Raw genomic sequence first — 144179 nt, forward strand, 5'->3', positions numbered from 1 at the left:
CTTCACCATTTGTGCTATTCAGTCCATCAAATATTGGTAATAAAAAAAAGTGTGTGTTTCATCTCCGACGCACGACTGGAGTTTACTCCTCAAGAACGATTGTCTTTGAACATGTACTAAACAAAATCAAAGTCGAATGGAGTCGGTTACCAACAGACATACAGCAGAAGTTAATAAATGCGTATTAATGAAAAAATTGTCTTTTTGGCGTGGAACGCGTTATATATACTCTCCATATTAAATTAATAATTTCATTGTGTGCACAGCTCATACAAATTTGTATGAACTATATTAATAATTCAATATTTTATAAATACAAAGCACACGTCATGTTTCTATATACAATACATGTCATATTAATGTATGAATTGTAACTTACTTAGTACCCACGTGTTTATCAGATTTTCCGGCACCACTATTTACACCACTTTCTTCCATAATTTATAGAATTTTCACTTAACTATATGAAAGTATAATATTAAATCAATTTCAATAATATAATAAAGCTTCAAAATACAAGAAAAGAAAAATGATATTAGCTATCCGTATCACTGCAATACAACTAATATAGGGACCGAGCGTCTAGAGTGTCACGCCAACTGAAAGGTGCGCGAGAAATGATGCGCACCAAGAACGTTACTATTCCATTTTATGAGTAGGCTTTACTCTCCATATTTTTCTCATACTGGAAGCCTTATATGAAAATCGATTCTTAAGGAGTAAACTCCAATAATAAATTGTTTATTTCGACCAACAAAGGATCATAATGTGTTAGTAACAAAGTAACTAAAAACCTACTGTTAGTACAAGATATCTTGAAAACTAAACCTTCCTAACATAGGACAGGACCGAATGTCACTTTTATATCTATTATGGTCTTATTGTCAGTATTAAATTATACTTTTTGATAAATTTTATTTTTATAACATTTGAATTAATTAAGGTAGCACTAATTATTCTGTTACGTATTTTAAAAGGTCATCAAAAACCGCAGCTATATACTTAAACTGTACAAGGTGAGGGGTCGATAGTATGTTACTATATATCTTATAGCTTCATATTAATAATTTGTCTTTTTAGTCATGCTTTTAAAAAAAAGTGTGTGTGTACGCAGTTATACTTTTTTGGTGTAACAAAGCAAAAATCCTTAAAATTATTTATTCCTCCTGCATACTGTTATGCCTACTACTCGGTTGGGTCGAGTTAGTAAGTCTTTTGTTGGGGGATGTATATGCTTCTACAATATGATCCCAGAAAATATACAAAACAAATGTGTTACGAAATTTAAAAGAATTGTTAAAAACGTTTGTGTGGGAAAGGTTACTATAGCATAAACGATTTTCTTAATGACACCACGGACTGGGAATAAAACGAACACCCTCAGGCTCTTTAATTATAAATGTTTATTGTACGATATCACATTGTTATCCATATTTTTATACTAAAAAAAAAGCCCGCTGAATTTCTTGCGCCAATTCTTCTCAGGTCTGAGGCAGTCACTTTTGAATGGGTGGTAGTTTTTGACGTTCAATAAGTGATTTTGAATAATAATATTTCAATTTGAATACGTTTGTAGAAAGAACAATATTATAAAAATCTTGCAAAGATGGCTTTGACAATTATATATTAAATAACGAATACGGATGTATGGGCTCGAACCCTTTGCCTGTCCTATTTTTGGACGAAGAAACCAAAGAAAAATAACGAATGTCGCAAACGTTAGAAAATTTATGGAACCAACTACAATCTTTGTGTTACAGTTACAGCTCGCATCTTAAAATTTCACTCTAATATTTTTTTCATAACGCGCCTAATGAAGTATCACTTCAATAATTTGAATAAATTGTTAAAAGTTTATGACTTAATCTTTAAAATAATCTCATAGCGATGAATTACGTTCCATTGTTCATTTGGAAATCAAAGCAACAAATTAATATTGTAAAAGTTCTTAGTAGAGCGGATGGCGGAGGCTGTAATATTTCCAGTTAATTGGAACAGTTCCCTAACTGTTCTTTATTGCGGATAATCTTCTGGCACTGATTAATAGAACGTGGCGAAGGGGGACCCGTTACAGGATAATAAAGGATAAAATTGTAGTTTCGTTCTTATAGTAACGTCTCAAACTCGCGAAATACTTGGCAATAGCCGCTATACATATTATTTACTTTTTTTCTTCGTTTTAAATATTTTTGGCTAAACTGAAAATTAAAAGTAAATAAGCAAAAAGTTCTTTACTAATTATAAATTGAAAGTCATCAAATTTAACTGTCATCTAACAATAAACACGTGTCCAGACTATTTTCAGCAATCTTAAGTTATGCGGGCGCTACGATTGTAAATCATGTACCAGGTAGCTCAAATATTGCACTTATATAAAAAAAAATGACTCTAGAGCTTGGAAAAGGACCATATTACAAAAAAAATATTCGTGGGGTTAAATAGGGGAAGGCAGTTTGTATGGAAATTCGTCATTATCGAAGTTAAAACCATGTAACATTGCATTTAAGCACTCGATAATAAATAATTTATAAAAATTTTTTCGAGCATTTTTAAAACTTTTACCTACGTGGGGATGAATAGAGTTGCAACTATTAGAGACTGTCCACAATGACAAGGAACATGCGTTGTATCATCGAAGAGCGCTGCCAGAAGCGGAAAGAGCAGTTTGTATGTGTATTATTTGAAATCTACTACTACTAAAGATTACGGTGTGATCCCACTAGCGGATGGAAGGATAGTGTAAGATCTTTTGTTTTACACAATATTTTTAGCGGTAAAATAGATTATCCATACTTGCTATCCCAATTCAAAATAAACGTTCCTCCAAAATTAACAAGAAAAAATGCCTACTCGTTGTTTGTAGTACCACAATCTAGAATTAACCTGGGTCAAAACGCAACTACTTCAAGGCTCTGTAGGTTATATAACTCACTGGCCAAATCGCAGAACATTGATGATTTATTCATTCCGCTTGCTCAATATAAAAAGAAAATTCTTAATTTACACATGTGACTTAGAAACCTTGTTTTCATATTTTCATTTTTATTTTTATTTGAATTATATAACACAATATTTTTAGATTTTTGTTTATAAATTGTTAACATTACTGTAAAAATTATGAATTCTGTGGTAGCTTATAAGTGAATTAACTCTTATCCATATTATGATTATATTTTAAGTTTAATTTTTACAAGCGTAAAGAGTGTAATTTTTTAGTTGCCCAAATATACAAATAAATAAATAAAAAAAACTATCCTAAAAGATAGAAAAAGATTGTCTAAAGTAACTATTCAACGTGAACGAAGTCGTGGGTAAAAGCTATAAAGCAATTTAATATATACAAATAAAAAATGATTTACGATACAAAGGTATACATAATATTATGTAGGGGAACCTATTGTACCTAGGACAGATTTATAGATATCTATTTTTTATTTTAATTTGACGAACTGTAATCAAACGAATTTTGCATATTTTGAAAGGTCAATTATTTGAGTATTCACCACGGACGAGTAAAAAAATAAGGACTCCGTGTCACCTTACATAGCAGTGAGGGACCAAAACAAGCCGGTAAACGTATAAACTTAAGCCCAACGAATACACTTACATTAATACAAGCCGATTGGCCGCCATTATGAGATTTGCCATCGTCTGTGACAGATCAGTTTGCGTCGCTATTAAATATTTTAAAAATGCCGTCGTGCGTTGTGAAAACGTGTAAAAAGAATACTATAAAAGTATTTGTGGATATATGATTATTTAAGGGAGAAAAAATTGTGTTACTGTTATACCCTGTAACCGCACACACACTACCATAAAGGTGCTTCACTTGCTAATATCACGGTGCGGAGTTTTTTACTATGGTCCGTGGTATTCACCTCCAAAATATCACAAATGTATACTTCATTCTTACAAGTGTTTTATTAACATATAAATTTACCTTTGCCGCTAATCAAAGTACAATTGATTGACAGTGACCGAGGTACGTACGTACAGTACAACACTACTCCAACCTCAAGAAAACGTAGATTTAAAATAATTGGGGTTAAAGAAGAGAACCAATGGCATATAAAAGTTCAGTGACTATAAAACGTTTAAAACTATTCGACTTTAGAGCATATTATAAATAAGTACTTACTTTTTCCCCAGAAAACTTTTTAAAATCCATAACAAACACCGGCTTAATAGCGGTAAGTGACAACCTTCAAATTGAATAGTCAGTAGTGACGCACATAGTACAGAAGACAATAGACTTTAACATTGCGGGAATTTTTGAAAGCAGCCTAGGCACACATAGTGCCAAGGTACAACAGGTTCCCCTATTAATATAATTGTGTAGAAATGTATCTGGTAAATGTATTTGTACCATAACATATTCCTTGGTAACTATTGGCCGAATGATCGATCTACATCGAACTAACTCAAAAAATGAAACAACAAGTTTTAATGTTTCCTCTAGATTCGAGAGAAACGATGAAGACTAAACCAGCTCCATATTATCATAATATTATTACAAGACCACCAATATTATAAAAGTAACGCGCCATAAAAAGATTAGCGTTACATATTGCGGCCATGATCTTATTCGCTCCTTCAAACATAGCTTTGTTGTTATATTTACGACATAATAAAACTCCAGCGATGTCATTCATACCGTTTTATAGACATTCTCCGATAGAATGGGAATAGCTTTCTAATATGATGACAAAGTTGTGAAGAAATTTGGTGTTCCTCAAGGTGGAGTTTTAGGGCCAGTCTTGTTTATACATATATTTTATTTTATTACGTGTATACTTTATATTTTGATCACCCATATAGTTTATATATAAAAGTTATATTAGCACAATTAGGCGCACTTATCACTATTTTCAGCAATCTCCTCCAGGTAACCTAAAGATGTAGCAGATTTTATTAATATTTTTATTTATAAGGCAATAAATTAACATAATTAACATTGATGAGGGTGTGTTCCCTGACCTCAGGAAATACATCAAAGTTATACCTTTGTTTAAACAAAGTTTAAACCGATTTAAATCGGGCAGTTCTTTTGACCTTGCTAATTTCAGACCTATATCAGTACTCCCTGTTTTTAGTAAAATTTTTGAAAAACTATTGATTCAACAGCTACAAATGCATTTTTGTAAATTAATGAACAAAAATCAATTTGTTTTCACTAGGGGCTTATCAGCCATTAATGCGGGTACTAGACTCAATGAGAACATCTTTGACGCCTGGGAAGAGTCACAGGATGTATTGAGCATTTTTGTGATTTGTCCAAAGCATTTGATTGCGTCCACCATGAAACCTTACTCCTAAAACTAATGCATTATGGAGTGAAAAATAGAGCCCTAAATCTGTTAAAATCATATTTAAGCGAAAGAGTTCAGATAGTCGATGTAAATGGCAAACGGTCTTCGGGTAAACCTGTGGGAATAGGTGTTCCACAGGGTTCTATTCTCGGTCCTTTCTTGTTTCTTGTAAATATGAACGATCTACCGTTTGTGGTAGATGATAGCCATGAGATTGTATTGTTTGCTGATGATACTTCACTTATTTTTAAAGTGAAGCGACGTGCAGATATTGATGACGAGATAAACAATGCACTCTCAAAGATAGTGCGTTGGTTTGAGACGAATAATCTGCACTTAAACAGTAAAAAAACAAAGTGTTTACGATTAATTACACCAAACACAAACCAACGTCCTTATAAATGACCAGAGATTGGAACTTGTGGACACTACGGTCTTCTTGGTTATCAAGTAAGATAAAAATCTACAGTCGGGTCTACATATTGCCCATCTAGCAGATAGACTCAGCTCTGCGGCATTTGCCGTTAGATAGATTCTCTAGTACACAAATGTCGCGACCGCTAGATTAGTGTACTTTTATTTTCACAGTATCATGACGTACGGTATTTTACTATGGGGTCATGCTGATGACATTGATATAGTGTTTGCTCTGCAAAAGAGAGATTTTCGTCTCTCAAAGAAAAATTTAAAGAAATAAATATTATGACTGTTCATTGTCAGTACATTTATGAAAATTTAATATACGTTCACAAAAATCGTCACCTTCACCGGCTTCATTAATAGAGCACGGCAATACTTCAAGCCAGCTCACATTCTAGCGTACCAAAGCGCAGGTCCGGCCACACATAGAGTATTGCGGTCATCTCTGGTCTGGCGCACCCCAGTATCAGCTCGATCCATTTGCAACGCAGAGCAGCTCGAATTATCGGGGACCCAGTGCTCTGTGAAAGGCTGGATCACTTGGCGTTGCGTAGAGACGTCGCTTCATTGTGTGTCTACCGCATTTATCACGGGGAGTGTTCCAAAGAGCCGTTTAACCTGATTCCACCTTCGCACGTCACGTCATCCCCACCATCTGGATGTGTGGCGGTACTCCACAGTGCGGTTTTCAAGGAGCTTTCTTCCTCGTACTACAAAGCTGTGGAATGAGCTTCCTTGTGCGGTGTTTCCGGGACGATACAGCATGGGTACCTTCAAAAAAAGCGCGTACACCTTACTTACAGGTCGGCAACGGTCTTGTGATTCCTCTGGTGTTGCAAGAGATTGTGGGCGGCGGTCATCACTTAACACCAGGTGACCCGTACGCTTGTTTGTCCTCCTATACCATAAAAAAATAGTACTTTAATTTTGTGTATATCCATATGATGATGTAAGGAAATGTTATTTATTAATAAATCTTTTCATCATCAGCCGGAAGACGTCCACTGCTGATCAAAGGCCTCCCCCAAAGATTTCCACGATGATCGGTCCTGCGCTGCCCTCATCCAACCTATTCTGGCAATCTTGTTGTATAAAAAATAAAAATTAATAAAATATGTTAAATAATGTAATTTTTTAACAATTGGCTTATGGTAGCTATAATAAGCAACGAAATTTTTACATTGTATGTCATCTAAAATTCTTGCAAAGACGGCTTTTGCAATTAATTATTAAACATTAACGAATATGTAACGGCTGTATGGGCTTTTTGGCTTGAACCCTTTACCTGTCCTAATAATGGACGAAGAAACAAAAAAAAAATAACGAATGTCGAAAACTTTTATTTATTATTTAATCCAAAAGTAGTGATTAATACACATATACGCTTGGAGTTTTTTTTTTAAATATTAAACCAATTGTAAAATTTCCTTAAAACCATTTTAAGGCCCTTAAATTATAACGTTTAAAATTGTTTCAATTGATTTTTTTTCTGCCGGAAGTATTGCGTTACGTAACGAAGCGGTTCACTCTCCCATAAGTAGTTAACACTTCAAAATTTTTATGGTGCTGTTCAAATAAGCGACAGGGAAGCATGGCCGAGATTTGCCAAGGTCCATATTATACTATAAGAATGAGCCATAGGGAAGCATGGCCGGGATTTGCCAAGGTCCGTATTACACTATAAGAATAACCCACACGGAAGCGTGGTTGGAATTTTCCAAGGTCCCTATTACAAGTATACGAATGAGCCACAGGAAAGCGTGGCCGGTATTTGCCAAGGTTCCTTTTAAACCATAAGAATGAGCCACAGGGAAGCGTGGCCGGGATTTTCCAAGGTCTCTTTTATGCTATAAAAATGAGCTACAGGGAAGCATAGCTGGGATTTGCCAAGGCCCCTATACTATAAGAATAACCTTCAGGTATCGCAGCATGATCGGGAATGAACTAGATTTGTAATATAATAATTACTAAGCCCAGTTCATAGAACATCGCCTTTATCACTCGCAACAAATATGTTTAGCACGCTATTTTCAAAAATTCAACACTTCTTATATTGAACGTCGCCTTAGGAATGATTCAAAAATATTTTCTCACTAGAAAATGTTTCCTCTCGCGAGTAAGTGAAAGGAAGGAGGGTCTCGAAGAGCAGGGATTGAAACAGATTTATAACCGTCACAAGTGTTACAAATACGACTTATTTGGATGATAAAATATCTAATGGAGAGAAAATGTGTTGAATTGATACTTATTAGATATCAAATGACGGCGCTCACCGAATGATTCGTGGCGGGCCCGGTAAAACCATCCTACGACACATAAATGCATTATATTCCATTCATATTGGCATAAAATCCATTTAGCGGCATTCGCATCAAGTAAAACAATTTGATGCCTCCAGTTCGAATTGACTTTACATCTTATCTATGTCTACTGAGTTCACTTTTTTATTTAATTTACTTTTTAAGCAGCCGACTGTTTGATTTTTTTATTGTCTTTTTTTATTTCTGTCAAAAAACTCATTTTTCTGTATTCATTACACTGTTAGAGCTGTTCTATTATCTTGCCACTTGTAGCACTATAACGTATATCTTACTATTAGCACACGATTCTAACTTTTCATCGATAATTCGAAATTGATTAGGTAGTATCGGAGATCGATGTTTTCCGTGTTATATACCTCCTCAATAATAAATAAATATTCCTCCGATATCATTAATACACCTCCTCTACTAATTGTCTCCCTTGCAACTGAGACAAGGCTGATTACATCTCATGTGTTGATATCCGTCAAACGTTGATCCTTCTGCAATCAGGTCAAAACATCCATGACTGAAATCAATATGGCACTACCACTTGTAAGAATGTTCGCAGTTGAAAGGCAAATATTGGTTATCTAAGCTCATTCAGAGAATGCTACCAAAAGAAGTAATATGTTAGATGCTGGTGATCCTCCTCAAAGGAGTGATTAAGATGCACATTCTACTACTTCCCATACATCGACGTTACCGTTGACGTCACATCTAGTTTCGACCAATGGTGAAGCGGTTTGTAAGTTTGAAATCTTAAACCTTAAACTAAATTATTTCGATGCTCGCATTTTAATTGCTGAAATTTCAATAATTTGATTTATTTTCCTTGTAGATATAGCTTAAAGCACTATGTATCACTTGGGGGTAAAGTAGGGTGCATTGTGGCCCTCCACTGCGTCTAGTACCTACACATTGCACCGTTGTTATTCAATTGCTAAGTTTCTACTACTATTAGAAATAACTTTTTGCTTTAATGGAAATACGGGACGAGACGAGCAGGACGTTCAGCTGATGGTAATTGAAACGCCTTGTCCATTACAATGCAGTGCCGCTCAGGATTCTTGAAAAACCCAAAAATTCACTTCTACCGGCACTACAGCTGCGCTCGTCACTTTGAGACATATGATGTGAGGTCTCATTTGCTCAGTAATTTCACTAGCTACGGCGCCCTTCAGACCGACTTCATGGCAGAAATAGGCGACGTTGTTGTACCCAGAATCTAGCCGGCATCCTGTGCAAAGGAGCCACCCACAGGCAAGTTTTACTGTTTTGTCGCTTAAGTTGCTTGAAAAAAACAGAACTGTTTTAATAATTTAATATATAAGTAATTGAATTATAATATTATTTCATGAAGTGTGTGTGTGTAATGGCTATTCACACTGAGCTTCGTGCAGCAAAATGGCACGACGAACGTACCGGAAATGGTAGAAGCTGAAGACCACCATAAATGAAAATAAATATATCACTGAAACATAAAAAATATACAATAATTAGATAACAATAAATTTAAGCTGTTTTTAGACGAGCTCCTCAGTCGAGTGGTGGCCTGCGAGTGTTGACCACCAGCGGATCATCAGTGGTTTAAGTTGTAGTAATCACCAGCTATAGTAAAATATTAGCAATATCCCGCGGTTTCACTCGCTTAGATACCGATCTAATGGTAATGGAAAGACTACTAAGTCGGACTATAGTTTTATTGTTGCTAACATAAAAGTTTTATTTCACTAAGTTATTATTTTATTATTGCATTATTTTCTTTAGATTGACGATCTTTCTGATCTTTGGGGGAGGTCTTTGCCCAAGAGTGGTCGTCTTCCGACTGAAATGATGATGAATGATGATGATATTTTTAAATTTGTTATATTATCCTTTAAATGGAATGTCTGATTTTAAAATTTAAAAAGTATTTTGAAGGTGATGAAACGGTCTTTTTTAAAATATCATTTTATGGAATAAGGATTGATACAGAGGTATGAATAATATGGTTTGATTATAATTGTCGGCGCTTAGCGAGATATATCGAAATGAGCGATTACAAAAATTCGCCCGCCGCCCGCACCTGTCTCAGTCCCCTTTGTTGAAATACCCCCGCGCCCCTGTACCCCGCAGGCGAGGACTCAGATAAACGGTCGGCCTATAGTAATAGTGGCATAACTACAGTAGTTGGATATATGGTGTCGCTGACTTTTTTGTGGATATTGGTACGTTCTATAATACTGTAGGACATTTTTTGTTCTATCATTAATAGCTTCCGCAGCGCACGCGATGACAGATTTTTTATGACAAATTTTTGTTTGGGTTTTTATTAGGGATCCCTATTTTTTAATGTAATATAGCCGATGACTTTTATGTTAATAAGTAATATTTTATGTTTATGTTTGGTGTTGAAAGACTACTTACCCGCTGCCAAAAAAGTCAGGAGACCACAAGTGCACGCCAGATTGTCAATCTTGTGCTGTTCATCCTTTACCTTGGGCGCTGAAAGGAGTAAGGAAATATCATATGTGCTATGTACTATGAGTAGAAGTAGCAGATTCTATGGGCCTGTGGTCTATATGGCCTGAGCAGTTATGGCAGAACTAATAAAACTCATATTTGTGAAATTGTTAACATTCAGAATTAATTGGCTCATAAAAATATTCTTAATAACTATTAACATGATAAATGTATGTTATTTCAACATTGCAAGATTATTAATGTATGTGATAAATTTAAATATTTAATTCTTCGAGCAGTTAATGAACCATCTTTTTAATAGAGTATCAAAGGCCCAGCAATTTAAGAACCTTAATAAAATCTAAGAGATTTTGCATTCCAAAGACCAAAAACATCTATGGCATAAGTATGCTAAGTAATAAAATACCTAATATTTTAACCGGTTTGCCAGATAATCTGCAAAAATATAAATTGAAAGGAAAATAAGAAATACAGGCTTACTAAAAAAAACATACTCAGAACAACAACCATATTTATGTGTAGACTAATGTATATATTAAAATATCAACATGTTATGTTTTTAAAGTGATAACCCTCACTTCTAGGATTAATACACAAATAAAATTTGAAAAACAAAATTTTATGATGTAGAATGTAGATGAAGCCACAACCTGAGAGTTGAACAAAGCAAACAGAATATTAGAACGAGGTGGTACTCGAACGGTTGGCGTAGTTGGTTAGAGCACCGGCACGGAACGCCGGAGGTCGTGGGTTCGAATCCCGCATCGTTCATAAAATTTTGTTTTTCAAATCTTATTTGTGTATTAAAATATCATTATTTAATTATAATAATTATTGTAATGTAACGCTGAAATCGCAAGCGACAATTTACCCAGATAAACCCTTTAGGGTTTTTCGTGGTATTTAGATGTAGAAATTTTATTGTGTGCTTCTTTTGAGCAGTAAATGAAAAAAAAAGTAAACCAAAATGGATGCCTCTATCTCTCTCTTGGTTAACAATTGAGTTTGTGATTAGCTTATTACATTAGATTTTTTTATTCTGCGTCTTGGCAATCTGTCTTTCAACAATGATCCATTAAGCTGTCTGATAATGTTTGTATTTTGGCGTTGTGTTTAGGAGAGGCTTTTCCAGTGAAAAGTCTCTCAATTCTTGTCCACAAATCTTAATGCTAGTCCCTGAATGCAGTGGTGCTTCAGCCTAGTGAATTTAAGGCTGCCAGGACCCTGAAGTTGAAAAGCAAGTTTGTTTCTATGACTGTTAAGTCTAAACTGGTAGCTCTTACTGTACTTTTCTATTTCTTGCTTAATGGTTTCCAGTTTTATGTCTGCGTACATCAGTTTGTTGTTAACATGCCATTAGATTATATTATATTAAAAGTTTGTTAGATTTGATCATCAGCCAAGTAATGTTTGATTATTTGAAGTGCGTGATGATCCCTGGGGCACCGTCAAACTAATGTCTCGAGGTACTCTATGTTTATAACAAAGTTATTCAATGGCGTCACCATGGGATTTCATGTTGCGACCCGTGTCTCCTCTCATTTTCCATGAATATATTCTCATGCTCTTCAGGTGGCTGATATAAAAATATTAAAGACCAAACAATATGTAGATTGACATGAAATAATTATAAATCTTAATACGTATATATAAAAACTAGGTGATTCGACAGACGTTGCTCTGTACATAATTAACAAAAATACTTTTTTTTATGAATTTGTTAATAATATTTCATAACATTTTTTTTTATGGAATAGGAGCACATCGAGCGTACGGGTCACCTGTTGTTAAGTGATCACCGCCGCCCACACTCTCTTGCAACACCAGAGGAATCACAGGAGCGTTGCCGGCCTTTAAGGAAGGTGTACGCGCTTTTTTTGAAGGTACCCATGTCGTATCGTCCCGGAAACACCGCAATTCATTTCATAACATCAAGAATTATTTCATAAAATATGCACCCTCCCTGGTGTTATCAATGTTGTTATATTGAAATTATTTCACAGCAGAACTGTCAAACCGTGCGTCAATAAATTCTCCATAAATCCAAAAAATCCAAAAATATGTCCATACAAAACAAATAATGGAAATAAAAATATTTATTTGTCCAAATCGAAATAAAAACTATCCTATCTCTCTAGATGGACTGAACTGTACTCCATGAAGTTATCCCCATTTAAATCCGTTCATTAGTCAAGGAGTTCACTGGAAACAAACATCATCACACTGGATTTATATATAACATCCGGACGACCGAGCCTTGCTCGGATTTTTAAGAATGTACAAAACTTGAACAAAAAAAAAACTAATAGGACATCTGGATTCGAACCAGGGTCTTCTGCTTTCCGGATCACCCAATGTCCCATCTGAGCTATAATAGTCTTGTATATAGTGGCGAAATTTACCTTTGTATTCTAATGTTATTGTAGCTGTTTCTCATTCAAACATGGATAAAACCATTTTTTTTAAATTGAAACCTAGCTAGATCGATTTATCACCCCCGAAATCCCCTGCATACTTAATTTTATGAAAATCGTTGGAGCCGTTTCCGAGATTCAGATTATATATATATATATACAAGAATTGCTCGTTTAAAGATATAAGATATATTAAGACTAGCTGACCCAGCATACTTTGTATTGCCATATAAATGGTAAGTAGCTAAAATTATGTTTGTTTTTTACCTCCTGAGAAAGTAAGAAAGATATAAAGATTCTAATTAGTTATTTACTTTAAGCTATTCTTTCAATTTGATTTGTGAATGACGGGGGACACATCAAAGGAAAAACACAATTGTTGTTCTTATTTCATTCAATTTTCATATTTATTCACATTTAAAACCTTTCCTGGATTTCCACAAATAATTCAAGACCAAAATTAGCCAATTCGGTCCAGCCGTTCTCGAGTTTTAGCGAGACTAACGAACAGCAATTCATTTTTATATATATAGATAGAAGTAAGTATCCATCTTCTCCAAGGACTCCAAAACGGTTGGATGGATTTTGATGAAAGTTTCAGGGAATCTTCAGATTACTGCAGCGAGTCTCATTATCGTTAATTAGCAATCAAGTTAACATAATTATATGTTTGGTTGTAAAATAAATACAAATATGAGATTTTTTTCTAAGTTTTCACTCCTTACCTATACAACCTATCATGATGAATACACACACTCTCTCAGGCACAGTAAAGGACATGGTGAAATACATTTTATACCGAAATTATTGATTTTCGAGTGAGCGTAAAAGATATAGTAAAAAATATAAACTATTTGTGCTATATTTACCATCTTGGAATCGTACACAAGCCCTTCCAATTTTTACCACAGCTAATGAGAGAACAGAAACCCACATCAACGATGCCACAAGCAGGTACACCTACAAAAGATTAACATCTATATATATAAAAATTAATTACTGTTCGTTAGTCTCGCTAAAACTCGAGAACGGCTATACCGATTTGGCTAATTTTGGTCTTGAATTATTTGTGGAGGTCCAGAGAGGGCTTAAAAGGTGAATAAATATGAGAATGCTCGAAATCAAATAAAAACAACAACTTTGTTTTTCCATTGATGTGTACCCTGTCGTTAAGAAATCAAATTGAAAGAATAGTTTAAAATGATTAACTAATTAGAATCTTTATATATTTCTAACTTTCTCAGGAGGTACAAAACAAACTTTAATTTAATTATTGATTTTTTCTTATTACTTTATATGACAATACAACGTTTGCTGGGTCTGCTAATCAACTAATAAATCTCTGCAGTGTGTTAAATCATTTTCAGTCGAAATTTTTTGTGAGATTGAAGAGGTGTAACATAATCGTTCCCTCATATTTTCCTTGTATCTACAGTAACTGAAAGTGCTAATCCACTATGCAGGTGTGATGGTAGCCAGACGATTCTGGTACATGTTTCCAAATGCGCCATTTGGTGGATTAATAGAAAATAAATGTTGCATCGCAGACCACACTGCGGTTCTTTTTTTTTATGAAAATAAGGGAGGAGACGAGCAGGACGTTCAGCTGATGGAAATTGATACGCCCTACCCATTACAATGCAGTGCCGCTGAGGATTCTTGAAAAACCCAAAAATTCTGAGCGGCACTACAATTGCGCTCGTCACCTTGAGACAAGATGTTAAGTCTCTTTGCCCAGTAATTTCACTAGCTAGGGAACCCTTCAGACCGAAACACAGTAATGCTTATACAATTACTACTTCATGGCATAAATAGGCGCCGTTGTGGTACCCACAATCTAGCCGGCTTCCTGTGCAAAGGAGCCTCCCGCTGGTAGTTCTTGAAGTACACCTCTTTGACAAGGTCTCTGACAAGGGACTGCAATTGTAATTTATCAGTTAAAATTAAAATAATTTATTTTAATTTTCCTCGCAAGTTAGTACAAATTAGTTTGTATAATTCGGAGAAAGTGAGTTTCCACTGCTCGGCTTGACTTGTGGAAGACAAGCGAGCATTCAAGGGTCCCAGGTGGGAAGCAATCCCTGACCTCCTTGGTGTCCCACACTAACTAACCAACATCGCACGACAGTTTTCCGTGAGAGCCACGATTATGAGAAGAACGCCAGCTCCAGTGATGCCGCTCAGAATTGCTCCTGTGGCCAAGCTCATGACTGAAAATAAAATAAAAACGGTCAAGTTCGAGTAGCCTGCCGCCGAATTCCACCTTCGCACGACACGCCTCAAGTTAGGATATCATCCCCACCATCTGGATGTGTGGCGGTCCTCCACAGTGCGGTTTTCAAGGAGCTTTCTTCCACGTACTACAAAGCTGTGGAGTGAGCTTCCCTGTGCGGTGTTTCCGGCACGATACGACATGGGTACCTTCAAAAAAAGCGCGTACACCTTCCTTAAAGGCCGGCAACGCTCTTGTGATTCCTCTGGTGTTGCAAGAGAATGTGGGTGGCGGTGATCACTTAACACCAGGTGACCCGTACGCTCATTTGTCCTCCTATTCCATAAAAAAAAAGTTCGAGTCATTACTGCACTAGAAGGAACCTGCACAAGAGATCAAGAGAGAGAAAATCACTTAGATTAAGGATTGGTCTCCGCTGCGCTCCAACTAGAAAGCTGGAAAAGTCGGAAAGTTGTGCAACTAATACTGCGCCCAAGTAATCGTTCTCGAGCCAGTCTCGAACAATGTGTGACGTTGACGTGTCACATGTTCTGTTAAACTTTCCTGATAATTGAATCTTAAATGCCTGGTTGTGGAGTAAAACTTTGTAAAAATAATAGTACAAGAAATAAGAAATACACTGGGATCACATATCATCAGTAAGTATTTTGTATTTTATTAATTTCAATGTAAAATAACACGAAGCGTATGTTACAAGATATGAAAGATGCCATTGAGTGTCAAGATGCCACGCACACGAGCATCTAATAGTTGCCGTAATAAAAAAGCTATTGTTCTTAGTTAGCGCGGTATCTAGTTGGAGCGCAGCGGAGACCAATCCTTAATCTAAGTATTATCATTTTTATTTGCAACTAGTTGAACCAGCAAACGTTGTATTGCCATATAAAGTAATAAGAATCTCCTGTATCTGCAGGACGAGGCTGCTCCTCGTATTCTGGGGGGAGCAACCTAACAGCGGTAGGCGGCGACGATATTCGCCATACGTCACGCCAAAACCTAAGTCCAATTTGTTCTCGCCGGGGCGTAAAGTGGGCATCGGAATGCCGTTTTGCGACTTTGAATGTTAGAGGAGGAATGAATGAGAAACTGGATGAAATTTACGAGTTAATGAATGAAAGAAAATTAGATGTGCTGTGTGTGAATGAGACAAAACGTAAAGGGAAAGAGATACTGACGCGCGGCCCGTTCACAGAAATATGGTCGGGAGTTCCAGATGAAGAACATGGCAGTAAAGGCGTCGGTATACTTCTTTCAGAGCTAATGTCAGAATGCATGCGAGAGTATGAGTGCGTAAGTCCCCGCCTTATCTGGGTCCGATTGAAAGTAGGTCTGACACCTCTATTTTTGGTAGGTGTATACGCTCCGGACTCTTCCCATAGTAAGGCGGTAAGAGAAGAATTTTGGGAACAAACGAGAGAGGTTTTGTTATTGCGTAAGTTGAATGAACGTATTGTCATGCTTGGAGATTTCAATGCAAGGGTTGGAGTGAAGCGTGATGGGTATGAAAATGTGCTTGGGACGTTTGGGGATAAGAGTGTGAATGACAACGGCGTATACTTGTTAGATATATGTGTAGAGATGGGTCTGTCTGTGATGAATACGTGGTTTTAGCATAAGATGATACATATGTACACGTGGCAAAAGAAGGAAGGCAATGTTGTGTTAAGGAGTATGATAGATCTTGTGATAATCGATGAAAGAATAAAAATGAAAGTAGTGTATACTAGAGCTTATCGTGGACCAGATGTCGGCACAGATCACCATTTGGTAATTAGCAGAATAAGTGGTTTGTTTAAGCGCCGGCGGCACAGATCAAAAGGGTCAACTACTGAATTAGAACGTATAAAAGTGGAAAGATTGAAAGATCAGCAAGTAAAAGAGATGTATAAAAAGCAATTGAGTGAACGGCTAGAAAAAAGCTGGAGTGATGTTAATGAGGAAAGTGTGAATGATGTATGGTCGGTATTTAAACCCAACATTATTAAATGTGCTGATGACGTATGCGGTGTGAGTAAAAGAAGGCGCAAGAAATGCCAAAATGCCGACTGGTGGGATGATGAAACTAGAAGAATGGTTGAGGAAAAGAAAAAAGCATGGCTGGATGTCTTGGCAATAGAAGCAACAAATAGAGCGAGTGGCGGTATTAATGAAGATAATGTTAAAGAAATCAAGGACAAATATAGATGCGTGAAAGCGAAAGTTAAAGAATGTATAGAGAAGAAAAGGAATGAGAAAAAGGTGAAATATAAGGAACAATTCAGCGCAAGTTTCCGAGATAATATAAAACTGTTTTGGAAACTCGTGAAAGAAGCGCGGGGAACAAATATAAATTCATCTATGAAACTGATTAGGAATGAACAAGGTGAGGTCATACATGAAGAAAGTATGATACTAGAGTGCTGGAAGAATTATTTTGAGAGCTTATACGAGAAAGATGTAGGTGAAAAAGAGCAAGAAGAGATAATAGATATGTTTGTGGACCCGAATGATGAAATAGGTTTGGATGAAATTATGAAAGCGTTAAGAGGTATGAGGTCGGGAAAGTCTGCTGGGTATGATCGAGTGACGACTGAAATGTTGAAGGCTGGCGATGGACTAATAGTGAGCCTGCTGCATCGCCTTTTTAATTTATGTTGGAAACAGGGCCAAGTTCCAGACGATTGGACGAAGGCAGTGATTGTCCCAATTTATAAAGGTAAAGGCTCGCAGCAGGAATGTCAAAATTATCGCGGGATCAGCCTTCTTAGTGTTGTTGGAAAAGTGTATGCCAGAATATTGATTGAAAGAGTAATGAATGTGACTAATGACAAGGTATGGGATTTGCAAGCGGGATTTCGGAAGGGAATGGGATGTACGGATCAAGTAAACCAGATAGTATATTGCGCGTTCATAGACTTGGAAAAGTTATATGATAGGGTGAATAGAAAGGAATTATGGAAGGTCTTATCTATGTATGGGGTGGACAATTTTCTGATAAGGGCTCTGAAATCTCTGTACAGGGATTCTCAAGCCTGTGTTCGTGTTAATGGTGCCTATACGGGCTGGTTTGATATCTCCAAATGTCAGACAGGGTTGTGTAGCGTCGCCTTGGTTGTTCAACCTATTCATGGATAGATGCATGAATGATGTGAGAGAAATGCAATGTGGAATCAATATGGAAGGGTTGTGTATTAAGTGCCTCTTGTACGCCGATGATCAAGTCATTTTTTCATCATCGGTAAATGAGTTGCAACAAATGATTGACTGTTTGAACGGGAGCTTTAAAGAGAGAGGTTTGAAAGTAAATGCAAGAAAGACGAAAGTGATGGTATTTGAGAAGGATGAAAGGTTGACTGAGTGTACTATGACGATTGAAGATGAAAGGGTAGAACAAGTTACAGAATTCGTATATTTGGGTAGCATGTTTACAAGAGACGGAAGATATGAAGGTGATATTGAAAGGAGAGTGACTGCGGGAAATTGTGTGAATGGAGCGCTGCATGCCTTTATAAACGGTATGACTGTGCCAATAGAAGCGCGAATGGCTGTACATAATGGAGTGCTTGTCGCCACGTTAATGTATGGAAGTGAGAGTTGGGTATGGCAGAAGAAGCATAAAAGCAGAATTAACGCAGTTGAGATGCGATCACTGCGTAGTATGTGTGAGGTAAGACTGACTGATAGAATTCCGAATGCGGTAATACGAGCGCGCTGTGGTTTGAAAGAGGATGTTGTGACAAGGACTGAAAAAGGAATGCTTAAATGGTTTGGACACGTGGAGCGAATGAGTGAAGAAAGAATGACGCATCAAATATATAAGGTAAGTGTGTGTGGGCAAGCCGGTCGCGGGAGACCTCGTAGAACATTCGTCGATCAAATTGGGGACGTTTTGAGAAAAGGAGAGGTCCGAAGCACCCGCAACCGGCGAGCATATATGAAAAGAGTAATGAATGTAGAGGAAGCGCGTGAGGTTTGTAAGGATAGAAGCAAATGGCATTCTATTGTCTCTGCCTACCCCGACGGGAACAAGGCGTGAGTATGTGTGTGTGTGTGTGTGTGTGTAGATAGTAATATGAAAGTTGACATTAAATTCATCTGTCAAACTATTGCCGCGTTTGATGTTCTTTCCAATCAATATGGCTCCCAAAAGAGGAGAGAGAGTATATACATTACTACTTAATAAGAGGTGGGACTGCCTAAGTAAAAATTGAAAGACTACTGCTTTTCCCAGAATTTGGATAACTTCTTGGCGGGAAAAATTTCAATACCCGAGAGGCAGTACAAAATGTCTTTGAATAATTTGTTGCCTCCAATCCAGCTGATCTCTTTAAGAATGCAGGCAAAGAAGCATTGGTTGCATGAGTGATTACTTCGATTAATACAAATAAAAAATACATGAAAAAAAATGGCAATTTCATAGGTAAAACCTAATAGAGTTTAATAAACTGTGTATGCCATGTTTTTATTGTGAAAGAAAATAAGTATAGTTTGATTTGAATTGAATTAAATAATGTTGGATTTTCACAGCAAACCTACCTTGACTCGACGACGTCCGATGTATCTCATCGTACTGCTTGCCATGTGTCAGGATGAGAGTGAGCAGGACAGATCCAACAAGAACTTGGCTGAAAGCGATTAACAGCACTCCAGGGAATAAGTTGCAGATTCCACAGCAGCTCTGGATATGGTATCCAGGCTTGTGTACAGCAAAATGTAGCGGATCATTTGTGGATACACTTGAACTCCGGGCTGGATTTTCAATTGATTTTGTGTATTCTTCAGTCCCGGATACCGCCATGTTTAATGACGTTGTCTTAATGCTGTCTAAACCAAAGACAAATACCTAAAACATAGAGGATAGGAGAACTCTTTGATACCTATTATAGAACTTTAGTTAGGTAATTATCTTAGACACTGACCTCTACTATATACCACTGGACTTGCGCTTTCAAAGTGCTTTTGTGCCTGTTTGATATTCGCCATTTTGGCGCTGTTGGCCATGTAGCGATAGTCTGCGGTACTAAAACTAGTGATGAGAACCTAGTGGACAACATAGATGGTGGGAAACTATTTCCAAAAAAATTTTGCACTTTATTACGTTGATTCTTGAAGTATAAATAACACGGAAAATGAACGAAATTAATTCAAAATGTAAAAATACTTCAGATTATTGTACGTTCCTTCGCAGCCATTTGTATTATACGACAAAATTAGTTCTGTGGACTCTCGCGGGTGGCGCTTCAAGTAGGCACAAATTTGCTGCCTGTCCAGTGGTATTTATGCAGGTCAGTGATTAGCGTAGATAGAAGATAGCGATCATCTTCTGATTGATTCGCTGTCAGCGTATTTAAATGAGATAGCAATAGTCTGTGACGTGCGTTATGTCAAGTCATGTTTACGTTCTGGACGATTCGTACAACGTAATAGACGACAACTTCCCATATTTTAAAAATTACAGAATTCACACCAAATCACTCAATTACGTATTTACAATCAGAACTAAAACAATTACGGCCTTACAAATAAAATTGTCATAAAGTTATAACTAAGCATAAACCAAGAATATGTAAAATGTTTACAAATAGACATTTTGCTTACGAATGGTTTGTTCGGACGTTTAACGTTTCCCGCGTTTATTTGCAAGGCAGCTTGTCATTCGGAAAACTTTAGAATTATCATTGTATTGACAGTGCTGTCAACGATATTGTAAACATTTTCCTTGTTTATCATCAGTTATAACTTTACACCAAGTTTCTTTGTAAGGCCGTTAGAATTTAAAGTAAATAGTAAAAATGGCAACCATTGATTGTTGGAATCCGATGAACTGAGTCTAAACAAAAAAATCGCATACGCGAAAGGGATTGTAGATATTGTAGTGTATCTCGCTTACTCTCAATGCGAATCTAAATTATGTGCCTCTGTCACATTATTATTGTTATTTTAGTGACGTTTCTACGTTTATTAGTATTTGTTTCAAATACACGGGATATCCTATTTATTGGTGATTGTTGGGCCGACAACAGGCCTGTAATTCCTCTGGTGTTCCTAGAGTAATAATAATGCCAACATGATACTTGTGAATGTCTAAGATTTTACCACCACTTCGGAAAAATTGAGCTTTAATGAGAAGAAGTAGCAAGAAACTCTTTGTCACTCTTTTTAATCTATACTTACAGTTTCAGTATTTTAAATTATATTTTATACAATGTATGTAAAGCATGTAAAACTTGTGTAAGTTAAAAAAAAAAGAAAAACAATTGTTTATCTAAAAAATTCCAAAGAGTGACATGTGCAGTGGATGTATCAATCAACATGCATTGTTAATAAGTAAAGGTATGTGACATTTATATATTTAAAGTTTAACTTAAAAGAGTATATATTCTATTTAAATAGTAAAACTCCCCGAACACATTATCGGCCACCCACCACAAGCAGCGCCAGTTCATGAGCATGACGCATAGACCAGCCATCGGTTCCCTCGCACAGGGAAGGTACGACCCATCTCACGACGCTGCCACGAGCAGTAACCATTTAAGCAAACATGACCAGCTCTGCTCCGTGAACTCAACAAAAAATCATAACAGATGTGTGCGTGATAAATTTGCTCTTGTGGTTAAAACAGTTCTGTGCACACGACAACAGAAATAATTATATAATATGAAAAAGAAAAGCTCTTTTTAGCTACGGACTAGTAAAAAACGACTTTATTACTCGTCCGTGTTTTTAGCATGGTAACTCTTGGTTGCATGATCTGCGAGTCGACCGTTACAACCAAAAACAAAGTACTTACCGCCTCTAAAGAAGTTTCGAAAAAGAAAAGTCATTTCGAAAAATTTACGTGAAAATAATTTTTAAAAGGTCACAGAGTCGATTGGTGTTATTCGATATCGATTTCCGTTCGTTTGTGCTCATTTTGGTGTGTGCGTAGTGGAATTTACACGGCTTTACTTTCAAATGGCGGACGTTGGAAAGAAAATTAAGAATTCAGCGGTTCTTTTGTTTTATCTTTTAACCATTTCAAAAATAACTTTATATTTGATCAAATAACTTTACATCGAGAATAAAATGGCGACATGTCGTACGTAGGAACGATAGTTTCATTGAAGTAGGGATGGGTCATTCCCGGGATGTTATACGCATCCCGTTAAAACCCCTGGGTTCAAGTCCAGAGCGAATAAATCAACTGATTGTATTCATGGGATTAACATTGAAGGAATGTTTTCATCGCAACAACGTCTAACAAACGTAAATATTATGAATTCGGAAAATCGAACACAAATTGGTACGCGGCGGATGGGATCTAACTCGGGATTCCAAATGGAGCCTTTGAGCATTGATGGATATTATTTTTTGAAGTAAAACTTCTTTAGGCCCGACTACGAGGTAACTGGACAACAATGCAGCGGAAGTCACGTTTCCGTACCGTCCGGTTTTTGGTTTCTTCGTCCATTATTAGGACAGGCAAAGGTTTTGAGCCCATACAGCCATATTATTAATATTCAACGTCATATTGCTGTGATAATTATTAATCTAACCTTCAATTTATTATATTCAATTATTTTATTTAATGAGTGCAAATTTGAAAACGGCAAGTGGTATAATGAATTATAAATAGAATATAATATGAAAATAATAATCAATTAAATGAAATGGCGGAATCCCAGGAACATTTTCATGAGCTCTTTATCATTTTTTGTAAATAAAATCTCAAATCAAAATCTCACTTGTGAAAACAATAAAATTATAAAGTTTTTTTTTGTCTAGGTAAAGAATGAAATGCTAACTTTGCTCAAAACATGTGGTTATATCGTCAGTGTTTTCTTGAAAAAAAAAAAAAAAAAACTAGTGGTAAGTTTGTAACACGGCTTATGTATATAAATAATATGTATCTGTTAGGTGTTGCTAAAGTTAAAGTTAATTATTATTAAGTTTTACGTCAGTCGCGCGTAAAGATTACACGCACACATTGTTTTATTAAGTATTTAATTTTTTTAATGATTTATATATTATATATATTAATGAAACAAATAAATAATATATTAAGAATATAGTGAAATGCTTCGAAAATATTATATTTGCTTTCCTTACGTATATTTTATGAGACAAAAATATGTAGGTTGTAGCAGAAAAATGATCGTGAATGAAGCCTCATTTCCTCAATTTTGTGTGAAGGGGTAACGGATAATCGTTTTTACGACAAATCTAATCTGTATATATAAAAATGAAATGCTGTTCGTTAGTCTCGCTAAAACTCGAGAACGGCTGGACCGATTTGGCTAATTTTAGTCTTGAATTATTTGTGGAAGTCCAGAGAAGGTTTAAAAGGTGAATAAATATGAAAATGCTTGAAATTAAATAAAAACAACATTTTTGTTTTTCCTCTGATGTGTCCCCCCGTCCGTCGTTCAGAAATCAGATTTAGAATTTTTATATCTTTCCAACTTTCTCAGCAGGTAAAATATAAACTTAATTTTAGTTAAAATAAAATTTTTATAAACGTTAAACCTTAAGTTTTGTCATAAGAAATAAAGATTTTTATAAGTACTACGTGCTTAGTCATGTGTGTAGGCGGACGAAGTCGCGGGTATCAGCTAGTCTCTAATAAATAAATAATAAAATAAATATAATATTAAGAATATAGTGAAATGCTTCTGCTGTAACATAAGTCATCAAGAAGCAACTCACTCCAACGGTATAGCTATAACAGTCAGTAATAGCTCGGAGCTCCAACCAATATCAATTTATTAACGTGGCGGCCCCGCGGCGGGAACCATTCGCTAATTTTATCCGGATTTCGATTTAAATCCTGAATTGGACAGAACTGATTGCGGATTACGAGTGATTTGTTCAGATCCACGATCTCCATCGCGGCCGGCACTTTATTAGTATCCCGACATTAAATTCACATTTTACCAGTTAGTAGCAGATTTACTAGGAGGCTCTTTTGCTCAGGAAGCCGGCTAGATTATGGGTATCACAATGGCGCCTATTTCTGCCATGAAGCAGTTATGTGTAAACATCATTGTCTTTCGGTCTGAAGGGCGCCGTAGCTAGTGAAATTTGTGGGCAAATGACACTTAACATTTTATGTTTCAAGGTGACGAGCGCAATTGTATTGCCGCTCAGAATTTTTGGGGTTTTCAAGAATCCTGAGTTGTAATGGGTAGGGCGTATCAATTACCATCAGCTGAACGTCCTGCTCGTCTCATCCCTTATTTTCATAAAAAAATAGTACCAATGGGTTAATTATTTCAATTGAATTTTGAAACAATAATCCTTTTTATGACAGTTTTATTCCTGCTTCCGAAGTCCACCTTCGCACGACACGCCACACATTTGTATATCATCCCCACCATCTGGATCTGTGGCGGTCCTCCACAGTGCGGTTTTCAAGGAGCTTTCTTCCACGTACTACAAAGCTACAAGCTATAAAAGGAATGATCTTCCTTGTACTGTGTTCCCGGCACGATACGACATGGTTGCCGGCAACGCTCCTGTGATTCCTCTGGTGTTGCAAGAGAATGTGGGCGGCGGTGATCACTTAACATCAGGTAACCCGTATGCTCGTTTGACCTCTTTTTCCATAAAAAATGTATGGTTAGTAGTGTTAGGGCCGTAACCTAATGATCGCAGATAAAAAGAATTATTGAAGTGAACACTTCTTTAGACACTTTGAGTTCTTTGTTTTCTGTGCAGTGAATGAAACTGAGCCGTCACGTTCAACAGTCAACAACAGTCGGCTCGAGTGGACTAAGGGAGGCTCGCTCACTAAAACATACTTGTATTTTCTATCGTTAACCTTGCCTTTATGTTGTGTCCTCAAATAGCCTTTGCCTTAACAAAACACAGTTTTTTTTTCTATTCTTTTAATTAGGGATCATAGTTAATGTTCTGCATAAAACAAAACGGAACTGTTTAAATAATATTCTTTATTAAATATATAATAATACATGTTATGTAAAAAAGTATTAGTATTTTATACGTGTCGCATACAATAATTTAAATAAAACTACGCCTAGGTAATTTAAAATAAAATACCCCTCGTTGCATACACGTATTTGACAAGTTTCATGCAAATTACAAATACAAGTTGTATGCAATGTTTTCAGAATATTTGTATGAAACTTGTCTCATGAAATTTTTTGTCACCTATTAGTTGTCTACATGTATATTATGATCTCATGTTTTATACTTGTTGTAGGCTTGTAGCTAAACTTGTTTGAGACATGTCAGTGCAGAATTTAATGAATTTGACAACACAATTGACTACTGGTACAGATAAAAGAAAGTGAAGGTACTGTGTAATTTTGCTTCATGAGTGCAGTATACTTGTATATCATACAGAATAAAGGAAGTTCAAGGAAACCACGCAAGTACTGGTCGTGCTCATTTTTGAGAAGACGACAGCAAGAAGGGGCGTTCCTTATTGAATGATTTAAGAATAGAAGACAGAAGTGGATTCAGAAATTTTGTTAGAATGAGGCCAGTAAATTTGGAGAATTTGCTTCAAAAATTTGCACCATACTTTTCATAGCAGAATTCACAGTATCGAGATGCCATCAATTTAGCAGAGCAATTATTTTTTTTATGGAAAAGAAGGACAAACGAGCGTACGCACAGGTCACCTGGTGATACGTGATCACCGCCGCACACATTCTCTTGCAATACTAGAGGAATCACAGGAGCGTTGCCGTTCTTGAAGGAAGGCGTACGCGCTTTTTTTTGTTACTTAGCTGTTTATTTGAGATTTCTAGCTACTGGTGACTCATATTCTTCTTTGTATTTGTATCGGATATCAAAGGTAAAATGTATTTAATGCATGCTTGCGAGACGATTATAAAATTATTGAATATCTTAATATAAGCCGAGATAAATATTGCTAATAAAGCTTATGTCTTTGACCACTCCATTTATGTTCTTCTTTTCCACCTAAAAGAAAAAGCGGTCTGTCCGGTAAATGTTTTAAACTTTATCCACCATGGATAGAGTATAAAACTTGTTTTTAATAAGTATTATGCATAAACTTCAATAAAATTAACAATACTTGTTAAAAACATATATGATTTATGTTGGTGTGATCGCTGTCATTGTATAAGACTGTATCAAACATGTCTTAGATCTGTATGTCGTTCACATATTTGTATATATACATATTGTACATATAGTTCAAATGTGTTTTATACATGTATAAAAACTTGTTGGCAACACAGTGTGAACGCAAGAATGTTTCAGACAATTGCAATACATGTTAACAAATAATTCTGTTTTGACAAGTATTCTACAAGTTTTATATAAAACAAGTTTTTGACTTCTTTCTTGGTGTAAACGAGCGGAACAATTATCACAAGTTTCCGAGTTGCCTCTTAAATGGGCGGGAAATTTTATTGTATACACTCTACATACTTAACTGTGTTCAGTGTTTTCATTTTTCCTTCATGAAATGGCAAAGATGCACGCATACAGCCAACGCGGAAAAATTGAAAATTACATAATATAGCAGCATCTTGGCAAATTATATTATCAAGTTTTTTTGTTAAGTTGACATTAAAATGTTTTGTCTAATGATTTCAACATGAAAATATTATGTATGTACCTACTACTACCTAAGCTAGAGGTCCCGGGTCCCGAATCCCGGTAGGTGCAAGCATTTATATGATAAATATGGATGTTTGTTTCCGAGTCATGGATGTCTAAACGTATTTATGTATGTTTATATGAATTTATGTATGTTTAAGTAAGTATATTGTATTAAATATATCATTGTCTTGTAACCCATAACACAGGCTATATATGCTTAGCTTGGGGCAAGATAATTTGTGTAAAAAGTATGTCAATATTATATTATTATTATACTACGTATTACCTTTTATATCTATGAACCTACCATACCTAACCTAGATTTAGTTGTCTGTGGCACCAAAACAGCTGCGCTTTTTGGCGACATTAAAGTACCGTAAACAATGCTTTTTAAGGCCATAGAGTAAATACTTTTTCTAACACTCAATAATGTATGTACTGATAGCACTGACCTCTACTGTATATACTAATACTATATACCACTGGACTGACGGCTATCAAAGTGCTTTTATGCCTATTTGAAGCGCCACTCGCGAGCGTCCAGAGAACTAATTATGACGTATAATACTAATGGCTGCGAAGGAACGTACACTCTGAAGTACAAAAATTTGCTGTCAAACATATGTCAGTGTGTCAGTGCAATGATTATATATTATTACTGATCGTGGCTGTATAAATTACATATAAAAGCAGAAGAGCAGAAAAATAAATTTCTCTACGGGAGATTCAATTTCGCAATAACTTCAAAAACATGGATCCGTAACAATATTCGGAATTGTTTGAAAGCATGGTATCTACCAAATGTAGTGAGACGAAACCCTTCGGGTAACAATTAAATATATTTTTGTAGGTGCGCCGACAGCTGCCGACAGATACAGCTGTCGTAATCGCAAAGTGCGGCAACTTGTACTACTCGAACAATGTGTGACGTTGACGTGCCACATGTTCTGTTAAACTTTGCTTATGATTGAAACTAAAATTCTGTGTTGCGTAGTAAAACTTTTTTTTAAATAATACTACAAGAAATAAGAGACACTGGGATCACATATCATCAGTAAGTATTTTTTTATTAATTTAAATGTAAAATAGCACGAAGCGTATTTAACAAATTTTGAAAGATGTCATTGTCAATATGTAACGCACACAAGCGTCTAATAATTGCCGTAATAAAAAAGCTATTGTTCTTAGGTAGTGCGGTATCTAGTTGGAGCGTAGCGGAGACCAATCCTTAATCTAAGTCCCGTACTATGAATTTAACTGTGAGCGAGGAGAAATATTTTTAACACAGCTCTTTATACGCATTTCGACAGTGCTCTTGTTGAGTCATACTATTTACACACGATGGCGTTCAGTGCAAGTTTTGACGCTTAGAGATGATATTGTGGTTTTCATAACATGACAGGAAGAGAGTGGAAGTATCGAATAAGAGAGCTTACATGAGAGGGATGATAGGAGTGGATGAAGAATGGGAGTTGCATCATCAGCGTGGCTAAACTAGAATCTATTAAAACTTTTCATAAGTCGGTAGTAGATATTATATAGAATTATAATATATGTGTTTTTTATTATGAAAATGTGACGAGACCACATTGAAGTCCAACTGCTGGTAAGTGATACGCCCTGCCCTTTTTTATGAAAATAAGGGACGAGACGAGCATGACGTTCAGCCTATAGTTATTGATACACCCTGCCCATTAAAATGCCTTTTACTTTAGTGCATAATATAAGTAAAAGTGGACTCGCATAATACCTTTATCTATTTACGGTGTGTGTGGATATTTATAATTATGTATGTGTTCTTAATCAGGTATCTGAAACATTCACCCTTCATTAGCAGTCGATTTACTAAATATAAAAAAAAGAATAATAAAATCGTCAGAATTTTACAAGAGTTCGGTGAAAATAATTATCAACATGAATAGTGTATTTCATTAATTATAAACTCGCCGTTTGCATCTCCTGTTGGATGTTAAGACAAGCATTTTAAATGTACAATGTCTACGTAAAGTTTAATTAGTCAACTTCGGAACGGCCAGCTAACTTGAAACTTACTAATGCCTCTATTTATCAAAGTTATAAAAGTCTCAACAACACACTGTAGTTTAGCTCGGGACTTGACAGCTCAATGAGAAGACACTGTTGTGAACGTCCATCTAGCTTTATTAAGGTCAAGTAATAAGAAAATTTATTGAATTAGGCGTTACTTTGCGGAAATCCATAATTATACAAATGATTTAAGTTTTCTTTGGTGTTAATTCCGCCAATATATCAACATGAATAATTATGAACGATGAAAGTAAATGATATAATACAAACCGACGATTTCGAACGTCTGAACTCAGACCCCACTAAAAAACTTTACTTTATAATTAAAAGAGTCCATCAAAAATTCGTCACTTATTTCTCCAAGTAAATTAAAATACATAGTTCCCACCAACACGACCTCCCACAAAAAAAAAATTGGCGGAATTAACACTAAAGAAAACTTAAATCATTTGTATAGTCAAGTACTAATGTTGCTATGGTAATAATACGAGTAATAACGTAATCATTTTATGTTTACTCAGTTATCTATATATATATATATATATATATATATATATATATATATATATATATATATATATATATAATGAAAATGATCTTTGTTTGATGCTCAATCACGCCTAAACCACTCATCGTAGTGACATGAAACTACCACCATTCAATGCGAAATTTATCCAAGGTTTTTTTTGTATTTGTAATAAGATGAATAAAATTTAATTTATTTCCTTTTAAAATTCGCTCAGCGAAGCGGGCGGGACCGGCTGGTATTATATAAAATTATACCGTTAAACATAACTTCAAAATTAATTATGTTACATTATGTATCTGGGGAGTAGATGTGTTAGTGTGATTGAGATGAATAGTGGTGTTTTGGTATGGGGTACGAATACATTAGTATCTACCGAATCCTCGTATATGTTCAGCGAATTTCAAAGACTAAAAAAATTTGTTTGTTTTTATACAAAAATACTAATAATCCGATTTTACACCAACGTTGGTCAGTGCAGCATAGCTATAAAAATATATAAAATTATTACAATTTTTGGTAAAACAAGTTTAATAAGAGGGCTTTTGTATTATTTCCTTTTTTTAGGCAAATTGTCTTTTTAATTCTCTTCAATCCTTGGGATTTCACATACTCAAATATTTTTTCCAATTTATTTACGAGCTGCTGTAGCCATATTATATTTCATTCGCCTAGCATATGCCCATATGGGCAATTCAGCTATTCAGTAAGCCTATCCATTAAAGGAAAATTACAGTCAGGTAAAATAAGATGACCTGACAGTCTTCTTCATTATAACTTTACGGTTTTTTCAATGCCATCTCATCGAAACAGGCGCATAATTCTCCTCAACTTTGTTGAGTAGTGAAGATGTAGGTAATAATGTTCCATCCGAACATACACTGCTGGAAAAGTAAACCATCAAAACTAATTGTTTTGTATTTTCTCTCAAGTTTGCGTGTTAACCACAAAAAGTACACTTTGAAGTAATACCGCTAATCGACAACACATTCCTTGAAGCCTGGGCTATTATTGGAATACGGGTTCTTTAAAACTCAAACGAGAAACCCCAACTTAGAGAGCGAGATACTTCCTCAAGCCAGCTCATATTTCTATGGTTACCAAGACGTCTGAGAACGACAGAGAATTGTACTCAAAATAGTTTTAATATATTCCACTGTAGCTACATTGCCGCGATAAGGCGAATATTTGCAACACGTAATTAATCATATCGTTTCTTCGAGAGTAATCGAGGATGGATTATTTTTTTTTATTTTCGTGTAGGTACGTAGTTTCGACGCTTTGTGCAATGATATACCGACGATAACATCATTTCTTTAAAAAGTTTCAAACCCCAAAGAAGTCCACATCCTTTTTTCAGCGTAAAAACAGCGGACCTATCATGTTACTAATGCACTTGAAATATTTCATATAAGGTAATACCTTATCGTTTCGTGATTTACTCCTAAAAATATACTTCATTCATGCAAACATTCCATCAAAGTAGAACACAGGTGCTCTGATATAAACAGGCACGCCGCAAGTAAACATATTAAGCGGTTCCACATACTCAGCTCCTTTGAGCGTCGTGTAGGAGTCGTTAATGATGTTCTAAAAGCCTACGTGTGCACTTTTACGTTAACCTATTCAAAGCTTACCTTTCACAATTTAGCATTAGTACTAGTTGTACTCGAACCTAACGAAAAAGTTTTCCACCCCGAGAACCTTGGAAAAGATATCCAAATATGTAATGAAAATTTGAATATAACGAAGCTCAAAAATAATCCAAATTTGTACTCGAACCCTATTTTAAAATTTATAATTGAACGAGGCAGCCAACTAAGATTTAAAAAAAAATACATACCCTATTTATTCTCTACTACCTATATATATTATATGGATGTTGTTGAAATTATGACTTTAAACTGCAACCATCTTGATTTTCAAAATTATCTGAAATCTCTGCTCATTTTAGAACCTTGGAAAACGATATCCATATTATTTAAAATTTAAATCATTGTTTTGCTCAGCCCTAGATCTCGGAATTCAAGATATTTTTTTTTATGGAATAGGAGGACAAACGAGCGTACGGGTCACCTGTTGTTAAGTGATCACCGCTGCCCACAATCTCTTGCAACACCAGAGGAATCACAGGAGCGTTGCCGGCCTTTAAGGAAGGTGTACGCGCTTTTTTTGAAGGTACCCATGTCGTATCGTCCATGAAACACCGCACAAGGAAGCTCATTCCACAGCTTTGTAGTACGTGGAAGAAAGCTCCTTGAAAACCGCACTGTGGAGGACCGCCACACATCCAGATGGTGAGGATGATATCCTAACTTGTGGCGTGTCGTGCGAAGGTGGAATTCGGCGGTAGGAATCAGTTTAAACAGCTCTTCGGAACACTCCCCGTGATAAATGCGGTAGAAGACACACAATGAAGCGACGTCTCTACGCAACGCCAAGTGATCCAGCCGTTCACAGAGCACTGGGTCCCCGACAATTAAAATATAAGTATGAATTATTAATTAAATTTATCGAAAAACTTGCCTCAAATAATACACATAATACATGTACCTTAAATTAATTAATGAGTTGCTATTTTAATGATTGTTTTAATGATGATTTTTTTTTCACAATGTAATATGTGTTGATGAAGATTTTAGTTCTGTCTTATAATCATAAGTTCTCGAATCTAGACAACAGTAGGGGTTACATTCCGTTGTAGTGTGCAAAATACAGTGAGGCCAATTACTTCCAGTCTATTTATGAAGGGCTTCGAGTCAACTTCCAGCTTGTTGTGTGGGTGAGTTTTGTACTTTACCTAAGGTTCGGTTAATAAACCTCTTTTGATACTGAGTAAGGTTCGGTTAATAAACCACTTTTGATACTGAGTCAGACTTATACTGGCACTTGGCAGTTCGGTTAAAAACGACTTAATTATGTAACGTCCCGACGAGTGCTTTCGTGTTGATTTAATTTATTTATTTCTTATTAACAAATTACATATTATAGGTAACACAATTATTGTACATACATAAACTCATTTGAGTTTTACCGTGTACAATAAGGTCGTCGGAAGACATATAATATTATTTAAATTAAAGTTTAATACTTAATTAACTACTTAAATTAAATTACTTATGTTTAAAGAAAAATGAAACAACTTAAAACTACATACAAATATTAATTATACAGAAAAAAAACAAAACAAAGGTATAAACATTTAGGTGCTAAGAAATTTTATGAACAACATTACAAACTAAATAACTTACAAATAACCTCAATATTAACACTACAAGTATTGTTGCTTTATCTACAGAGTGATTATTTTATATACAAACAATAGAACACTGCAAGAAGGACGAGGCGTGTGTTTTTTTTTTATTTCTTTATAAATGTGAGAACAGAAAATGCGGACAGAGACAAGTTGTAGTGATATAAGTTTTTTTAGATAACGGTTTAACGGACACAAATATGTTATGAAAATATTTACATTTCCAACTATAGCCGCGCTGAACACTGAACTGTACTGTGACTTCGAATGAGACGTAGCTCTTACGACCAGTGAACGTAAGCATGTTGTTAAAAAAACCCTGTAATATATCTTAAGGCTTGTTGGAATCAAGTAGTGAGTACATATGAATATCGATATTCAGGAAATAAACATATTAAAAAAAGTGAAAAAAAAAATTATGTACCTAATTATAAAAGTTTTAACACCTCTGCCTGCGGCCATTTTCATTTTTTCCCGCCCACACACCCATTTCATTCATGTTACCTGCCAAGGGTGCACGGGCGTAATTAACGAAAATTTTGTATTATTGCTGCTCAGCGTCTCTCAACCGCAGGTTCTGCTTGACGTGACCGCAACTGAATCATACATTTAGTGCAACGTTTCACGAAATTGTTGTAACACCGTTGTGTCAGTCTTAATCTTATCGAATATTGTGACGATCCGTAACATCCTGCTTCATATCCAAGTCAATTATCCTACAGAGTTTTTAAATACAGTGTATGCGCATAGTGCTTACAGTGAATATGTGGTTCTAGGTCTGGGAATGAAGGGTGGGTGGTCGCGGTAGAATCAAATGGTCTACTGCCAACCGGCGGGCAGTGGATCATTTGTTTCTATGAGGTGGGGGTCAGGTGCTGGCCGCTGGATTGATCTAATAACATAATATGAGTCATATAGTGTCCGAGTGCGGATGACTGCTCGGACGCTCTATAGATCATAGGCACATAAGTGAATTTGCCAGAAACTGTCATAACCATAATGTTAGCACCAGGAACAGACATAAACTTATGATGCCTACTACTCGGCTAAGTTGAGTTAGTAAGTCTTTTGTGGGGCGATGTATATGCTTCTACAACAAGATCCCAGAAAATGTTCAAAACAAAAGTATAACGTTATTCAAAAGAATTGTTAAAAAACGTTTGTGTGATAAAGGTTACTATACCATAAATGACTTTCTTAATGATACCACAGATTGGGAATGGAGTGACCGCCCTCAGGCTATTAAATAATAAGTTTAATTGTACAATATTACTTTGTAAACATATTTATTCGATGAAAAAAAAAGCCCGCTGAGTTTGTTGCGCCCATTCTTCTCAGGTCTGAGGCATTCAATTTGGAATGGGTGGTAGTTTTTGACTTTCAATAAGTGATGTCACATCCTATTTTGAATAAAACTATTTGAATTTGAATTGTGAATTTGAATTGTGAATTTGAATTCATTCTACGTGTCTTTTCGTCACCCTACATCGCTGATTGCAAGTGCTTCTACATACTTGGATCAAATTACTATGTTCTTGCTTTGTGTTCTAACGCTACTGCTTCTTCCTGTCTAGTTCTCACAAGTGTGTTGAATATAAAGAATGGTAAGCCACAAATTTAGTGAGCGTGAAAAATCATTTTGTACGATTTTTGAAAATAATTTCTGCGAAAGCGGACTAGTTATTGTATATTTTTTAAATGAAATAAGGGACGAGACGAGCAGGAAATTCAGCTGATGGTTAAAATACAAAACACGCCCTGCCCATTACAATGCAGCACTGCACAGAATTCTTGAAAAACCTGATCTGAACCTGAAATCTGAGCGGCACTAAAATAATTGCGCTCGCCACCTTGAGACATAAAATGTTAAGTCTCATTTGCCCAGTAATTTCACTAGCGACGGCGCCCTTCAGACCAAAACACAGTTTTTACACAAAACTGCTCCATGGCAGGAATAGGCGCCGTTGTGGTACCCATAATCTAGCCGGCATCCTGTGCAAAGGAGCCTTCCACTGGTGGATAAATACGCTTTTTATGTTATTATTATTACAACACCGCACTTATTTATTCACATGAAGCTAATATTACTTAAGATTTGCTACAGATAATAATGTTACAATCTTAGATTAAGGATAGGTCTCCACTGGGCTCCAACTAGATACCGCAGGCGTAGTTGCAAAGTGCGGCAACAAATACTACGCCTAAGTGGGCGTACTCGAGCCAGTCTCGAACAATTGACAAACGTTGACGTGCCACATGTTCTTTTATACTTTCCTAATAATTGAAACTAAAAACCGGGCTGCGGAGTTAAATTTTGTAAAAATTATACTACAAGAAATAAGAAAGACACTTGGATCTCATAATATCATCAGTAAGTATTTTTTATTTTATTAATTTCATTATAAAATAACACGAAGCGAATGTTATAAAATTTGAAAGATGCCATTGAGTGTCAAAATACCAAGCACACAGGCATCTAATAGCTGCCGTATTAAAAAATGTCGTAGGTAATGCGGTAGTTGGAGGGCAGCGGGGATCAATCCTTTATGTAGTTACAAAATAGCATATGATTTTGGTGTGACTTATTGATCAAAAGGTTATAAGGGACAAGAATAACGATAAAGATATAACTAAAATAAAACAACACTTATATTTAGTAAAAATTTATTGTTCTTAACCCGATTATAAATATGGTCCCGCTGAACACAGTAAATAATAAATAATTTTTAATATTAAATAATTCATTACATTAACACAAATTGACACAATTTAATACAAATATATTTTCACACTAATGATTATTTGTTTCGGTACTGGTCCCCTTGAGGAAGTAATAATAAATAAAAAATAACTTATTTCCATCATTACCTATTCACAACAATTAATTCAAACGTAATCATTACAAAAAATAATGGGTATAGAAAATTCAACTTTAAAATTTATATATTAACAATAGTATTGTGACATTTCATCAACAAAGATAATATATGTATACTTAAATAATATAAATTATTGAAAGTATAAATACTTTTGCAAGCCATTTTCATTTAGAATCAAAACATCAATAATCTAATGTAATTTTAAGTTTGGCGCTAGTTCAAATGTAATATGAAAGAAGACTGATATTTCTCGTGTACGATTAATGCAACTTAGTTAAATAGATATAACAATTAACATTATAGTATTTGCTTTTTGATTCTACGCCTTTACAGTACGCTGGTTTTCAACAATGCTTGTTACAACGCCAGCAGGCTTGCCTTCCTGGACTCCCTGTATTAAAGTCCTATTTATAATATTGGCACAGTCCTTATTCTCGACAATTGTCACATGATTGCCTTCTAAGAAGTGGACTGTAACCCCACCATCAGTCATTTTATCTAAGCCATAATTATCTTCAAGTGCTACCAGCCCAAAGTTTTCTTTAGGACGCAACAAAACAACCGGTGATTTGATCTTCTTTTTGTCCTCTGCTTTCATATTAACAACCATTTTTATTCTGTAGTAACAAGAAATGGCCATTGCACCAGTAAAATCGTTAGAATAGTTGGTTTGCACTGGACATACACTCAAAGCGTGCTGTACTCTGTCGTGGTATGATTCTATTTCGTTTAGTTTAGCAGCTAGGGATCCTGTGACAGTATTGTTTGGTGCTACTATGTCTATGGCGTGGCAAAGGAGCTTATTTTGTAGATCTTTTTCATTCTGGAACTTCAAAGTCAACGAGAGAAGAGCGTATAGGAAGTCTGGTGCTCCGTCCACACAGAATACTATGCCCTCATGACCTGGGTAGAAAAAATATTGGTTAAGTTTGACATTTAATATTAATAAGACTATGCTGGTATTACTTCTTCGCCCTCAATTATAAAAAAAAGTGTATGCACGCAAGACGTTATACTTCTTTGGACTAACAAAGCAAAAATCCTTAAAAATTTTTATACCTCGTGCTACTTCTACGTTTGTAGAAAGAACAATATTGTAAAAATCTTGCAACGATTTGACATATAATTATTAAATAACGAATACGGCTGTATGGGCTTGAACCCATTGCCTATCCTAATAATGGACGAAGAAACCAAAAAAAAAAACACGAATGTCGCAAGCGTCAGAAAATTTTAGGAACCAATTTCATCCTGTTACTATTGTATTACAGTGATGCTCGCCCAACTAAAAATTTCACTCTCATCATATTTTCATAAGAAGTATAACTTCAAAAATTGCAATCACAACGGAGCAAAATGATGTTTATGTATGTTATAATAATATTGACCATAATATTGACACACTTTTCACACGAATTATCTTGCCCCAAGTTAAGCAAATATAGCCTGTGTTATGGGTTACAAGGCAATGATATATTTAATACATTATATTTACTTAAACATACATAAAGTCATATAAACATACATAAATACATTTAAACATCCATGACTCGGAAACAAACATCCATATACATCATATAAATGCTTGCATCTACCAGGATTCGAACCCGGGACCTCTAGCTATATGATATATGATGTAAGTGACACGTGTGAACGATCTTTGCTTGATATCTGTCTTTTTCTCCTCTTTCCGGATGCAATATGGTTTTTTACTACTGAGTTTAACAATAAACATTTTCATACGCTGCAGTCGAGTCGCAAATTTTATTCAATCTCATTCTAATAAGGTAGTTTTTAATAATCAAAAAGCACTACAAGTACATAGAGATTTTGTCTGAATGGTGAATGGTGACTAGATATAGAGAGAAATATATGTGGGACATATATTTCTTTTATGAAAATAAGTGATGAGACGAGCAGGAGGTCCAGCTGATGGTAATTGATTCGCCCTGCCCATTACAATGCAGTGTCGCTCAAGATTATTGAAAAACCCATAAATTCTGAGCGGCACTACAATTGCCCTCGTCACCTTGAGACATAAGATGTCAAATCTCATTTGCCCAGTAATTTAACTAGCTACGGAGCCCTTCAGACCGAAACACAGTAATTCTTACACATTCCTACTTCACGGCAGAATTAGGCTCCGTTGTGGTACCCATAATCTAGCCGGCATCCCGTGCAAAGGAGCCTCCAACTGGTGATATGTCCTAACTGTATAAAAAGTCAATGTGAAATAGTCAACACCGCCTACGGTACCTTCGTTCTCCAATAGATTAGCCAGCTGAAACATTGGCAATGTGCCGAAACTGTAACCCAGTAGAATGAATGGCGCTCCAGGAACAAGACGAGATTTTATTGTCTGGAAATTATAAAATATCATATTAAAAACACACAAATAATTGAAATAACCATTATTAGTGAAAATATTAACGTATAGGCTATTTATTGTCAGTGAACTGACTTCAACTCGAAATAATATTCGCGCCGCGATTATTCATGTTTCTCTTTTGTCTATTAAAGTAAGGGACAAGATGAGCAGGACGTTCAGCTGATGGTAATTGATACGCTCTGCCCATTCCAATGCAGTGCCCCAAAGGATTCTTGGAAAACCCAAAAACTCTGTGCGGCACAACAATCATTGCGCTCGTCACCTTGAGATGAGATGTTAAGTCTCATTGGCCCGGTAATTTCACTAGCAACGGCGCCCTTCAGACCAAAATACAATCTACGGCTGCAATCAATACTGCTTCACAGCAGAAATAGGCGCCGTTGTGGTACCCATAATCTAGCCGGCATTACGGCAAGGAGCGCAAGAGGCAAAGGAGCCTCCAACTGTAAAAAAAATAGTTGCCAGAGACTTCAATATTTGTTTGATGTTTAAGCTCCATCTCGGAGCCTTTTGTATTGCTGGTTTAGTGCACCCGGCGACTACTGTTACCAAAACTAATTAATACCAAATGACAAATAACTGAAGATGATGTATAAAAAAATCTTTAACAAAGAACTTGAAAAACAATATATTCAAACGATTGATTTAAATAAAAGGATAGTGCAAAATCGATTAAGATATCTGAATATCTGAAATAAAACATAAGCTATGCTGTAATCCAAAATTGTGAAAGTGACCGTTTGTTCCTGTTCAAGGAGTATGTAGTGTTTCTGATTACTACTTTGTGACGGATGTAAACTAACCGTATAGAGTCTGGTGACCAGCTGTTCTAGGTTTTCTTCCTCTTTAGAGCATCCAAGTTGCAGCACACATATCTTGATCTTGAGCCGTTTGCAAAGCTGTTCCATTGCGGACGAACAGCCTTCTATTCCGGGTAATACAAACATTACTTTCTCGTCTTCATTAATTGTTATTTCATTCTGAAAGTAAAAAACAACTACGGATTAGTTCAAATCAATAAGTTGTCATCAACAATTTAATTGGTTTTGACTAAGATTTTACCGAATTGCATGTAAACGAAGCATATCGCATATTGAAAAAAATATTTATTTTTTACGACTTCTGTCGAATAGTAATGTTGCCTATAATAATATTTCTCTTTGTTTTATCAGCAAAGCTTTAGCCGCCCTGATGTGTGAACTGACATTAAATGTATAAATAACAATTAATATTTATACTGATGATCGATGAAGAGCTCATCAAGGAAGTTTTGACAAAGGAACCGAGGCAACATGCTGATAAAGTATAACATGAACTGGGAGCCGACCAACACAACTTATATGAAAGGGAAGAATGAGAAGAATTTACCTGCCATTGATGAAATATTGTTCATTGATTGTTTTACAATATTGATGGTTCTTATGTCGAATATGTTAAGCGTTGTTTAGGTATAGAATCTTACCTCATTTCCATCGCTAACCATCGTAGGAACGTATACGAACGGCTCATTGGCAATCTTTTCATCACCGAAGTTCCTCATTAGGACCCTGAGCCCTACGGCACCTTCTGCCACCACTGGCTGAGCTGATGCTGATGTAGAGGCAGCGGCTTCCCTTTCTGCTGTCAGCTCAACCAACCTTTAAGAAAGCATATGCTCAATATGAAGTTCCGGGTAGTTTATAATACTCGAGAACTCAGAAATAATATTACGTGTGTACCCAAGGGTTTCACAATACGTACTTACCGACAGTGCCAGCTATAGGACAGAAACGTGATATGGGCTCAAAATAATATTAAAGTGTCTTCTCGATCTAATGATATCAATTAAAGATACTATCCTTGAATTTTAAAATATCAGTTGAAGAAAAGGGAAAACCATCAATGATCTATTTCCCTTTCCATCAATCCCTGACTTACAAGAGTTTCATCACAGAGTCGTCAATTATTGAGATATTTTTCTTAATTATCTGAATAGTATGTCATGTAAAGAATGCCTAAAACCTTCAGGGTTTGTTAAAAATATTTAAATTTTCTAGGTGCCAGGGATACTTTTCAATACCCAATACGCAGCTGACATTGGAAGACAAACTAACTAAAAGGATACTATTGACAGGTTCATACTGCAAAGACAATTACTTTTTTTTGAGGATTGATTCTCCTTGCGATAAATTAAATTACTGATATTTAAATTTGTTGCAAAAAATATTATTTTTTTAAATTGTATATAGAAAATAAAAGATTGACAAATGTCTTAAAACTAGGTAGCTTTGGTCATTAACTTTCGGGATCGGGTGGCAAGATTTTTAGCTACGCTGTTGTAACAAACCACCCCCGAAGAAAATCTTTTTGCAAAAAACAAATTTGAATCCCACTGTACAAGCTCTAATCCTACATTAATTTTCCGAAATAATAAAAAAGGCATTCTAAAATCCGACCTTTTTGAAATTTTTTCATTCATAAACAATAACATTGGTAACATACTGTTTTATATTAAATTTTTCAATGAACTTTTAAATGGTCGTCGATTTAGATCTGTGACGATAAAGACTTTCTTAGAAGACGTGCATTTTGAAGAGTCCACTGATTTGATGATCTGTCTTTCTAGTTTTTACCAAGTAACTATGCAAAACTTAAGATTGAATAAAGATAAAGATGCAAATTAATTCAGTACGTCATCCAGATACCTCTCAATAGCGTATCATTTGAAGTGTATTTCTAACAAAAAATACATACTTGGCGAAGGTTAGGGTTCTAATGTCTTGAGCAGTCAGGAACACTTCGAACTCTCTTTCCAGCGTCTGTTTGATCTCAATGGCCATCATACTGTCCATACCGAGCTCGGCCAGGGATACTTGGTGTGATACGGTCTTCATATCTTTGATACCTGTGATGTAGGAGGACTTATAAGTGCGCCGTATTATAAGGTACAAGTTGAAATTTGACTCCACCACGAAAAAGGAGGACAAGCCTACGGGTCACCTGGTGTTAAGTGATCACCGCCGCCCACATTCGCTTGTAATACCAGAGGAATCACAGAAGCGTTGCCGGCCTTTAAGGAAGGTGTACGAGCTTTTTCTGAAGGGACCCATGTCGTATCGTCCCGGAAACACCGCACAAGGAAGCTCATTCCAGAGTTTTGTAGTACGTGGAAGAAAGCTCCTTGAAAACCGCACTGTGGAGGACCGCCACACATCAAGTTGGTGGATGATATCCTAATTTGTGGCGTGTCGTTCGAAGGTGGATTTTGGTGTGGCAAAAATCAGGTGAAACAGCTCTTCGGAACATTCTTAAAAGAACAGAACAACATCGAAAGGACCCACTTACCCATAATCTGGGCAACAGCGTCAACAATGTTTCCACATCCAGTGCCTCCGGCTCTCTTCTCAGCCACGACAATGGAAGAAACGATTACAGCGTCTTGTTTGAGGAACTTGTCGAGTGCGAGGAGACAGGATGAGATCCTCTGCTGCAGGGTTCCTCCGATCTCCAGTTGGACGTCTTCGTCTTGCATGTCAGCGACAAGACCCACCTTAATACATAATAAAATTAGTTTTCAGCCCCTTTTGTTAATGGAATAGGGAGGACCCTATTCTGGATAAATTCAATTCTATTCTGGATAAATTCATTATTGCAACAACACTTACGGTCGTTCCCAATGTACAATATACAGATAAATTACTACCTTCTACTGTCAATAATTAGCTGTCAATAATCTGAAGCTGTCCCAATATACCCAATAAGTAATTCTTATCGCCTTATATTTGGACGCGTGAATTGCAATCTCCATAGAAACTACTATAGCTGGTAAGCTATACGTCATCCCATTGACAGACGGCGTGTACGGATAAGGTGAGTTACCGTCGATAATTTTATTGGGACAGAAAAGTCAACGATAGTTACGATTTCATCCCAAGTTGGCTACAACCGGAGATAGAATGAATATTGGGAATGGCCGTTAGAAAACATTACGAAGCTACATCAGTTCGTTAAAGAGAGAAGCTCTCACAGCCAATATAACATAATAACATAACTGCTCTGACTGTTTAATGTAATACTATCTATACAATTTTAGGTGATAAAGAATTATATCTGTATGTTATATCTCAAAGGAGTCTTTCTATATAGAAGAGGAGTACAAACGAGCATACGGGTCATTTGCCAGTCTTGCAGCCTTGTCTTATGCAGCTGTTAATTCCTAATGATGTTTAGTTTTAGATGTAATACATCTTCTCACACACTCCGACACTCTTTGATATTAATAGCTACCAGCTGAAATTTATGATGGATCTTATGTATCGCCCTGTATGTCACTGAGGTCAAAGAGTTAAATGTTGTTCAGGTTCCATTGGACATACATATTATGCATAATGTTTATTGAGACGCAAGAATTAAGGCACAACCTTGTTACATCTGAAATCGTTAACGTACAGTCAAGTCTGGATTAACAACTTTGAACTCCACGCTAACGATGTGGCGGCCATAACATGTGGTAAATTTTCCTAATTAAAACCATTTACTAATCGGTTTGTACTCACATCTCCAACAGCTCCCCATTGAACAGCCATTGCGGGAAGTCCCAACTTCTTTCTCCATTCGCATATTCTCTCCATCACAGAATTGGACATTCCGTAGTTGGTTTGGCCGGCGTTACCACGGCCGCACGAAACCGATGAGAATATAACGAAGTCGCTATAAACAAAATACAGTAAATAAGACCACTAGGTAGGCTTACGCATAAAATATTTTCAGCAAACAGATTCTTCATGTCATGTGTGTGTGGGACGCGACTAGCGTCGACACTCTGGCTCCTTCTCATGTCCAAGTTACGTCAGTTGGTGCTGAGGCTGCTGCTTCGACTGCCGAAGACAGCAAGCGTCGCAAATATGTCGGTCTCAGTGAGTCATACATCTTTTGTGCCGTTTGGTGTCGAGACACTTCGCCCGTGGGTCCCAGAGGCGCGGAGAATGTACAAAGTACTATCATATCTCAATAAGGCTACTAGGAACCTAAGCGCTGGCAGCTATTTCGGTCATCGGGTCAGCCTAGCTATCCAACGGGGAAATGCCGCCAGTATTCTTGGTAACCTTCCACGTAATAATAGTTTTAATTTTATGTAGTCATAGTATTGTAAATATAGTTATAAGATTTGTTTGAATAAATGTTTATTAAATGAAGTGTCTAACTACCTCAACTTTTGTGCTCTTGTATACTAAATCACGTGTTGAGAAATTTATGTCTCGTAAATAGATTTATTACAAGAAGTTGTGTTGTGGGAAGCCGTTTATGAAACCCCAGTTTTATTCCATTTGTTATAATTTACGTCGACACTCGGGTAGATTTGCTGAGTTTTGAAGTTCCGTTATTTATTACTTTTTACACGCCGCGGACGCAGCGACTTGAAGTCACAACTTTCGCTCGCTACGTACTTTAGTTTGTGTATATAATTGAACGAGACTGACCTGCCATGCTCGGGTATAGGTAACAATATTATAATATTCGTTCGAGCAAACTCGGCTCAAATCGACTAAGGGAACGCGATCAGTTCGAGCAAAATATACACGAGTAATTTTTATACAATTTAACAGTTAAGGATGGGGACCGAGCCAATGGCCTTGAGGAATCGAGCGCAGTTAGGCTACCTCCCTCGCACAACATCGCCATAGATTAAATTTAGAATTAGAAGAATTTTTAATTTATTACAAACATTAAACAATTTTCTTTACAAAACTATGTGATGTGAAATAGTATTATTGGTGAACAATTAATAAATTTTCACTATGCCATGACACTTGGACACAACGCCACACAAACGTCTGGATACTTGCAGAACTCAAGGTAAAAGAACGGCTTTCATCTATAGTCAGAGCCCGTATCCTCAGATACTTACTTCGGACATGCGACGTGGAGAGCATGCCATAGAGAGACTTGTTGTTCAGGGAAGGGTCAACGGCAGTTGGTCAAGAGGACGCTCCCCTATGCGCTGGACAGACCAGATCAAAACCCTAACCAACACTCTCCTCAACACATGTGCCAGAGAAGCAGCAGCCAGGGATAACTGGCGTCGAATCGTTCGTCGTTCGACGTGACCACGACTGCTCTGTCAAGAGTAATCCGACGAAGAAGAAGACTAGTTCATTAGATAAGATTTTTACTGTGTGTTTCAGGATTAAGCATTTCATTTCTGTGATAGTTATAATAAGTAATTACTTTTAATACTTACTTCAGGTTCGGACATAGCTTTCTTGACAATTTGTCCAAGTTCATTGTGGCTATCGCCTTCGGAGCGAAAGAAGTCCTAAAGGTTTCTGGTGTTTGATTTTGGAAGATGGAATCTTTTAGAATCACAGCCAAGTTGAATATGGCTTCCACTGTACCCATATCATTAGCCATTTTCAACATTTTTTCACAGCCTTCTTCAGTTGTAATGTCATCCGTAGATATTTGAACATTGGCACCGTAACCAGCCCACGCCCTGGTGGAAGGAATATTAATTAAATACATCTAGAAAATATTTTCAATTCAATTTTCAAAATTTGTCACATCAGATACTACTATATTATTCTATTTATGCATGATCTTTTTATGTGACTATATTCGCTTTCATTTAAAAGAATATGACGACAATGGGTTTTTAAGTCACCTGACGGTTGAAAGAGATATTTTAAGCTTGACTAAAGTTGCTAACATGAGATGAATAACATGAGCATTGCTGGCCGGAATTGGGTAATTGGCACACATTCGGATGATGTTCAAGCGCAGGAGTCAAGTCAAATCGAACTTCAGAATACTACATCTAAGAAGATGAGACAGAAGACATATAAGGCCTGGAATCTACCAGAACGGAGAGGAGAGGGGATGTATTTCGATAACCAATCCGATTTCGTTATTTCCACATCTCCTCTTTTCTGCCGCGTCGAGCGATCAAGTAGATATCACTTGACTGATTTCGAGCTCTCACAGCTTACATGTCCTCTGTTTTGGTGTAAATAACCTGTCAGCATCGCGTCTTATCTCCTCTCGTCTCTTGTCCTTTCCGTGTATTAAATAATATACTTATATTATGTGATTACTGCCGAATTTCAAAAATTAAAAATGTGTAATTCCACACGGTATATTTTCCAAAATATTTAAAAAAGAAGCACATTTAATATATTTTTTCGATTATACAGAACCCTCAATGTGTGTGTACAAGTTGCATATGATCAAGTTTTTTTTAAGATCGTAAAATATTTGGTCACTAATACCCGGACGACTTTAAATATGCAGTCAGTTGTTTTGTTCCAGAAAATAACAGAACAGAATGAAAGTGTATCAGGGATCCTATTGGTGGTAAGACACGGGGACGCGGGGTGAGGACATGGCGGTTTATGAATAAACTGAAAATTGTACTAAAATTGTCAATGATTAGTTGTAATTAATTATTATTATTTTTGATGTGAAACATCTATAGCCGCACGTAAAACCGATTTCTGGCGTGGCGACGCATGCCGTGGCGACGCGTCGCCTTGTCACAGAATACCGTCCTCAGAGGCAACATCGAATATAACTATTACCGAAGTCACTGATTTGAAATAAATTCGTAAATTTTTGTATTTAATGAAAATAAATGTTTATTCAATAAATAGTCATCGTTATCTGGAAAAAAATCGTAATATTTTATTTTATCATTATGACATATTTAGTTCCTATCACAATATGTTCTTTTCTTCATATTACTTTTACATAATAATGTCGATGTTTCACATCTGCCAGGCGTCCCGTGACGGCTCACATTTTTTTTTTGTGTTTTTAATTTTTTTCTGATAAACGTGTTCAGAAGTTGTAACTTTCTTATCTTGGTATAATTATATTATGACAGTGTATATAAATGGACCACCTACCTCAACCTCGATGATTGGTATCCATTTGTGATACCTCGGCGTGAAGTGAGCAGCACCTGGCGAGCTCCTCGCAGGATGAGCCAGTCTGCCAGCTCCAGGCCAAACCCACCCAGACCTCCAACCACTATGTACACCTTGGATGAGGTGCACATGTATCTGATGTCAGCGGGATAGGTCACATTAATACACCATAGTTTTTAGTTTGTTATAAATACTATTAATATAACTAGAATAGATATTTTCTTAGACTAGGTACCTATGTAGAAAAAAAATCACATGTCAGAAGTGAAACCTGCATTGTGCACGAACCTCTTAACTGCATATGAAGTCCTGGTACATGCTGCTAGGATGACACATGATTTCAAACGCTTTGAAAGACATTACTATCACCGCGACCATATTTATGGACTAGTGCGGCGGCGTGCCGCGATGCGCGCGAGACTTACTGGCGTCATACATAAGGCGATCTCTTATTCAACTATGATCGCCTGGTACCATAACACTGTATAATGCTTCCTATCTTATTTTCCCCCACTAAATCGTATGAATCTATGTGTTTGCCTCTTTTTACTGTCTCGCTTTTTCAAGAAAAAATAAATAAATAAACATTTCTATTATCTTAATATTTCGATTTCAAAAGTTTATAGAATCATGAAAATTTATTTCTTGTTTCCTCATATTATGTTTCGATTGATTTTTTTTTCATTACTCTACGGGTGTAAGGCCCTCGACTTTCTTTCTCGCCTACAAATTACACCCTAGTAGGAATCGCTATCATTCCTCCTTGGTGAACAAAATCGTAATGTTCATTGTAAGTGTATAATATGCTCATGTTCGCCGTCAAAATAATACCTTGGTACAGCGTCGAACGGCAAGGGCCCGGGGGTCACTGGGCGGGTACTGGAACGCTCTTCTTCACGGATTTTGATAATCACCTAGAAATATTTTATAACGTCAACATTTTCTTTTTGAAACTAGGTTCTTTAGAACTGTAAACTTGCAAAATACGACAGGAAAGAGTGAAGGCGGTACACCGCCTCTTCCTCTTTGGTTACAACCAAAGAGGATGTAAATACTACGTAATAAGAGGTGTGACTGCCTAAGTAACAATTGAAATTTAGTTTAATATGAAACGTGCAGTGATTTGACATAAGTTTGATTTAATTACAGTATGGCTGACGACGTATATAATCCGTCTAAGTTTGAAAGCGTACAGTTGCTTAAAACGTAGTGGATTTTAGGTATCTCCCTTCTTCACAAGATTATAGCCGTCATCTGTCAATCTATCAATGACTGCACGTTTCATACAATCGAGTGAACCGCTTTTTTCTTAGTGAGTTTTACTAGGCTGGCTGCAAACTATATAAGATAGGAAAGAGTGAAGGCCGTGACCGGTGTAACGATTTCTAATATGACGACTCGTAATTTGACAGTATACTGAGTACAAACTTATACTAACGTAATATACTAAGTTTATGATGGAACGCACCACTCTCACCGATACATTGCCAGTATAACCTTCATACATCAATGATGAACGGTTAATAAATTGTGATAAAGATTAGTAACAATGGTGAAGAGACAAAATTTGTTTGTTCATACAATAATAATAATAGCTAAAATATTAAAAAAAAACAATATCAATGTGTCCTTTCGAACGAACCACAATATCAGTCGAATATGTAATGGCAAAAATTGATTAAATATTTTTAAAAAAACCGCCGTTTATTACTACTGTGACATTTGTAATGGGGCTTATATGGGTCAAACGGGTTGAAATTGTGAAATAAGATTAAAAAATCATATTGCCGAATTTAGAAATAATCATCCCAACAAATCACACTTAGCGAAACATTTAATTGACCCCGTTCACTCACTCGGAAACAATAGTAATTTTAATATTTTATATACATGTGAAAAAGGATTCCGCTTAAATGTGTTAGAACAATAAGCAATAATAAAACACAAAAATAACATGTTTACATTCTTGAATGAATAAATAAATTTTTTTGCATGGCAATATCCAATTTAACAATTTTATTTTACCTCTTTTTATTTGTAAGTGATCCTTTACCTTTCCGATGTGTTTTCCAGATGCCATATATCTGAAGGCAGTTTCAACTTCATCTTTATGGAATGTTGTGTACGTGAGAGGCCGAACTCCACCCGTCTGAATACCCGTCAGCAAAAGATTATGAAGAAGCTAAAACAAAAAAAGTTTTAATATTGTTGGGCTAAATATGACATCGAATAAGACATTAAATAACTCTGAGAAGATCTGTATTCAAATATTATCAATGTCATTGCATATAGTGTTTTCGTAGAATTGGTAACGGGAATAAAATATGTGATAAAAGGTACAAGGGACTTTATCCCTTTTTCAGTAAAAGCAAATGCAGATCAGTTCTTCTCTAGTTTATCATTTTATCTGCTTTTAATGATGGGGATGGAATTTAATGTACACTGTTCTATGAAAGTTGTAAAGAATTTAAAAATAAAATACATCAAACTGTCTGTAAGTTACAGCGACCGGGCAAAATTGCCAACACACAGAGTGGTCTATATGTTTAAATGTTAAATTTCCCTTATTTATAAAATTTTAATACTGTTGTGTATGAGTTGGTGATTTAATAATTGTTATACATTTACCGGGACTGTACTTGAATCTTTTTTGTTGTCTGTCGGTTTTGCATGATTGAATAAAAAACATACAAAAGTACTCATTAATAATATTATGAAGCAGAAAGGGTTGGTATTTTGTCTGATTAAGGGATATTAAAGTCACAAAATAACTAAGCCAGCCATTGTCACTACAAAGTATAGTACAAAGTCGCTTTTCTGAAACACTTCCCCCATTCCAAGACTTTGCAAAAATTTGTCTTTATTTCAGAGACAAGTTTGTTGCGGTTCTCGTCAACGCTATTCGCTACAAAGTATAGAACAAAGTCGCTTTTCTGAAACTCTTCCCCCATTCCGAGACTTTGCAAAAATTTGTCTTTATTTCAGAGACAAGTTTGTTGCGGTTCTCGTCAACGCTATTCGCCAACATCAAAATGTTGGCACAGTCGGTGTAGGAAGCATACCCTGTGCTGTGACATAGCAATGAATTCTGCTGATTTGCAGCATATGATTGATATGAAGAAACAGTGCAGGGGATAGCACTCAGCCTTGCAGCAGCTTTTATGGATTTTAATTCGGAGCATGCATCTAGGACTGAAGATTTACATATAATTGTACAGCACCATAGTGTTACCACAGACGGGCTAAAGGCCAAATAATTCTAATAGTAGGCTGCAAATACAAAAAGCTCCCATTTTGCAACTATCTAATATATAGCATTCTCATGTTGTGGTGTTTGTAGTTAAACTCCTTCCAAACGGCTTAACCGATTCTCATGAAATTTTGAGTGCAGGTCTGAGAATCGGACAACATCTATTTTTCATCCCCCAAAATGTTAAGGGTGGTCCACGCCAAATTTTATTTTAATTTTTTTGTCATTTTTTTTAAATTTGTTTGACTATGACTCAACATTAAAGAATACACACAACTTCAAATTTTCACCCATATACGATCTGCAGTTACTTTTGTATAACGATTTTAATATCGGCAATACAATTTTCTGGGTCAGCTAGTTTATTTAATATAAAGTGCGAAAGCGGGGCGCTGACTTTAATATAATTTTGAATTGTTGTTTTCCTTGCTGTTTTGACTTATTTTTGCTTTCATTAAATATTGCTCTTAATAATTGAAAATCTTATTTCTATTTCACATTATATGGAATCCTCTACTATACCTTTCTGAACTCGACGTCTTGATCGAAGATGTAGTCCAACATGATGCCGTGGAAGGATGTCTCCTTAAGGAAGAAATACATGCCTATCGGTGTGTTGTTACTGATGTCGAATTTTCCGATTTCAAGGAAACGACCTCGATAGCCGAGGCATCGAACTGAAGCCTGGGAAAAATTAAATATTTTTATAATCTTTCATAACTTCTAATTACATATTCTAGTTCCACATTTATAGTATTATTTTTTAAATAAATAACAAATATACCTGAAGTTTCTCATCAGACAGAGAGTTAAGAACCAAATCTACTCCTTTGCCATTTGTTTCCCGACGAATCATGTCTTCAAAAGATGTATCACGGGAGTTACCAATGTGACTATCTGTTAAAAAAAACAAGTAATATTGAGTGAAATCTATGTAATTAAATATAAAGTCTTCCCCGTCGGCTGGATCCGTGGTTCAGTTCTTAAGCCATAGTATCGTAACTATTTATTACAGATCAAGTTTATGAAATGAAATATATCTTTACTGCACACCACAATATAATTAAATATAAAAAAATCGAGAATACATAAGAAGCAATAGATTTCTTGCTGGCAACCTGTACTGAAATTATTTTAAAAGGCATAAAGGCATAAAAGGCATTTATTTTCTCAAAATTGATTCCTTTAGAATTCATTTTGATGTCATTTCTAATAACTACTAGATACTACTACCGCTTCGGAAACAAATGGCGCTCTGAGAAAGATGAAGCGGCGCAAGAAACTCTCCCAGCATTCTTTTTTGCGCTCTTTTCAGTTGATAAGATACGAGTAGATGGTGTTATCGATATACATATAATTTAAACATTCACATACAGTAAATCATACCAAGAAAAGAACTAATGAATTTGTCACAGTGATAAATAATAATTTACGCGCATTCTTTGGAGAGTTTGAGCTCTTTTGATTTCAGTGGGAAGAGAATTCCATAGGTTAACAGCTTGCACAGGAAATGATTTGTTAAAGAAGGAAAGCGTACAAAGCAAGAGATTATGGACAGAACGAAGATTTCATTGGCGAGAACTTAATGCTGAAAATTTGATTTATCTTTTATTATTGTGACCATTATAGAGAATCGTGCATTTCACCTTTAAGCTGGGGGAAGAGCTTCTTGATGAAGGCTCTCTTCTCTGCTGTACCGACCGTGGTGAACACCTCGCAACCGTAATGCAAAGCTACATTGATTGCAGCTTGGCCGACACCTCCAGAACCAGCATGAATGAGCACAGATTCACCGCGTTGCATTTGACCAACCATTACCTGTATTATAAAAAGTTTAAAGTAAGTTTTAATAAGTATTAAGATAGTAGTTAAAAGTAGTACTGTAATGTCACTGAATCTTTACTTGTGTATTAACTGTTTTAATTATTTAATTGATTTAAATTATGCATTGTATTTTATTAGTTTATCTACACCCATGCTTTAAATCCTCTATTAAAGATTCTGAAACAGTTAGCTTATTGCCAACATTAAAACACCCAATGTTCTAATAACCATTACATCATCCAAAAGAGTGTTGTAATGTTGTACTGAATTTCATAACAACACTCCTATGTTTTTTTTATCCCTTCATGCGCAAAGAGTTTCAACATACAGCCACATTCCTATTGCTCGATGCGTGGTATCTGTATGAATTTCAAAAAAAGAATATTTTCGTTTACGCGCGCTCCACACTCCCAGAACGTCGCACGCCGTAAAAAAAAGTAGGTTATTCGAAACCCCGCCATTTTTCTTCGATATTTTTATTGTTTTGTTTACAAAAAATGAGCGATTCATTTTAAACGCTGCAAAAGAACATTATATTCGAGTGAATTTTAATTATTGCACTATACAAAATGTAAATTACTACTAAAATAAATAATTGTTTCATTAATACTTAGTTTATTTGTATATAATCAGTAATGAATGATATTAGGTAAGTAAGCTAACTGTTCCAGAATCTTTTAGAGGATTCATATTCTGGGTGTAGATAAAGTCTTGTATGCAACTGTTGATAATTAGGTATTAAAACACTCATGTGATACTATTATTACACTCGGCTTCGCCTCGTGTGATAAATCCACATTCGTGTTTTAATACCCCTTATTACACAACAGTTGCATAAATAACTATTACTTTAGTGTTTATTAGTATCGTTGAATTTAATTATTCTGTAACTACTGGCGGAGACCTATAATTGGCTCACAGTTATGTAAATTAACATATAAGGTAGCTAATAGCTGTTGGTCTTCCTAATAAATAAATAAATAAATAAATAAAAAAGTGTCTACTACTACAAATATACGTTCTTCTATACCTACACGGAGGGTTCTTTTTGACAAATGGGCCGAAAGTGCGATATTTATTTCGTACACAGATGTGGCAGAAAAGTCATATGGAAATCCATTACTGACAAGTTCAACTCGTGTTTTCTAGGGTTCCGTAGCCAAATGGCAAAAAACGGAACCCTTATAGATCCGTTATGTCTGTCTGTCCGTCCGTATGTCACAGCCACTTTTCCGAAATTATAAGAACTATACTGTTGAAACTTGGTAAGTAGATGTATTCTGTAAACCGCATTAAGATTCTCCCGCAAAAATAGAAAAAAAAAACAATAAATTTTGGAGGTTCCCTATACTTAGAACTGAAATTTTTTATAAATGTAATTGAGGTTTCTTATATAATTTTTTTTTTAAATAAATAGTTTGCGCGAGATACACTTTCGAAGTGGTTAAATGTGTGTGTATCCCCTGTAACTTCTAAAATAAGAGAATGATGAAACTAAAAAAAATATATAATGTACATTACCGTGCAAACTTCCAGCAAAACGAGATCTAGTAAGTAGTTTCTTTTAAAACGTCATAAATCGTATTATCAATAAATTAATTGAAAAAAAAAATACACTATTATTACAACATCAATCAAAGTTACAACGAACTACAAGAACTTTACCACAACAAGAAAGTGCCAAGACTCATTTAAAATTTATAACAGGAAATGATTATAATAAAGTTACATAAAGGACATATAAAGTTACAAACAAAGTCATGTAGATATACAAATTTACTATTGGTATACTAATTATATGATATTAAAAATTAAAATCACTACCTGCCAACGGGGAATAGAACGAAGTATGCTCAACATTAAAAAGATGCAAAAAATTCGTCACACAAAGATAAGAGAAACCACCAAAGTGACGGATGCTCTAACTTACGCTAAAAAACTTAAATGGAAGTGGAAAGGACGAGAGATGGACCAACAGAGTAACAACGTGGAAGGGTCCAATCGGCAAACGTCGCAAAGGCAGACCCCACACGGGATGGGCAGACGAGTTGATAAAAATAGGTGGTACCTTCTGGTCGCACATAGCTCAAGATAGAGACACATGGTATTCTTTAGAGGAGGCCTTCATCCTCACTTGAAGAGGGGTTCATGCAAGCAAACTTATATTATTATTAAGCAGACCTAAACAAATACGTGTAAATAACATCATAAACTTTCATTTAATTATATTTTCTTTTGTAAACTGTGTATGTATTTTACTTTTTTGCATGAAATAATAGGCTTATTATTATAATTATATGACAGACTTTTTAAAAAATGATATCAAAACACTCCAAACAGCTGCTTTTTGTGTTCATTTGTAATATTGATATTGTAATGTACTTGCTAACGAATGATGATAATTATAAATATTTCCATGGTATGTACAGTGTAAATTATGTACTATGCATCTCCCGGGAGAATGTGCTATAGCACTACTAGGGTATTGCGTCTATAGTACACACTTGGATTCGCTAACTTTTATGAGTGAAGGAATTCCTCACTTGCACGGCTTCCATTTTGATATCTGTTTTATCGTAACAACACCATGTCCTTAACTACCAATTATAGAACTGAAAGCTATTTACGGCCATTTTCAGTAACTTATCTAAAGCTAGTTTAACTTTCTAGAGGTAGAGAAATCTATCCTTTTACGCTTACTTACATTTCAATAACCTATCGACATAAAGCATTGGACTATAACTATACTGGACATAACTATGGATGGATGGATAGGTAAGATCTTGTCATTGAACGATGACAGTAATATATCCGTTACTAGAGATACGTTATTGAAAACGGCCGTAAGAGTATGTCAGTTCGGTGTTACAGCTCTTCGACAGACATTGTGAGTGTATTTGAAGACCACATAGTGTCTGAGCTTTAGTTTTTTTAATTTTAGGTAAGAACATCAAAAACGAACAAATTATTTAATTTTTAAAAATTGCACTTGCAATAATTCACATGCAGGGCTTCTTTTCAACATAAGCTGTTACTATTTTTTAAAAGGTATTGAACTGTTTTCGTGTGGCTAATTATAAATCTGCCTGCAAAATGTATTTCTTTTTATGAAAATAAGGGACGAGACGAGCAGGACGTTCAGCTAATGACAATTGATACGCACTGCCCATTACAATGCAGTGCCGCTCAGGATTATTGAATAACCCAAAAATTCTGAGCGGCACTACAACTGCGCTCGTCACCTTGGGACATAAGTTGTCAAGTCTTATTTGCCCAGTAATTTCACTAGCTACGGCACCCTTCAGACGGAAACACTACTGTGTGGCAGTAATGTGTAAACATTACTATGTTTACACATTACTGCTTCACGGCAGAAATAGGCGCCCTTGTGTTACCCATAATCAAGCCGGCATCCAGTGCAAGGAGCCTCCCACTGGTATGTGTGTATGTTGCCTGTATCAATGTTGTGTGTTTGGTGTGGATCGTACAAACAGATTGTATTTTGGACACGAGGCAAGTTTGCAAGCGATGTGTACCTATAGCCCAGCGATTTGTAATGTTATGTTCTCGGCAAGCTTGCTAATGAAAGAGATGTTTGTACGTTGAAATAAAACACGTTTACAGGATTAAAACGCGTGTAAATGTAACTGTGTTTTTACATTAGATTTTTAAGTTACATTTTTGTTATAAATTTAGTTTATCAGTGGGAGGCTCCACGTACCTATGAATTATCTAAGCCTTTAAAAATGTTATATTTAAATGTGTAACACTCGCGTTAATCAAAGAAAATACCATGTTTGTACAAACCATTGCGTAGTACACCGTTCCATAAGCGACCGGTACAGTCGCGGCTTCTTCGAATGTCCATTCATCAGGAATACTCCACAGCAAAGCCTGGTCTCCTTCCACCATGTTGGCAAGACCACTGTTACGGACCATTCCCATTACGCGGGATCCACTGCAAATACAAAATAACAATTATAAGATGATCGACGATGAATGATGAAAAATAAAGGACGTTTAAAAAAACCGACTTCTAAAACTAAAACGTATAAAAATACTTAACCAAGATTTAATTTAATACACCTCTCATGCTAACCTAATACCTTTAATATTATTATTAATTGTATGTGCTAGATTTTAAGTCGGTGCTAACGGGCCACTAATTGTCAACCTTAATTAAAAAAAACAAAAAAGCTGTACGCAAAATAAAATTACATCATCTACGTAAACAATAACATCATCCACGTAAATCATCATCACTTAGGCAGCCCCGCCTCTTATTACGTAGTATTTACATCCTCTTTGAATGCGTCGAAAGGTACATTGGAACTCTCCAAGAGTGTGGACGGCAATGATCACTTTGTTTGTTCGTGTGTACATACGCTAGTCTGTCCCACTATACCATAAAATAAATTATATTTCATTTATTTAGGTCAAAAGAAGACAGTGACGAATAACAAAATTTTAGAATGGTTCTGCCATAGGAGTGGTGTTACCAGTTCAATATAAATTTGGTTTTAATGGGAAGTAGCAAGAAAGTCATTGTCTCTCTTTGATGAAACATATTTTTGATGAAAAAAAAAGCCCGCTGAGTTTGTTGCGCCCATACTTCTCAGGCCTGAGGCATTCATTTTGGAATGGGTGGTAGTTTTTTTGACTTTCAATAAGTGATTTCACATCCTATTTTGAATAAAAATATTTGAATTTGAATTTGAATTAATATACACATTTACAGGTTCAAGAACTTACTAAACATTATACCATTCCTATTAGCCCATGAAAAAAAATACCATCTCTTACCTACATGTTGAGTTACAGGCACGTGTTCTTACATGACATATCCCATTTAGCTGAGACCGACTATAACTAAGTTTCTCATTACTAATAACCAAAAATGGCAAACTTACTTTGGAGTCCGTCCAACGACTTCGAAACCTTGAACACATTCTTGTGCAAGTCTCCCGCGAGCAACAGCGTCAACAGTGACGCGACCCATGGCCGTCATGACGTCACGGAAGTTCAGAGCTGCACAGTACACCTGGCGAGACATTAGTGGATGTAGGCTCATTGTTAAACACGTTTATCTACACCCATGCTTTAAATCCTCTATTTAAGATTCTAAAACAGTTAGCTTACTTAACATTAAAACACCCAATGTCCTAATAACCATTACATCATCCAAACGAGTGTTGTAATGAAATTCAGTACAACATTATATCCTCCGTTTACATAATAACACTCCTTTGTATGATAATATTATGGTTACTAGGACTGGCTTTTTTAATGTTATTAGTAACCTAACTGTTTCAGAATCTTTGACAGAGGATCAATTATATGGGTGTAGATAAAGTCTTGTATGCAACTGTTGATAATTAGGTATTAAAACACTCGTGTGATGACACACATATCACACCCTTATTACACAATACAAAATAACGGAATATTATGTTATACTCGAATTTCTTGTATGAGTTATGTGATCGACATTATCTTTCGCCGGTAGGTACTTATCACACTATTCTATAAATCTTGCGAAAATTTGAGGTGACTCTCCATTTTTAGGTCATTTATCTCTACTTTATACGTTTTAAAACTTATTCACTAGGTCTTAATCATTAATATACAGGGTGCCCCAAAGTTATGGGACATGAAGGGAAAGTACCTTAAATATCGAAGATAGGCTATTTTACTGAAAGAAGACTTTATGTTATTTTTAAAAGTTAGTACTTCTGCATTCAAAGATTTTCTAAAAAATACTTGCCTCGTCTGGGAATCGAACCGACTGAAATGTAAAAAAAAACACATCGACTTTTATGATGCCAATCGAAAGAATGGCCAAAAACTTATTACTCTTCTTAAGTAACATAGTATTTTAAAAGAAAGGAACAACATAAAATGAATGTTTTCCTACTTGGATTGGTACGAATGGACCGATTAGATGGCCGGCCAGATCCCCGGACCTTACACCATTAGATTTCTTCTTTTGGGGATACGTGAAAGATATGCTATACTAAAAGCGATACGAGAACGTGGGTGAGTTACAAACAGAATTGTGCCATATCATATCGAGTATTCACCATAAAATGATAAGAAAATCAACAGGCAGCGGGCTCATTAAAAGATTGGCGATTTGCGTAAGACAAGAGGGATCACATTTTGAGCATTTATTAATTAATTAACAAAAAAATACCCACTTAATTGACTACTTTCTTTTAAAATACTATGTTACTTAAGAAGAGTCATTAATTCTTGGCCATTCTTTCGATTGGCATAATAAGAGTAGGGGTGTTTTTTTTTCATTTAAGTCGGTTCGATTCCAAGACGACGCAAGTAATTTTTTGAAAATCTTTGAATGCAGAATTACTAACTTTTAAAAATAAGATAAAGTCTTCTTTCAGTAAATTAGCATATCTTCGATATTTAAGGTACTTTCCCTTCATGTCCCATAACTTTGGGACATCCTGTATATAAATTACGTGACACGTTGTTTGTCCGCGACCGGACTCCCAAAGTAATGAACGGATTTAAATTGGGATTACTTCATGGAGTGCAGCATAGTCCAACTTGAGAGATAGGACAGTTTTTATTTCGATTTGGAACCCATAACTATTTTTAATTCCAATATTTATTGACGCATGGTTTAACAGTTCTGCTGTGAAACAATTTCATTATAACAACAGGGAGCATATTTTACGAAATAACTCATTATGTTATCAAATATTATTGAAAAATTATTAAAAAACAGTATTTTATTTATTATGTACGGAACAACGTCTATCGGGTCAGCTAGTATATATCATTTTGAAGTTTATGTAGTCTCCAGTGGTTTGTTACTATCTTGAAGAGATCATCTTTTAAACGGAATTTTTGTTTTACCTTAAAATGTAGCACAGTGCCGTAGGCATGGTATTATTGTGAAAAATAATGGCGCTCGGGCCCACTAGTAGGTATTAAATAGTTTTCATAAAATCATTACATGAATATGACAATAGCAATATAATTGAAACTGTATTTTATACCATCGTTTAATTCACAGAACTCGTACTGTGTTCTGTGGTATTATACCACAATGATCAAAACGTAGCTTATCCAGACTTTAAGACAGTGAACATACTCAAAATGGCTCAGAACTATATTATAGTCAAGTTAATGTTAATTTGTTTCAGATAAGTCAGTCAAATGACTCTATAAAATTATTTAATTGAAATTGATTTGTTAAGGATTATTTATACAATTTATAATGTTCGAGAATAAATATTTTTACTAATGAAATATATACATTGAAGACTTACGTGAACAAGGACACTAGTCGGAGTTTTAAAAACTGTATCAGCTTTGATTGGCCCTTCCAGCCACCGAAGACTTGAGAGATCCCCAATGGTCACCGTATTTACGAAGGCATGGTTTGCACGGACAGTATCTAAATCTCCAAGAAGCAAATGGCGATAAGTACCCCATTTACCCTAAAATCAAAGTAGAAATATTTTGTGTTCAAGATGTAATTTGTACATATTTTGCTACGTGAATTACAAAATGTTTTGATCTTACCTCCTGATAAACATTTATCGCTAAGTCTTTATCTAATTGTTCTTCATAAAACTCCAAATCTGGATTAAACGCTGGAGCAGAAGGGTCGGCAATTAAAAGACCACTGACAATCTCACCTCCAGGTTCCCTCCTTAAACAGTTGACTAAACCTAAGAGGCCGTTGAGAGGCTCATCACTGTTATACACAACCACTTTTTGGCCGGCTTTTAATTCTTCTTTAAGTTTATCTATCCAAGCAAAAGTAGGATCATGCGTCACAACTTTTACGAATTTTGCCGGCTTAGCTCCTACTCGCTTTCTGAAGAGAACTAAGTATTCAGCGCCTGTATCTTGTATTGTTATTATGTCAAATTTGTCAGAATAATCTTTTGGATTAGGGCGATCTTTTTCACGACTTATTATGAAACATTTTTCGCGCAGAGTGGAAACGGCTTGCTGAAGAATCTGTGTAAAGACAAGGGAATACGTATTATTATTAAAATAAAGATATGTTAAATGATTTAATAAAATACTTATATTTTTTTTATATTTATCAATCAGGATTGGCAATTATACTGTAAGAATAATTTAATAGAAACATCAATACTCACCTCTGGCCTTTTAAAGAGATTTGCGCCAATAAATAGAATAACATTACTCTCTGCAGATAATTTCTTATTTTCAACAGTTATGTCAGCTGGCATCTCAATCGCTTCTTCACTAAAGAGCAACAGTTCTGGCTGAACCAGAGGAAGATCTTCAAGGACATCAGAAACTTTAGTAATTATTGGCTCATAGTTATTTAACTTGTATTCTTCGTCAACTAACTCGATGCTTTTTACTTTATAAGTCTGAACATTCTCTAGTATCAATTGAATGTTTGCTCTCAGTATGTCTTCGACCTGTAATTGGCTTTTATTTTAGTCTTAAAATTAATATAATATTTTTATTAAAAATAAAATTCATATTTTATGATTATTGCAAATAACATTGGTTAACCTATGTTTATAGTAAAAGTCATAATAATACATAGATTTTATCTTTAAAAATGGATCTAATGACTATGAAGAAATGTTAACCTTCATCTTTTTATCTCCGAAGTTCGGAATGAATTCGTTCTTTTCTAGCACTGGAATTCCCAAAGGTATCTTTTTCGATATAGGTGTTGCATGTAGTCCCCTGCATTCTACTCCTCCAGCCCTGAAAAATGTTTTGAATATAAACAAATATATGGGTGGGTTATATTAATTCTATTCACTCAAGTTTCCTCACAAACATTAAAATAGTAGGCACTTCTGCAATTAAAGATTGTTAAAATAAATTACCTGATGACATCAACGTCTGGGTAGACTCTGATTTCAAACGATTGCCTATTGGAATCGGGATTCATTTTGGAAATAGCGTCATAATGCATATTGGCATCGATACTAAGCTTCTCAATTCTGGTCGGAACAAAGAGACCACGGGTATCGTTACCAACAATCTTCATTTGTAGCATACAGTCCATAAATGTAACCCAGTTGTTGACCCAGGCGACACGCCCTCTAGTACCCTCGATGTTGGAACCAAGAACACCACGGAACAAACCACTGTGAAAATAATCGTTCTTTTAAAATATGCAATATAATTATAGTCTAGTCGATGAAGCCGTAAAACAGGCAATCTTCGAAAGTTAGAAACAGCTCCAATTGAGATATTTTATGTAGATAATTTTTGTTTTTGTATATTATTTAGAATCAGGAATATTTCAGAGAATTTTATTATTTTCATAAAGAACATTTCATGTTGAACATTCATTTGTGTATTAAAACACCATCTTCTTCAAGTGGGTAATTATCGTAGTCACTTCCACTGCATAAAGCTGTATTAACGTAATTCATATTTTGAGTGTTACGCTAAAATTTCATTCAAGCGTGACTTTGCAATCTGTGTAAAATATGTTGAAAACGCATTAATTATAGTTTAAAATAGAACAAGGTTTACTATACAATGACGTTCCATACACATTTAAGGACATATCATTCGCAGTCTGATAGCGGAAAGGCCAAAATGTGCTTAAAGACAATGTAAGCACACTTTTCTCCTCACTCGGGTGTCAAATGTCACTGTCCCAATAGAGTTTTAAATTCAACAAACGTCACTTGAACTGAATAAATGTTTTACATTGCTTCTTATTGACTAAAAATATATTAAGCAACTGGAGTATGTGCAGCAATGTATAGATATAGCAGTTCAAGCTAACTATGGTGTTATTACTGTCAAGGTGGTAGGTACAAGTAATAGGTATGCATCTTTATCACATAGAAAAATATTACAATAATTAATAAGCAAACAGATGAAAATATTTACTTAAGTAATTCTAATAGCTTGCTGTTCGTAGTTGGAGATGCTACCTGTCCAAGTCAAGAATATCGCCTTCATTGCCATCGCCATTTTGTTCATCTTATTTCTGTTAAAAGCTATTAGAGTAGGTACAATCTTACTGCCTTAGACTTCATCAGATCGATCTATCGCATTTCACTCATGTAATATTGACTAACCTGTATTGATATCCTCTAAGTCTCAATTCCTTGTAGAAGTCCTTGGTAAGCAGATGTTTGACATTAGGTCCAGTGGCTTCTGGTGCCGGCTTCAAAACTCTATACTCTTTACCAATATTCTTCTTGTGATAGATGCGACCAGTAACTATAGATGCGCCACTTTCCACAACCTGCAAATTTACATTTATTTTACTTTAATTACTTTATCCAAATGTTTCGAGTTTTCTTAAGTGTTAATTCCGCCAATATTCGTCTTCAAACAATTCAACACGTGTTTCGTCTCTACACAAGGCATCCTCAGGAGATGTTGTCTCGCCAAAATCAGGCACGAGACTCACGTGTATCGTCACGAACATTTGGATAATTATGATGGATTCCCGTAAAATAACACCTACTTCAATAAATTTTCTTATTTCACTTTTTCTAACATAAACCCTAGTAAGTCTAGTGAATCGCGGAAATTCTTAGTAAAATACTGAAGCTATAAATCTTAATTAATAAGAAGTGACAGTGAGTTTGCCACTTCTTTACATTAGCTCAAGTTTTCCGAAAGGATGATGTACGGTACAATATTTCCAAACTAATTCTCAATGGTTAAGAAGTTTTGCATCGAATCATAATATAATAACAATAGAAATAAGGGATTGCTTGTTACCAATTCTAGTAGACCTCATAAGATACATAATAGCTTTAAGGGTAAATGTATACACTTTTATAATGAAGTCCCAGCTACTGTTTAGGCATTATCTATAAATTAATTAAAATGTTTCATTAAAAAACGGTTCTGTCGCAAATGCTACTACTCCACAGCTGAATATCTAATTGATCAGACAGCCTGGGACTAAATTATGATTATTTTATAGTAATAACAATGACAGTACAATATTTAATTAAAAGGAATGCTGGGAGAGTTTCTTGCGCCTTGAATCAATTTTGAGAAAATAATTGCCTTTTATGCTTTTATGCCTTGATGCCTTTCATTATCTTACCTCAAAATTGCCGCTACCCTTCTGAATCATTACAATGAACTCCAAGTTTCCTTCTTTGGGCACGTTGGTAGCTCTTTGGAATCGAACGTTTTCGAAAACAACCGACACTTCGGTGTACAGCTCTCCCATCATCATTCCCAGAGTCTCCCAGACTAATACCAGGTAACCAGTAGCAGGGTACAAGTTACGACCTGTTAACGAATAAATAATGTTGTTTATTAATCGCATTCGGGGGATCATAATAACTGGTTTGTTCTTAAATATAATTGAATTCTTAAAACATTTAAGATGTTCCCATAACAAATATCTTTATTAATTTACAGGGTGTGTGAATTGAAGTCCCCACTGTAGAAACTCAATACCTCTAGCCGATTTTTTAAAGATTTACAAATTTATTAAAATATTGTTAATTTATTTAAATATTGTTTTGCTGAATCACTTTGTTTAAAAGAGTGGCAATAAGTTTCTTGCCAATTCTTCTCATTAAAAGTCAAATCTAAGCTTAATTAATCTTAACTAAATCTTAGCTAAATTTTGAAAAGCAAACTTCAGCTAGAGAATAATTTAGATCTTGGAGGATACATTGGGGTTCTACCTCAAAAATTAACGTTAATTTTTCTCTATTTTTCATTTTACTCTATAATCTTCATTGTACTGACAGCTTTGGTTTTTTGATAAATAAATTTTTACGATTTATGATTTAAATATTTTTTCTCAATAGAAGAAAAGTCAAAATAGACCAATAGTTACATGATGTTTTTTTCCGTTTCAGTACTAAACAACGCATTATATTTTGTTTGATGAAAAGTGAGTAAGATATTCGCCTGATGGTAGTGATACGCCCTCTCACGTTACAATGCAGTGTCACTCACGATTATTGAAAACCAAAAATTCTGAGTGGCTTTGCAATTGCGCTCGTCACTTCGAGACATAAGGTATTAAGTCTCTCTTGCAACTGCACGCTTCAAAACCAAAATGTAATAATCCTTGAACACGAATTTCGAACAGAAAGGGCGCATCTGTGGTACCCAACTGCCAGCTGAATACCAGTCGATATCCTGTTCAAAAAACACTCCCACTTATCTTAAGAATTATTTGAATTGTTTACCATCAACAACGTGTCCGGCGATGTACTCAGCGTCCTCGTCAGCGATGGACATCCTGACTGTCCGTTCCCCTGACTTCATCTTCTCTTGGGCCTTGTATGATGTTACGTACCTAGATAAAACATGTGGAATATAATACAAATCATTACTTTTAAATAAAGACGAGGCGATTGAGCCAGTGTTAACTAGTTAGTTGCCAACGGTCTCAGTGAATCCAGCCGGTGGAGAAAGCTTTTGTATTTAAATTCAAATTCAAATATTTTAATAAATAGGATAATATGATATCAGTTATTGAAAGTCAAAGCCCATTCTAAAAGTATGCCTCAGGTTTGTGAAGAACGGGCGCATAATATCGTCCAATAAAATTTATAATTCAGTAGCCTGGGGACGGTCGCTCCATTCCCAGTCTGTGGTGTCATTAAGAAAGTCATTTATGTTATGCCATCAAAAACATAACTTGTAAAAAAATCAAGTCTCGCAACTCAGTTTTAGTACCGTCGGTCTACCAAGTCGGTCAGTTTATTAAGTCCCTACTTAAAGGTCCATCTGTCTTAAGTTATTACGTAATTAGCTCACCTAATAACATCTAATAGTGACCATATCAATATTAAAAATATTTTATGTTTTTAATAAATAGATTAACGTGGCCATTAATAAATAAACGTCGTTTGTTACGCGGGTGCATAGCTCGTGACACTCTCGGCTTTCTCCTGATCGCGCCCGCCTGTGGCTTGCTCGTTCAATACCAGCTCTAGCGGAATAACCTTAGAAGTTGCGCCCTTGTTTCAAAATATAAGGAACTAGTATAAAAATACTATTTGTGTAGGTATATTTAAAGACTTAAAAATACAGCCAGTAACTAACAAAGTAAACTATTTAATAACAAAAGAAAATTATTACTCAAATAGATTTAAAAACCCTGTTAATCTGAGGAACAATTTGAGAAAAAATATCAGGAATATATATAATACCAAAAATATGTAACTACTATGGGGAAAGATTAAGGGAATATGTTGTGCCTAAAATTTATAATAGTATAGAATGGTTAAGAGAGGATAAAAAAGACTGTAAAGTAGTACTTAAGAAAAAATTAAAAGAGCACTTTCTTAACGTCTCCACATAAGCCTTAATATTTAAAGTAGTATAGTTTAGTTATATGTAAGGTAAGATTTTAATATGTTTTTAGGAATATTATGAATTGATAACTAATTAATGATATGTGTGTAATGTTATATGTGTATTAGTAATAGTGTATATAACGAATAAATTAGGTATAATTTATTTTAGATGCACAATAGTATAATATTGTCTAAGAGCGTAAACTCGCCAACAAACTGTTGCAACAGTTTGGCGAGATGTAAAATTTAAGTACCAACTGTGCATATATTTATGATTAAATAAGTTTATAAAAAAAAGGTAACGATAGAAAATATCGTGTTATAACCACCTAGCTGCCATGGATATATTATTATATATACTATAGTCAAGTCAAAGAACATCGGAGGATCAGCCACCCTATTTGTTTGCGGTTCGCTGATGGATGCGAACCTATTAATAACAGTTGGACTCTTTATTGCGTTGTAGCTTAGGAGATTGTTAAACTTTGTGATACGATCTTTTTGGAAACGTATCAAGGATGGAAATGTTTGAATATGCGAAGAAGTCTGGATCAAAGCACCAAAGGTAGACGTAGTTTAAAGTAAATCATTACCAGGACTGGTCAACTTTACAATAAATTTAAATTCATTCATTCAATATGTTGTAAGCCACAATAAAATTTTTCGGCAGGCAAATCAGTATTAGTATTTAATAATGATAAAGAGTTCGTTTTCTACTAATTATTTAATTAATAAAACTTATATTGCTATATGATTTGGAATCGTGATGAAACCCATTCTATTTCTTTTTATGGAAGCTGGCATAATCTTATTGTTTTTGTTATATTTATCTGCAATAAGCCTCAACAGCTTTAATCCGATTTGTTGATAAATAAAATTAGTTTTTAACCGACCGAAAAAAGGTGGAGGTTCTCAATTCGTTTAGATTGAGGCTAGTCGCGATCTTTTCAGCCGAAATGTGGAATCTTTTGTATTCATAAGATTTATTGCCAGGTGAATATTATTATGTCCTTCAAGTCTTTATTTATACGCCTCTGAAGACCTTTCTATTTCTTCTTTGTTGGGATTTTCACAAAATAATTAAAACTTACTACCATGACCGATGTATTAATGTAGCCAGCAGTGCCTAAGTAATAAAACATGAAAAATAAAGTTCTTCGTCTCTTATTCTTTCAAACGAGTTTCAGAAACGCGTAAAGAGTTTGCGGTGACCGACGGAACGTCGCAATATGTGATGAAAAATATGCTCCGTCGCGTTCTTGTTGGCCCCGAATGGAACAGAATTAATGTGAGTTTTACTAAGTTTATCTTTAAGCAAATCTCTATTTTATTAAAGTATTTAAATTATACTCATGTTTCAAGATAAACTATATTTGACTCTTTTAAATGTTATTAATTAATTGTTTAGTTTTGTAATTTTATCTACACCCATGATTTAAATCCTCTATTAAAGATTCTAAAACAGTTAGCTTATTGCCAACATTAAAACACCCAATGTCCTAATAACCATAATATCATGCAAACTAGTGATGTTATGAAATTCAGTACAACATTACATCATACGTTTTCATAATAACACTGCTTTGGATGATATTATGGTTACAAGTACTGGCATTTTTAAAGTTAGTAGTAAGCTAACTATTTCAGAATCTTTTAAAGAGGATTCATATTATGGGTGTAGGTAGAGTCTTGATGATTAGGTATTAAAACACGAATGTGAGTTTAATACCTACTTGTAATGATAATAGTATCACATGAGTGTTAAATTACAAAACAGTTGCATAAATAACTAATTATTCGCATGATGTAATGTTATTACAAAACACCTAATTTTAATCTTCAATCTTCATATAATTGTAGGTATAAAAAATGCTAAAAACTGCTATCGTATAAAATAACTATTTTCCAAAAGCGTTCTCCTCTAGCAACACCACCATGAACGAGGAAGTTATGAATTATTACTTACAAGTTGATTTTATTTCTACTATTCTTTAATGAATATTTGAAGAGTTTTATAGATACGTTATCCTTCACTGTTTTACGCTGGAATATTGTATAGAATAAAACTTACCAATCTTCACTGTGCTCCCATTCAACGAGATGTGAAAGCATGGGAGTCTCCAGGGATACCGGGAACGGTACATGAGGGTAAATGTTTGCTAACTGAGGGTTCATTCCAACTTCGTATAGCCTGTGGAGTAATTAAGGGATTAATGTATTAATTGAATACTTTAACAATATTAAAGGTATACAAGGTCGATATACTAAGCGTGATTATACGCATTAGAAGCATCTAATGCATTAGACGTATAGGGAGAGCTATTAATAAGCTCCCTTGAAGTGAAAACTTCGTCAGCATCGTTGTGATTTGAAAGTCGATGAAACGAAAAAGCGAGACAGTAAAAAGAGACAGACACAAAAAGTCGTAAGATTTAACGTGGGAGATAATGAGATAGGAAGCATTATACCTACAGTTGGTACCAGGTGTTCGTAGCTGAAGAAGAAATTGTCCTATGTATGACGCGAGTAGGTATTACCTTAATACATTCAGAGTTCATGCGCTCGACGTATTACTTTATTGACACCAGGAGAACATAAGTATGGTAGCGGTGATAGTAATGTCTTTCACAGCGGTTGAAATGTGTCATCCTAGCAACATGTACTAGGACTTCATATGCAGTTTAGAGGTTCATGCATAATGCAGGATTCACTTCTGACATGTGTACTTTGTACGCACACAATTTTTTATCGAACAGGGGACAAACTAAAGTATGGATCACCAGAGTCCGTTATCACCTCCACACAATAACAACATTGATGTTGTTGCGGGCCAAGTAAGTGAGTGAGTATAACCTTGGAAGCTCGTAGTATAGTTCAGAAAGATAAATCCGCCTTCTTAGAAAAGTTTTTCAACGTCAACAGAGTGCGGAAATCATTTCCTTGCGCTAGGGATACTTAAGATTATAATATAGCCCCACCTCATCATTAGCCGGAAGATGGCCACTGCTGGATAAAGGGGAAATTTGGGAAAATTTCGGGGAAGCCCAAAGACCTCCACGACGATCGGTTCTGCACTGCCCTCATCCAACGTATTCCGGTGATCTTGACCAGATCATCGGTCCATCTTGTAGACTAACACTGCGTTTTCCAGTACGTGGTCACCATTCGAGAACTTTTCTACCCCACCGGCCATCTGTCCGTGGAACTATGTGCCCTGTCCACTGCCACTTCTGTTTCACAATCATTTGGGCTAGATCTCGCAGTGAATGCATCACTGGTGCCTGTCATCTGGGAGGCGGCGGTTCTATATACACCAAGTACCAAGGTGAATTCAAATCCAAATAATCTTATTATGGAGGAAAACGTGTTGAAGAATGTTTACTGAGCCAGTCCAGAGTCCACGACTTAAAACTGCAGACCAATAATGCGGCCAGGGCCGTAAAACAAGTTTATACAAAATCGTTTGATAGTAAAATATATGTAGAACTCAGAACTGCTGCTGGTCTACCTAAAGGTGAGATTGGCTAGATTGTGGTGCCCCTTCCACAGAAGTCACTACAAGAAGAATATAATAGAAGTTTGTTTGACATAATTCCTGCTCCCAACGTATCACGTAAACATCATCACATATATAAACAGTAAGTATACCAGTGGGAAGCTCCTTTGCAAATGATGCCGGCTAGATTATGGGTACCACAACGGCGCCTATTTCTGCCGTGAAGCAGTAATGTGTAAGCATTATTGTGTTTCGGTCCGAAGGGCGCCGTAGCTATTGAAATTACTAGGCAAATGAGACTAAACATCTTATGTCTCAAGGTGACGAGCGCAATTGTAGTGCTGTTCAGAATTTTTGGATTTCTCAAGAATCCTGAGCAGCACTGTACCTATAACGATAAGCTGAATGTCCTGTTCATCGCGTCCCTTATTGTCATTAAAAAAAAAGTTCATACCTAAGAACGGAATATGGCTTTACATCAGCTAAAGATAATTAAATGACAAAAATGCATTCTGTAACTTACTTGCCCAGCGCTGCAAGGAGTATATCAACATTGTTTTCGCCCTTCTTGGTGAGAGCAATATTAACGACGTCCTTCTTCAGAGAGCGACGGAGGATCGCTTGCAAGAGCCCATGTGGTGCGATCTCAATGGTGACGGCATTTTGTGGGATAAGACGAGATGTTTCTTCGAAGAGAACCGGACTCTAAGCACATAAATGATATCTTTTAATATAACAATCAGTCTAAGATATTATTACAAATCTTATCGCAACTCACAACACATAGTCAAGGTTTTTTTTATGGGAGTAGATCTTAACTAAATGACAAACCAATCAAATGATCGAATAAATCAAAGTCTTAGCGCAACGTGATATAATTCGGACTAACCCCTTCCATACTCTTAATACCCCGGTTGAACACTGTTTGTCACATAATATTTCAAAGATGCAATGCAATTAATCTTCGATGTAGGTAAATGTTTTATTTATTTATTTAAAACATCACAAAATCCACAGAACTTAAATTAGGTTATAATAATACTATTTTGTAGGACTTACATCTACTACTACATCTAATAACGGATTCACAATATTTATAATAAGACATGATATTTGTGTGTGTGTGGTTTGGTGAGAGTGTGAGTGTGTGTGTGTGTGTGTGTGTGTGTGTGTGTGTGTGTGTACATTATGTGTGTAAATTTAACCTTCCTTTAGATTTTTATTAACACTCCTTTTAAAGCAGCCTTTACTGTTACTAAAAAGTTCAGTACTGTTGAATTGCTGCATAGAGTGCGACAGATTATCGAATTTTCGTAATAATTAGTGTGACTCAGCGGGACTTGGAATAGAGACGTGTGTCTAGTGCGAACTGACGGCACTCGTAATTGTATGAATAGTTTAGTTAGCTCTGTACTGTCGATCCTACCATGAACTATGTTATGAAGGAAAGAGAGATCCAGAACCTTGCGCCTGTCCTCAAGTGTCATCATATTATGAATCCTGCAAGATTCGGGGTAGTCCACATAATTGTGTTGCGCGCGATAGTTGATGTGTTTTAAAATTGTATGACTGCGAATTGAAAAATAAAAGTGTAGTCCATACATAAAATGTTTGTTTATAATATATGAACAGCAAACTTCGAGAAAGTCAATAATAAATAGAAAAATACAGTTATGCTAAAATAATATAAGACGCCATTTTACTTTATGGACGAGTCACATATTTAAACAATTTGTTATGTTTTTAAAGATATAATAAACAAGATAACCCTCACTTCTGGGATCAATACACAAATAAAATTTGAAAACAAAATTTTATGAACGATGCGGGATTCGAATCCGCGACCTCTCACGTTCCGTGTGAGCGGTCTTTCCAACTGAGCCAACCGTTCGAGTGACGTAACGTTGACAAAATCTTGTATGCTTTGTTCAACTCTCAGGTTGTGGCTTCATCTACAGGATCTACTTTACAGTTGATAACCTGCTCAACCCCAATATTAGCATATTAGGAAGTTGACTTGAGATGTCGCTGTTCCAAATCTAAGCAATTTGTTGTGTTTTTAAAGTCACATATTTCCAAATTATTTGATCCTGACAAGTACGTATATTCTAATAATTTTTTGTATTTTTTTTCATCAAGTTTGAAATTTATTTGAAAATGTTTCACATGGCTCGTTTTTCATTCTCTTCTTCAGCTGTTCAGCTGCCATTCCACCCTTCAAACCTAACAAGTCGTTCTAAATATTTCCATTTGAGAAGACTCCTTACCAATAAATTGTTCGTGTGGTATTCAGCTGAGGACAATGATGCCTTGGGGTCCTTCCAGAGAGCTTGAGGAACAGATGTTGAGACCCACTTCTCCGATCGTGGCTTTGGGCTTGGAATAACTTCTTTCAAATACTTCAGCAGTGTTGGACCTGTGATAAGGATAAATCAAATTGTGCTAATTAAAAAAAAACATAAACTCTATAAATTACTGTAATTTACATACGATAATAATATCAGGTATATAAATTATCTTTTATAAAGAGTACCTAACGCCTTACGGCCGTTCCCATTACTATCAATAGATAGAGATAAATTACTACCTTCTACTGTCAGTAATTTGAAGCTGTCCTAATATACCCGACAAGTCATTCTTATCGCCTTATTGGAACGCGTGAATTTCCATAAAAACTTCTATCGCTGGTAAGCTATAGGTTCTCCCATTGACAGACAGCGTGTACGTGATATTGTGAGTTACCGCCGATAAGTTTATTGGGACAGAAAAGTCAACGATAGTTACGATTTTTATCTCAAGTAGCCCACAACCGGAGATAGACCGAATATCTGGAACGGTAAATACTTCTTAAAAGAATTAAAACGCGTTTAACTTGTACTGACACAGTGTACTAGTGGCGGACATTAACATTATTTATACCGACGTTTCATGTGCTTTACAAGCTGCATGGTCACGAAACGGTCGCCATAGAAATATAAATTGTAAGAAGCGTTAAATTAGTTAGGTGTAGGTAAGTTTTTTCTAACATTGACTGCTGTTTTTTAAATAAAATATAAGGATATCATATTTCACTATCAGATTTAACTTGTTCGCATCGACATCATTTAGAACACCATTATCGAACAAGTCCCTGAATATCCGTAGCGTTGCAAGCGTACGTAGCAAGGTATATTTACAGGAGTAATCGTTTCATGTCCTTTACAAGCTGCATGGTCACGTTTCGGTCGCCATACAAAAAAATTACAAGATGCTGTGTTCAACATGTCACCTCACAAGTGATTTATAGACCACCAGCGAATAACTAGTGATTTGTATTAGAATGGCGGATATGAAACATTATCATAAATATGGTAAAACATTATCATAAACTGCAAGTCTAACAGTCAAAATATTATTTTTCATTTAATTTTTTGAACCTTGACTGCTGTTTTTTAAATAAAATATAAGGAGATCATATTTCACTATCAGGTTTAACTTGTTCGCATTGACTTCATTTAGGACACCATTGCCGAACAAGTCCATGAGGAATGACACCCTGGCCCATACTGCAAAAGAGAAAGCCGAGCTCCTGTGCGCTCTTTTCGCCTCCAACTCGACTCTTGACGACAACGGAAAAACACCGCCGACCATCCCGCGGTGTCAGAGCTCTATGCCTGAAGTATGGTTCAGACAGAAAACTGTTAGGAGAGCTCTGTTTTCGATGGACGTCAGGAAGTCGAGCGGGCCGGATGGCATTTCTCCAATCGTGCTTAGAACGTGTGCCCCTGAGTTGACGCCGGTTCAAACGTGTTTATTCCGGCACTCTTATTCCAAAGGCATAGTCCCTGACTCATGGAAGTCAGCCCTTGTCCATCCGATCCAAAAAAATGGAGACAGTTCGGATCCGGCGAACTACAGGCCTATTGCTATCACCTCCCTGCTCTCTAAAATCATGGAGAGCATAATTAGCCGCCAGCTTTTAGTATACCTAGAGGGTCACCAGTTGATCAAAGACCGACAGTAAAGGCTGTGAGCTATCTCCCACGCTGTTTCTTCTGCATATCAATGATATGTTGGACACCTCCAACATACATTGCTATGCGGACGACAGCACTGGTGATGCCGTATACACGGGCCATGCAGGTCTCTCTCGGGAAATCGTCAACCAGTGCCGGGAGAAACTTGTGTCTTCTATCGAGTCCTCTCTCGAGAAGGTCGCGGAATGGGGTAAATTGAACCTTGTCCAATTTAACCCCCAGAACACTCAAGCTTTCGCGTTTACCACTTAAAAAACCCCATTTGTCGTATCACCGCTCTTCGAGAACACTTCTCTTAAAGCCGCGCCTAGTATCGGAATACTGGGTCTCGAAATCTCAAGCGATTGCCAATTCCGTGGCCATCTGGAGGGCAAAGCCAAATTGGCTTCGAAGAAGCTGGGCGTCATCAATAGAGCACGGCAATACTTCAAGCCGGCCCACATTCTAACGCTCTACAAAGCGCAGGTCCGGCCACACATGGAGTATTGCTGTCATCTCTGGTCTGGCGCACCCCAGTACCTGCTCGATCCATTTGACCGCGTGCAACGTAGAGCAGCTCGAATTGTCGGAGACTCAGTGCTCTGTGAACGACTGGATCTCTTGGCGTTGCGTAGAGACGTCGCTTCATTGTGTGTCTTCTACCGCATTTATCACGGGGAGTGTTCCGAAGAGCTGTTTAACCTGATTCCTGCCGCCGAATTCCACCTTCGCACGACACGCCACAAGTTAGGATTTCATCCCCACCATCTGGATGTGTGGCGGTCCTCCACAGTGCGATTTTCAAGGAGCTTTCTCCCTCGTACTGCAAAGCTATGGAATGAGCTTCCTTGTGCGGTGTTTCCGGGACAATACGACATTGTTACCTTCAAAAAAAGCGCGTACACCTTCCTGAAAGGCCGGCAACGCTCTTGTGATTCCTCTGGTGTCGCAAGAGAATGTGGGCGGCGGTGATCACTTAACACCAGGTTACCCGTACGCTCGTTTGTCCTCCTATTCCATAAAAAAAAAGTCCCTCAATATCCGTAGCGTTGCAAGTGTACGTTGCAATGTATATTTACGAGTACATACAGGAGTAATCGTTCCGCAAGGAGTTAGTATTTTTTAACATGTCTATTACATTCTTATTTAGATCACAAAAATTTAGTATTACACTAGTTTTAATATTTGTAAAAAGTTTTTTTGATTACATTACAGTAATGCGACCTATAACATGATAATCTTATAAGGCGGCTTCATATTATGCGATTTCAATCCTCACCCCACATAACGCAGGGAATTTCCACATACATATTTCTGTACTGTGAAATTTATAACGATTTGTATAGTTCATAATTAGCTTCACGTACCTTTGCATATATGTCAATTGTGATTTAAAAAAATTACCTTATTTTATTAAATCTGAGTATTAAAATCCTTAATGAAATAGTAAAACTAGGCAAACAATTGGAAATACTTGTTACGAATTGTGATTAATTATTATTATTATTAATTTTAATATTAAAATTAATAAAAATCGCGTTATCTATGGGAATTATATGGCGTATTACCTGTATTATAAAGGAGTACAAGTATTTACTTTTTTATTAAGTATTTTCTAAGTACCCGCGTTATAAAAATACAATTCTGCTCAGTAACGTACCAGCTTCAGCAATGTAACGGGAGTGGTAGGCGATATTGGAACAAGGGACTTCTTTGGCAAACACGCCCTTCTCAACCAGTCTCTCAACGAATATCTTCATGATAGCAGCTGGGCCAGAAATAGTGCAGGAGTCGGGGCCGTTGTGACAAGCCACCTCTACTTCAGGAGGGCATACTGACTTGATCTAAAAATAATAATTTATATCATGGTAATAGTTCCTTAGTTTTATTAAATGATTCCCTTCACTACTGGGAATATAAAAATTTGCAAAATTAATGTCAGAAATTAATGTGGGAATCGTACCGACACCTCAGGAGATTCAGGTTGGTAGAAATGGAATATTTGTATTTTTAATCCCAGTAGTGAAGGAAATTCGTTAAAAATTTTTACTATATTTGAAATTCCTAACATGAAGAAATGTGGTTGAGTATCCCGTGGGTGAAGCCACGGCGAGAGAGTTGAAGAAACATACTGTTTGTGAGCGGTTTATTTATGGGACGATGATAGCATCCGTTGGCTTAGGGCGGTGGAGGCGTCATTCTCCAGTGAAGAAGAGAGCAGTACACATATAAATTTATATCTACACATATGATCAAAATGACTTTGCAATGTCACAGCACCTTAATGTAACGGCTATTTAAAAATGCATAATATGAATGTTTACACGTTACTCAAATTTTTACAAATAACAAGAAAAATAGTAGTTTCAGAAATATAGTAGTTGGGCTTCTAATGTATTAGGCTTTTACTGTACTATTACTGACTATAAATGTATTAGGCTTTTACTGTACTATTACTGACTATAAATGTATTAGGCTTTTACTGTAGTAGGATACTATATTATATAGTAAAATTGGCAACGCTGTATGTGATACTTAGATTTATAAGATAATGTATAGGCTATCCAGATTCCCTTAAATTTTGATGTTTATGAAATAAGTCGCAACAAAAAGTTCTTCCGAGCTGCCTTACCCTCTTGTGCTAGAGATAATTATTATTAGCGATGAGTGACACGTAACTTATTTATGTTCACTTGTTTGTATACTTTTTTCGACAGTCCATTTATGATCCTCAGGTTATACCTACATTACATAGTTACACTATAGATAAGCAACAAAACTCAAACCCACACGCACACACACACTCACTCACTCACATACACACAGTTTTCAGATTTGTTTTAATTGTGCCATTAATGTAAAATTTTGTTTTTAATAATTTTTGTTTAAATCAATATTGATAATCAAGTATTAATTATCCGCTAAGGAAGTCTCAACCACTAAAATGTATTTACAATCTTTGAAATAAACGAAATTTATTAAACGGACGGACAGTTAATAAGATTGGAAGATGGGTAAGACTTACTTGACTGTATCCCAATCCCACGGCAGCCATGGATCCTTTGATGAAGGGCGTCTCGACAGAAGCCAGCCCGCGGCTGTACGCAGCCAGGATCATCTGCTCAGCTGTGAAGCAACCGTCTGCGTACGCGCAACCCAATTCACCGACACTATGACCTGGTGAGATAAATAAACCATATCAGTATTAACCATCCATACCCTCCAGTGTACAAGCATACACGGCAAGCGTTTCTATAATAATATAGTATCGGCACACTCTTACACAAACTTTCTTGCCCCAAACTAGGCAAAGCCTGTACTATGGGTACAGGACAACGATATATTTAATACAATATAGTTACTTAAGCATACATAAATACATATAAACATCCATGACCCGGAAACAAACATCCATATTTACCATATAAATGATTGCACCTACCGGGATTCGAACCGGGGACCTCTCTCTCATATTTACAAGAGATTATAGTAATGACCGGTTACAAAAAACTCCATTAATTATGTTAAGCATTGTAGTGAAAGTTAGTGTCACTGTCAATTAAGTGTATTGTCGTCTCTGATTGGGGTGACATTCAAGGTTAAAAAATAGAAGCAGATATTGCCGGCTAACCTGTAGCTGTGCTAACAGGCTATATAAATGATTAATATTAAAAACATTAGTTTTGTATATTGTACTGAAATAAATACTTCATAAATAAACAAGCATTACATTTTTATAACAACCATCATAAAAACAAGCATAGCTCATGTAAGCTAGCGCATAAGTTAAGCAATTTAGCAAGAACTAATAAACTCATAAAATTGTATTTATTTAAAGGTCAGATTAACCTGAACGATGTATGAATTGGCGAAATCTCGGGAATATATTACTACCTATAATATCATTAATCAATATTATCTTACCAATTATATAGTCTGGTTCAATCCCAACAGCCTTCAAGACGTCAGTGAGACCAATCTGAACGGCCGCGATGCCGATGAAGGAGTTCAGAATGTTATCGTAGATCCTGGGCTCCGGCTCCGTTATGATCTTCGTCAGATTGATACCCTTCGGCTCCAAAGCTTTGTGGCATCTGTGAATTATTTTTAGCTTTAATTTTTACTTTTTTACGTTTCTAAATAAAACTATAGCAGCCAAAAAATAAGTATGTCCCCTTGGAATTAAAAATATTCAAAATATTAGGATATCATGCCCACCACCTGGGTGTGTGGTGCTCGTCTACAATGCGGTTTTCCAGGAACCTTCTTCCACGTATAGGTAACTATGGCAAAGTTCCTGAGATTGCATTGTTGTTGCAATAGAATCTGAGCGGCAGTGATCACTTACATCAAGGTGACCCGTAAGCTCGTTTGTTGTCCTCCTCTCATAAAAAAATACCGCTTCAAATCATGAAGTGATTGCCTACATAGATGGTACTTCTTACTCTGCCACAAAGTACTGTCATGTAATGTACATATATATATATCTGTGACATTATTTAAAAACTTAATCATCATCATCATTATTAGCCGGAAGACGTCCACTGGTGGACAAAGGCCTCCCCCAAAGATTTCCCCGACGATCGGTCCTGTGCTGCCCTCATCCAACGTATTCCGGCGATCTTGATCCTTAACTGCGTCTTCAGGTACGTGGTCATCTGTCCGTCGAACTATGTGCCCTGCCTACTTCAGTTTCGCAATCATTTTGGGCTATGCTGGTAACTTTGGTTTAAAAAAACTTAAAAACTTGCACCTACGGAATTAACTCCTCCTCCAGTGCACTTAGCCCAACGGGTGTTACTGATACGTGTCCAATAGCTCTTATAGTATGAATATTACTTACTTATCAATGGCAGCAGCAAAGACTGGTATCCTCATGAGCTCTGTTGCCATTCCGGCCCACTGTGACCCCATGCCACTGTACACGAACCAAACTGGGCGCCGCACTCCGGAGAAGTACTGTACACTTCGTGACAGCGACACTGCCTTTGTCGGTGTAGAACCTGGCGCATCATTTACTTTATAGTACTGGATGAGAATTGTGTACTTTATATTAACAGTTATATTACGGAAAGTTGCGCTTTTTGCAAAAGAAAATTTATGTTTCGTATTTAATTTATTCTAGTTTTATAAAAACAGAACTCACGCCGCTGTTCTCACTCAAATTTATTCATACTGATGGTATTTGATACGCCCTGCCCATTACAATGCAATGCCGATCAGGATTCTCAAAAGCCCAAATATTTGAGCGCACAATAGTTGCGCTCGTCACCTTGAGATATAAGATGTTAAGACTCATTTGCCCAGTAATATCACCAGCTTCGGCGCCCTTTTGACCGAAACACAATAATATTTACACATTACTGTTTCACGGTAGAAATAGGCTTCGATGTGGTACCCATAATTTAGCCGGCATCCTGTGCAAAGTCCTCCCACTGGTAAAAATATACACCACATAACAATATTGGTGAGAATTAAGTGATAACTTGAATACTTCGAATAGATAACTGAAGATATTTAAAATTTTGCACTAATTCTCTATAATAATCTAAAACTAATATTATTATTAATATATCTCCTCAAGAAATACCTAAAAATTATAGATTATTACGAAATACTGAAGTGAGTGCAAACGTTTTAATTTGTGTATCTTTCTTTTATAATGTTTGATTAATAATTAATGTAAATATAATTTTATATCATATATGTAAAGTTTGGATATTTGTTACTCACTCATATAAATACTTCAGAACAGATGAAATCATTTATGTTCAAAAATGCAATGCAAATTTTTTTTTCATAATATCTTTTTTAAACAGATTTAGCAGATTGAACGAATTCTTAAACTTTTATACAAAATCCGCAATTATAATGTCACACTAGTAAGTACTTTATAATGCAGGACGTTCGCAGATTCGTCCTAGATACAAAACTACGTTCCGTTTTCAAGAAATCTCAATATATAGATGTCAACTATATAGAACGTCATTGTTGTCAACCCAATACACCTACGACCTGAGACACCTCTTATAATAATTGTCACACATTAGTACACATACCTAGTAGAGTATATCCTCGTACGACATGTCCTGCAATATCATCATTGTGGATTGTATGAAGTAGTTTCACGAGCTCAATATCAACCGTCCTCGACTCCACGTCATCCAAGATCTTCGCGACTGCTGACTCAGTTCGACCAGAGACGCACACAAGTCGTGGTAGATCGTCATTAGGGATTCCGTTATTAATCTGAATAAATGGTTTAGCATTAGCACATGAGTATTCACATTAATTTATTTTGATAAGTACTAATATGATTCTGCTACACAATTTCAAATCTTAATATATATAAATACAGTGTCCTGATGTTTGTTTCCAGTGAACTCCTAAACAAATGAACGGATTTTAATGGGCATACTTCATGGAGTACAGTTTCGTCCAACTTGAGAGATAGGATAGTTTTTATTTTGATATAATTAAAGTGAAACTTTGATTACATCGTCTCAAACTTTTTCGTCTGTGTGTTGCATGTCGCGTGACGTTTTTGTCAGTGTTTAATGTGAATGTTGTTTGTCAGTGTTTAATGTAAATGTTGTTTTGTTAACCAGGGCTAAGACACACAGCTTTATGATGTAGTACACGAAGGGTGTTGTGTGCACGCCCCTCAGGATTATTAGAAAATCCAAAATTCTGAGTGGCACTACAATTGCACTCATCTCCTTGATGTTAAGTCTCGTTTGCCCAGTATTTTCACTAGCTACGGGACCCTTCTACCGGAAACACAATAATGGTTACACATTACTTGCTTCACGGCAGAAATAGGTGCCGTTGTGGTACCCATAAAATAGCCGGCATCCCGTGCAAAGGAGCCTCTCACTGGTGTGTGCGTGCTACGAAGGATGGCGGTAATAAATTGTGACAAAGTTATAACAACTCTTACCTTAGGTCTCGCCACATTCTTCAAGAGAACGTGAGCGTTGGCACCTCCAAAACCAAATGAGTTGATGCCGGCCATCCCTCGGTTCCAGGGTGTCTTCGTGCTGACCACTTGCAGGCGACCTTCGTTGAGACTTGGTACACCTTCTCTTGGTGTGTTGTAGTGTAAGTTTGGCGGAATGTATCCCGTGGTATACGCAATACAGAGCTGCAGGAAAAGGAATATTTTGAAGTCAACAACAGCTGAATTAAAAAAAATATAATATAATTCTTCTTCTTTTTTTATGCAGTACATTAAGCCTGTTTTAGAGTGGAAATTAAATTAGTTATGATTGAAAATGTAGGTCTAAGCAAGTAATAACAATATTTGGCGTATCACTAATTCCTTATAGCTGTCAAAATAACATAATATCAGAAATAAGGGTTATTTCTGTAATAAAATGGAACGCGTATCCTGATGTGGTGTGCGTTTGCCATGTCAGTACACATGTTTTCCTTTTAATTGTCAGGAATTCTATATTTAAGCCAACCAGTGCAGTTTAAAATCGTACAGCAAATCTATATGGTGTGGGATTGTCTGATAAAATTGAGGAATTAATAGAAGTACTAACTTTAGCAATGGAGCAAAGGCCAGAAGCGGGTTCACTGTGACCCAGGTTTGACTTGATTGATCCAATCTTGAGCGGCTCTGACCTTCCTGTGCAGAAGATTTCATCGATGGCCTTCAACTCTTCCGGGTCTCCGACCTTTGTACCTAAAAATATTTAAGATCTAGATAAAGATCAACATTTGCATTAATTAAATCATTCTGGGTATCTTACACATTGTATTGGCAACCTTGATTGACAGTAAGGAACTGTGCTCCACTTGTAGTTAAACAGCTAGTTGTGACGTCCATAAATATATTTTATTTCACTATGACATTCCGGTTAATATAATTTTACCTAAAAAAAAATACTTCAATACCGGAATGTGAATTATTAAAAATATTGAACATGTAGTCATTTCTATTCCGTTTTTTATTTATTTATTTGGACGTAAATTGAACTAATAGATTATTAATAATGATTAAATGAAGGTTATTCTCTTATGGGACCGAATAAAGGTAACAAAAAATTTCAAGCGCGTCGCGGTCACCGATCGACAACCAACCGCTTGCCTATCTCGATGATAGCGCACGATCGTATCCATGTCTCAGTGTGTTAGGCCTGGCCGAAGCTAAGCGGAGAGGAGATGTGGAAATAATGAAATCTGATTGGTTATCAATATACATCTCCTCTCCTCTCCGCTTTGGTGGAAATGGATCGAGCGGAGGGAAGAGGAGATGTCTCGTTTTTCTATAGAATTTTGTGCCACGTTGAGCGATCAAGCGGCGCAGCAGAGTGGAGATGCGTGTAGGCGGGTGGCTCACATCTCCTCTCCGCTTTGGTGGATACCGGGCCTAAGGCGCGGAGTGTCACAAACCTGGTGCAGATATCGGGACACTAGTAAAATCCTTAAGGCGTCTAGACAGCAATTTTATGGGATTTTTGGACTCCTACAATCTATAGTCTCCACGCAAAAGAGAAGAAATTTCCTGCATTACTAGTTATACATACACGATAGTAAAAAAATCTTTAAAAATATTTTTTATTTTGGAAAATACAACTCATTCTTGGCCGATTTTCTATCGTACTAAAAGTATGTAATCACAAGTCCGTACAATGAAAGTTTTCTTTACATATAAAAAGATTAAGAGGAAAAGATAAATGGGTTTTCTCTACGAGGTTTATCATCGTCTCTGTAGTACAATGGCGGTAAAGAAAGAGCTTTTTAATTTTATGTCAGCGCGATGGAAACTTGTTGGAAAAAGTTCTCTTATCTTTTAATTTTTGCGTTTAATGGTGGTTGGGTTTCAACGAGATCGTTTTCCTTAATAGGTTGTCCTCACCTTACTCCGTTGTTTGTTGAGGTGAATGGAAGGAAAATATTATTAAAAATTAACGAAACGTGTTTGAAACGAGGACGACAATTTCCCTTGTTAAATGTTTTCTCGCGGCAAAGGATATTTAATATTCGTTATTTATGCAACTCTCGCATAGTGATGGGTATTTAAACACGAATGTGAGCGTCGCACACGAGTATTTTAATACAGAATTATGTACATTTCCTTTTTATCTGCACCCATTTTTCGCAAAAAGAAATTAATCAAAATTAAATTCACATGCAACAGCATTAGCAACTATAATAGTTATCTGTTATTGTCTTTGCCATTATTGTTTTTAAACGTGATTATAATATATTTTAAAATTGCCTTAAAACAATTGATTTATCAGACTGAACACATCATGAGAAAAAAATACAGGTTGCACTCAGGGATTGCCGTCAGTAGTGAAAACTTGAACATTAACGTTGTGCATATTTGATAATTTTACACAAATTGCTTTATAAAAGTATCTACTAGCATTCATGTGGTTAAATACAATATTAATTTATCGCGCTATCTATATAACAAAGTACATTAAAAATGCAACACTTCAGAACTATTTCAATTATTTTACATTAAAAAGTGTATCTCTCAGAAAAAGTTTCTTTCATCCATATTTTCAACGACTGTCTTGCGAATTTTCGACCAGAGGGCCTACCATCAACTTTTAATAAGCAATGCGAAACCGATGCAGTTCAATTTAGGTACCCAAACTGAATCACTAAAATTCGTACCATGAAGTGCCTTTTACTGAATGGCGTTTGGATCGCTTATGAAGAATGAACGAAATAAAATTGCGTTTCGAAACCTAAAATGATATGATTTTAGCGGAATTTTTGCGTAGAAAATACTAATAATACATTTTAAAATTGCACAATTGCGACAAATTATAAACCATTAAGCCCTTTTTTATACTGATTAAATAATAGTCATATAAATAAATATAGTTCCTAGAATTACAAATTAAATGTTTGCTTATGTGTTTTCGCAAAAATAACGAGTTATGAACGCACCTCCATTGAATGTTTGATTTGACAGGACCACAGAGTAATTTTTTTTTAATTCGTTCTTGCGAACAGGCTATAGCCCGGGCCCTTACTGCCTCGTCTTTAGTATTTTATTTTTGGGTATTTATTTTCAGTATTTTGTTTTACAAAAAAGTCCAATAAAGTATTCTCATCTCATCTTTAATCAATAAAATTTTTCTTTTCTATGTTTTCACTATTTTTAAAAGTTATTAACAACACGATTCACTTTCCTCTAAGGAAGTAGCAACTTTTTTCGAATCAGTCACTTTGACAAATAAGCTATCCAGTTTAGGTTGAAATAAAACCTAATGGTACGAATGAATGAACGAACTAAATCAGTTTGCGCTTCATTGATATGTTACGTTGATATCATTTTTGACATTCAATTGACATCATTGCGATTTAATCAGTTGATTTGACGTCAACCTAAATTAGTTAGCTCTGATCACGACGTGGTACCAAATAGCAAAGCAGTTCATTTTAGGTCGACAATTCAATCGCAATAAGAGTTCAAGGTAGGCCCGCAGGACACGTGTCCTGACGCTAGTTGAACATTTTATTAACCATCCCAAGAAAAGTACTCAACGCCGCTAAAGAAGCTTACACTTCAAAAGAAAACAAATGATCCCTCCAAATATCAAATCCATCATAACATTCGACCTACATTCTTGCTATAATATCACTAAAATCACGTGAAAATATCTCAAAATGTTAATTTGGTTAATTGCCTACACAATCTATGTAACTTAAAGATATTTCACTACTTATTTTACAAAATAATTATACTCTTTGTATATCATGCTGCAAGACAGGGTAGTTGTCTAGTTAAGTACATACTGAGCAATATTAATAGTTGAACAGCTTCAAAGCGCAGAACATTAATGCTTAGATTGCTTCGAAGTATGAGAGACACGGAAAAAGAGCGCAGAATTTTAATTAAGACCCTATTAATTAAAACAAATTAACATATATTATAATAGATATATGTACCTACAATAACAACCCCAATTAGGAATTCGGTAAACGAAATATTATGTAACCCAATAAGTGCTGCATACTGCAGATATACATGTTCATTTTATTATCATACTAGCCGTTCCCTCCCGCTTCACTGGGCGAATTTAAAAAAAAAGAACGTTGGAATTCGAAAAATAAATAGCCATATACCATCTAGGATAAATTTCACATTGAATGGTGGTAGTTTTATGTCGATATGAGGCGTATTTGAGCCTCAAATAAAGCCCAACAGGTTCCCAACAGTATATGTAATTCAGCAGGTAAATAGAAAGTTTTGTTTTATGTATTATGCAGGCGGGCAAATATGTCTTTTGCCCTTTTATGCATGCATAAACTTGCAAAAGCCAGATTTCGTACATAGACCATTTTATCGTATTCCACTAGTGTTATAGATCATACCTATTAGATGGTGGTGCGACTCTATGAAATAAAATAATATATTTCAAAGTACGGTTGGCAACTCTACTTTTAATGTCTACAGTCGACTAAATATTTATCTTTGAAGAAAATCTAAGCAATTAGTTATGTTTATAAAGTCACGATAAGAAAGATAACCCTCACTTCAATGGTTAATACACAAATAAAATTTTGTTTTGCCACAACCTGAGAGCTGAACAAAGTATACAAGATTTTATGACGATACGTCACTCGAACTCAGTTGGTTAGAGCTTGCCCTGCCATGGAAAGCCAGAGGTCGTGCAACGAGTCCCATATCGTTCATAAAATTTTGTTTTTTAAATTATATTTGTGAAGAAAATCTCTTTCTTTCATGGGTTTCTTTGATGCTTAAATTATTAAAACTTTCGTGAGTAGTTTTAAAGTGGAAAAGTTAATACGTGAGTAGAGCCGTGTTAATAAATAAGATAATAATATGATGCGTTATAAATCAGGATTTTTGTCAATTTTTATAGGCATATAATAAGACTTAAATAACATAAGAAGGCCACGTGCTCGACAGCAAGGCTCCAACACTTATTACGGTAATAAGTAGCTGAAAACCAATGTGTCTGTCCTCAAAATGATTAATTTTTTACTTACCAGTTCCGTGGGCTTCAACAAATTCTAATTCGCTTGGCACGATGGAGCATTCCTCGTAGAACTCGCTGAGTAGAAGTTTCTGGATGTTTCCGGCTGGGTAGGTGATACCCTGCTCTTTGTAACCGTCGCAGTTGGTTTTAGCGTGCAGTAATTGGGCGTAAACCCTATACAAACGTATATACAAGAATTATATTATAATATATACCTTACGCTATTGCGAGTACTTTGTAATAAACATAATACCTACAGTAATTATAATGCGTTGGTAATTCGTTTGCCTGTCAGAAGCTATTGTAAAACCTATACTATAAAGTCTGGAACTATTTCTGTAATTTTGGCCAGAACTTGACTTACATGTATTATAATTGGAATGTCAAAATGACTGGGCTAAAGTGAGTGATTTTTCATCTTCCGGGAATATATGAACAATTTTATTTATGGCAAATTTGAAAGACGACGCAGGAATCGAACTTGCACTCCATAGCTAACGTCTCTGGATGTTTTCACCTCATGAGTGTTAATTTTAGCCACATCGCAGTTACGTAAATCTTGCCATGTTTGTTTCACTCTTTGGCCAGAGGCGTTTCCTCATCCAAAGAGATAGCAAAACAGGGATTCGACTATCAGGCCATTCTGATATTCCTTACCTTCTAGAGTCCTTGGCTTTTTGTAAAAAGCAAACAACAATTGCCTCCGAGCGTGCGTAGCCATTCGCGCTGTTGTCAAAACTCTTGCATTTTCCGTCAAGTGACAAAACTCCCAATCTAATGGATGATACATAATCGTATTAAAATATAGTAATTAAAGACATCAGAATAAAATCAATACCATTTTTATGACGTTGAAGTAGCTACTTGTATTCACAGAAATAATTTAAAACTATCTATAAAGAAGTACTTACATATTATGCAGTTCCTACGACTCGATTTTATATAAATTATCTCATAAAAAGTAATAAAGAATTAACTGTATTAATATAAATTATTGTAGATGGATGTATCAACCTTTAGAGCTTGAATTCATTGCTTGACTTGATTTGTAAATACAAAATCCTGCTCTAATCTGTGACTCAAAAACTGGTGAATTAGATTATTTCATGTTGATCTTCTTGAGCACATTACTACTGAAACCTGTTTGTTACTTTTTTTTATGAAAATATTGGACGAGACGAGCAAGACGTTCATATGATGGTAATTGATACGTCCCGCCCATTACAATGCGGTGTCGCTCAAGATGATTAAAAAACCCAAAAATTCTGAGCGGCATTACAACTGCGATCGTAACCTTGAGACATAAGATGTTAAGTCTCATTTGCCCAGTAAATTCACTAGCTACGGCGCCCTTCATACCGAAACACATTACTGCTTAACGGCAGAAATAGGCGCCGTTGTGGTACCCATAATCTAGCTGGAATCCTGTGCAGTAGTAGTAGTTCCAAATGAAATTTTGTTTTATCTTACCTGGAGAACTGCAGAGACACATAAGGATGTAAGCAGAGGTTAGAGCCGCCCACAATAGCAGCATCACAGTGACCATCACGAATTGATCTGAAGGCGTGTTCCAGAGCATACAAGGAACTGGAGCAGGCCGAGTCCACGGTGTAGGACGGACCGGTGACTCCCAGCCAGTAGGAGATACGGTTGGCGAGCATGGCACGGGAACATCTGACAACATAAAACTCATTTATTTATAACGGCTAAGCTAACAAATTACACTCTTTACACTTGTGTAAAAATAATAATATTATAGTTTCGATTACATTAACTTTACAGGACAAAACTAATCTAGCTAGTCTCATCAAAGTTTTTGTTTCTGCTTGTCCGATTTCCCGGTGGATCAGTTGATCACCTGATGGAAAGTAAAATTCCAGCCGCCTATGGATATCACTAATACCAGAGGTCAAGATGTTGTTGATTTTAGCCTTCGAGATGTGGTCGCATCGTAGAATGCTCCGCATAAGTTGGACGGCTAAGGTGTGTCTAAATCAGAGGTCCTTGTCCGAATGCAGAAGAACATCGAGTTAGTGTGAACCATCAAACAGCGTAAAATCTCGTTTCTCAATAGGTACCGCCTGTTGCAAACTATTTTGATGGGGGGAATTGTTGGGAAATGAGGTGTTGGAAAAAGAAAGAAGTCTTGCCTCAGAAATATAAGGGTGTGGACTGGCATCAAGACAGCCCAAGAACTATTCCGCTTAGCCATGGACAAGGAAAAGTTACAAAAAAAGCTGACTGCAGACCTCTAGTAATGGAGAGGCACGTGAAGAAGAAGAAGAGGTCAAGCGATACGTTGCCAGCCTTTGAGATGATAGTAATGCTCCAAAGAGGTTGTGCTACAAGTTTATAAAGAAACGCGAGGTTGTGGAATAGAAGACATCAACTTGATACGGGTGGATCGCAGCATGGAGTGAATATAGACGTAATATCCGGTGGTGAAAGTTAGTTACCGGTAACAAACTGAATAAGTTCTTCGAGCACTCCCCGTTATATATGCTCTCATCATATAAATTTTCACACCGAGCAGAATTTCATCACTAAGTTAGTTATGTTCCAATGGTATTCCCATTGTTTGGGTTTATATTGTGTGTTAAATTGTGTCAATCTAATATATAAATATCAATCTAATATATAGATTATGAGTCAGCATTAAAAAATACATACAATTTCAAATTTTCACCCATCTACGATCAACAGTTAACTACTTTTGTATCGCGATTTTAATATCGGCAATTGCTGGGTCAGCTAGTATTATTATAATATTATTTCAATTGGGGTATGAGGCCGCAAGCCATTAAACAAATGACTTTTATTTATATAAAATCACATTTAAATCCATAAATTATGTATAGAAAATAAATTCATACATACTCTTCTGTACTCATAATTCAATTATTAGCGAATATTAATTCAGTTCGAATATCTATGAGTGGTCTGTATGTCGTGCTCAATTGAAGCAATTACGGTCATGTTTAATGCATGCTGGTTGCTCGAGTGCGGTTTTATTTATATCTGCTCGTTTGGCTTCGCTTTTTTTATGGAAGAGAGTACGGGTAACCTCAAGTGATCACCCCCGCCCATAACCTCCTGCAATACCAATCACAGGTGCGTTTCCGGCCCTTTAAATAAGTGTACTCGCTTTTTTGAAGGTACCCATGTCTTTGGCTTCGCTGTGGCTGATGGTAAGAACAAGGGAAATATGTGGTATAAGACATTTATTAGAATTTCCACTTAAATGGAACTTAGTTTGAATTTAATGTAATCATAGTATTGTTATAGTTATTTATGCAACTGTTGTGTAATAAGGGGTATTAAAACACGAATGTGGATTTATGATGAGTGTTTTAATACCTAATTATCAACAGTTGCATACAAGACTTTATCTACGCCCAGAATATGAATCCTCTAAAAGATTCTGGAACAGTTAGCTTACTTACCTAATATCATTCATTACTGATTATATACAAATAAACTAAGTATTAATGAAACAATTATTTATTTTAGTAGTAATTTACATTTTGTATAGTGTTTAAAACGAATCGCTCATTTTTTGTAAACAAAACAATAAAAATTTCGAAGAAAAATGGCGGGGATCCGAAAAACCTAATTTTTTTTACGGCGCGCGACGTTCTGGGAGTGTGGAGGGCGCGTAAACGATAATGTTCTTTTTTTGAAATTCATACAGATACCAAGCATCGAGCAATAAGAATGTGGCTGTATGTTGAAACTCTTTGCGCATGAAGGGATAAAAAAAAAGTAGGAGTGTTGTTATGAAATTCAGTACAACATTGCAACACTCTTTTGGATGATGTAATGGTTATTAGAACATTGGGTGTTTTAATGTTGGCAATAAGCTAACAGTTTCAGAATCTTTAATAGAGGATTTAAAGCATGGGTGTAGATAAATATAGTTATAAGATTTGTTTTGTTGGAATAAATGTATCATTCATCTTAATAAAAGTAATATTAATAATAATTATGAGTTTGGCAGGTATTGTAAATTGTTTTAATAATTTACAATATAAATTGTAGTTTTGATCTAATAAACAGTATGAATCTATGATAGCTACAGTCTGTGTAAAACGTTATCGCTTAAATATTAAAACGTTCCAATTTCAAATTGTATGTCGGAAACATTTTTCCAAAGCCAATCAGGTTGAAATGTGAATCTATGTAGAAGGTTTTCAATAGATTCATATGAATGAGAGATATGTTGAATCCATTGATTTGCTGCCGCGATGGACAGAGCTTTACATATCGAATTCAATGGGCAATTTTTTCGATTTGGTTAGTCTTTTAATGCTTACACATGACGTTTGAATAAAATAAGCTCTCAATAATAAACAGCTGTACTGTATATTATTCTCTATATTATAACTCTCCTTTTTATTATATTTAGAATGGTATATTTATAGTTATAACTATAATGTTCTCAAAACACATTTGTTTATTTACAGTAGCTATGGATTGATACATCTAGTGTATTAATTATCTTCCATTTTGAGTAATTTTTTTTACGTTATATGTAGATAATTAAATAGAAACTTTTGTTTATTTTTAACCGACTTCAAAAAGGAGGAGGTTATCAATTCTATTGATATTTTTTTATGTATGTGTACACCAATTACTCTGAGGTTTATGATCCGATTTACGTAATTTTTCTTTACTTCTATGCAAAATAGATATCATTTGGTCCCAGAAAAAGTTTACATACTTTGGCCCAGAAGTTTTCATTTTATGAACATTTTTTATGAAAATTTTTGTTTGACTCGATGATATAATTGTTTTTTATATACTTAACTTAATACTTTAAATACTAGAATAACAATATTTGCAATGTTTATGGAAGCGTGCTTCAATAGTATTTTTTTTACTTAGTTTTAAACCTAGATTTATTTGGCTCGAGGCGGATGTCCATAGGAAAACTATTGAGTAAATATGGTATGCGTTTTTTTAAAGTTCATAATAATTTGCAACTCTGGGTACTTTTATTTGAATGTGCTACATATTGATAGCTTTGAAGTCGGTGCCAAGCCAAATGTAATAGTAAGTACCTACACTCACCACGCGTGACTTTAAGCGGGATACCTTCGTCTAGAACAAAACAACCCAAGCTGACAGACATGCGTGGCCAGACAACCTTAATAACTACAGTAAGTAAGCTGTTTATATTATTAAGTTTTATTTTGTTTAGGGCTTGGCACCGACTTAAAACCTATCAATAGCTAGCACATATAAATAACAGCATTTTATTAATATTAAAGGTAAAGGTGTATTAAATTAAATTTTTTAGTTATTTGATACTTTTCAGTTTTTGAAGTCGGTTTTTTTAAACGTAGTTTTTTTATGGTTCCACAAATTATATTGAAAAGAATTTTTAAAATGATGAAGCTGTACTGAGTATTTGAAGAATGTGTTTCTTACCACCTCTTCTCATTACTGCGTAAATTTTTCGAAGTGTTGGTAAAATGTTCATGTTGATAAGCAGTCAAATTCTACTACTGGAGTAATGTTCGTCAAAATGCTAAATTCCATCACACCTTCACACTTAGAGTATACTTCCACCTTAAAGTCAACGCACCTCTTGACTTCTGCTGGTGCTGATGTCCATTGGTAATTTATTTTCCACTTCCCATCATATCATCCTCTTCCCCGTTTAGCAATTGTGTTATAACAAAAACATGATATCGATTGCAGGTTTTATATTATTCGCGATTTATGTTATTCGTTATATCATTTTTCAGATACACCAGTTATGACCCTTATTTTGTTCATAAGATGGTTTATTTTGCATGGTCTAATATCTTTTTTCAATAGCTATCTGATACATTAAAATCATCCTAATTATAAGCAATCTATTGCTACACCTAAAAAAATACGCAATGATCTGTCCAAAAAAATATGTTTATTATGATTTTAAGAAATTGACAAAGGTAAATTAAAAAAAAATTGCTGGAATTCTTTTAAAGTTAGCCAAAAATTCTTGAATCTTCATCGAAATAAATATTAAATCACGAATTGGAATAAATTCAGTGTTTGCCTCACATCATACTACTGTGAACTGGGATAAACCAAAATGATTAATTTCGTAGTTTTTAATGAACAAAGATATTATTGTTCACAACCGACTGAAATATCGTTTCCAATTTAATTATTTTTTGCAAAACCTCGATCGTATTGTAGCTGTTATGAAAGTGAATACTGAACGCTTGATTCCAAAATTACCAATTTCGATTCATGTTATCTTTCGTAGCTATCAACATTTTTTGACAACTAAATTGAATTTTTGTCTCCAGCAGCACGCATATTACCAAAGAGGATGTATTATTATTTGGAGAGGGTATATTCCTAGTTCTTATTGGGTCCTAGTAACACCGCGTCCAGAACTGAACTATTGTGTTCGTCACTCATACTATAGCTCGCCGTCAAGCCCTGCCGCGTTTGTGAACCGCAGTATCTCCTTGAGGCGAGTATTGCAAACAGCATCTGGGTGTTGGGTATAATCGCCAAGGATGGTGTTACGCTTATGCATTAGTGGGACGCAATTGCAGAGGAGCTGAAGAGACGTTTCATCGGCCTCGAGGCAAAATCTGCAAGTTCTTTCGTTTTTTATTCCGACCACACAGAGTTGCTTATTCAAGCGACAGTGCCCAGTCAGCATCCTGGTGAGTATGCATTGGTTTTTCCTGCTCAATGACAGGGCTTCGTTCGCATTTCTGTTATTGAAAGACTTTATCAGTGCTTTGTAATGGTTTAAACCTGTTGAGTTGCTAATGCAAAGAGGATGATACTACGTAATAAGAGGCGGGGCTGCCTAAGTAAGAATTGAAATTTAGTTTAATATGAAATGTGTAGTGATTTGACATAAGTTTGAAATAGTAGTAATTACAGTATGGTGATTGGCGACTAAGTATAATCTGGATAAGTTTGAAAGCGAACAGTTGCTTAAAACGTAATGGAATTTGGCTATCTCCTTTGTACACAAGATTATAGCTGACATCTGTCAATCTGTCAATAACAGCACGTTTCATACAATCGAGTGAATCGCTTTTTTCTTTGAGAGTTTCGCTAGGCTGCATATTATATTAAACATGTGAGTAATAAATAAATATGTATTGCCTTCACTGATCGTGTTTACTTTAAGATTCAAAAGCTCTTATAGGCATAAGTATAGTTTTCATCGCTTTGATTAATTATTATATTAAATCATTTTTCTGTTTGATATGACTTTTTGAATGTCCCACGTAATAAAATTGCACAAATTAAATTTGAAAATAAAATTTATAAAAGATGCGGGACTCGAACCTGCGACCTCTCGCGTTCCGTGCGAGCGTGCTTCCACTGAACCAACCGTTCGAGTGACGAATCGTTGATAAATATTGTATGTCTTGTTTAACTCGCAGATTAATCCCACAAGTGAGGGTTATCACTTTGAAAAATAACAAATTGTAATAAAACTGGTCTTCTTCTAGACACCTATGTGGCATAAAGATAATTGTGTGACAATAACTGAGAAGGAAATGGTAAGACATATTCATACGCCAAACTTGATTTAAACAACAAATTAAAAAAAAAAAATGAATTAGGCGTTACTTTGCGGAAATCCATAATTATACAAATGATTCAAGTTTTCTCTTGTGTTAATTCCGCCAATATTTGTTTTTAAAACAATTCGACACGTGTTTCGCCTCTACACGAGGCATCCTCAGGACGTGTTGTCTCGCCAAAATCTGGCACGAGACTCGAGACCTTGTCTCGTGGCTCGAGATTTTGGCGATACAACACGTCCTGAGGATGCCTCGTGTACAGGCGAAACACGTGTCAAATTGTTTTAAAAACAAATACTGGCGGAATTAACACTAGAGATAACTTAAATCATTTGTACAACAAATTAAAAGGTGTGAGTATATATGATGTTATTTAAAGTAAAATATCTTAATGTAAATATTAATGCCAAACAAAAGCTCAACAAAGGCTCTTGTACTTGGTAATTCTTTTGTAAACCGACCAAACAGAGAAGGACATCTAAAAATTGTCCTCATAAATTCATTTCATTTCCATTAGCAGTCTAGTTACAATTTATTTTAACTTCACAAAGCGGTGGGAGTGCAGTGGCAGAAAGCTAGCACTCGCGGCCATTTTAGTTGTAACTTTAAATCTATTTCGCTGTACTAATGGTTCTAATAGAGAAGTGCCGAGTACTCGCTCTAAAATATATGAATTTACGAAGTTTGTACCACTTGTTAAGAGGTAGTAAATAGTTAAATTATATATTCTGTCTGTCTGTCCGTCCGTATGCCACAGCCACTATTATCCAAACCTATCAGAACTGTACTGTTGAAACTTGGTAAATAGATGTATTCTGTGAACCTCATTATCATTTTATTTACATTCATTAACATTAAAAATAGAAAAAAACAATAAATTTTGGGGTTTCCCCATACTTAGAGCTGCAACTCAAATTTTTTTATCAAACCCATACGCGTATCTATGGATAGGTCTTCAAAAATGATATTGAAGTTCCTAATATAATATTTTTCTAAACTGAATAGTTTGCGCGAGTGCCACTTCCAGAGTGATGAAATGTGTAACTTCTAAAATAAGAGAATGATAAAACTAAAAGAAATATATGATGTACATATTACCATGCAAACTTCCACCGAAAATTGATGTGAACGAGATCTAGTAAGTAGTTTTTTTTAATACTTATAAATGATGAGAGCTCATTACCCTGTATAATTTTGTGCAAAAATTTTCTGCCTTTTCCATTTTAATAATTTACTATCATTTTCCTATCTATATAACTTTTAATACTTATCTCTTTTCTGATGTATTTATCAAATGATCAATGTTCTAAATGGTCTTGAAGAAATAAAACAAAAATATAGTAAGTGGAACTATAGAATTGAAATAAATTACTAACCGTAGAAAATAAAGTTAGAATTTGTTTTGTGTTGTTTTACGAACACACAAAGATGTTTTTCGTTCAGAACTTAGATTTTGATTTCAAGTTTTTATAAATTAAATGAAATGTGACTCACCCAGTAACTCCGAAGCCGTTCACCTGCATTTTCTCGTAGAACCAAGTCTTCTCAGACTCTGAGAAGCAGGCGCCGACAAAAACTCCAGTTTTCGTATTACGAAGCTCCTTTGGGTTTACACCTATTAAAAAAATAACACATAATATATATAAGTAGCTTGTTGAAACATGCCATACTATATGTTCTCAACGTGGGCGATAACGCCCCCTTGTGGGCGTTTGAGACTTTCGGGAGAGGGCAGTAGAAGACCTAGAGAAAATTAGGGGGCATTGAGCTGGCACAGATGGGGCGTGGGTAGATTAAAAAATATAGTCTAAAAAGGCAAAAAAATACACGAAAATACTCTAGAAAAAACATATTCTCAAAGTGGGCGGTGAGCAAAATAAGGTTGAGAAACTAAGATCTACACGGTTGTGAGGAGTGGACTATTAAAAAAAACCCCAGAATACGTATAGAAGCTTTCGAAATGTGGCCATATAGACGTATGTTGGCCATTAGTTGGACTTACAAGGTCATGAATGTGGAAGTTCTGCAAAGCGACACTCAAACACGCAAAACATCAAGGCATAAAAGGCATTTATTTTCTCAAAATTGATTCCTTTAGAATTCATTTTGATTTCATTTCTAATAACTACTAGATACTACTATCGCTTCGGAAACAAATGGCGCTCTGAGAGAGAAGAAGAGGCGCAAGAAACTCTCCCAGCATTCTTTTTTTGCGCTCTTTTCAATAAAAATATACAATATTGTACAGTTCATTTCTATCGCTATAAAATAATCACAATGTAGTCCCAGGCTGTCCGATCATTTAGATATTCAGCAGTGGAATAATAGGATTTACGACAGAGCAATTTTTTTTATAAAACATTTAAATTTATTTATAGATAATGCCTGCACAGTGGCTGGGACTTTATTATAGAAGTGTATACATTTACCCTTAAAGCTATTATGTATCTTATGAAGCCTACTAGAATTAGTTACAAGCAATCCCTTATTTCTAATTTATTTCTTCTTTTCTCAAGATGAGGAAAGTCGCATATTTGGGAGACTAATATAACTAACTGTAACTCATCATGATGGTAAAAGTTGCCGGAAGAAGAGGCGTAGGTAACAGAAAAAGTCTTGGCCGCAACATCCGAGAGTGGACAGGAATCGCGAGTGCGGCAGAACCATTTCGTCTCGCGAAGAACAAAAAGTTCAATTTACAAAGCTAACTGCCAACCGTCGCTAGTCGGAGGCACGCGAAGAAGAAGAAACATAAATGTAACCTTTTTAATATTAATGTATCAGTGTCGTTAGGACTGGATGTGACGTCATTCTGACGTCATATTGATGTCACCAAGATGGCGCCCTGCCCCTATTTCAACACGCAGGGATTATAACGTCTGAATATCTGTTAGGACTTTACACCGATAATTAAAAACATTATATTATAGAAGAGATAAAGTTTTTTTTTATGAAACTAAGGTAATTGATTGCCCATTAAATGCAGTCCCGCTTAGGATTCGTGAAAACCCCCAAAAATTCTGAGCGGCGCTACAACTGCACTCGTCACCTTGAGACAAGATGTTAACTCTCATTTGCCCAGTAATTTCACTAGCTACGGCGCCGTTTAGACCGAAAAACAGTAATGCATACACATTACTGCTTCACGGCAGAAACAGGCGCCGTTGTGGGACCCATAATCTAGGCGGCATCCTGTGCAAACGAGCCTCCCACTGGTATGTAACGGGCAAGATTCTCATTTCAAGGTTACTGATATTAAAGAGTGCTTAATTAACTCTGTTCGGTAGATTAATAAATAACTTAATAATAATAACTGCAACTTGAAACTAATTATCCTAACCTTAACTTTAGGTAAGTACATTATTGATAGGTCTCTATCCCTCCTATTTAAAGAAATTACATTCACCCCGCAAATAGCACCGCTATTTGTGACAGAAATTTGCGTGCTGGCAACCGCGGTACAAGCTACAATACTGCAAATTTTTCAGCTATTTCTATTGCTGCTCTAAACACTATACCCAGGGAATAAAGAAACACGCATCTATCACCATCGGAATCGAACCTGAAATTCACCTTCTGAAGACTGATTTTCTACTCTGTCAAAAAAAAGGCATTTATTTTCTCAAAATCGATTCCTGTGGAATTCCTTTTGATGTCATTTTAAATATCTAGTATATACTACTACCGCTTCGGAAACAATTGGCGCTATGAGAGAGAAGAAGCGGCGCAAGAAACTCTCCCAGCATTCTTTTTTTGCGCTGTTTTAGTGAAATATACAATTTTGTACTGTCATTGCTATTGCTATAAAATAATCATGATCTGGTCCCAGGCTGTCGGATCACTTAGATATTCAGCTGTGGAGTAGCAGGATTTACAACACAGCCATTAAAAAAAATATAGATAATGCCTGAACACTGGCTGGTTAATATCTTAACCATTGGCTGGGACTTTATTATAAAAGTGTATACATTTACCTTTAAAGCTATTATTTTTCTTATGTCTCCTAAGACCTTCCACTTTTTACCACAACTCAAGTCAGAATATTAATTAAATACGCTATACCGTCTGGATTTAATATTTTAATCTTTAACCAGTTAAAATGAAGCTAAAAATATGCAAATATAACTTTTTACTGTTGATTGTTTGCATTCAACGAGTAAATAAATAATTCAAATCAAATCAAATCAAGTCATTTAATTGCATAGATTGAGTGGGTACATTGGTGTTACATTATAATCATAGGTGCTAACAATCTGCCGGGTAGGCATGCAAAAATAATATTTTACAATTCTTACTCTAAGTTTACTGTGAAAAACATACAACATAAAAACCAAATTATTCATAAAAGTCTATCCACCATAATATTATAAAAATGTGAAAAATTAAAATTTGCTTACTAAAATTGTTAATTTAAAATATCTGAATTAACTTATTCATGTCTGTTAAATATTCTTTAACTGAATAATATGTCTTCGTCATTAAAAATTCCTTAATTTTATTTTTAAAAGAGTTAATATTTAAGTTTTGGTCCGCTAATGATGCTGGTAGTTTATTATATGGTTGAGGAGCTATATTAAATATACTATTACCAAAAAGTGCCGTTGTATGCTGCGTGAAACATATTTTATTTTTTCTGCGTTTACTATCAGAGTATTTCGTAGAGAGAGTAATTCGTAGGCAGCTCGTAGAGTTGTAGCAAATATTTGAATTGGCATCAAATTCATGTGATTTCGAAATTCAAATTGAAATTCTAAAAGCGGACGAATTCGCGCCGAGCAAGCACAGATAATATAAATGCATTTTAGCGAGAATGGAAACGAACAGTCTGGCCGTATTCTATCAGAATTATTAGAGAACTTATTTCAAATAATATATCTTTACTATTAATAACCTAAGATTTAATTTATTTAATTATACCATTGATTTCGTTCGCAATTCTATAGAGCTTTTGGAGTGCAACTTTCATTCATTTTAAGGTTAGCCTAAGTTCATCATCATCATCAGCCGGAAGACGTCCACTGGACAAATGCCTCCACCAACGATTTCCACGACGATCGGTCCTGCGCTGCCCTCATCCAACGTATTCAGGCGATCTTGACCAGATCGTCGATCCATCTTGTGGGGGGCCTACAAACTCTGTGTCTTCCGGTAGCCTGAATTACTTCTCCGAATATCCTTTTATGACATGTTAAGGGGCCAGTACACTGTCAACAATTTACGTAACTTCTTGAAGAGTGAATTTTAACACAATGCACGCGTGCATCGACAGGATATTCCGACTCTGTGATGGTAGTCTTTTAAACCTCAATCTAGTATAGTGTGAAGTGATAACTATATTCAATAATATATAATAATTATTATAATTACAATTCATTTAGCACTGTTAACACATAACAACAGCTGACAGGTTTGGAGATATATTTGTTTTGCTATGCCAGAGAAGTATAACTTATTATGTGCCTACATAAGTGTGTATGTAACACACACTTTTATAATAATTATCAATAATATGTAATGTTTTTAAAGTGATAACCCTCACTTCTAGGATTAAGGCACGGTCGTGGGTTCGAATCCCGCATCTTTCATAAAATTTTGTTTATTAAATTTTATTTTTTTTAATTTTTATTGTATTAATCCTAGAAGTGAGGGTTATCACTTTAAAAACATAACAAATTGTTTAGATTTGGAACAGCGACATTTCAAGTCAATTTCCTAATATGCAAATATTGGGGTTGAGCAGGTTATCAACTGTAAAGTAGATCCTGTAGATGAAGCCACAGCCTGAGAGTTGAACAAAAAGCAAACAGAATTTTATAACGAGGCGGTACTCGAACGGTTAGTTCAGTTGGTTAGAGCACCGGCACGGAACGCCGCCGGGTTAGAATCCCGCATCGTTCATAAAAAAAAATTGTTTATCAAATTTTATTTGTGTATAATTATTAATAACCTGGAATTTGGCTATCGTTTACCACCAATATATTACGAACAGATAGAGAGAGTTGACGTTCGAATGAATTATTTTCTTCAGTTAAAGTTAATATGTAAGTATCCAACCCTACTTTGTGGTTAAAGTCAGCGCAAAAACTACATAAATATAGTTATTTTATTAAGAATAATTTCCTAAAACGTATTTGCGATTATCAGTATTCCGGACAAATAAACATGAAAATATTTTGCTTTCATTTGGCTACAACATGATTCAGCAGTTTTGTAATCCCGGTATTATGAGAGAGGATGTTTGGTTCAATTAAATATTTGTTGAGTGCCCTACAGTTGTTTGTTTTATTTATCCAATTTATAATTGGACTTTAAATAGATAAAGATATGTATGTATATCGTCAATAGCTGCTCAATATACGAGGCCTTTAAAAATCTGAGTATCACCAGGATTGCGCTCGTTATGTTAAACAGAAGATATATTTTCCCAGTAGAGTAGAATTCAACTCTATTCGACGGTTACAAGTATTTGAACATTTGAATATAAAAAATATCTTCCACTTCATATTATCTTTACTAAATTAAAATGTAATATCATTTGGGTTGCCTGGGACACATCGCTTCAAGCGATGATAGCGCCTTTTGCGTAGGTATTTTTTTCATGATTAATATGAGATATTTTAATATTTTCTTTATTTTTGTTACGCCGTAAAGTATCTATATATCTCAACTCGGTCATACCTGCGTCAATGACAGCTTCATACGCCTTCTCCAACAGTATCCTGCACATAGGATCCATCGTGTGTGCCTGCTTGTAGTGAACACCAAAGAACGACGCGTCAAACTTGTCTACATTGTTGATCTTGCCAGTCCTTTGAGGGATTTCTGGGTGAGCGAGCTTCCATCGCCGGGCGTCGCCCGAAATCAAATCAACCTGGAATTAAATTTAGAATATGCTTAACCATGTCAAAGTCAAAGTCGAAAAAATCCTTATTCACTGTAAAACTTTATAACTTATTTAGTGCAAGTCAGGATGAAGTACAAAAGTTACAATAGCATACAAATGAGTATAACAATATTCATTAAAAAAATTTAGAACATTAATTCCAACTCTCTTTATATTTTAAATAATCTTTCACATTATAATAGGCCTTAGATGTTAATTTATTTTTTACGATACATTTAAACTTTTTAATAGGTAATATTTTAATTTCATTTGGGAGTTTATTATAAAATATAACACAATCCACTTTAAAAGATTTAGCAATTTTACGGAGCCTAGTAGATGGAATTGCGAGTTTATGTTTGTTTCGAGTATTGACACTGTGTACATCACTATTCTAAGCCATGGTTCAAGTGATGGGAACTTATAAATTAAAATTCAAATATTTTTTATTCAAAATAGGATATGATATCACCTTATTAAAAGTGAAAACCACCATTCGAATAAGTATGCCTCAGACCTGAGAAGAAATGGCGCAAGAAATTCAGCAGGATTTTTTTTTCAAAAAAAATATGGTTACATTGTAATTTCATACAATAAAACTTATTATTAGCCTGAGGGCGGTCGCTCCATTCTCAATCTGTGGTATCATTAAGGAAGTCATTTAAGTGATGTAACCACACAAACGTTTTTTTAACAATTATTTTGAATTTTGTAATACATATTTTGTTTTGAATATTATCTGGGATCTTGTCGTAAAAGCATATACATCGCCCCACAAAATACTTACTAGTAGGCATTATAAGTTTTTGTCTGTCCCTGGTGTTAACGTTATGGCTATGGCAGTTTCTACTAAATCCCTTATGTGCTTATGTACATACATAACATTATCAAGAATATATTTAGAAACAACAGTTAAGATGTTTATTTCTTTAAATATGCTCTCAATGATGATCGATCAATAAATGAGACTTCGATTTATTATTAAATTAAAAATAAAATTTATTCAATATTTTAAGCTCAATACAAATTGCGGCTCTATAATTATTTTTACCGACATGGTAATAGAGAAGTAGAGAGTGGCATGCGCTTGACAACAGCTGCGTGCTTCATACCATAAATCTCATACAAGTTTTGCTGAGCAAGCGACATTAGTTTTTCAGAAAAATTTCATTTTCTTTATGGTACGTACCTTATTAAAAAGGTTTTCCTGTAAATGCATCACTGAGTCTGAATCCGGGAAATATCCAGACACGCCAGTGATGAGGACCTCTTCACCGGGCGGAGGGTGAGACAGCCGGTGTCCTGACGTCAACCTGTCTTCCGTTACTGGGATAGGCGCCATCTGTTGGTGAAAAGTTTGAATTATAATATTTTTCTGAAATTAACAACACCGTCACGTACGTCAGAGCTAAGTGAAAGCAACTCGTATTAAAGCATTAATCAAATGTATTTTGATGATCACTTTAAAAACATAACATATTGTTTAGATTTACAAGAGCGACATCTCAAGTCAATTACTTAATATGCAAATATAGGTGTTGAGCAGGTTATCAACTGTAAAGTAGATCCTGTAGATGAAGCCACAACCTGAGAGTTGAACAAAGAAAACAGAATTTTATAACGAGGGGTACTCGAACGGTTAGCTCAGTTGTTTAGAGCACCGGCACGGAACGCCGGAGGTCGTGGGTTCGAATCCCGCATCGTTCATAAAATTTTGTTTTTCAAATTTTATTTTTGTATTAATCCTAGAAGTGAGGGTTATCACTTTAAGAACATAACATATTGTTTACATATAAGATGTCTGTTTAATCCTAGTAGTTTAGTAATTTGACAATCTGCCACTCCCTTCTAACCGAAACACAAGTATCTAATGCTTACACATAACAGCTTGACGGTGAAAAGATTCGCCGCTGTCTGATCCATCCCGCCATCCCGACTAAAGGAAACAGACCAGATCTGTGCTTCTTTAATTTTTTTTTCAAAGAGGGGCAAACGGGCAATCTACTCAAGTGATCTGACATCTGCAACACCTGGGCTGCCGGCCTTCAAGTACTTCAAGCTGACAGATGTTGAAACGGCTAGACTTGTATATTTCAGCTACTTTCATAGTGTCATGCCTTACGGAATTATATTGTGGGGTAGGGCTGCAGATATTGAAAATATATATGTGCTCAAGAAAAGAGCAATTCGAGCAGTCTATAAAATGCGTTCAAGGGAAGCATTGAGAGAAAAGTTTAGTGAAATAAATATTATAACAGTACACTGCCAGTACATATACGAGAACCTCCTATACGCCCATAAAAATATTAGCCAATTTAAAAAGAATAGTGATACAGTGTCAAAACTCGAAACAAACATAATAATAATAATAATAATAATAATAAAGATATTAAATGATAAAGATATTTGGAATTAATGTTCTAAATTTTGTTAATGAATATTGTTATACTCATTTGTATGCTATTGTAACTTTTGTACTTCATCCTGACTTGCACTAAATAACTTGTAAAGTTTTACAGTGAATAAAGATTTTTTGACTTTGACTTTGACTTAATGCTGTTAATTATTATTATCACTGAACGGAACGGACCTCGTTGATATCGTTTGATCGCAGAAGATAATGATGACTACATGACGTGTTTACAGGTGAAGGGCGGCGTACGCAATTCTACTCAGTCTTCAAGAAATGTCACGGGGCCAATAAATGGATAGGTTACAGATATATCTTATATCTTTAAATGAGCAATTATTGTATATATATATATATATATATATACATAATTGGAATCTCGGAATCGGCTCCAACGATTTTCATAAAATTTAGTATATAGGGGGTTTCGGGGGCGATAAATCGATCTATCTAGGTTTCAATTTAAAAAAATGTAGTTTTATCCTTTTTAATGAGAAACAGCTACAATAACTTTAAAATACAAAGGTAAATTTCGACACTATATACAAGACTATAGTAGCTCAGATGGGACATTGGGTGATCCGGAAAGCAGAAGACCCGGTTTGAATCCAGATGTCCTATTAGTTTTTTTTTTTAATTCAAGTTTGTACATTCTTAAAAATCCGAGCAAGGCTCGGTTGTCCGGATATTTTATTTAAAACATCACAATATCCACAGAACTTAAGTTAGTTATAATAATACTATAGTAGCACTTACTAGTAATAATGGATTTACAATATTTATAATAAGACGTGGTATTTGTGCGTGTGCGGTTTGGTGGGAGTGCGTGTGTGTGAGTGTGTTGTGTATGTATGTTTGTGATTTACTTTTAATATATACCTTCCTTTACATTTTTATTAACACTCCTTATAAAATATACATAAGCATGATTAATAGGAAATAATGTTATACAAATGGTTGTATGTATGTGCAGGTTTCCCTATGAACTTCAAATCGATTAAACCGATTTTTATAAAACTTTTAGCAGTCTTCAAATTTCGTAAATGAGCGATCCAGTTTGGTTGAAGTTAATTTAACACTTTTCTTTGTTTCTGAAAGGCTTGCCTGACTCAAATTTAATATACAAACCAATTTTTTTAAGTTATAACCGACTCGACAAATATCCCTACTATTGTTATAAATGTGAATGTAAGTTTGTTTGTTATGCTTTTACGCCGGAGCTACTGAACTGATTTTGATGAAATTGGTACTTAGGAAAGGACATAGAGATGGACTACAATCCATGATTCCCGCGGGATTTGTGAAAAACTAAAATTCACGTCGATGAGCTATATCTATACCAATAGTAGGTTTAGTTTGCCATAGTAATCTTCCTCGAAATAAGATTCATATAATATGTTGGAAACGGAAGCGAAAACGGGAACCGGAACTGGATTAGGACATGAGATAATCTTCAATTCCAAACTCGCTTATTATTTTTAAAAATCCTTTATCTACACGGCTGAAGTCGCGGGCATCAGCTAGTTTAGAATATTTCCGAGCAACATCAAAACATAACTAAATGTGCTGTGTATATTTCACGCCTCCGCTTTCCGCTCTCAGCATCAAAATAAATGAGGACCATTGAGTGAAACGGTAAAACAGCATTTCACGAGCGCTGAGAGTGGCTGATAGTATAAAATAGTGAGTTTATATCGCCTGGCTTTATTGTTGAGACACCCATGTTTATGTGAGCGTTCAATTATTACATTTTCTTTGATTTTCTAGAATCCAAATGTTTTGGGACTGTCTGGTCTCGTGCCAGATTTTGGCGAGTCAAAATGTCCTGAGGATGCCTCGTGTAGAGGCGAAACACGTGTCCAATTGTTTAAAAGACAAATATTGGCGGAATCAACACTAAGAAAACTCAAAACATTTGGATTTCTAGAAGGTAGTTTGATTGTGCGCTACATATTCTGGGATGTCTGTTAAACTTGCTACTAATTGAAACTAAAATGCCGGTTTGCGTAGTAAAACTTTGTTAAAATAATACTACAAGAAATAATCAAGACACAAGGATCCCAAATCATCAGTAATTATTTTGTATTTTATTAATTACAAACAGACATAAGCTTATAATGCCTACTACTCGACTAAGTCGAGTTAGCAAGTCTTTTGTGGGGCGATGTATATGCTTTTACAACAGGATCCCAGAAAATGTTCAAAACAAAATTATTATGTTATTCAAAAGAATTGTTAAAAAACGTTTGTGTGGAAAATGTTACTATAACATAAATGACTTTCTTAATGATTGGGAATGGAGCGACCACCCTCAGGCTATTAAATAATAAGTTTAATTGTACAATGTTACTTTATAAATGTTACTTTAATTTTTGCAATGGGTAGTAGATTTTTGGTTTTCAATAATTGATTTCACATCCTGTTTTGAATAAAAATATTTGAATTTGAATTTGAATGTAAAATAACACGAAGCGTATGTTACAAAATTTGAAAGATGCCATTGAGTGTCAAGATGCCACGCACACAAGCATCTAATCGTTGCCGTAATAAAAAAGCTATTGTTCTTAGGTAGTGCACTATAGTATAGTTGCAGCGCAGCGGAGACCAATCCTTAATTCAAGACATCATCCTTAGACTTAAAATCATAAAACTTGCAAGTAGTTGAATGTCACAACACTACTCGAGAAGTTTTCTTCTTGAGTAGTGTGTGAAAATGATACACTAACGCACACATGAATAATTTAACATTGCATTAGCACACTACATTACGATTACACGTCAAAGAAGGATAGTAAATGCAATTATTGCAAGCGAAAAAGAGATAACTCTAATTTGCTAATTGCTTCGTATTTTTACAGAAAAAATACATTTAATTCATCAGATATGTTTTTTTACCGTACACTGTGATTTATGCCTAAATTACGATTCATTCATGAGTTCATGTAGTAAAAGCTATAGAGTAGTAAAACTGCATTGAACTTAGGTAGATAATGTGTCATTGATTTTATAAAAAAATTAATTAATATTGATTATAATATATATATATATACATATTATTGAATATACGTACCTACCTCTACGCACATGAATATATTTAAGTTGACATTCAAATTGTTTTATAATTCAAATAACAATAGTTTCCACTCCTTTAACCCCCTGACCTCAGTAAATATTTATAAGTGTCGTCAAAAACTAAATTAATTTATGTGCATGCATTTCGTACCACATAACGTGAATGTATTAACAATTATTATTAAAATACTAAATAAATCACTATTGAAGTAGTTTTATTCTCTATTTTCGTAATTATAATAAAAAAAAACGTCACAAGTATGCAAATACGCTAATTTCAATTCCGCGTAAATAATAAAGCCTTATATTAAGGATTGGTCTACGCTGCGCTCCAATTAGATACCGCACTACCTAAGAACAATAGATTTTTAGATTATTAGATGATTGTGTGCGCGGCATTTGGACACTCAATGGCATCTTTCAAATTTTGTAATATATGTTTCATGTAATTTTGTATTGAAATTAATAAAATATAAAATACTTACTGATGATATGTTATAGTATCATAGTAATTTATTGTCGTAGGTATTATTTTTACAAAGTTTCACTACGCAACCCGGCATGTTAGTTTTAATATTTAGCAAAGTTTAACGGTACATGTGGCACGTCAACGTGTTCGAGATTGGCTCGAGGGCGCCCACTTGGGCATAGTATTAGTTGCCGCACATTGCGACTTCGCCTGCGGTATCTAGTTGGAGTGCAGCGTAGATCAATTCTATATCTAAGTAGCGACTATTAGTTATACCGTAAACTATGTTCTGTTTTAGATGTAGCTTTACATAAGAAGTAGTGAAGCAAAATTGCTGGATTTTTTTTATGGAATAGGAGGACAAACGAGCGTACGGGTCACCTGGTGTTAAGTGATTACCGCCGCCCACATGCTCTTGCAACACCAGAGGAATCACAAGAGCGTTGCCGGCCTTTAAGGAAGGTGTACGCGCTTTTTTTGAAGGTACCATGTCGTATCGTCCCGGAAACACTGCACAAGGAAGCTCATTCCACAGCTTTGTAGTACGAGGGAGAAAGCTTCTTGAAAACCGCACTGTGGAGGACCGCCACACATCCAGATGGTGGGGATGATATCCTAACTTGTGGCGTGTCGTGCTATGGTGAAATTCGGCGGCAGGAATCAGGTTAAACAGCTCTTCGGAACACTCCCCGTGATAAATGCGGTAGAAGACACACAATGAAGCGACGTCTCTACGCAACGCCAAGTGATCCAGCCGTTCACAGAGCACTGAGTCCCCGACAATTCGAGCTGCTCTACGTTGCACGCGGTCAAATGGATCGAGCAGATACTGGGGTGCACCAGACCAGAGGTTGCTGGATTATTTATGATATTGTGGTGTCATGAGGCTACAAATGATATTTTATTACAATGGCAGATTAAATTAGATCCTTTATTTTTCCGGCTACGCAGATGACTCCGGTTTTTATCTTTCTATGGGACGAAAGCAATGATTTTCTATACAAATAGACAAAACACATCGTATAAAAACATAAGCTTCGACAGCTAAATGTATACATTGCCGCATTTTCTCCTGTTGTTTATAATATTCTTGGTAACTAAGCAGCAATGCATAACATATATTAAGTTCAAGTTCGATTCGTACAGTGACAGTTGACACACCACTAAGGAGAACAGTGTGCTTACATTGTCTTTAAGCACACTTTTGCCGTTCCGCTATCTGCGACTGCGAATGATATGTCCTTATATGTACAGCATAGAACGTCATTGGACGAAAGAGAAAGATTATGTTACGCATGCGAGTGAAACAGAAAATGGACGTTTAGCTAGCTTGCCAACTGTCGCTACATGTGTGTGGGCAAGACTTACGTGATCATTTGAGAGATTTCTGAAGAGGCTACTGTTAAGTTATTTCGATACTAATAATAACTAATAGCAAAACATACTTATTATAACTTATATTATTGTTATTTGATCCACACAATATTTCGCACAAATTCAGGCATTTCTGTTGACTGAACATTCCTTTCTTCATCTCTTAGACGTAGGCGCAGTAGCAGATTAGATTTAACCCATTGCTATACTTTGCTTTCCAAAATCATTATGATCTCTGAGTTCTTGGTATACCGATAGAAGACGGTTGATCACCATCTTCCAGTATATCTAACTTATTAATGCATATCAAACATCACAGATACGGGGGAAGGCTTTTGATCTAGAATGATGATCTCTCTCCACAATGATCTTCTCTCGAATTCCATGTAATAGGCTTCCCGAACTCTACATATCAATTCTACCTATTTAAACAGAATGCCGAATAATTGTAGTTCGAAATGTGTTCATTTCACCCGTCCTTATTTACAGAAATATTTATGACCTTAAATTGATAGAAAACCATAAACACAAACCTACTACAGGACAAGTTGTCAAAAAGAGGTTATAAGGTATCTATTTGTATTAGCCATCCAAAAATTGTCACATGGAAAATATAATCTAAACCGGTTTCATTAGGAAAGATTTCATAAGGATGTTAATTTGATATAGCGCACCTTAACATGGTAAAAAGCTAAAAAATTATTTAATCTAATCGTACTCAGTAATAAAAAACAAAAAAAAAAAATTATTATTTTATAATAACAGTAGCTGACCCGACAGACTTGTTCTGTATATAATAAATAAAATACTGCTTTTTATTAATTTGTCAATAATATTTCATAACATCATGAATTATTTCGTAAACTATGCTCCCTGTTGTTATAATGAAACTGTTTCACAGTGGTACTGTCAAACCGTGCGTCAATTCTCATAGAAAATATGCCCATACAAAGCAAATATTGTAAATAATTATGAGTCCCAAATCGAAAAAAAACTATCATATCTCTCAAGTCTCTGCACTCCATGATGTAATAATCTATACTTATAAAAGTGAAGTTCGTTAGTCTCGCTGAAACTCTGGAACGGCTGGACCGATTTGGCTAATTATGATCTTGAATTATTTGTGGGAGTCTAGAGAAGGTTTAAAAGGTGAAATAGAAAGGTTTAAATATGAAAATGCACGGGATTAAATAAAAACATTTTTTTTTACTTTTCTGTGTCCCCCGTCGTTCAGAAATCAAATTGAAAGTATAGATCAAAATAAATAACTTATTAGAATCTTTCTAACATTCTCAGGAGGTAAAAAATAAACTTAATTCTAGCAAATAGTTGGTTGATTAAGTACAGTTGTTACCTATCTATCAGATAATTTTTATGTAGATTGATAAATCTTAAGTTTTGTCATAAATTAAATTTCTGAACCTAACCGTAATATTTGACATTTGACAACCAATATGTCGATCTATCCTCTATACATTAGACAAAGGGTGCAAAATTTTTAAATTTTGAATTTTTACTTTATATGGCAACACAACGTTTGCTGGGTCAGCTAGTCCCTAGGTTGGTTAGTTTAGGAGTTCACTGGAAACAAACATCAGGACACACTTTATATATATATTACGTAAATGGTCCTGTGCTGTTCATTAAATATATTAATTATGACTTTTCAATTACATAAAAAAGTAAATATTAAATTTAATTTATATTGAATAATTTATTTAATTGATCAAATAAATCATATTTTAAATTCACAGAATTCTTCCAAATATATTTCACAATAATTGACAGCAACCTTTTAATCTGCTATTACTTAATAGAGTTTGTATGTAGCCAGTTAACTGATTGAATATTTAAACATATTAATATAAAATAAAACCTAAATTTTCGTGATTATATTAAACATATATTTACATACAATGTATGGTCAATAACTCTTATTTAAAAACTCAACGGCTAAGTCAGTTTAATGGTTTCACATTCATAAAACATAATTCGTTCGATACGTCATAACTTACCTTGGTTATTGTATATGATGACAAAAGTCACTATAAATTATTATCACCGGGAATAGACTCGTGGACACCGGTCGGACACCACTGCACGTCTGGACGCTCCTGTCAAGTAGTCGATGTTTATAAAACATTCTGTTTAAAAATTATTATACAGGGTGTTACTACTTTGATGGTCTATAGAATAATATATATTTTAAATTGTTTAAGTCAATTTTAAATTGTTTAAATCAACCGTACAAAAAAAATCCTAAAATATTTATGTTACAAAGCATATCATCCCTACACGTCATACGATGAAGCATGTAGATTTTTTAATATAGACCCACTGGAACTCCGCCAAAACCAACAAGATGTAATGTTTCTACATTCTTTATTGTCAGGCAATACAAACTGTTCTGAAATATTAAGTGCCCTATCGTGTAATGTTCCACAATTTATAACACGTCATACGAAACTCCTGGTTGCACCACGTACCAAAGCGAACTATTATAAAAACTCGATTATTTGCAGGATTCAAAATAATTACAATAATAACTATGATATTCTAGATATCTTCATGTTAGAAAAGGATAAATTGAAGCGTGAAATTATTAAATTACACCAGTCTAAAGCAGTGCCTTACTCATCTGTTTAAAATATATACATATGGTTATCTACTAACCACACACATACGCTTTCACACCCACACACAAACATACACACAGTAAATAAGAAACACAAGAGGCAGTTGTTCTGTAATATATCTTGTTGTAAAACTATTGTAAAATAATATTGTCAATATGAGTAATCTATAATGGCCTTAAGAATTATGTTATATATTATTGTTTATTAACGTTTCCTGTAACGCTGTCATTACTGTTGTGGGAGGCTTCTTTACGCTGCGCTCCGGCCAGGTCCCACCTGGGCGTAGTCTTTTTCTGCCGTAAAGCAGTATTGTGTTTCAGTTGAAGGGCGTTCGTTGTAGGAAGTGAAATTACTGGGCTAATGAGATAACCCTATATTATGATCCAAAATAACGAGCGATGCCGCTCAGAATGGTGTTTCTATAATTTTACTGACAACAATTCAATTGAAAATAAATTGTTCAATTGTCAAAATGTTCAAACATCTCTGGTCTGGCACACCCAAGTATCAGATCCATTTGACCGCGTGCAACGAAGAGCAGCTTGAATTGTCGGGGACCCAGTGCTTTTTAAACGGCTGGACTTGGCGTTGCGTAGAGACGTCGATTCATTGTCTTCTATCGCATTTATCACGAACAGTGTTCCGAAGAGATGTTTCACCTGATTCCTGCCACCGAATTTCACCTTCGCACGACACGCTACAAATTAGTATATCATCCCCACCATCTGGATGTGTGGCGGTCCTCCACAGTGCGGTTTTCAAGGAGCTTTCTTCCATGTACTACAAAGCTGTGGAACGATCGTCCTTATGCGGTGTTTCCGGGACGATACGCCATGGGTACCTTCAAAAAAAGTGCCTACACCTTCATTAAAGGCCGGCAACGCTCCTGTGATTTCTCTGGTGTTGCAAGAGAATGTGGGCGGCGATGATCACTTAACACCAGGTGACCAGTACGCTCGTAGACTACGCCAGGAGACTTTATCATTTACCATGAACGCCTGGATCGTACGTTACTTACAAATAGTAGCCTGATATCGATAAATGTATTCGTACACCCTTACTGACACTGATAATAATGGATTAAAATGTATAAATATACCTAGTGGGACAAAAATGTATATGACAACATTATTATTATTCACAGAAACAGCTAATGCAGCTATGTAAATGTTTATTTAGACTCCCGCAAAAAATCTGCCATATTGGCATCTGAAATCGTTAGGTATTAACCTAAGTTTAAAGATTGGTCTCCGCTGCCGTCCATATTGATACCGCACTACCTAAGAACAACAGCTTTTTTAATAGGGCAACTATTAGATGCTTGCCTGGCATCTTGACACTCAATGGCATCTTTCAAATTTTGTAACATACGCTTCATGTTATTTAACATTGAAATTAATAAAATACAAAATACTTACTGATGATATGTGATCCCAGTGTATTTCTAATTTCTTGCATGTATTTCTTGTATGACACTAACCCCCTTATTCATAATAGTCTGCTAACTTAAAGCATTGCTAATTCTTACTCTGTCTTCTTCTATTGACCTGAGTCAGAATGAGAAAAAATACTCCTTAGCGGCTGTTTAAAGTTAGCGGACCATTATGAATAAGGGGGTTGGTGTTAGTGTGCGTGAATTGCTCAAAATAGAGGTTAGTTCGAAAGTCTATTTTTTTTCAACGTTTTTACAATAGTCATAGTCTATCTAGTCGTATAAATGATCTAAGTACATCAGCATCAGTTAAAGCTGACCTTTTTTTTATGAAAATAAGGGACGAGACGAGCAGGACGTTCAGCACATGGTAATGGATTCACCCTGCCCATTACAATGCAATGCCGCTCAGGATTCTTGAAAAACCCCAAAAATTCTGAGCGGCACTAAAACTGCGCTCGTCATCTTGAGACATAGATGTCTTAACATCTTCGAATCATGTCTTATTATCTTTAACGTCGCGTCGTCACGGCGCCCTTCGGACCGTAACACAGTAATGCTTACACATTACTGCTTCATGGCAGAAATAGGCGCCGTTGTGGTATCCATAATCTAGCCGGCATTCAAGTGCAAAGAAGCCTCCCACTGGTAAACTTTACACACTTAGAGAACGATCGTATACCGGACCTGATTAACTATAGTGAAATTTGTTGATATTAGTGTAAACTATGTAACGTGCCAAGAAATTCATTGTGACATTTATTCTGATCAAAACTCCACCTTTCCAAAAAGGTACTATCGTTGGTATTAAAACCCTTTTTCTGACTTGTCGGGGCAGCCTATACTTCAATGGAGCTTTCCTATTTGGCTCTTCATGCGCGGTGGCAGCGCGGCATAGATCGGGCTTACAGCATCTCGGCATCCCTTAACCTTGTGTTTTGTTTTGTTATTGCTGGGGAAATACTATTCAAGAGATATCGATATGTTTCTTTTCCATTCTGTACCAATATAAAAGTCTGCATTGTCATCCTGCAAAAGTTCAAACAAACACTCGACAATTTATATTATTTTCTATGTCAGAAGATGACAATAACCTTTTTTTTTTTTACACGCTTTATTTTAGCTTCACCTGTATGTACATTTGTTTGTAACCGACTCATTTGACGAGATTTCATTGAAACTTCGTATATTAATGGAGGACCAATGACAAAACATTAATTTGATTAAATTATTCCATTTTTCGATTTGCAAAATACGATTTTTGTTAAGTTAGATAATTTTCATCTATCGTCTTTCTGTTTTTTAGTTCAGATTTCTAAAAAAAGCGTATTTTTTTTTGTAAACTATATTTATTTACGTAAAAGATCAAAAATGTAACAAACTAAAGAATTTTTACTCGAACTCGGAGAAGACATCCTTCGCGAGGGCTCAAGCGGCACTGCAACGGCAACGGCGCTTTTAACGACATGTGAGACATGTTTTCGGCCTCCGAGCATGCTGGTATGTCTGACCGCTGCTCTTAATAGAATAATTGACCATTGACTGAATTTTCAATTAACTGTGGTAAAATCTTGGTAAATTCATACTTATATATTTTATTTTTTTGAAATTGGAAAACTTACATCTAAATACAGTAATAGATTAGAAAATATTTACATAGTAGGCTATTTACAAGTTTTCACAGATATCATTTACAAATCAGCCAATTAAACATAATTCTAAATGCCAATTATATGCTTCTGCATATAGATAATAAAGATATATACATATAACTTTGAAGGTAAACTGTCAAAAGCATAAGATATTAGTTCAGTAAGTTTCGTTAAACAGATAGAACTTTATGGATTATTGTTTACTTTTAGCAACAGATAACTTCAATTTGTATCACGGTACACGATATGTCATGATCCGACTGTTTAGTCACTACGTGTGTCACAGAGTGGTTATGATCGTCGGAAGTAGCAGGGCGCCAATACGACTCTAACAGCCTTAAAAATAAACTTTGTATAAAGTTATAACTGATGATAAACAAAGAAAACGCAAAATGTTTACAATATCGTTGACAACACTGTCAGTACAATGATAATTCTGAAGTTTTCCTAATGACAAGCTGCCTTGCAAATAACCGCGGGAAACGTTATACGTCAGAACAAACCATTCGTAAGCAAAATGTCTATTTGTAAACATTTTACATATTCTTGGTTATTACTTTATGCCAATTTTATTTGTAAGGCCGTTAATCTTTATATCATTGAATAGATTGAGTAAAGTCTAAACTAATTATTTAATGAAAATAACGATGCGTTTTAAAATACTTAATACTAATAATAATTAATGCGTTTTAAATACAAAACAAGCAAAAAAACCGTATCGGACACCATGATATAAAAATGGCGTGATTAAAACAATAAGAACAAAGACACCAGTGGGATTAACTTAAGATTTACCAGTGGGAGGCTCCTTTTGCACAGCATGCCGGCTAGATTATGGGTACAACGGCGCCTATTTCTTTCGTGAAGCAGTAATGAGCATTACTGTTTCGGTCTGAAAAGTGCCGTAGCTAGTGAAATTACAAGGCAAATGAGACTTAACATCTTATGTCTCAAGGTTACAAGCGCAGTTGTAGTCCCTTGCTGTCATATAAAAAAAGACAGCCTTTGTCATTTGCATGTAAGTGTAAAGAAACATAAGTTACTGTTACTGTATATCCATTAGGACGTTTTTAAGTCACGTGATATTCACAGTTATAACATGTGTGATACTTAATAATTCATTATATATTTTATAATTTTCTTTTAATATAATATACTAGCATTGTAGTGTATTATAAGTTGTATCACAAAAAAATATTCCTCGTTTGAACCACTATTATATACTATAAGTTACTAGGGGTCAAAAAAACCGCGAGTCCTTCGTATGAGCATGGTGCATTTCAAAAAAATTCAGATATCTAACCTTACATTCAGTGATTTGCATTAATCTCTTTCTGCCCTATGTTTTGATTACTATAAAGTATAATACTATATTTGAATATTTACATATTTTATTGATTTGAAAACTTGTTTAGAATCGTTGTGATTTGAAAGTCGATGAAACGAAAATGCGCGACACTAAAAAGAGACAGACACATAAATTCACAAGATTTGACGTGGGAGAAAATGAGATAGGAAGCAATTTACAGTGTTTTGATACCAGGCGATCATAATTGAAGAAGATATTGTCTTATGTATGACCTGAGTATACATTAATATATTCACTACACCAGGAGAACATAAATATAGTAGCGGTGATAGTAATGTCTTTCATAGCAGTTGACACCATGTGCCATTCTAGCAACATGTACCAGGATTTCATATGCAGCTTAGAGGTTCATGTACAATGCAGGTTTCACTTCTGACATGTGTACTTTGTACGAACGCATTTTTTTTCTTGACAAATTTGCGCCTCTCAACAAACACCGTCCTAACACTGAAAGTAGTGGAAATCAATAACATTCAACCGATCTAATATTGACAGTCATATCGAAAATCCTTATAAAATAAAGGTTGCCTATATTTATGGCTTCAACTTGAAAATAATTATTTGAATAGTTTACACATTAACACGCTCATACTCCTGATAACAATGGTATAACAATTCATACTTCTCGTCTGGTTTAGCTATTCTCACATAAAATTAACAAGTCGTGTCGCTACCGGGTCGTCGCCTGTAAACATCCTCACGCGTAATCCACAACTTTTATGCCTGACACTGACGTTTGGCCTGTTTGATGTGTACCGTAGAAGTTAAACCGGCTCTTGGTGCCACAGTCACGTAGCTAACGATAAATCCAGGAGTATTAATTTCAGTTGGGAACTTTAAATTGCGTCTCAATTTTGTTCATAAGTTATACGGAAAACGTGTTCTGTTGACGGAACGAACATTAAATATCTGATGTTTACATAAGTTTGAGAGGCTTTAATTTAAATAATATTTTTATTAAAGAATAACATTCGTATGAGGTATTTGTGATCATCTCTGCTCATCTTTTGCTGCTTAGTTGGAATTACAAGAGCTTTGCCAGGATTTATTATTAATAAACACTACATTCACGTGCAAATAATCGACACAGGCAAAACATTTGCAATCGCAAATGACTGACAAACAAATTTAACGTAATAATGTTTTTTTCTTATAAATAGCGCGAATAGTCTTCTTCTGCAACACAAAGATCCCGCGGAGCCTTCTGGCATACATGTGTGAGGAGTGAGCCAGGGCTGCTAACAGCACAGAGGAGGTTTTAGTCGGTATGGGGTGTCCGCTTACGCGGACACTCGAGTCCGACATATTACGCCCCGTTCCGGGGCGTAAATACGTAACAGTAATTCCTCCTCTCAAAAAAAAAAAAAAAAAGGAGTGGAAGGCTCCTATGCACAGGATGCCAGCTAGATTATGGGTACCACAACGGCACCTTTTTCTGCCGTGAAGCAGTAACATGTAAGCATTATTGTATTTCGGTCTGAAGGGCACCATAGTTAGTGAAATTACTGGGCAAATGAGACTTAACATCTTATGTCTCAAGGTGACGAGCGCAGTTGTAGTGCCCCTCAGAATTTTTGGATTTTTCAAGCAGGTGTTACAGCCACCATCAGCTGAACGTCCTACTCGTCTTGTCCCTTATTGTCATAAAAAAGGGCATTTTGTAATTCCATTCAGCATGTCATGCAGCTTTGATTCTGTAATGGAATCGACGCTGAATACCCCGTCATAGTGAATAAAGGCATAAAAGGTATTTATTTTCTCAAAATTGATTCGTTTAGAATTTTTTATCATATCAGTTCTAATATACTTGATACTACTACCGCTTCGGAAACAAATGGCTTTTTAGGCAATAAACTAGCAATCATAATAATTTTTCCAGCGATTCTCTATCGCTTCAGTTTGGTAAGTTTTGGTTTTCAAACAGCAAAATGTCGACTGAGGCTTTGCTTCGGGATCTTTTTTAACAGAATTTGTCACCTGTCACAATGTCGGAAACGAGACAAAGTCTGCTTCGAAGCTATTGATCATGTCACGGCACTAACCCACAGGGGCCAGTTTCTGAGAATCTCGATCCAATCTGCAATATATGCTGAATTTCTTAGAATCTCCTAACAGTAGGTATCTTGTTTGTTTGTATTTTTAATTAAATTTTTCACAGCTAGTACATTTTTCTCGGCAAGCCGTCGAAGGACGACCATTTCTTTTTTCATTCCCCAACGATAGACGACAGCGCTTAAATTCGTTATGCCAACGGTAGATGGTTGTATTAGAAGGGCTTTCATCCATAAACGTCATTTGAAGTCAATTAAACAGCTCTCCTGGTTTAAGGCCACATTTGAAATCGCAAAAAATCATCCCACGAAAATATTACCGACGCAGATCCATTCAGCCTAGCGAAACTCTCTAAGAAAAAAGTAATTCACTCGATTTTATGAAACATGCAGTCATTGACAGATTGAAGAGGGCGGCTGTAATCGTGTAAAAAATGGAGATAGCCCCATCCACTACGTTTTAAGCAACTGTTCGCTTTCAAACCTAGTCGGATAATACTTTTTCGCTAATCGCCAAATCCCTGCATATTTCATAGTAAACTATTTTTCAAATCTTACTTAGGCAGTCCCGTCTCTAATTACGCAGTTTTTACATCCTTGGATCAATTATTTAATAAGTCACGATAATTCGATGTAGCTCTCAAAAAATTTGCAGGGGTATTTGAAATTCGAACGGGTATAGATATTTTTAATCGTTAATAATCACATATTTTCAAATAATTACTAGTAGCCAGTGCCTCACACATAAAAACTTTTTTTGACAAGACTTTCTGAGTGGTCTGGTATAGGTAACATAAGTTATATATAGCTGAAATAATAACGTACTATATGTATATATATATATATACATCATTACCGCATCTCAAACATTGAAGTAATTTTTAATAAGAGACGGTATTCAATATAACGATATCACGGAAGCGAAACTAAGTTTGAGAAGTCCACAAAAATTCTGTATTAAAATTTTCTCGGTAAGCCGTAAGCATATTGCAAACATTTAATAAAATATTTATTCGTGAATGTTTCACATATTGTGTACCATTCTAATAATATTATAGCAGTGGTAGTTTTTTTGACTGTCAATAAGTGATTCCACATCCTATTTTGAATAAAAATATTTGAATTTGAATTTGAGTCGCAAGGATAATATTTTTAATTGTTAAGGATTTTAAGGGGGGAAATGGGAGGCTCCTTTGCACAGGATGCCGGGTTATGGGTACCACAACGGTGCCTTTTCTGCCGTTAAGCAGTAATTTGTCAGCATTATTGTGTTTCGATCTTAAGGGCGCAGTAGCTAGTGAAATAACTGGGCAAATAAGACTTTTAGGTTTTTTCAAGAATCCTGAGCAGCACTGAACATGCTGCTCGTCTCGTCTCTTAATGTCATAAAAAAATATATAATGTGAAGTGCCTTATAGGTAACATTAGCTGAGGCCTTTCTAAGATTGAAGAATTCTTAATTAATATTTCTGTCACACTAATTACGGATCCGAGACAAAAATGAGTGAGATAAGGACTACGCAGTTCTGACTAGAAATCCTGAGTAAGACGCTAAAAATCAAGGCTATCGTAACGAAGTTTTTGAAACTTAATGGGAATGAATTATTCTGTGTGGGATTGTTTTAATCTTTCTCCAATTTGCGATCTATGAGTAGGTCGTTTTAAGCACTATATGTAGTCAATGTGCAATTTACTGGACACTTTATATTGAGAATAAACTGCATGATATCAGATATAATGTTATTTTTGAAGTGAAGACTTCTTTAGCATCGTTGTAATTTGAAAGTCGATGAAACGAAAAAGCGAGACAGTAGACACGATTTAGCGTGGGAAAAAGTGAGAATGGAAGTATAAAACATATATATGTTTTGGTACCAGGCTATCATAGTTTAAGAAGAGATTGTCTTATGTATGACGCGAGTATACCTTATTATATTCTGACGTCATGCGCACGACGTAGTACAACATAGACGGAAGGAGAACATTGAATATGGCAGATATCGGTGATAGTAATGGCGTTCGTAGCGGTAAAAATCATGACGTGTCATCCTAGCAGCATGTACCAGGACTTCATATGCAGCTAAGAGGTCCATGCACAATGCAGGTTTCACGTCTCTCATGCGTACTTTGTGCGCACGAAATTTTTTTAGGTAGTAATAATAATAAAAATAAGCCTTTTTGTTAAATTTTAACATAATAATTAGTCCAGCGACCAAGCTTCATGGTTTTCAGTTAATAATGTTAGAAAAGTTATGAAGCATAAAATGGAGCAGCTGTATAGAGCAAATCAGTTTCGTTGTGTTGTAGTCCGCTGCAAATTTGGAATAATTTTAAACTGTTCAACTTTTAATCTATATCACTTAATATATTGACAAAATAGAAAAGTTTCAAGTTTGGATGTAAATATCCAATGGTTTGAACCATTTGGAAAACATATTATAATGATTAAATCCGAGCGATGAGATGAGAGATTATAATATAATATCTGTTAAAAGACTTCTTAACGAAAAGTAAATGTTTCATATAATTAGAGTAGGTGAATCGAAATTTTAGCACCTGGTAGGTTTCCATGAATATAAGAATAACGTGTACGTGCCATGTTTGCAGGATAAATATTAACAAAATATCTAATTATTGTACAGTTATGCGACCGGGCTATAAAGTAATTTATTCCTTTTTTTACCTGTTTCTACGTAGTTTGGATTATTGTAGTTCCTGTGAAGCCTAATTGGTCTAGCAACTGCAAGATTGTGAAACCTTGCTGTGGTGTAATCTGCGGAGAAATATCGTGAATATTTTTTTTTTTTTAATATTTTTATCAAATAAAATTGTTGAAATTCTGCAGAAATTTTATACTTTATTGTCAATGAATTAATTTATATTATATTTTTTTAACTAAATAAAGTTATAGAAATGAAACATAAAATATACTTACTCATTACAGAGAAAAGAATGTGCTTTAAATAATATATAAACGCTTTCTCTTTAATAGATGAAAAATGAAAAATTAAATCAACGAAAATATCCATATCAAATAATACGCGGAGAAGTAAAGGCAAGAGGAATGTCATTCCTCTATCTGATAATAAAAACTGATATCAACAAGAAATAAGTTCTAAACAAATAAATGAAGAATTTAAAATAAATATTTACAACTTTATCATTTAATAAAATATAATAAAGTAAAAGCATAAATTTATACAAAAAAAATACAAAAATACTCAGATGTTTCGAATGTTTTATTTAAGAAAAAAATCTTAAAACATCTTAAGTTCAAGAGCATGACGTACTCACCAACCATCGGCTGCCCTTGCACGTAGTTTAGGGAAGGTAACGACCCCTCCCTAGACACCGCCACGAGCAATGGCAATTATATTTCATTTTATATTACTTCAACATGTTTTAAATATAAAACTTATCAACAATAAGATTTTGCTTTGTTGCACAAAACTACCAATATCGAAATGTACCAAGTGTCACTAAAGTTGCACACTGGCAATTCGGCTTTTTGCTATACTACATTAACAATTATGACTATTTTCGTAAATGCCTAAACAGTGATTCTAACTGCAACATCCACGGTTTAATATACATTGTTTGTTAATTAGATGTTTTCAGCCCCGTCGAAAGAAACCCGTGACCTAACGGTCGACTATATTACTTGGATAACAATGAAATTATATAAAGGGTTCTATAATATTGACTAGAAATGGTATTAGCATTTGAATAAAGCAAAATGTGCGGTCGAAGAACTTAATTGGAGACCTAGGCATTAATAACTTACAATCTATGTTAACAACAAATCTATATACAACCTGGGAGTTGAATCAAAAACACAAATTAAATTTATGAACGAAGAACTGAAATGAAGAACGCTCGCATGGAACGCGAGAGGTCGCGTATTCGAGTGCCGCATCGTTCATAAATTTAATTTGTGAAACCTTTGTTTGTTATGATTTTTCACAAGCCCAGCTGGTTATTATGCAGTATATCAGGAGTTCGAGATGAATGGCTAGTGGATTGATACTATCCACTGGGTCCTCCACACCCTTCGTCCCCTTGAGGAGACGAACAGAACCTCGTCTGTACCCCGCCGAGGCAGAGACACGTGATCATTACCCACGTGGAGGCTACTCACGGGACTTCCTCCACTCAGTTCCGCAGAACTCCATCATCACTGTGTGTGATCCAAAAAAATAGTATGACAAGACGTGTCAACAACTATGTATGTTTCCCCAGAGGAAGGCCGCCTTTGCACCGGATGCCGGCTATATTATGGGCACCACAATGGCACCTATTTCTGCCGTGAAGCAGTAATGTGTGAGCATTACTGTGTTTTGGTCTGAAGGGCGCCGTAGCTAGTGAAATTACTGGGCAAATGAGACTTAACATCTTATGTTTCAAAGTCACGTGCGCAGTTGTAGTGCCGCTCAGAATTTTTGTTTTTTTTTTATAATCTTGAGCGGCACTGCATTGGCATATGGGCAGGGTGTATCAATTACTATCAGCCAGTCCTTTATTTTCATAAAAAAGAAACTTGACCTCGTCAAATGCAGAGCTGCTCAAATTGTCGTGGTATCAAAGTATTCTGTGAACGGCTCGAATGATACATATTATCTTCATTGTTTCTTGTATCAAGATTTACTTAGAAACTAAGATTTCACCCTCACTATCTGGTTGTGTGGTTTTCCTCTACAGCGCCACCTGGGCATCTTCAAAAATAGCGCGTACACTCTGTAAAAGGCCGTTAACTTTGTTTGAGGAGAGTGTGGTATGTGATCATTTACCTAACTTGTCGAATTGAATACTTAATTTTAAACTTATTTTCCTTATTTTTTTTTTTTAACTGAAATATATTAATATTGATTTAACTATATCAAGCTTTGAATCCTATTCTAAGGTATTATAATCACCGAACGTGACGTGGGGGTCGACGGAGTCGGAGCTGATTGTTATTGATACGACCTGTCCATTACCTGCCAACGCAGTGCCGCTCAGGATTCTTTAAAACACTAAAAATTCTGAGTGGCACTACAATTGCGCTCATCACCTTGAGACTTAAGATGTTAAGTCTCATTTACCCAGTAATTTCACTAGCTACGGCGCTCTTCAGACCAAAATGCAATAATGCTTACACATTACTGCTTCACGGCAGAAATAGGCGCCTTTAAATAAATTTTAAGCTGACTATACTCGAACTAGGGTTACATAGCGTATACGTATAACGTGAAGGCTCAGTCTCATTTAATATACAACTCTCCAACTCCAAAAAGCATAGAAAAAGTAGAAATAATATGAATTATTGTTGATAATATGTCTCGCTATGGACCTAGAAAGTAAGAAGTTCTGAAAGCATAAAGCAGGTGTTAAGCTGTCAACTTCTGGTCTAACTTGTAAGTTACAAACTTTTATTTTAAAGTTATGTCCAGAGCGAATCATGTTGGCCATTGTTACATTTCTATTCGTTTTAAAGATTTCCGTTCTCCTTAACTTATACAATAAAGGTTTTAAATTGATAACGTAAACGAAGTATAAAACTTAAATTTCATAATTATGTGTTTTGAAAAAACTCATAGCTTTTTCTAAATAGCATCTTTAATGGGATGTATATAAGCAGAAGGTACCTACATGCCTACAATTTCTATCAATCAAAATTGACTTACCGTTAAGAAAGCAAAGCATGGTACCGCTTACCACTGAATTATCATTGAGTAAGCAAGGCATTAACACTCTGCCTCTCGCTTCATGTTGACTATTGCAGTCGACGGGCATAATACCGAATGGCTTGGGTGGAGCACCTTAGAAAATGCAGAGCGACAAGTGGATAACCAGCTTCCTCACAGGATGCAGCATACAGATCGATTGTCGATGGTTGCTCCTCTGACCCTTTTCACTTGAATACCGGTGTTCCCCAAGGCTGTGTTCTATCACCAACACTGTTGTGTAACCCAGATCATTAATATGTAGAAGTAACAACTTCTACATATTAATGATAATTTGTTGGACTCTACAACATGCATTATAATGCGGATGACAGTTCAATACTTCTCTTCTGAATATTCTCGGATGTTGCCAATATCAGTTCGAAGAAACTGGGTCATATTAAGGACAATACAATACTTCAAGCACTACAAAGCGTAGGTCTGGCCACTTTTGGCCTAAAGTACTCTGACTTAGTGCTTTTTTCTTTCGTTTATTTGCTTTTTTTTTCTTTCGGTTTTCTCATGAACTCTACTTTTTCTTATATATACTCTATATATATATATATTTAAATTTAAATGAAATATTTATAAAAAACTTTTCAAAAGCGTTTACTTTAAGTCTATTTGTATAAAATATATTTTTATATTCTTTGAATTAAAAGACATAAAACACATTTAATTACTCAAAATTGATTCCTTTAGAATTCTTTTTCATATCATTTTTAATTAACTAGATACTACTACCGCTTCGGAAACAAATGGCGCTCTGAGAGAGAAGAAGCAGCGCAAGAAACAAGAAATTGATTGGTGTGAGCGTACCCCAGCATTGGCTCGAATAATTTTACGGCGTTCACAACAGAGCTGCTCGAATTGTCGCGTATCCAGTGCTCTGTGAACGAATCCTTCTCTCGTCTTTGTATAGGGACGTCGCTCTATTGTATGCCTTGAAAGTCTCATGGAGAGTATTCAATAGCTGCTTGAGTTTACCTCATCCCTGACACCGAATTCTGCCTTACCCTTGAAGAAAGTCGTCTGATGATCCTTCAGGTATTCTTTAAGCTGATGCTTCATATTTGCCTCCATAACTTTAGAAAAAAGAAAAGTATTGGTAATGGATGGTAGTTGGATGGATTACTGTGTACCTATACTATTTTTATGGAGCGGATACACTAAAGCCATCTTCCAGATGGTAAGGGGGTAAAAGCGCAGACGGTTGTGACAACGCCAACGGACTTACTGGATGAATGAATGAATGCCTGCCCAACTGGATGAATGCCCAAGCAAGCAGATAGCTTCTGGTAGGGCACCATGCTGGAATATAGCTCTGGCACGCATATTGGTATCGCGGAATTAGAGTGGTTAGTCATGGTCATGCAAAGTCGAGTTAGTTCGTTCTGTTATGAACAATTGTCATACGAGGTAAATTGCCGAGTTAACATATTAGTTTTATATAAAAGCGATAGCCGCCACGCGGTGCGGGGAGTTGGCTACACTCGGTCTTGTGAGTAAGTTCTGTATAAAATTGTGTGTGGAAAATAAAGTAATTCGGGAGTCAAAAAGTGTTTTTTTAAAAAGGCCACCAGCGCGTCCATCCTAACAAAATTGGTGTCAGAAGTGTGATTTCGGAAAGGCCTATACTTAGGGAAGACCCGGAATCAAGGATAAAGAGCTACGCCTGGATCCTGTAAGAGATAGCAATTAAGTCTTAGCCTTGTAGTTGCAAGCCAGCATCTCTTAAACACCTCCTAACAGTTGATCGACGATAAGCCTCCGCTATCAAGCGTGAGCCCGCATCACCTGCTTAGTTCCACCACATCAGACCTCCGACTAGTGACCTGAGGGTCACCTGCAGCCATCCTCCCCGTGACCGTCCCACGGAGAACATCAGGTCATTGGACGAGTATGAAGATTTTATTAATTCTGTGAGTTATTTCTAATCTTTACTAAGAGTCCTAAAGTGAATAAATCACTCAGTGAATTTCAAAGTGAATGGTGAATTTATATTTTTATTTTCAAGATTTAGAACTTTATTTACTATTTTATACAGCTTATATTTCAATTTTGTATTTTCAATTTTATTGTGCGTTTATAATTTTGTCTGTGTGTTCTGATGCTCTGTACGCTTTTGTTATTTTATTAATAATTAATGCCTAAAACAATTAAAGCGGAACAGTCTGTAGAAGTCGATTCAAATAGCGACTCAGACAGTTCTCTTTCAGAAGCGACACCCCAAAAGCCAAAAATTAAAATGAGTGAAAAACTCACACTCTCATTTTTGACGAAGTTCATCAAACCATACAATGGGGATCGCGAATCACTTCCTGCATTTTTAACGAATTGTGAAAATGCAATTTCTTTAGCAAGTACAGAACAACAGAACGTTCTTTTTAAATATATCGTGTCACAACTTGAGGGGAAAGCTCAATTAGCTTGTTGTCTAAAGAAATTTGGAAGTTGGCCCGAAATTAAACAGTTTTTAAAATCAACTTTCGGAGAAAAGAAACACTCAACTCATTTATTACTTGATCTGCAGAACTGCAAACAACTTCCCAATGAAGATGTGACGCAATATTCATTGAGGATTGAATCCTGTCTCACACGGCTTCAATCTGATATACATTATAGTTGTGAGAGTGATAAAGAACTCATCGGTAGAATTGCTGCAATGGAAGACTTAGCTCTCAACACATTTTTATTAGGCATGAATTCAAACTTTTCACACATTGTGCGCTGTAGAAACCCCAAAACTCTCTCTGACGCGATAACTCACGCGATAGAAGAGGAGAAGTTATTTAACTTAAATAAATTATCACAGAAATCTTCTAAATATTGTACTTTATGTAATAAAAATGGTCATTCAATATCTGAGTGCTATAAAAATAAGAATAGACATACAAAGTCTCATAAAGTTAATAATTATAACTCGCATCCTTCTAATTATAATCAAAGTTATAATAACTTTTCAAAGAATAATTCTTACAACGGTAACAAAGTATGCGTTTATTGTAAGAAGCGCGGTCACTTGATCGGTGAGTGTCACACGCTCAAGCATAAGAATGCCCAGCGAAATTCGAAACTTTCCCATGCACCGAATCGGACCGCATTCGCACCGAAAGGTAATAATTCCCATGTGAATATTATTGATGTAGATGGATGTAATGATAATCAAGACCATTTAAACTAAAAAGGGCTTCGGTTCCGTGTCTATCGAAGCCTTGTCATATTAGAAATGACACGAAACAAAATTATGTTTCTAATTGTTCTACTTTTCCCCGTGTTTCTAAATTTTATAAATCACGGTCAACATTAAATAATGGCAAAAGTCATTATAAAAGGTTTAATTGTAATACTGAGCGTTCTGATTTTGAAGGACATTTGCCCTGTGGTCAATCCATAGTTGCACAGAGTAATGTTCCTCACAGAGTAAATAATAATCGGAAGTTATTTTATAAAACTCAGTCTTCTAATAGGTTTAAACAAACCGAATCTTCTGATTCTCAAGGACATCTGCCCTGTGGTCAATACACGGTTGCACAGAGTAGTGTACCACAGAGAAATAAATATAATCAGAATAAATTAAATAAGATTAAACCTTCTCCCTGTGTCTCTGAGCCGTTCTTATTAGCACAGGTTAATAAAAAGGGTAAACGTAATGGAAAGAAAAATTATAATAAAAATAATAATTCCAAGCAATTAATAAATACGGATCAGTTTGTGGTTAATAGAATCGATAAAATATCATTGCCACATGTTTATTTTATAGTTAATAATAGCGAGAAACCTCTCAGCTTTTTAATCGACACTGGTGCTTCAATATCGATTATTAAATATTCGAGTTTATCAAATCATCCAGTGCTTAATTCACATACTGTGAAAATTCAAGGTCTCAATGATAGTAATTCATACTGTGAATCACTTGGCTCTATTTTATTAAACCTTGAATATAAGTTTTCAACAAAAAGTAAGATGCGTATTAATTATACTTTTCACTCCATCAACGACACAACAAATTTAGAATTCGATGGAATTATAGGAAGTGATTTTATTAAACACTTCAATATTGATGTTCAATATTCTACGAACTCTCTTACAGTGCAAGGTTATTCTATACCAATAAGTTTTACAAAAAGTTCTTATGCGATACCGGCACGTTCAGAAAGCGTGATCGAGTGTCAAGTTGCAAATTTAGATGAAGTGCATCATTTAAAAGAAGCTTTGGTTTTAGACCAAACTATTAGAGAAGGAGTTTATCTTGCAAACTGCATAGTCCGAATAAAGGATAATAAAAGAGTGAATGTTACTATTTTGAATAGTACTGATTCTCAAATTGAGATTAATGATTTTATGGTGACTGTTACACCTTTTGAATTTTTGAATTTGAAAAAAGAGATACCCTCCTCTTTAAATGCACAGCCCGTTGAATTAATAAATCATATTAATAATTTTAAAAAGGATAGGATCAATCAGGTTCTTGAACAAATACGCTGTTCACATTTAAATCCTCAAGAGAAGAAAAAGTTATTAAATTGCATATCAAATTATACTGATATATTTCATCTTGAAGGCGAACCTTTATCGTGTACAGATGTAATTCAGCACTCTATCAATACCGGTGATTCGGCACCGATCCATGTAAAATCCTATCGCTTTCCCGAAGTTCACAAAGATGAGGTTGAAAAACAAGTAAAGAAAATGCTTGAACAAAAAATCATCCAACCATCTACTTCCCCGTGGAATGCCCCTGTCTGGGTAGTTCCCAAAAAAATAGATGCCTCTGGTAAGCAAAAATGGCGTATTGTTATTGATTACCGTCGGTTAAACGATGTGACTGTTTCCGAGGTATATCCTCTACCCCTAATAACCGACATATTAGACCAATTAGGTCATTCCAAGTACTTTTCAACTCTTGATTTGGCGTCTGGCTTCCATCAATTAAAATTAAATCCCAGTGACGTTGCCAAAACTGGCTTCAGTGTATCAACAAATGGTATATCTGGACACTTTGAATTTACCAGAATGCCATTTGGTTTCAAAAATGCTCCATCAACGTTTCAACGTTTGATGAATATTGTCCTCACTGGTCTTCAAGGTCTTCATTGCTATATATACCTTGATGATTGTATTATCTATTCCCACGACCTTGAATCACACATAAATAAGTTAGAACTTGTATTTTCTAAGCTTAGAGAAGCCAATTTAAAACTACAGCCGGATAAGTGTGAATTCCTTAGACGTGAAGTCGCTTATCTTGGTCATGTCATTACTGACAACGGTGTTTCGCCAAATCCTGAAAAAGTTAAAGCAATTTCAAATTTTCCAGTGCCCAAAAATCCACGAGATATTAAATCGTTTCTTGGTTTAACTGGTTATTATCGCCGTTTTATTGAAAATTATTCACATATTACAAAACCTCTTACATCTCTATTAAAAAAGGATGTTATTTTCAGTTGGTCTTTTGAACAAGAACAAGCGTTTAATATACTAAAACAAAAACTTATAAGTGCACCATTACTTCAATACCCTGATTTCTCTAAAACTTTTATAGTAACCACTGACGCATCAAACTACGCAGTTGGCGCAGTTTTATCACAAGGTGAAATTGGTATGGACAAACCAATCGCTTATGCGTCTCGCACTTTAAATAAAGCAGAAGGTAATTATTCAACCACAGAAAAAGAACTTCTAGCAATTCTATTTGGTGTGAATACATTCCGTCCATATATTTATGGTTACAAATTTAAAATTGTCACTGACCATCGTCCTTTAGTTTGGTTATTTAATGCTAAAGATCCTGGTAGTCGATTATTAAGATGGCGGTTAAAGTTAGAAGAATACGACTACGAGATTATTTATAAGCCCGGTCGAATAAATTCAAACGCTGACGCTCTGTCTCGTAACCCGGTTAACGCTGTTGTTCATTCAAATTTAAAGCATTCTACTTATGAACAATACTTTAAAGATCAATTTACTAAATCTGTTTCCAGTGATACTAAAATTGAAGAACTAAATGAAAGTCTTCATTTAACTAAACATAAAATAATAATTTGTCCGATATCTTTAGATTTTGATTACTCTATGCCACATTGTGAGCAATTGTTATCTATGTTGAGTAGTCCCGCTGATTTCTTAGAATTAGAACGTGAATCCGAGACTGTACAGTCAGTCGATACAAGTGATAGAACCATTTACTTTTTATACACTAAGGTTCATCATTATGAGGAAACGAATTATAGAACTATATACAATTTATTATTAAAATTAAGAGATTTAATTATTAGCAAAAATGCTAACGAGAGTGATATAGCTATTTCTGATTTTTCAGACCCTTTTACAAAATTAAACTATACCAAAATTTACAATATTATTTCTTATATTTTTCACGGTACTAATATAAATGTACATATTTATAAAAATAAAATATATTATCCGACACCTGCGGAAGTCCCAAATATACTTAAAGAAAATCATGGAACTACAATAGCTGGACACCCAGGTATTAAACGGATGTACAGTAGGATAAAACAATCCTTTTATTGGAAGAGTATGCGTTCAGACATAGAACGATTTGTTAAAGAATGTAAAATGTGTCAAATTAATAAACCCTTACGAGCATCAAATAAAGCTCCCATGGTTATCACTTCATCAAGTACTAAGCCCTTTGAAAGATTGGCCCTAGATATTGTTGGAATTTTACCTGAAGCAGGTTTTCAGAAATTTAAATATATTTTGACACTTCAAGATGACCTTACAAAGTTTTCATGTGCATACCCTATGGTGACGAGCACTACTGATGAGGTTGCTAGAAGCCTTATACATTTTATATCTTTGTTCGGGTTTCCTAAAATGATCCTTACGGATCAAGGCACATGTTTTACTTCAGAGTTATTTAAGCAATTAACCAACATTCTTAAAATTAAAAATTTGTATTCTTCTCCTTATCATCCTCAAACTAACGGTGCCCTTGAACGTTCTCATGCAACATTAAAGGAATACTTAAAATCGTTTGTTAACGAAAATCAAAATGATTGGCATTGCTATCTAGCGACGGCAATATTATCTTATAATACAACGCCGCACTCTACAACTCTTTATACACCATTTGAACTTTTATACGGTTATAAGCCGACTATACCTAGTAGTGTTTACGAAACAAACGACAATAATACTTATGATGAGTATATACGAGCTCTTCAATATCGTATGCGATTTAGTAGAGAAAGAGCACTTGAAAATATAAATAAAAGCAAAGAAACATCAAAACGTTATTATGACTCTTCTTCTTCCTCAAAGTCGTATAAAGTAGGTGACATGGTTTATTTAAAACAGCACCATAGATTAAGAAAAGCGCTCTCCCCAGTGTGGAAAGGGCCTTATAAAATAATAAAGGTTAACGGAAAAAATAATGTTACCCTTTTAATAAATCGCAAACACATTAAACATCATATTGATGAAATAAAACCAGTATAAATTATTGTTGTTTCAGATTATTCTTCAATTCATGTTCTACGGAACCAATTCATCCAATTTCAAATAGCCCAGGAATTTATTTTGACCCCACTTCAGAAGCTTACTTTTATGATGACTTCTGGAACGTCGTTACTCATATTGATATTTTAAGGTTACGACCATATTTATTGAAAATTGAAAGGTCTATAATCAATTTAAATGATCTTTGTGAAAAGGTTCAAAACCTAGCGGTCATTAGTATAGACTGTAAGGATTCCATTAATCCCCTAGAAATTTTAATAAATGCTAGTTTTCTTAAATATGACTCTTTATCACATCTTATTTCTGAGAACCCCGAAAATCGAACAAAAAGAGCCCTCGAGTTCGGTGGTGAAGTTTTAAAATTCTTTTTCGGTACTCTAGACGCCGACGATGCGAGAAAATACGACGAAGCTATTTCAATATGTCAAGAAAGTGAGAAAGAAATCTACACTTTAATGAAAAATAACATTCACATAATGAAATCAACTATAGGAAATTTTAATGAGTCTATTATAAAATTAAATAATAACGAGATAAAATTAAATAACCGCATCGAGAAATTAAATTTTATATTTCATGATCAAAGTAAGATTAATTCTAAGATTATTAATATAGAAAAGATTAATTCAATTTTGAATATTATTGAAGGTTCCTTATTATCTGTAACGAATATTTTAGATGCAATTTTAAACTCTATTTTGTTTGCAAAAGCGAACATTTTGCATCCTTATGTTTTATCGCCTAGCAAGCTTTATGATGAACTTTCAAACAGTAAATTTTCTTTAAAAAGAAATGTTGAATTTCCATTAATTTTAACTTTACAAAATATACATACTCTTATTGATTTGTCTGAGTTAAATTCATATTTTTATAATAATAGGTTGATATTTGTACTTAAGATACCATTGATCAGTTTGACTAAGTTTGATATTTATAAAAGCCTTCCATTGCCTACACCTCATGAAATTGAGCATTACCAAACTTATGTTCTTATTCAACCTTCTAAGTCTTACATTGCTGTAACTGATGATAGATTGTATTATGCATTATTTGATGATTTAGGTAAGTGTAAAAATGTTAATTTTGAATACATGATTTGTCCTCAGCCTGCAATCTTGTCTACTATAAATAATCCATCTTGTGAATCTAAGCTATTAAGCGAGGTGACTTTGTCGCTACCTGATATTTGTGTTTCTAAGGTAATTTATGGCAATATTAACTTATGGCAAAAGTTAAATAATGAACAATATATTTATGTACAGTCTAAGCCTAATAAATTAACTATTAAATGTAATAATAATATTAAAGATTATACTTTACAAGGTACAGGAATCCTGAAACTTGAAGAGAATTGTATTGCATATTTTCAGACTTTAACTTTTTATTCTAGCATCAACTTAAAAACAATTTTACCAAGCCAGTTATCACTGGACTTTAACATTATTGAAGATGATTGTTGTAAGCCCAATATTTACAATGAAAGTTTAAAATTATTGTCTCCAATTAGCTTAACGAATATTGATTTAGAATCTTTAAAATTTGCCTCTCATAAGTTAGATCATTTGGAGAATGATATTAATAAAGCTGAAAACCAGCCTCACATAATAAAATATGGAAATTACTATTCCATATTTACATATATTATAATTACTTTTATTTTATTATATTTAGCATACAAATTATTTAAGAAATGGTTGAAATGTAACAATAACTCGTCTGCTTGTTGCATTCAAATATATAATCAATGCAATAATAAGAAAGTCCAAAGGACAATAACGTCAACTTCCACTGCGATTGAATTGACAGACATTTCAGATGAATGTGACAAGGATTCGATTAAAAGCCTTCCTGAAATAGAAATTAAAAAGCATAAAGTCCATTTTAGATCACATAGAAACTTAGATAGTTTCTAATTCAGTTGATTTTTATTTTCATTCTATTTTAAATTTATGATAACATTTTATTTCTATTTCTAGGCTTAACCAAACATACAACTATAAGTTTGTATTAGAAGTAACTTAGTTTATAAATTTATTTTTGAGGTTTGGGTAGATTTTAATAATTTGATTACTTTGATATAGATACTAATTATTTGTAATTTTATTTTTGATTTTTAAATAAGATAATTTACTTAAATTTAAGACTCCATGAGCTTTGGTCAAAGATTAAGTTTTCAGATATAGTAATTATTCAACATTGATTTTGTTTAATGAATTTTATTTTGTTTCATGGAGACTTCGATTATCTCTTAGATATATCTCCGTCTTTTAGGGGGAAGATGTTATGAACAATTGTCATACGAGGTAAATTGCCGAGTTAACATATTAGTTTTATATAAAAGCGATAGCCGCCACGCGGTGCGGGGAGTTGGCTACACTCGGTCTTGTGAGTAAGTTCTGTATAAAATTGTGTGTGGAAAATAAAGTAATTCGGGAGTCAAAAAGTGTTTTTTTAAAAAGGCCACCAGCGCGTCCATCCTAACAGTTCGAAAGAAATTCTATAAGTACCTTATTTGAGATTACATTTAAAAAAATAATCTTTAGTACATAAAAAATTGAATATAAGTACCATATTTTACCAGTAGTTTAATACAATAATGTTATACCCGAGCCTGAACCAAAATTTTCAGTTTTGATACTAAAAGAAGAAGAATCGAAGTTCGTAAGATAGTCCACTTTTTTGCGAGCAATATATTTTTGTACGTATGCATGAAAATAGTACTCTAAAGCTAATTAAACGCGTGAAGGTTTTGAATTCCTTAACATATTTAGCAAGGACAACCTTGAACTATCTGATCGTATTGTTTCAATTTCTACAAGTTTACAATAAATAATACGAATTTTTCAAATTAGAAGTAGGTCTTATTGTCTAGTTGTAATTGAGGTTAATATTCTGAGAAAGGTGATCTGTCCAGTGTCTATTTGTTCTGTCAATATTATTTTTCACAAATAAAAATTGAAAACAAAAGAACCCGCGACCTCTCGCGTTCCAAGCGAGCGCTCTTCCAACTGAGATAACTGTTCGAGTGACGTATCGTTGATAAATCTTGTATGTCTTTTTAAAGTGGTAACCCTCACTTCTGGGATTAATTACACAAAAAAATTTTAGGTTGGTTAGGTTAGGTAAAAGGTTGGCAAGAAGTTGCGGGTTCCAGTCGCGTATCGTTCTTATAATTTTGTTTTCAAAATTTTTATGTTATTAATTCCAGATGACAAATTGTTTCGAAACGATCTTAACAAAAGGGATTTGTTTAAGTGAGCAAAATCAGGGTGGTTTACTAGTTCAGTAAATGTTTGAGTTAGCCATTGTTGTCGTTTGCAAGTTGATTTTTATTACTCTTGGGATAGAGCTCCTCAATTATTCATCAGAGTACGTGGACGTTTTCCTGTTTCAGTGATAGGTCGAGTGCTTCCTTTCAACGAATGAATAGATTATAGTTTGCGCGATAAAAGTACCGCTTAAGTGTTTCTCATGACTGCAGATCACTTAATGATGATGTATGTGAACAGTGTGTGGTGATCATTGATCGCTTATTGATATTGATTTGTACAAATAAGAAGATTAGTGACGGTTAGCTAGCGCGTATTACGTAGAGACGATTGTGTTGTATACTACCTAGTCCAGCCATAAGTTCTGTTACAAATGAAAATGCTTTTTTTTTACATGAAGTAATGTAATATTAATAAAAAATTTACCCACATATTTATTAACGCCTCAGCAAAAATAAAAAAATATTCTATTCGAAATGGCCACCCTTAGCTTTTATGCAGGCCTTTAATCTGTTTGGCCACGAATCTATGGATTAACGCACTGTTTCCCGGGAAAATTTCGCCACTGCTTGCTCAAAAGATTTTTTAAGAGATCAATGTCGTCATGTCGTTTAGAGCAGGCCATGTCCTCTAAAACTGACCAAAGTTTGAAGTCTAAAGGGTTAAGGTCTGGGTTAGATTAGGGACAGTCGTCAACTCTATTAAAGTCCGGAACGTTGGTTTCAACCCAGGCTTAGGGGTAGTTCGTGCTTTGTGATCAGGTGCTGAAAAGTCCACGGTATATTTTTAAAAAGTGTATTGCTGAGAGGTTTCACATCATGATGCAAGACTGTATCCTTGATACACTTTGGCTGAAGTTTTCACACCTTTCTCACAAAAATGTAGTTTTGTGACTCCTTGATAAGACACGCCCCACCAAACCATCTCTGACGCAGGATGATGACCACGTTGTACCTTTCCGACAACTTGAGCAGCTTCTTTAAAACTGTGAGCGTACACTTTATCACTTTGCTTATTGTAGTGTTCTTCAATCGTGAAAATTTTTTCATTGGTAAAGACGATATTTCTTTGCGTTTCACCTGCGTATCGCGACAGAACCCGTTTTGCTCGATCCACTCTCTTTTATTGTAAAGGTTGATTTAGGGCATGTCCTGTAGATATATCGGCGATAAGCACTGAGCTTCAGGTCTTGTTTTATAATACGCGACAGAGTCCTAGCCGGCATCTTCATTCCTCGCGATAAGATTTTTTGCTTCCTAATGGGGTTTCGACGAATTCTGACTTTAACAGCATTAACAGCCTTTGTAGTTCTAACAACACGCGGCCGCCCAAATCTCTTCTGGTCTTCGACAGACAAAGTGTTGCTGTATCTGTTGATAGTACGATATACTAACATACGGATGATACCGAGCTTTTGAAGTGTCTGGAATATGATCGACGGCTCCATATTCACTTTGTGCAAGGCGATCACGGCAATCCTATTTTCTTTAACACCCCATTCCATATTGCAATTTGATAATGAACTCGAAAAAATATGTGAAATGGCGCAAAATCTAAATAAGTTTTTAAAATAATATACGTGTTCCAATTTCAAAATAATAAAAAATGTTGAAAAAGTTTTTATGTAACAGTATTTACGGCCAGACTAGTTGACAGTGACAGGTGGGTCATTATTCGTAATTTATTCTTGGAAGCTTAGAGTTTGTATCTTCTAAAAGTTTTGTAACGTTATTTAATTTTACAGTAATTATTTTGACGTTAGCTTGTTTGTAATTTTTTTGTAGGTGGTAGGTATTAGAATTTGTTATAAAAAAACCACTTTTGATCTTATTTCCTAGTATATAAATATTTTATTAACAGTTTACAATAAACAATTCAAGTTTGATATGTTTGACATATTTGTTAATTTACATTCAAATATAATTCGACGGATAATGAACTTGGAATCATTAATGAATTTAATGCGGTCGTATACACGCATTTTCACCGTATTAATTACTCTGATGTCAAACACAATGCGGAATATGCATGAAGCTTAAACTAACTTTAATTTTTTTTAAATCATACATTTCTGAAGTGAAAATAAGTGATATGAAATATATATATATATATATATATATATATGAATTAAAAACTGCAGATCATACTATATGTACGCTTTTGTGTATGTATGTATTGAATAGTGAAATGAAGAAGCTATAGTTATTTGAGGAAGTAAGTGCCGCCTAGTAGCTTTAGTATTCCCGAACCGATACGATTCAGGGAATTTCAAGAGAGCATACTTCCATCTGGATCTCTTTATCTCTGCTATTGCATCATTCATCATCATCAACATTGCCTGGTGCTTTTACACGTCTTCTCTTCTTAGTGCTGATTTTTCATTTATTTTTTTTTATGGAAAAGGAGGACAAACGAGCGTACGGGTCACCTGGTGTTATGTGATCGCCAGCGCCCACATTGTCTTGCAACACCAAAGGAATCAGAAGAGCGTTGCCGGCCTTTTTTGAAGGTACCCATGTCGTATCGTCCCGGAAACATCGCACAAGGAAGCTCATTTCACTTTGTAGAACATGGAAGACAGTTCCTTGAGAACCGCACTGTGGAAGACCGCCACACATCCAGATGGTGGGGATGATATCCTAACTTGTGTGTTGTGCGAAGGTAGAATTCGGCGGCAGGAACCAGGTGAAATAACTCTTCTGAACACTCCCCGTGATAAATGCGGTAGAAGACTGATTTCAATACTAAAAAATAATAACGAATATAAGTATAATAAATACTAAAACACACTTTATGAAAAAGAAAATGTGAAGTCCAATTTTTATTATAATTGAAAACAATCTCAGTGGACTAAATATAAACTGGATTAGAATAAAAAACCGTCCATCCTCTTTGTAATCGTTAAGTGTTTTTTTATGAAAATAAGGGAGGAGACGAGCAGGGAGTTCAGCTGTTGGTAATTGATACGCCCTGCCCATTACAATGCAGTGCTACACAGGATAATTGAAAAAACCCAAAAAATTCTGTGCGGCACTACAACTGCGCTCGCGTTTGAGACATAAGATGTCAAGTCGCATTTGCCCAGTAATTTCAGAAGCTACGGCACTACAGATTACTGTTTCACGGCAGAAAAAGGGCGCCGTGTTTGGTACCCAAACTCTTGCCGGCATCCGGTGCAAAGGAGCCTCTCACTGGTGTTGTTAAACTATAATTTAATTTTGAAATTGATCGCAGTAGCTTCAGGAAGTGAGGCGAGAACGTACACTGCGTATAACGCGTCCTGTACGTCAGTTAACTATTTGTGTCTGTTCAATTTTATTTATATTACTATTTATTGTTAATTACGAACGTTACTCGATGAATAACCAAATTAGTATTTGTTCCATTTAATTGACGTAAGCAAAAACGTGACAAAACAGTGATTATTAGCATCAGTTTTGCATGAAAGATGATTATATTAAATGGGGTTTATTCGGAATAATAAGTATCTTACGTGCTTTGCATTAGATTCGTATTTTTTTTAAATGATAATAAGGGACAATGTAGTACCGTACCGTACCCATAATCTAGCCGGCTTCCTGTGCACAGGAGCCTCCCACCCGTACATTCACCGTATTCTCTGTATCTGTGTATGTAACGGAATTTTCGAGCCTTAGATTAAGGATTGGTCTCCGCTGCGCTCAAACTAGATACCGCAGGCGTAGGCGCAAAGTGCGGGAACTAATGCTACGGCCAAGTGGGCGTACTCGATCCAGTCTCGATGTGTGAAGTTGACAGTTCACATGTTCTGTTAAAGTTTGCTGATAATTGAAACTAAAATGACGGCTTGCGTAGTAAAAGTTTCTAAAAGGAATACTTCAAGAAATAAGAAAGACACTGGGATCATATCATCAGTAAGTATATTGTATTTTATAAATTTTAATGTATAATAACACGAAGCGTATGTACCAAAATTTGAAAGATGCCTTTGAGTTTCAAGATGATATGAGTGATACAAGCTTCTTCTTATAGTTGCCGTAATAAAAAAGCTATTTAGTGCAGTATCTAGTTGGAGCGCAGCGGAGACTAATTCTTAATCTAAGTTCGGAACGTTATTTTCTTTCTCTTCAGAACATCCTTCTTACTTGAAAATGTACACTTGAGTCATTTTCATTGATGAGAGAACTTCTTCAAGGCGAAGTTAATAGAACAATTCTATAGTCAATAGTGTACGTGTCTATCGGTTCTATCTCTACTATATAGTACAACTGGGTTCTTCAGTCGACTAGAGCCGTACTTACCCTTAAAGAAGCCTTTATTAATATCATTGATATTTTTATTAATGACCGTAACCCTTTAAAAAATTAATGTATTTCAATAATTGGATGCAATACATCATCTATGTTTTTCAATAACTACATCCGTTTGGATTCTGATTGTATATTTACAGCTAATCTAGGGGAGATTAGCTCGGTTGAGTGGTTCTGCTTTATAGGAAGATGCTTTATAGGCTTATTCCCATATAACGCGTTTTTCTCTTCTTCTTCTTCTTTAGCCGCTCTCAACCTCTAAGGTGTAGGCCTCCTTCAGCCTATGCCATCTTTTCCGGTCTTGAGCAGTTTCCAACCAATTTGTTCCCGCCAGTCTTTTGATATCGTCGTACCAACGCATCTGCGGTCTTCCTCTCGGGCATTTCTCACCCCACGGTCTTCATTCTATCACTGCCTTGCAACACGAGCTATGCTTGCGGGCGACATCACCAGCCCACTCTCATTTCAATTCGCAACACGTTTGGATACATCTCTCACTTTGCTTTGCTCTCTGACCCATTCGTTTCTTTTACGGTCTCTCAGTGTTACTCCTACCAGTTTTATCTCAATTGCCCTTTGTGCCACCTAAGTCTCAGCCCCATACGTAAGCACGGGCAATCGTAATTCGTAATAATATTAATTAGTCACAATTCGTAACAAGTATTTCCAATTGTTTACCTAGTTTTATTATATTATTAAGGTTTTTAATAGATAAATTTAATTTTGTAACAACACTATTTACTTAACACTAAACAATATTGCAAGAACTCACACAGGCACTCTCACTCTCACTCTGCACAGGTGGAAACGCGGCCTTAGAGGGCACTTGCACAAAGCCAACCTCAGGTGGTGTTTAGTGGGAAGGCACTTAGGTTTTACGTGAGTCCCACATAACCTCCCTCCCATCGTTATCCCGGAGGGTAGCCCTTTTCCTTTGTCTGGGCGAAAAACAAAGTATTTCCAATTTTTTGCCTATTTTTTCTATTTTATTAAGGTTTTTAATACATAAATTTAATAATATAATTAAATTTTGTAATAACACTATTTAATAATACAACCATCTTGTAATAGTAATGAATAATGCAAGTTTGAATCACCGTAACCAACAGTAAATTGATCACTGACCAAATGAAATAATTAAGCCTAATAAATAATTCAAATCGGACGATGGAATAAACAATAATTGAGAAAGCGGACCCTTGTTACCGTAATCCTACGTAATCTCATCTGGTTTTCCATTATTTATTGCCTTGATATTAGATCTTCGAGATATATTGCTTCGAGATATAATTCGAGATTTATTTTAAAAGTATACAAATACCTGCCTTAATGGAGGCGGGCGTGGCCACAATCTTAATATATAAAATTCTCATGTCGCGGTATTTGTAGTTAAACTCCTTCGAAACGGCTTGACCGATGAAACCTTCTCATGAAATTTTGAGTGCATATTGGGAAGGTCTGAGAATCGGACAACATCTATTTTTCATCTCCCTAAATGTTAAGGGTGGTCCACGCCAAATTTTTTATTTAATTTTTTTTGACATTTTTTTTAAATTTGTTTGATTATGAGTCAGCATTAAAAATACATACAACTTCAAATTTTCACCCATCTACGATCAACAGTTACTTTTGTATGGCAATTTTAATATCGGCAATACAACGTTTGCTGGGTCAGCTAGTGTATATACAGGGTCTATAGTAAATAATGGATAATCCGATAAGTGGAGGTAACCCCGATGTCAGGCTACAATAAAATCTAGTTTTTACGTCAGTTTTACCAACAGTGTAAAAATGATGCATACTTTTAGTTTTTTTCTAAATTTTTGCTCCTTTGATCATTCAATCGGTTGCCATTTCTTTAAAATTTGGTATTTTAATGTGACTTGTTAATGTGTATTTTTGATTTGTTAAGTTTGACTTGTTCGGTAATTTCTTTACACCATTGAATGCTTGTTTTATAACTTATACTTATTTTATATAACTACTAGCTGACCCAGCAAACGTTGTATTGCCGATATTAAAATCGCGATACAAAAGTAACTGTTGACCGTAGATAGGTAAAAATTTGAAGTTGTATGTATTTTTTAATGCTGACTCATAATCGAATAAATTAAAAAAAAAAATACAACCCTTAACATTTAGGGGGATGAAAAATAGATGTTGTCCGATTCTCAGACCTATCCAATATGCACTCAAAGGATGAAAATCGGTCAAGCCATTTCAGAGGAGTTCAAAGTTTAACACCATGACACGAGAATTTTATATATTTGTATTATGTAACTTAGTATAATTATAAAATATGTAATATTGTTATTACTACTGGTGAATCTAAATAAATAAAAAATAAAGTCCCGCCTGGGTAAGTTCGCGAAAATTCTGGCGGTGGTTAAGGCAACAGACTGAGGAACTTCCGCACCTAGCATGCCGTTCCCAAAATAGCTACTTTGTGTATCTGACCCTTAATCCAGTTATTAAGTGAAATCTCACTTTGTATATCAGATATATATTGATAAAATTGTGACAAGAAGTATAAAAATAATTGTAAATATACAGTATTATAACTTACTTAGGATAAATACAAAATTATTACGTCATCGTCTTTTGTAAATATTGAACATTTTGCGAGCTCTGTTACTTCCCTATTTCGATTCAAATAAATGAAATCGTTTTGTCAATGTCGTTGAGGGCTGCGGGTAACTCCGGTGTCGTTTGTGATCAATCTGTTTACGCTTCACCTATCGATTCGTCATTAGCAATTCTGTAAACGCAATATATTTCAACGAGGATATAAATTTTTCAAATAGAATTTACTAAAACAAAACTGCGATGCATTTTAGTATGTTGTTTGATAGTAATTACATACGAGTGGGAGACTCCTTTGCACCGGATGCCGGCTAGATTTTGGGAACCACAACAGCGCCTATTTCTTCAGCATTACTGTGTTTCGGTATGAAGGGCGCTGTAGCTAGTGAAATTACTGGGCAAATGAGACTTGACATCTTATGTCTCAAGGTGACGAGCGCAGTTGTAGTGCCGCTCAGAATTTTTGGGTTTTTCAATAATCTCGAGCAGCACTGCATTGTAATGGGAAGGGCGTACCAATTACCATCAGCTGAACGTCCTGCTCGTCTCGTCCCTTATTTTTATAAAAGAACATAGATACCTGTATTTATATTTAAGTATGTACACAAATTGAAGAAGCATTCTCTCTATCGTATCACCATTAAATCTGAAATGGCTGTGGGCAGAATATTTGGTAGACATTGCAGGTGATGAAATAAACCGGACAGACCGATAAACGATGGGCTTAATATGATCTCACAGCAGGTGGCTCTAATCGTTGGACGGAAACATCGACGAATAAGGAGGAATGGAAGACGGTGGAGAGGCTGCAATGGATTCTTCTCTCTTATTTAAATTTCAAGTAAAATAGTAATGCCTAATTTTAAGAGTTTGAATTAATAAAGCCTAATTATACTTAGAAATGTGCCCACATCATTTATCTACGAGAATATAAAGAATCCTATATAACATTGACACACTTTTTACACAAATTATCTTGCCCCAAGTTAAGAATATATAGCCTGTGTTATGGGTTACAAGACAATGATATATTTAATATAATACGATATGACGACCTGTATAGCCGAGTGGTTAGCGATCCTACCTACTAAGCTAGAGGTCCCGGGTTCGAATCCCGGTAGGTGCAAGCATTTATATGATGAATATGGATGTTTGTTTCCGAGTCATGGATGTGTAAATATATTTATGTATGTTTATATGAATTTATGTATGTTTAAGTAAGTATATTGTATTAAATATATCATTGTCTTGTAACCCATAACACAGGCTATATATGCTTAACTTGGGGCAAGATAATTTGTGTAAAAAGTGTGTCAATATCATTATTATTTATATACTTACTTTAACATACATAAATTCATATAAACATACATAAATACATATAGACATCCATGATTCGGAAACAAACATCCATATTCATCATATAAATGCTTGCACCTACCGGGATTCGAACCCGGGACCTCTAGCTTAGTAGGTAGGAAACCACTCGGCTATAAGGTCGTCAAATAAAATATATGAGCATATGAAAACATAATGTATTACAATATACGTAAACAATTTAATCGAGTGAATAAATCAGTAAGTAGAAAATAATTGTTAGCCATAATCCAGTGGAACTGATTATTATTTTTGCAATTTTCACTATAATTATTGCGAGGAATTATATCTATCAGCGTTGCTTACATTTATTATACTTAGGCCTATCGCCGACGACACACTTTTTGTGCGATTGAGTCTGCGGCACACAAAAAGCATTCGCGCATCTGCATTGCGCGCAAAATGTCTTTGGCAGAGATTACACAGACTCAACGCACGCGACGTACACTTTCGGTCATTTTGTCGGCAGTACTATGGGGATGTACACGCAATGGAAGTACAGAGTTTGCGGTGTATTACTTCGTACTTGAGATATAAAAAAAGAAGAAGAAATAGAGAATTTTAGGTTCATCCTATTCTTTCAGAAAGATTAAAGGGACTGTTTCATATTAAATATTCAGTTCTAAAACTATATCCAAATAAATTTGAACACTTCCTCCCACAATTTTTTTTAAATTTCTGTCATGATTCTCTGCCAAAGATGTATCATACAGAGCTGGTCTGTTTTCTATTTCTTGAATCAACATCGATACATCGATGTTTAGCGGCAGATTTGATGATTCAGGTCAATCACTAGCAAGTGCAGACTACAAACCAAAGTAAGCGTCGTCTGCGTTAGCGCGTGTTGACGCGAACGTTAGTATTTTTTGGTGCACTTTTTGTACGGTGCGGTGCGGCGCTAAAAAGTGCGTCACGGATAGTCTGTCGTCTGTGAAAGCCCTTAACAAACACAACATGTCTTTTTTTTATGGAAAAGGAGGACAAACGAGCGTACGGGTCACCTGGTGTTAAGTGATCACCGCTGCCCACATTCTCTTGCAACACCAGAGGAATCATAGGAGCGTTGCCGGCCTTGAAGGAAGGTGTACGTGCTTTTTTTGAAGGTACCCATGTCGTATCGTCCCGGAAACACCGCACAAGGAAGTTCAATCCGCAGCTTTGTAGTACGTGGAAGAAAGCTCTTTGAAAACCGCACTCTGGAGGACCGCGACACATCCAGATGGTGGGGATGATATCCGAACTTGTGGCGTGTCGTGCGAAGATGGGATTCGGCGGCAGGAATCATGTGAAGATGTGAGCTCTTCGGAACACTCCCCGTGATAAATGCTTTAGAGGACACACAATGAAGCGATGTCTCTACGCAACAGATGTCTGGACCATAACCAAAATATAAATACGCAACAGATATATTTATCCAACAGATATATTATGTAAGGACTAGAACATCTTCCACACGACTAGCAGCTATTGATTAGACAGCGACAATATACGTGACCCGAGTCCATTATCAACAACACAACCTGCTTCTATATCGAGCTACGATGTTCACGCCTCCATACGTCTCTGTGAGCCGGACACGCCACCGCTGACCCGAGATGTGGGGGGAGGGGGGGGAGATATTATACCATCATATCACTTATAAGGAACTATCTTTTATTTACAACGGGACTGTTGAATAAACCCCCTTCCGGGGTGATTTCAGGTCCATAATAAAACATCTTGGCTATTTAGAAACACTAATATTAAAGTTGTTTTCTCAGTTTTGTTAATTAATTGTTTTTGTAAACAATTCCTGAGGGATTGCGATACGAGATTAAGGTAAAAATCGCACGTGGAATCGAGATATTAATATTATAAATACGAATGTGTGTTTGTTTGTTAGGCTATAACGTTAAGTGTTATCCTGTTCATCGACTATCGAATCATAACACACGAATGAGTGCGGTACGAATACTCGTATCAGCCGAAGTCGCAGGAAGCTTGTAAAGTAAAATCGAATAATTCTTTCTTCTTTTAGCTCTACTACTAAAACTCAGCAATTACAAGTAATTCCCAAGTATTCGCAGCAAGCAAAAGAAAAGTATTTGAAGCCATATATAAGAGTATACAATATAAATAATATTCAATGGTATTGTAAATGCAAGAATTGAAATACAACTAGTAATCTATTTTTTTTTACTTATTTTTACTTTATTCGACAAACCAACAATATTTATGCACAATCTATGAGGAGATTTTCGCTGTAAGCCGATATACAGGTTCCTCCTAGTTCAGCTTCAGGTGCTAAAACTTTTCTGAACCTATATAACTCTGTGCATAGCATTTATTTTTTTGTTAATTATAGTAAGTAGGTACCAACCTTGCGAAACTCTAAGAAAAAAGCAATTCACTCGATTGCATGAAATGTGCAGTCATTGATAGAATGACAGATGACGGCTACAATCTTGTAAAAAACGGAGATAGGCGAAATCCACTACGCTTAAAGCAACTGTTCGCTATTAAACTTAGCCGGATTATACTACGTCGCCAATCGTCATACTGTAATGAATTAGGTAGGTACTATTTCAAACTGAAATTAACTATTATGTCAAATGTTTCATGCTAATCTAAATTTCAATTTTTACTTAGGCCTCTTTTTACGTAGTATTTATATCCTCCTTGATAAATACTTTTTGTGAAATAAATAATAAATAATAATTATTATTAATTCAATATTACAAGTTCCTCTTATTTATATACACAATATTTTATTTTATTTATGTATTTTTAAGAAAGCCAACAGCTAGTTGTGTTCACATTTATATAAGAAACAAACATAATTATTTCGAGAAAACAAAAAGCCAATAGGCTTCCACATGCACATACAAAACACGCATAAGATTCATTAAAACAACAACACAATTAATATAGTTTATAGATTATTAAATAAAACTTCTCGCACTCCTATCGCCAGTGGTATGCAAGGTATTCATAGATTACATTAGGTATTTTAAACTTTAAAGTCCAGGTATCGTCTGATCTTCCGCTGAAACCTTTCAATTCGATTGATGTGGTCACCATACATTGGGTTCCGAATTTGTGAACCATATACAAGATGGCTGCGGACGAATGAACATAAAAACCAACAGTATTAATTTCTTAAGTGAAAAATACTGTAAGAATAATACATTATGAATATTCAGTTAGCACAAATTTCTTTAATGCGAGTTTGCGGAAGGCGCGCTTGTTAGAAATTCGAAATTTATGCAAATGATATTCTTTCTTTTAAGAAATAATGTTTTGGATGATTTATTGTCCTTGTAAACATTTTATACCACCTGATGGTGATATTGTTTAAATCTTCTTTCATCTTCTTTACGTCAACGTATACGAGCAATGACGTTATTTATTTTTAATAACCTATTTTTCCTTAGTTTAACTTACTAGAGGTTGACAAATCTATCCTTTTACGCTTACTTACATTTTAATAACCTATTGACAGATAGCATTGGACTATAACTATATTGGACATAACTATGAATAGATAAGATCTTGTCATTAAACGGTGACAGCAATGTATCCGTAAGTTAAACTGAGGATAGATAGGTTATTGAAAACGGCCGTAAATCTACACCCATGCTTTAAATCCTCTATTAAAGATTATAACACAGTTAGCTTATTGCCGACATTAAAACACCCAATGTCCTAATAATCATTGCATCATCCAAACGAGTGTGAGAATGAAATTTAGTACAACATTATATCTTCCGTTTTCATAATAACACCCCTTTAAATGATAATATTATGTTTACTAGGACTGGCTTTTTTAATGTTAGCAGTAAGCTAAGTGTTTCGGAATCTTTTATAGAGGATTCATATCATAGGTATTAAAACACTCATATGATGCTATAATCACACTCGGCTTTCGTCTCTTGTGGTAAACCCATATTCGTGTTTTGTTTTGTAACACATAATATATAATACACAAACCAATAAAGTTAATACTTAAATATAAACAAAGTAATAGTGAATATAATTCCGATCAAACGATTTGATGTTATACAATTAAATATAAGGCGAAAAAACTAAACAAAAATGCAAGTGTCACAAAAGTTATTAAATTTACCGGCTTAACATATTGGCTCCCAAAAAATCTAAAGGAGGCGGTGGACGACCACTTCTCATATAATATGCAAACAATGCCTTGACCTCTACTATATAATATACCACTGGACTGGCTTTTAAAGTGCTTTAGTACCTGTTTGATATTCGCCATTTTGGCGCTGTTGGCCATGTAGCGAGAGTCTGCGGTACTAAAACTAGTGATGACAGCCTCAGCAAACATCGATAGATGTTGGGAAACTATTAACAAAAAAAATCTTGTACCTTATTACGTTGATTCTTAAAGTATAAATAGCACGGAAGACGAACGAAATTAATTCAAAATGCAAAAATACTTCAGAAAATTGTATGTTCCTTCGGAGCCATTTGTATTATACGTCAATATTATTTCTGTGGACGCTCGCGAGTGGCGCTTCAGATAGGCACAAAAAAATGCTGTCAAACATATGGAACAGCCTGTCCAGTGGTATTTGTACAGGTCAGTGAATCTATAATTATTATAGTACACTTTGATACAAGTGCGGAAACTGGGTCATTTGTACATGTGTCCCAGTTTGATGTAAGTTAGTAAGTCTTTTGTGGGGCGATGTGTATGCTTTTACAACAAGATCCCAGAAAATGTTCAAAACAAAAGTATAACGTTATTCAAAAGAATTGTTAAAAAACGTTTGTGTGGTAAAGGTTACTATGACATAAATGACTTTCTTAATGATACCACAGATTGGGAATGGAGCGACCGCCCTCAGGCTATTAAATAATAAGTTTAATTGTACAATGTTACTTTGTAAATGTTACTTTAATTGTAAAACATATTTTTGATGAAATAAAAAAAGCCCTCTGAGTTTTTTGAGCCCATTCTTCTCAGGCCTGAGGCATTCATTTTGGAATGGGTGGTAGTTTTTTTGACTTTCAATAAGTGAATTCACATCCTATTTTGTTTATATTTGAATTTGA

At 35.3% G+C, this 144179-nt stretch overlaps 2 protein-coding genes across 2 annotated transcripts; both read right to left on the reverse strand.

Moving 5' to 3' along the window:
* Positions 1 to 9338: 9338 nt before the first annotated feature.
* On the reverse strand, positions 9339 to 19924 carry LOC126974226 (uncharacterized). Its single transcript, XM_050821687.1, has 5 exons — positions 19658 to 19924; positions 15022 to 15119; positions 13779 to 13869; positions 10439 to 10516; positions 9339 to 9503 (listed from the first exon to the last, which is right to left on the reverse strand). The coding sequence occupies exons 1-5, from the start codon at positions 19917 to 19919 to the stop codon at positions 9409 to 9411; spliced, it is 624 nt and encodes a 207-aa protein (XP_050677644.1). The 5' UTR covers positions 19920 to 19924; the 3' UTR covers positions 9339 to 9408.
* A 15246-nt stretch (positions 19925 to 35170) lies between these two features.
* Positions 35171 to 107398, reverse strand: LOC126974161 (fatty acid synthase-like). Its single transcript, XM_050821595.1, has 41 exons — positions 107292 to 107398; positions 99141 to 99293; positions 97747 to 97939; positions 92563 to 92683; positions 84986 to 85189; positions 84173 to 84289; positions 83526 to 83689; positions 79088 to 79230; positions 78481 to 78684; positions 77600 to 77789; positions 76384 to 76543; positions 75465 to 75634; positions 74566 to 74717; positions 73201 to 73384; positions 69813 to 69961; positions 68069 to 68250; positions 66121 to 66240; positions 62934 to 63043; positions 61826 to 62016; positions 60837 to 61006; positions 59622 to 59885; positions 59376 to 59496; positions 58908 to 59198; positions 58318 to 58761; positions 58062 to 58232; positions 55677 to 55807; positions 54574 to 54724; positions 50589 to 50760; positions 49727 to 49839; positions 49465 to 49626; positions 47746 to 47874; positions 46524 to 46606; positions 45672 to 45827; positions 44012 to 44263; positions 42327 to 42480; positions 41116 to 41320; positions 40525 to 40675; positions 39254 to 39428; positions 38595 to 38771; positions 37659 to 37761; positions 35171 to 36305 (listed from the first exon to the last, which is right to left on the reverse strand). Exons 2-41 carry the CDS (start codon positions 99291 to 99293, stop codon positions 35722 to 35724), a joined length of 7266 nt encoding a protein of 2421 aa, XP_050677552.1. The 5' UTR covers positions 107292 to 107398; the 3' UTR covers positions 35171 to 35721.
* Positions 107399 to 144179: the final 36781 nt, after the last annotated feature.

This window comes from Leptidea sinapis, chromosome 31 (genome assembly GCF_905404315.1).
Source record: "Leptidea sinapis chromosome 31, ilLepSina1.1, whole genome shotgun sequence".
In the NCBI taxonomy this organism is placed as follows: domain Eukaryota; kingdom Metazoa; phylum Arthropoda; class Insecta; order Lepidoptera; family Pieridae; genus Leptidea; species Leptidea sinapis.

Coding starts and splice junctions, on each gene's coding strand:
- LOC126974226 (XM_050821687.1), bottom strand. CDS start 19,919: ATGGCGGTATCCGGGACTGAAGAATACACAAAATCAATTGAAAATCCA. Junction 15,120..19,657: donor TCGGACGTCGTCGAGTCAAG/GTAGGTTTGCTG, acceptor TTTTATTTTCAG/TCATGAGCTTGGCCACAGGA. Junction 9,504..10,438: donor CCTGACTTTTTTGGCAGCGG/GTAAGTAGTCTT, acceptor TTTATGTTTCAG/TGATATATTTATTTTCATTT.
- LOC126974161 (XM_050821595.1), bottom strand. CDS start 99,293: ATGGCGCCTATCCCAGTAACGGAAGACAGGTTGACGTCAGGACACCGG. Junction 62,017..62,933: donor CGCCGGACACGTTGTTGATG/GTAAACAATTCA, acceptor ATTCGTTAACAG/GTCGTAACTTGTACCCTGCT. Junction 42,481..44,011: donor AAGCTATGTCCGAACCTGAA/GTAAGTATTAAA, acceptor TTTTGTTTATAG/CGACTTCGTTATATTCTCAT.